The sequence below is a fragment of the Gracilinanus agilis genome, chromosome 2 (genome assembly GCF_016433145.1).
Source record: "Gracilinanus agilis isolate LMUSP501 chromosome 2, AgileGrace, whole genome shotgun sequence".
Lineage (NCBI taxonomy): Eukaryota > Metazoa > Chordata > Mammalia > Didelphimorphia > Didelphidae > Gracilinanus > Gracilinanus agilis.
The window spans coordinates 392042706-392186884 of NC_058131.1; the positions used below are offsets into that span (position 1 = coordinate 392042706).

Sequence of the window (144179 nt, forward strand, 5' to 3'; positions counted from 1 at the left end):
ATGATGAAGAATGACATCAAAGGAGAAGGCATGGATGGTTAGCAAATAGGCATGACAGAAAGGAGCACATACATGAGATGAAGCATTGAAGTTTTAGGTAGTCTCATGGTGGCAAAAAAACTGGAAATTGAGAGAATGCCCACTAATTGGGGAATGGCTAAACAAGTCGTGGCATGTGATTGTGCCAGAATACTACTGTGCTGTAAGAAATGATGAACAGGTTAATTTTGGGAAAACATGGAAAGGCCTACATGAAATTATAAAAATAATAGAACCAAGAGAACATGATATACAGGTTCAGAATTAATATTTGAAGAATAACTTGTGAATGTCCACCTCTAGAGAAAGAATGGAAAAATAGAAAGATGAAAGACATAGTGTGCAAATATATATGCATATTTATATATATATGTATATATATATGTACACATATATATCCACTTTTTTGTTAAATGATGCCTTTTCTAGTATGGGGAGGGGAGGGAAGGAGGGAGTTATCTAGGAATTTTAATGCAACCAACAAGCAATAATTAAAAATGAAACAAGGCCTGTGTGACCCTGGGCAAGTCACTTGACCCCCATTGCCCACCCTTACCACTCTTCCACCTATGAGCCAAACACAGAAGTTAGGGGTTTAAAAAAACATGAAACAAGGCAGGATTGAGAGGCAGACCTAGAGATGGGAGGTCCTTGGTTCGAATCTGGTCTCAGACACTTCCTCTATGGGTGATCCTGGGCAAGTCACTTAACCCCCACTGCCTAGTCCTTTCTACTCTTCTGTCTTGGAACCAATACATAGTATTGATTCTAAGATGGAAGGTAAGGGTTAAAAAATAAATAAATATAATGTGGGACACAGATAGGTCAGAGGATGGAGAGTTCACTGGCCTGAAGGTATCAAGGGGGATTTCCTAGAGGAGAGATTTTTGAGTTGAGCATTGAAGGACAGGTAGGATTTGGGCAGAAGGAGAGAGGAGATAGAAGTGGAGGCAGGAATGAATGTGTATATCGGTAGAGGGAAACCCACACTAGACTCAGGGAGAGCAGAGCGTCTCTCATCCTGCTCCCCCACTTCTCTCCAACCACACACAACCATCATCTAGTTCAATGCCCTGAATTTTAGTATTGGTTCTTTCATCACCTTCATTTTTGGTCCTCAGATCACTTTTCTTTGAGCTTCAGCTTAACAGTGTTTAAAATGAGAAAGAAGGTTGTTCTAGATGTCTGACAATGTCTGGATCTATAATTTTATGTTTTATGTGGGTATCAGGGAAGAGACCAGCCCGGCTAGAAGACACTCTTCATGGGAAATAAGCTTCCATAAGAGCTGGCTTGTGGAAGAAGGGATTTGAATGCTGTGCTAAATTTGGAATCCTCCAGAAGTCTGAGGCCCCTTAGAGAGACTCTTGAGGCTTTTTACTCTTGTCCTCCAACTTGGAGGATCATGTCCAAATTTAACTAACCATTCAAATCCGGCCAAGTTGGGTACAAGTGGACCGAAAGCCTCTAGAATCTAAGTGACTTGGTCTTTGGGGGACAGGACTTTAGCCCTGAGGGGATTCCTCTCTATTTGTGTCTCTAGCCCAGGTGGAAGAGTTCCATCAGGGCCTCCATGGGATTGCCTGGAGCCCATGTTCTTTTCTGCTACTGAGCGGAAAGCTGGCTGAGGTTGGGGGTTGGGGCCAGGAATCACCCTCTGAGTCACTTTAAGTGGAAACAGACCGTTTCCAGATGGGAAGAGAATGAGGGAACTAGGGACAACCAGAAGGGACATGAGGAAAATGAAGAGTGTGTGTCTGCAAAAAGCAGCAGGGAACCCTGGCAGAGGATGTAAGGGGCTGATACTTCCTTGGGTGGGGGTTGATCATCAGAAAAGGAAAAGAAAATTTGATTTGTTTTATTTTAAGGTAGACATCAGCTTTATCTTCCCATTCCCTCGCTTCTCTCCAGCTTTTTCAGGTCGAATAATAATAATGATGTCTCACATTTCTACAGTGCTTTAAAGTTTACAAAGCACTTTTGGGGCAGGTGGGCTCAGTGGATAGAGTGCCAGGCCTGAAGTAGGGAAACCCTGGGTTCAGACACTTCCTGGCTATGTGACCCTGAGCAAGTCATTTAACCCCAATTGCCTAACCCTTACTGTTCTGACTTGGAACCAAAAATTATATTGATTTTCTTAAAAAAATTTTACTATTATGCAAAACACACTTCCATATTGGTCTTTGTAAGAGCACACTCATACAAAACTAAAACCCAAAAATAAAACCAAAAATAAACTGGTGTGAAAGATAGTAACCTTTGATCCCCATTCATTTGACTCTGACAGTTCTTCCTCTGGAGATGTATAGCATTCCCTGCCATAAGTCTTTCAGAATTGTCCCAGATTGCATTGTTGAGAGCAGTCAGAAACTTTTATTGATTTTTTTACTTTTACTGACTTTTTTTACAATAATTATAATTATTGGTTTTTTTACAATACACAATACTGTGTTTTGGTTCCAAGGCAGAAGAGTGGTAAGGGCTAGGCAATGGGGATTAAGTGACTCGCCCAGGGTCACATAGCCAGGAAGTGTCTGAGGCCAGTTTCAAGCCAAGGACCTCCTGTTTCCAAGCCTGGCTCTCAATCCACTGAGCTACCCACCTGCTCCCAACTTTTATTGATTCTAAGACAGAGTATAAGAGTTAAAAAACGTTTATGAAGCACTATATATAGATATTTGTATGTATGTAAAAATCTCATTTTATTTTCTCTACTCTTTCACCCCCAAACATTAAAAATGAGGAAACTGATGGTCAGGAACGGGGAATAGCTTGCCTAGGGTCACAATGAGCACCTCTGAGACAGAACCCGTGTCCCTTTCCACCACTCCGAGAAGTCATCCTTTCTTTACAAAGGAAGAAATTGAGACCTTCCTTTTCTCGATGCCATAGATTTTGAGAACTTCAGAGCTATTACGAACAATTGCGTCCAATCCCTTCATTTTATAGATGGAAAATTAAAGCCCAGAGAGAAGATGTGATATGCCTAAGATCAGAAGAGCACCATGCAGGGGCACAGACAAGGCGAGGAAGCCAGCTTTCCTCACACGATGTCCTTGTTTGATAGCCTGCTTCCTTCTCACACCACACATCAGCAGATGCCATGGAAACCCTTCCTTGCCCATGGGGTGAGGAGAGAGATTAGATTTAAGATTTCATATGTAGAAGGGATTTCTAAGTGAGGAAACCCTCCCTATTAATGCAGGTTGCCATCTTCTCTGCCTCTTGTCCAGGCCATAAGTCAAACCATGTCAGAGGTAGAACTTGACCCAAGTCTTCCTGGCTTGGATGTTCTCTTTCTACGACGCTGTGCTACGGTTCATCATAATAACTCCTATTTATTTGGGTGTAGGACTTTAAACTCCTCTCTCATAAAAATAGCCAGCAGCCATGTACAGTGTTTTCTAGTTTGTCACAAAAGGTCTTTAGCAAACTCACTGCGAGGGGCCAGGCGGAGATGAAGGAGCTGCACTACAGCTGGTTCTTCTCAGGACCAAGGACAGGTGTCTGCGATTTCTTTGGCAAGGCTTAGAGCTCAGCCTCTATGACCAAGTCAGGAGAAAAGGGGGACTGCTTTGTGAACATTAGAGATGCCCTGGGTGCCAGGTGATGAGATCTTTTGTGCCTCCCCTCTTTGTTCAACGAAGTGTCGCAGGAAATTCAATGGACGGAGAGTCAGGAAACCTGAATTCTCTGCCCTTTTCTGGCATGTTATCGTAGGTAAAACACCCAATATCAGTTAATCAACAAGCATTTATTAAGCACCTACTATGTGCTAGATTGGGGCTAGAGCCCTAGGTCTGGAGTCAGGAAGCTGTAAGTTCAAATTCAGCCCCAGATACTTTCTAGTTGTATAATATTGGGCAAGACACTTAGCCCTGTTTGCCTCAGTTTCCTCATCTGTAAAATGAGCTGGAGAAGGAAATGGGGAACCAATACAGTATTTTCTATTAAGATAGATAACATAGATATCTAAAATTTTTTTTGAAAATTTTTATTTAATTAATTATTTTAGAATATTTTCCCATGGCTACATGGTTCATGTTCTTTCCTTCCCCTCTAACCCCTGTCCCACCCCCCACCCCCACCTTGTAGCCAATGTGCAGTTCCACTGGGTTTTACATGTAGCATTGATCAAGACCTATTTCCATATTATTGGCTGTCTAAAAATATTCAATGTATATACTAGATATTTTTGTGGGGGGAGGCATTAGCAGATGGTGGGGCCAGGAAGGAGGTGATATTCATACAGGAATTGGTGCTCAGTTCCCTCTTCTGTGAGAGAAGGAGATTGGATTAGATGATCTCTAAATACCCTTCCAACTCCAACAGTCTAAACACCTATGAATGAGGCTAGATTTCTAGTTAATCAGTGATTAAAGAGAATCTTTGTTATCATTCAGTCATTTTCCCCCCATCCTTCTGGCTCTTCATGATCCTATTTGGGGTTTTCTTGGCAGATACTGGAAGGGTTTGCCATTTCCTTCTCCAATCCATTTTACAGATGAAGAAACTGAGGCCAACAGGATTAAAGGACTTAACCATAGTCACATAGCTAGGAAGTGTCTGAGGCTAGATTTGAATTTGGGAGGATGAATTTTCTTAACTTCAGGCCTGGCATTCCATCCACTGCACCCTTGGGAAGATTTCTCATTGGCTGAGACAGAGACCAGATCTATGGAATGAACCATTGAGTACAGAACAAGAACACCTGATTGGGTGAATCACAGTTCATTTTAGGAATATTTTGACTTGGGAGCAGTTGTAGACCTGAAGAGAACTGATACACTGGCTGCGGACCTATGGAGCCATTGTAGCTCTTTGATTTAGAGTGGGTTTGGGGTGTTAGAAGTAATCTAGCCCAATACCCTCATTTTATAAATGAGAAAACTGAGGACCAGAGAGGTGATATGACTTGCCTATGGTCACACAGGGAGTAGTAGAAGCCTGGGGAGATTTAGCTTAGGCAGATTGGCACCACTCAGTCTGTTCTAAGTCATTTTCTTTAATGATCACTCTACCTGCAATCCTTTTCTTTAGGTAATGTTCATTTCCCCTAGGAAACAAACCTGGAAAAATGCAGTATTGTGCTATAGAGGGAATGTATTTTAGAGGGAGGGTAGATGCTAGAATGATGAACTAAAATATAGTGAATTTGGAAGAGGGAAGGGGAAAAGGTTAGAGGAACAAGCACAATTGTTCTCTGAATGCAGGGAGCCATGTAGGCTGGCTGGCTAAGAAGGTGCTGGGACCTGGTTCTCTAAATTGGGGTCTGAAGATCAGTTACTGTAGACTAAGAAGGATAATCTCTAGGGAAAAATCCCTAGATTCATTCTGGAGAGCTCTGATCTGGGGAAACTGCCCAATCAGTAAAGCCTAAAACCTAGGGCATCATCCCTCCCACCTATTGGGTGTCAGTCTTGGGCCAGGCTCGGTTTTCCTTTTGAGGCAGGAGTTGGGGCCAGGATTAAGGCTCATTCTGGGGTTGAGATTGGGGTCAACCTGGCATCAGGTTTTAGGAATTAGTTTGTGCTCAAAAATTGAGTTTTTCAGGGGCAGCTGGGTGGCTCAGGGGTTTGAGAACAAGGCCCAAAGATGGGGGATCCTAGGTCCAAATCTGGTTTAAGACACTCCCTAGCTGTGTGAGCCTGGGCAAGTCACTTAACCCCCATTGCCTAGTCCTTGCTGGTCTTCTGTCTTAAAACCAATTACACAGTACTGATTCTAAGATGGAAGATAAAGGTTTAAAAAAAGAGAGGGGTGGAGGGGTGGAGAGAGAGAGAGAGAGAGAGAGAGAGAGAGAGAGAGAGAGAGAGAGAGAGAGAGAGATCCTGGGTTCAAATTTGGCCTCTGACACTTCCTACCTAGTCATGTAAACCTAGACTAGTCATTTAATCCCCATTGCCTAGCCCTTACCATTCTTCTGCCTTGGAACCAATACACAGTATTGATTCTAAAACAGAAGGTAAGGGTTAAAAAAAAAAGAATTGAGTTTTTCTCAGTGTGAGGCTAACTGGTAGACATAGAAACAGACTCAGAGACCTTAACCTCCTTAGAGTGGTGTGGCAACATAGACAAGACAGATACTGGGCAGTCCAGGGAATACTAGCTGCCCTCCCTCCAGCTTACTGGAGGTAGTGCTAAGGGGAAATAAATAGACAGCAAGCCTCTGCTTCTTTGTTTCCTCTACCCTATAGAACAGTTGACCATATCACAGATTTAGAATTAGGAAAGATCTCAGAGAGAAATTAGTCCAACTGTTTTGCAGAGAAGGAAACTGAGGCACAGGGAGGGGAAATGAAATTATCCAAGGTCTCAGTGTAGTAGGTGGCAAGGATGAGATTTGAACCCACGTCTTCTGACTCCAGATCCAGAAACCCTTCTACTCTTCCTGGGCTTGTGTCGGGAATGCTGGTGGGAGGAGGTGGGAAAGAAAGGCGGAGGAACTCACACACAAACTCACACACACACACACACACACACACAGCCCTATAGATGCGCAAGAGCATTGCATAAATCCAATAGAGGCTCATGCATCTACATACACCCAGATTAAAACATTTTCTTTTTTCTTCTTTTCTCCCTCAAACACACCCACACACTAAAAAGCACATGCTCTCTTTCGCTCTCGGCCTCGCTGTCTCTGACACATGCTGTTCCCTGGCTTCCTATATAGCTTCATAGATCATTAGAGCTGGGAAGGCGATCATGTCGTCCAGCCCCCTCATGTACAGACATGGGCTTCTAGCTGGCTCTCTCTGAGAATCCTCCTGAAAAGGTGGGTGATATCCTTCGCTTTGCCGAGCATCTAAGCTTGGCTCCGTCTCCCTCGCTTCCTCCCCCTCATCCTCAGCTGTGGTAGCACAATGCCACCTCCCAGGGACAGGACACTCCGATGCTTGACACTCTGCGTCAGTGGAATGCAATGTAGACCCATGAGGTCATTCGGCATTCTGGGGGGTGGGGTTTCCAGGGAGGGGGAAGCTGATATGGACCCACTAGAATCCAAATCCCAGGCTGAGGAGGTTTCGGACCTCTGCAGGCCTCTCGGGGCAGGCTGGTTCCTACTAGGGAACGTTTTTAACTTAAACTCCTTTTCACCTGTCTTTACTATTTCTCTCCCTTGCTCTTTTCGGTCCCCAGACGGTTGAACGGGGGAGACTTTTCCAACCCTGTCTGGGGTTGTAAGGAATTGCCGTTTAGGTCCTGGGGAAAAGGTCATGGAAGAGGAGGCTGAAACCCGTGGGTTCTTGGTGACTTTGGGTCTGATATGAAAAGGAAAACACTAGAGAGAAAACAAGAGGGAAGTAGAGAATATCTAAGGAGGCAGAGAGACCCCCAAAAGCCAGAGAAGCAGAAGCAGAAGGAGAAAGAAAGAATTCGAGAAGCAGAGAATCAGGAGGGAGGGAGTGAGGATCAGAGAGAGGAAGGTACTGAGAACATTCAAACTGTCAGTAGAGAGCCCCCAGAAACCGGGGAGATAGAGCCACGGAAAGGGACATTCCCACAGACTCACGGCAGAGGAGAGAGAGAGAGAGAACAATGAAAGAAAGGGAAAGCAACAACTCTTGGGAGCGGGCGGGGGCGGGCTGGGGGTTGGGGGTGACGGGAGTGGTTTCACACCAAGTGAGAGGAGGAGAGGGAGGTGCAGGCGAGCTACTGAACTTGGCCCTAGTGCATGGAGGGGACTACGCGGCGCTAGGGCCCTGAGGGAGTCGGCGGGGCAGGAGCAGTAACGTGGCTCATTTGGGGCTCACTCGGGGCGCTCTCTCTCTCCTCTCTCCTCTCTCCTCTCTCTTCTCTCCTCTCTCCTCTCTCCTCTCTCCTCTCTCCTCTCTCCTCTCTCCTCTCTCCTCTCTCCTCTCTCCTCTCTCCTCTCTCCTCTCTCCTCTCTCCTCTCTCCTCTCTCCTCTCTCCTCTCTCCTCTCTCCTCTCTCCTCTCTCCTCTCTCCTCTCTCCTCTCTCCTCTCTCCTCTCTCCTCTCTCCTCTCTCCTCTCTCCTCTCTCCTCTCTCCTCTCTCCTCTCTCCTCTCTCCTCTCTCCTCTCTCCTCTCTCCTCTCTCCTCTCTCCTCTCTCCTCTCTCCTCTCTCCTCTCTCCTCTCTCCTCTCTCCTCTCTCCTCTCTCCTCTCTCCTCTCTCCTCTCTCCTCTCTCCTCTCTCCTCTCTCCTCTCTCCTCTCTCCTCTCTCCTCTCTCCTCTCTCCTCTCTCCNTCTCTCTGCTAGCGGGAGTCAGGCGGGCGGAGGCTGCGCTGAGAGGCTCAGCGCAGCGGGGGCTCTGGCTGGGGCGGGGCGGGGCGGGGCGGGACCGAAGGGAGCGCAGCAGCCCTGGGACTCACACAGAACGGGCCAGGTGCGCTGAGGCGGGGCTGGCCTGCTGGCCCTCTGGGACCCGGGACCAGCACCTTCCCACTGCCTGCGAGGTAAGAGGAATCTGGGGGCCTGCCAAATGATCTCCCTTGGGGTTCAGCAGGGGAGGGCAGCTGAAGCCCGGGCAGAACAAGCTCAACTTTCTGGCTGTGGCTCTGCGGGGGTGGCTCAGAGGGGTAGTGGAAAGAGTAGGACATTGAAGACTAGGAACTGAAATCCCTGCGCTGAATCAATTACTAGCTGTGTGACCTTGAGCGAGTCGCTTAACATCCCTGGGCCTGTTTCCTCATCACGGGGTTTGAACTAGACATCCTCTAGGGTCCCGTTGAGTTCTTCATCTCGAGATGTGTTTTCGGATCCTTGTCCTTACCTGTCCCCACGCCTGCTTCCCTAGGGCACTAGGGAAGCGAAATCCGGAAACCTACTTCCCATGGGCTGAGAGCCTGTAGCCAGGGAACTGCCCTGGGAGCATCACTGATTGACTGTGCAGGGAATGAGGGGGGCTCGGCCTTTTGCCTTGGTCCTAGCCCCCAAATCCAGTGAAACTGGGGTAGCAGAAAAATCCTGGGTTGGAAGTCAGGAGACGTGTGTTCTAGTCTTGGTTCTTCCCCTGACTGTGACTGTAGGACTAGGCAAATAGCTCCCCCGCCCTGGACCTCACTTTCTTCTGAGGGAAAGGAGAGCCTAGCTAGCGTCCTTCCTTAGCGGCATACATGGAGGGTTAGCCTGATGTCTCTCTGATCGTATTCTACTCTGCCGCCATCCCTAAGCCCTTGCTCCTCTAGACAAGGAAAAACAACCTGTTGGGCTGCAGCTGAGCTTGCCCAACTTAGATTGCTCATGGAGCCAGGGGAACTCGGTGTTCTCTAGATCCCTAGCAGGCAGGCAGTGCCCGCTGAGGTCATCCCTCAGGCCTGAGAGCCTATCCTTAGTGTGTGGAGTGGCCAGTGTGGAGGGAAGGAGTTTTCCCAACTTCCCCGCGGTGGGTGTTGGGAGCGGGGCAGGGCTCCGTAGAGAGCGACTCTGGCTGTCCCAGAGACCTTCCTCAGACAGTTCATGGGATGCATTAGGACTGGAACCTTGACTTATCTACTGGGAAAGTCCCACTTGTGTGTGTTCCTGGGGAGCTCTAAGTGCCGTGGGAGGTCAGGAGTGAGGTGGAGAATGAACAGCTCCTTGCCAGGATGGGGGGGGGGGGGGGGGGAGGGAACACATGCTCTCTACCGGGGCAGAAACCCTCGGGGCGGCTGAGTTATTTCATTGATAACCGGCTTGGTTCTTGGATCAGGCTTGCTGCTACCTCCTCCTTCTCCCTCCCACTCCCCTAGCTCACAGCACAGATCCACTGGGGTGGGTGGAGGGTCGGTGAGTTAAGCCTCTGGCGGTGGCCTTCCCTCTGGGGAGAGGTTTATTTAGGGGGCGGGGGAAACGCCCACTGGGGACTGAGACAGTTTGCCATGTGAATGCTGCAGTGTGGGGGTGGAGGCTGAGGGCGCCCACACCTTGTCACATGTTTTAGCAAAAGGGTAAGAAGGGGAGCTGAATTAGAGTGAAGTGGCTGATGGGGGTGGGGTGCCGCGGGTGATGGGGATTTTGCCGTGTTTCTTCACTGGGTCGGGGCGAGAGTGTGGACTAAAATTTTTACTCTGACTGTGCCTGCCACCAGCTGGGTGGTCTCACTGCCTGTGGCGGGCAGCTCCGAGGGGGTCGCTCTTGAGTTCCCAAGAACAGTCCCTGGGAGTCTGAGTCATGCTGGCATTCAGAAGGGATGGAGAAAGGCCAAGCATGAAGCCCGGGATCTGGGAGGAGGGGGAAAAGGGAGCGCTGGGTCCCAGACCCAGTGCCATGTTGACAGAGAGTCATGGCCTGGGGTCTGCCCCTCTGATTCCAGCTGTTGCTTCCTTCTGAGGCTCTAGGTGTGGGAGAAATTGGGGCCTTGGCCCCTTCCCCTTCCCCAGGTCGCTGGCCAGTCCTAGGGTCCTTATTCCTCAGGGATGTCTCCCACTGAATTACCCTTCTCTGCCCTCTGGGAGAAGACCCCAATGGATGGAGGAAAGCAGTTCTCAGCAGATTCCTAGCAAAGCCTTGGCCTGGAGCTGGGCTCTGGCTGGGAAGCAGGCTCCTTGGCCCTTGTGGAGGGCCCAGCTCTGCCTAGGTGGGAGGCTGAGTAGCAGGTGGCCTCGAGGACTAGGGATGAGGAAAGGTAGAAGGGAGGAGGTTGGTGCTCCAGGGAAGGACTCCTCCCCCTGAGGAGACAGATGGCTGTTTCAGAAGCCTACAGAGGCGGACATTGCGTTAGGGGAGTGTGTTTGATCCAGCCTTCTGAAAATGTATTTGTGAAGGAGGGAGCAAGAGAGGGGGCTGGGTGGAAGCAGAGGCTTCTTTCTCTCTACTGGGCTGGCTCTTGCCCTCACCACCTGCCAGCTCAGAGGAGCCTAATCATACCCACCTTAGCAGTCCTGTCTCCCTCTTCAGCTAGGAAGCTTTCTCTAGGGCAGCCTTTATAGAAACTCCTGGCTTAACAGGGAAGGAGAGAATTCAGATGATAGCAAGCCTGAGTCAGGATCCGAACTCAGCAGAGTGTACTGACAGCTCTGTACGTTGTTGGAGCTGGCCTCGGGTGAGAATGGGGAAGAAGACTGGCCGATGGAGTGATAGCTTACGTCACATCATCTAGTACCTGGCAAGTGACCAAGCTCCCTCTGACTTCTATAAGACCTATCAAAGATTCCACAGATGAAGAAACTGAGGTATGGAGAGGGAAAGTGATTTGCACCTAGAAAATGCAGAATCAGGACTTGAATTTGGGTCTCCTGACTTCCTCCTTCTCTTTTTTCTTTTTCTAAACACCACACTGGGGAGGATTTGAATGGACAGAGAAGAGGGCATTCCTGAGTGGGGTAGAAGGTAGGAGTGGCAGTGCCTGGCTTCCTTGTGCCATGTGATTCCTCCTCTTTTGAGACCCCAGCTAAGCTCTTACCTGCACAAATGAAGGGTCCCTGACTCCAACAAGGCTGGTTATTCTCTGAGGGCCCCCTCCTCTGTGGCTTGGGATTACTTCTGGCTGGGCACGAGGGACGGGCTGAGGATGGGTGCTAGCCTTGCTCAGAGACATTTGTGTTTCTCCTTCTGACAGTCACAAGGGAGACAGTATCCTGAATGACTGCTGACCCAGCCTTGTGAAGCCCATGGGAGCTTTGCACATGCCACCCAGGGACCGCTGGGGCCTATGGAGGGGAGATTGTGCTGGATCAGCAGGGAGAGGCAGCCAGGCTACTTTGTACATGGTATAATTTCAGGGACCCAACAAGATTCACCTCACTCCAGTCCTGAAAAATAAAATTATCATCTTCTTTCTTCATTGAGGAAGCCCAAAGCTCCACCACTAGAACTTCATCTCTTTAAGTGAAAGCTTTGTTCTATATTTTTTCTTAGCTAAATTGTATTTTTTCAATTAATGAAAGCACAGCATTCTCCCTCCCACCTCCTTCTCCTATTGAAAAAGAAAGAAAAACAAAACCCCTGTAGCCAGTATGCTAGTCAAAGCAAAACACATTCCAGCATTGGCCATATCCAAAATTTTTTCATCTTAATTTGTACCCTGAGTTGATGGCTCCTTTGTCAGAAGGTGTGGGTGGAATGCTTCATCAAGTGTCCTCTGGAACTGTGACTGGTCATTGTATTGGTCAGAGTTCTTTGATCTTTCAAAGTTGTTTGTCTTTACAATAATACTTTTGTATTTGTATCAATTATTCTTCTGGTTTCCTCGCTTCACTCTGAATTAGTTCATACAAATCTTCCCAGGTTTCTCTGAAACCTTTCCCTTCACCATTTCTTATAGCACAATAAATAGTATTCCCTCACATTCATATGCCACAGTTTGTTTTTCCATTTTCCATTTATCCTCATTTTCCAAGTCTTTGTTTGTCTCCCCCACCCAAAAAAAGAGGAGATATAGTTTTTTGTAGGATTTTATTTCTTATAGCACAATAAATAGTAGTCCCTTACATTCATATGCCACAATTTGCTCTTCTATTCCCCATTTATCCTCATTTTCCAATTCTTTGTCTCCCCCCCACCCAAAAAGAGGATTTTATTTCTTATAAGACAATAAATAGTAGTCCCTTACATTCATATGCCACAGTTTGTTCTTCTATTCCCCATTTATCCTCATTTTCCAATTCTTTGTCTCCCCTACCCCAAAATTAAGGAGCTTTAATTTTTTTGTAGGATTTTGTTTTCTGTTGAAAATGCAAATCCGCCCATGAGGGAAAATATTTAAAATTACTCTTAGCCCTAGAGTCCCAGACCACTAAAGCTGAAAAGGGCCTTAGAATAGAGAACAAACTTCGTAGCTGGATGGGACCTGAGAGTTTGAGTCCAACTCATTCATTTGATGGATGAGAAAGTTGAATCCTAGAGAAGAGAATGGCCATGTTCCAAGTCCCAGTTTGAGTCACATAAAACATCAGGATTCAAATTCAGGTCTCCCAACTCCTCCTTCAGTGTCTCCTTTACTCTCATGTATTCCTGATTCTGCCTAGAGAGTGATTTGACGTTGTTAGAAGACTGAAATAGATCAATTGATGAATCATAGAACGTCAGAGCTGGAAGGGAACCCAGAGATCATCTATCTAGGCCAACCCCCTCGTTTTACAGATGGAGACACTGAGGTGAAGAGAAGAGAAGTAACTCTCAGGCCTGTACATTTTCTATTTCTTGAGAGAGGGGTCCCACCACCCAGCCCCTTTCAGGTCCTCGACTCCAAAGGGACCTTCCAAAGTCTTTTTAGTCATTCTCTGCTTCTAGGCAGAATGGCACCTTTTCCTCAACAGATAGATCATGTCTTTTCCTTAAGGGAGATCTTGATTTTGAACCCCTCACCCCCACCCCACCCCACTCCTTGCTTCCCACTGGGACTTTCCCTGTTCATTCCTTCCTGAGCACCTGGCATTCCTCTGGTAGCTGGGAATGGGCCTGCAGAGACAGGAGGGAAGGGCTGCTGAGTGCTTTCCTGAGGCTGCAGACTGAGGAGAGGGAATGGGGCTCCAGGTCTGCCAAATGATGAGTTGGCCCAGGGGGGGCCTGATAGAGCCAAGAGCAACCCTTGGGGTATTCACCAGTCCCCCAGAGGGGACTGCAGGGGAGGCAGCTGACTAGTATGCAGTGTGTGTTTGTCCTGGGGGTGGGGGATGCTTGCTGTGAAAGATGCTTTTTTCACATGATTTTTTAGAAAGGCACCTATTTGTAATGCCAGAAAATCCATGGCCAGGCCCGTAGGGATTTGTTTAGTGATGAGTCAGGCTGCCTGTGCTCTAGTGGAGGCACAGAGCCTGGGGGAGGCAGGTGGGGGTTGGGGGGCAGCTCTCCAGCCTTGTTCAGTCTTTGCACATCCTTGTCCCTCGTACAGGATCCTTATATAGTGCAAACGGGACTAGACAGTGAAGAAAATAATTTTTCTTGGTATTCTTTGGGGGTAATCTGCATACATGCCTAATGTTATAGTAAAAGCTGATACTGAGAGCTCTTGATATCAGTGATCTTGAAGTCTCACAGCTTCCCTGTGATATTCCTGCTTTTCAGGTTATCAACAGTTAACCAAATTTTACAGATGAAGAAACTGAGGATACTAAGATCTAGACCAGTAGTTCCCAAACTTTTTTGGCCTACCCCCTCCTTTCCAGAAAAAATATTACTTAGCCCCCTGGAAATTAATTTTTAAAAATTTTAATAGCAATTAATAGGAAAAATTTTAATAGCAATTAATAGGAAAGATGTGTGACCATCGACGCTTCCCTGGATCGCTGCAGCACCCACCAGGGGGCAGTGGTGCCCACTTTGGGAATCACTGATCTAGACTTTAGAATTAATTTAAAAGTCCAACTCCTTTTTTTGTAAAACCCTTATCTTCTGTTTTAGTAACAATTCCTTTTTTTTTTTTAATTTAAAGCTCTTACCTTTAGTCTTAGTATTAATTCAAAGACAGAAGAACAGCAAGGGCTAAGCATTCAGGGTCAAGTGACTTGCCCAGGGTCACTCAGGAATATCTAAGATCAGATTTTAACCCAGGTCTTCCCAACTCTAGGCCAGTGTTCTATCTACTGTGCTACCTAGCTGCCCTTAACCCCTTCATTTTTTTTTCCAAACCCTTAACTTCTGTGTATTGACTTATAGGTGGAAGAATGGTAAGGGTAGGCAATGGGGGTCAAGTGACTTGCCCAGGGTCACACAGCTGGGAAGTGTCTGAGGCCGGGTTTGAACCTAGGACCTCCTGTCTCTAGGCCTGGCTCTCAATCCACTGAGCTACCCAGCTGCCCCCTAACCCCTTCATTTTTAAAGACAAGCAAACTGGGACTTAAAGAAGTTCAGTGGCTTGCCCAATATGACTTAGAATTAATTGGGTTGAGATTTGAACCCAGGTTTTCCAACTCCAAACCCAAGACCCTTTCTGATGCCTTGTATTGGTACAGCAGTGACCCTTTTGTATCCCCCAGCCTCTTGTAATAAAGACCAATAATTGACTTGGGGACAGGGGGAGGAGGATGTTGAATAAGTGGGTGCCAGTCCTTGGTCTTGGCAATTATCATTTTCCCCAGGAGATGAAGCCTGTGTCAGAATCCACCCTAGGATCAACTCTAGCTTCCTTTAGCATAGGTTCTCCAGGTTTTGGGGGAGGGGGGAAAGGAGAAAGTGGGCTACCTGGGTCGGTAGGGTAGGAGTCATGGAGGGATGCCAGAAGACAAAGTAGGACAATTGCTTAATTCTACGGCAGAGATTTATCTCTGAGAATGACCAAGGGATGGGAGACAACTAAGTGCTTAGGGGAAATCACACGTATGTGCAAATACATGTCCTGCTTTGCTGCTAGGTATATTGGGGAGTCTCTGGTGTGTGTGTGTGTGGGGGGTCTGGGCCTCAGTTTTTCCCTCTGTAAAAATGATATTCTTGGTCTGGGCATTTTTCAAACAACTTTAACATTCTGTAGTCAGTGGCATGTGTGAGGGATCTCTTGGGGCCATGTGGGACTGGGGACAGAGGCTGATGCAAAGAGGGATCAGATCATCGAATGGGAATTTCATTTGGGTCCCCTTGACCTTTAGATGGTTTTCCCTTTAGATGGGGAAGAAGAGCTGGGAAATCCACTGACAGTTGACTTGTGCTGAGAAGATTCCAGGGCCTTATTTTAATCATGAAAGCTCCCACTGTCTGTGTGTATGTGTGTCCACATGACAACAGTTTCTAGCTCCCAGCCCCATCAAGAGGCCTTCAGCCAAGTGTCATAAACAGCTTTCACATTGGAGTAGGGAAGTGAGTGCCCCCCTCTGGACACCAGGAAACCCAGGAGCCAGAACAGTTGATGGTTCCTTCCCTTTCCTATAACGCTAAGGTTGACAAAGCCTTTTCCTTCCAAAACTTTGTGAGGTAAGCAGTAAAAGTATTATTTCATATGCATTTAACAGGTGAGGAAACTTGGGTCTAGAGCAGGTTTTTTTTAACCTTATTTTGTGCCATGGACCTCTGTGGGAGGCCCATTGCCTCTGGAAAAAGTACTTCTTTACAGAATAATATTTTAAATTGTATAAAATATAGAGGATTATAAAGGAAATCAGTTATATTGGAATAATTTTACAAATATCCAGCAATAACAAGTTCATGGTTTCTAGGTTAAGAACAGCTGATCTAGATTGTTAAAATGGATTTGTTCAGAAGGTACATTGCTTAGAAGAATCAGAGCTGGGGTCCTAACTCAGATCTGTTTCCAAACAGGGGGTATTTCTTCCAATATGTTAATGCTTTTCTGCCCTGATGGAAGCAGAGTTCCCAGACAGTCAAAGACCCAGAAATTGTGGTTAGGGGAAGAGAGAGGAACAAGAAGTCCCTAAACAGCAGAACTCTTCACGCTTGCCCTTCTTCTCCTTTCCCTTCCCCTTCTTCCTCTTCGTTTTCCCCTTCCTCCCCTTTTTCCTCCACCACCTCCTCCTCCTCCTCCTTCTCTCTCTCACACACACAAATACACATACCCACAAACACACATATTCTGTGGTATTCCCAAGGTTGTAGTTTTCACCTTTATTTCACTAGGATATATCTCTTAGCTTCTGGCAACTTGACTTGGGGTGCTAAAGGAACTGACTACCTCAGCAGGGACAAGACCCAAAAGGGAGAAAAATGTTTTCTCTTTCGCCAGGATATTTGCATTTTAAAGTATCTCAAATGGGGAGGCAAGGCAAATGGATGAATCTCAGATGGCAATTTTAGGTATCGGTGAAGGATAATATTTTTGGTGGGATGGAATGGGAGCTTCCCTATGCCCTTCCAATAATACATAAGGGCCAGATGGGCTGTGTGTTCTTTGGACAAGACCCTTTCTTAATTTGGACCAGACTTTCTTCCTATGAAAATGATAGTGTCAAAGGTCTCTGTCAACTTTCTGGAAGGTTCTGATTCTGTTGTGCTCGTGTGTGTGTGTGTGTGTGTGTGTGTGTGTGTGTGTGTGTGTGTGTGTGTGTGTTCATCTGGTCCCCTCTCCACTCCCTGCTCCAGAAGCCCTGGACATTTGTGATCACTATAGTGTTATGTTATCTTGTCACTAGGATCTTGCTCATGGTTTTCCAAAGCATTCTTTTAGTGTGTATGATTGCCTGGGGTTGGGGGATATGATGACTCCCTTTATATAGGTGTCTCAAAAGTCTGAGGGTAGTTCAAAGCTTCAGTAGCTCCAAATTGCCCTAAGACTTTTGGGATACCCTGTATGTTAGAGAGGTCATCACGTCGAGAAGGGATGAAGACATTTTGTCTGGGCCCAGGAGGAAAAAACAAAACAAAACTAGGATTTCATGGAAGAGGCATGGAAGCACGTTTTGATTATATAAGGAAAAGTTTTCTAATGAAACTGGACAATAAATAGGATCAGTCACCTTGGTAGGTGGCAAGCTCCCTGTCCCTGGAGGTGAGCAAACAGGCATTCAGTTACCACTTGAGTGTGATTCTAAATAGGAAATTTGCTTCAGCGACCTCTGAAGAGCTCTTCCAACTCAATATTCTGTGATGCGATGGGGCTGAATTCAGAGAGGAATGGGCAGGGCAGAATCCAGCAGAGCTGGCTTCCCCTTGCCCCCCCAACTCCTTAGCCAGTAAACACTAGGAACTGAGGGCTCTGAGAAGTTCCGCAGCTGGGTATTCAGGGAATAGCCAGCTATTAAGGGATAGGGTGGGATTTAAACTGACGGCTGGCCTCCGAGTTGTTCTGGCTGATTTAGGGGTGCTGTCGTCTCCTGGGAAGAATGGCCAGAAACCTCTCCCCATGGATTGGGGCTCTGCCCGTCCTGTGCTCCCACAGCCAAGAATGGGCTCTCCTGTTTACACTGGAGAGGGTCTGTTTAGGTCACATCTAGAACTCATTATCATTCCTCCTACATTTTTTTTCCCCGGCTATTTATTTTTTTGTTAGAAAAGCATGTGGAGAATGTACCGCAGTGCCCTGCCTCAGCTTTCCGTGGCCAGGGTGCTTGGGCAAGAGGGGAAAACCACAAGGATAGGGAAAGGAGACAGCTGGCAATTTACCCGAGGGTCTGGAGATATGAGAGTCAGCAAGACCTTTCCTCACCATTACAGACATCATAGGAAAGGTTATGGTCCTGACAAATATGCCCTGAGGAATGGGCTTCCTGGGTCTTTGAGGATTATGAGCAGCAGACTTCCAATGGAAGCATGCCCAGATGTGTTCACCCAGAATACTCTGGGAGTCTCCTAGTCCATCCCCCTGCCAGACTGCTGTGCAATGGGTACCGATTTCCCAGCCTGATCCAAATGATTCAGGAACAGACTATCTTATACTTTCCTGATGATTATCTTCCTGACTCATGGCATTCCTCCCTTCCTGGAAAGGCCTTTTCTTCATCCCCACCTGTCAAAACAATGAAAACAATAATAATATTTCCAGGATCTTTAATTTTGTTCATGTGGGAGCTTCCTCTAAGAGTGACATTATGGCATAGTGGAAAGGCCATAGGATTTGGAGGAGAGGACCCGGGTTTGAATTCCAACTTTGCCATTTACAACCCATCTGATTTTGGGCTAATCACCTAACTTCAATGGATTTTCATCTGTAACAGCGAGGGGGTTAGATTTGATGAATTCTTAAATCCCAGTTCCATTTCTGTGAGCTTCAAAAGAAGGTTCTGAGTTACTTTGAAAAACATTCACCGGGGCAGTAAGGTGGCTCAGTGGACTGAGAGTGAGTCTTAGAGACAGGAGGTTCTGGGTTCAAATTTGGCTTTAGATATTTCCTAGTTGTGTGACCCTGGGCAAGACACTCAACCCCCATTGCCTAGCCCTTACCGCTCTTCTGCCTTGGAACCAATATGCAGTATTGGTTCTAAGATGGAAGGTAAAGGTTTAAAAAAAAACAAAACTCCAACATCGATCCAAAGAGACCACTCAGCTGAACAAACCTCTCTGAACTTAGCCAGGCTTGTCTTCAGACTACAGTCATATCTCTGGTCACAGAGACTGTCACCAGGCGTGTTCTTTTTAGCCCGACAGACCCTGGGCACTGCTGAGAGAACATTTAAGGACTTGGGGCCTTTTTGCCTCCATGCCCCAAGGAGAGATCAGAGGAAAAGCAGAGTGGAATAAGATGTATATAGTCACCCCCAGAGGGCTGGCCACTAAGGGATGTTTTTTGCTTTTATCTTTTGACCACAATTCATGAAAACCATTTACTTACATGAAGGTATGACAGGGCTATAGGTTGTATCAGTGGAGAGGGGGAAGGTGGGTTGCCCTCAGCAATGAAATCACGGATCCTTGAAGTATTCGTATAGCATTTTATGATTGGAAAGCACTTTCCTGGCCATTATCTCATTTGATTCTGGAGGGGGCCAAGTGTTGAAAGGCAGCTGTGATATAGTGACTAGAGAGGTGACTTTAGAATCAGTGCCATCTTGGATTCATACTGTCTGTGAGACCCTGGGTAAGTCATTTAACTTCTCAGTGCCCCAAGAAATTCTCTGAGGTTTTAACTTATAGGGCAGGTACTGATTTATATTGGTGGGGGAGTTTCCCCATAGATCTGGTCCCAAAAAAGGGGGTGCAACTATTATTCTGCTTTGACAAATGAAACAATGGGAGTAATGTGGCCTTTCTAAGGCTACATAGCTGGTATGTGGTAGAGTTGAAGTGCAAACCTAGGTATTTTGTCTTTGATCCAGTGTTTTTTTTTAGGCTATACTTATAAACACTCTATTTATCCCACCTATCCTTCAATCCTTAAATGTCCCCTTGGACATCCTTATACTTGGAAATCCTTTTATCCCCTCAGATGACCTTTAGCCTTTTATTTTTTGAACTCTTTAACTTTCAACTTAGAATCAATACTGTGTATTGGTTCCAAGGCAGAAAAGCAGTAAGGGTTAGGCATTGGGGATTAAGTTACCTACATAGGGTCACATGGCTAGGAAGTGTCAGATACCATATTTGAACCCAGGACCTCCCATCTCTGTGTCTGATTATCAATCCACTGAACCACCTAGCTGCCCCCATCTATAATAGCCTTTTAAAATGACACTTTGGATTCTGATATTTGTGGATACTGGTTATCTTCCCTACTAGATTGTCCTCTCTAGAGAACTAGGAATTGGACTTCATTTAAGTTTGTCTCTCCTTTAGTGCCTAACATAGGACATAGAGCAGGTGGTCAGTGGTATGCAATTCAATTGAGCAAGTTTTTAAGTGCTTACTACTTTTCACAGGCTAGAGGTACAAAGACAAAACGAAATAGTCTCTGCTCTCAAGAAGCTTATATTCTAGTCTAGAGGGAAGGGGAGAGGAACAACATTATCAACATATGTAAATGCAAAATATATATAAGTAATTACAGGTGGGAGGAGTGCAAGGGGGAAAGATGAGCTGAAATGAGCTTTGGGGCTTATTCATGGTTTTTAATTATCCATGAACTCTTATTGTCATGGAAAATGGAGAGCTGCCAATATTCTTTTATTTATATTTCTTTTTTTATTTAAAGATATTTTATTTTCCCAATTACATGTAATAACAATTTTCAAAAGTTTTCCATAATGATAAGATCCAAATTGTCTTCCTCCCTCCATTTCCTTCCACCACTTGGAGATGATGAGCAATTTGATTTGGGTTATACATATATTTTAATGCAAAACATACTTCCATATTGGTCATTGTTTTAAGAGAATACTCATATAATACCAAAACCCCCAAAATAAACTAAAGTGAAAAATTGAATGCTTCAATCGGCATCTGACTCCAGCAGTTCTTTCTCTAGAGGTGGATAGCATTCTTTGTCATAAATCTTTCAGTGTCCTAGATCATTATAGTGCTGTAGCCAAGTCTTTCACATAAAATATGACTATTTTCTCCTGGTTCTGCTAATTTCCCTTTGTATCAGTTTGTGTAGGTCTTTCTTGCTTTTTTCTGAAATCGTCCTGCTCATCCATCATTTCTTATGAGCTGCCAATATTCTTAAAGCTGCCTGGGAGAAGAGTCTAGGAGTATTGGTACAGGGGTAAGAGCACTGGTTTTGGAGTCAGGATGCCTGTGTTCTAGCTAGTCTAAACTTGAAGACCTATGATTTAAGCTTATGCAATGGATAGTCATTTCTACACACATCTTTCATTGATCTGGCAGCCACTAAAGCAGTTTGGCCTGATGATTGGTGGAGCATAGGTAGAACAGAGGGAAGGCCTGATCCATTGTAGATAAGTGGAGATGGCCGACTAGAGGGATTGAATTGAAATTTCCTCTGAATCCTCAGCTTTCCCTTATTCTCTCCCTCTCTTCCCTATCTCCCTGCCCCATTTGCCAAATACATATATCCCAGGGATCTGCCTCAGCCCATTCCTTTCCATTAGTCTCCTAACTTTAGTGCCCCTTAATGACAACTTGATCTGTTATTATTGTTACCTGGAATATCTCTACTTTCCTTTACTGGGGAATGGGCTCTAAAGGGGAAGAATAACATGGAGAGACCTTGCATGAGAAGGGGGATGGAGGAGATAGAGGAAATGACCTCCCTAGTCTGTCTCACCACCTCTCATTGATGTCATGTTTCTGGTTTGTATTTGTTCTTGGGAAGGGTGGAGTTAGGTAGTCATATCCTTTTCTTCTCAATTCTCTCATGAAACCGGTGAGGGAGAGTTACATCATCACTAGAGTGATTTTAGCTCCTTGGAGGTAAGTGTAATAGGAGAGAACAAGAGGTTAATCATTTCCATTGCAGTTGCCTGCCATTATTAGCTTGTGGTGTGAATGTAGGCAAGTCATTTCCTTTCTCTCAATCTCAATTTCCTCTTCTATAAAACAGAAAATAGACTAGACTATGTTTACGGCACCTTGTGGCACTAGACCAGTGGTTCCCAAGCTTTTTTGGCCTATCGCCCCCTTTCCAGATTTTTAAAAAAAATTTTAATAGCAATTAGTAGGAAAGATAAATGCACCTATGGCCATCACCACTCTCCTGGATCGTTGTAGCACCACCAGGGGGCAGTGGTGCCCACTTTGGGAATCACTGCCCTAGACAAAAGTGAAATGCCTTCAAAGAGCTAACATTTTTTTAGGGGTGACTTTACATACATGTCCATATAGAATAAATGCAAAATAAATATGAGGTTGTTCAGTACAAATTAGGAAAGCAGGTAGGGTGATCAGGAAAGACACCATGTAGAAGGTGGTACTTAAAATGCCTTATGGTAGGAAGTAAGGGATTTGTGATGAGGAGGCATAGAAGAATTCAGTTGTTTTTTTGAATGAAAAATCTGCTTTAATATTTCAAGTCTGATACATATGAGAACTGACAGTTTGGGGTTAATGGAGCTAGTAGAGAAGGGAAGCTCTTGAGGGCCCTCAATTGACTGCAAAGCTGTGGTTCACAATAGGAAACAGCTCAAGAAAGCCCTTAAAGAGTGTGAGGGTCTGCAGCAAGAGGTGCATACCATTTGTAGGTGCATGGCTGCCCAAGTCCATCACCTGCAGCCTCAGACGAGCAGCCAGGATGGGCTCAATGGTTGTCCCACCAGGGGAAATAGGAATAGAGATGGGAGATGGAACCACTGATTGACTGATCCCCCTACGGTCTCACCATGTTACTCCTTGAATGAGAGGCTTCTGGGATTCTCTGTTACAGCCAAGATAAAATACAAATCCTTTGTTTGGCATTTAAAGTCTTTCACAATCTGGCTCCAACCTATCTTTCCAGACTTATTTCATTATAATACTCTCCTTTACATACTTTACATTCTAGCCAACCCAGCCTCTTTTCTGTTCCCTGTACATGATGGATATTCCCACCTCCATGCCTTGCTGTTTCTCATGCTAGGAGCAGCCTCCCTTCTCATATCTATCTCTTGGAATTCCTTACTCCCTTCAAGACTTCACTCAAGTGGCACCTCCTACACGGTGCTTTCCTGTCCTCCCCAGTGTTCAGTGGTCTTCCTCCAAAGGCCCTGACATTGTACATCTTTTGTATTCACAGCCCCAAGTTCAAGCTGTTCCCCTCCCCTCTGCAGAACCACTTGAGGTCAGTTTTGTCTGAGTTTTTCTTTTTCTCACCTAACACTTTGTCTGGCACATAATGAACACTTAAAAATGTTTAGTGAATTGAATTGAATTATTCCTCTCTTCCAAGGGAAGAACCGAGGCTCTGAAAAATGAACTGACTTCCAGGTTCCCACAGGCAGGAAGTTGGGGAGCTGAGAATTGAACTTGTCTTCTCTTTTGTTTTTTTAAACCCTTACCTTCCATCTTAGAATCAATATTATATGTTGGTTCGAAGGCAGAAGAACAGTAAGGGCTAGGCAATGGGTATTAAGTGACTTGCCTAGGGTCACACAGCTAGGAAGTGTCTGAGGTCAGATTTAAACCAGGACCTCCTGGTTCTCTACCTACTGAACCACCCAGCTGCCCCTTGAATTTGTCTCAAATCAAAGAGTGCTCTTTTCACTATAACACAGAGAAATGATGTGTCTCCAGGAGTGGGGAGGGTCTATACTTATACTCTAACCAAGTTCCTTCTGGGCCAATGGCATATATCTGCAAAATTACTGAGGGGTCAGAGGGGTCAGTTTTTGGCCTTGAGATGGGACAAAGGCAACCCCAAGTCAAACCCATGACCTTGGCCTGCAGGAGCTCTTACCCATTGTACTGATGAACTGCAGCCATGTGCACATTTATCTGTAAATAAGCATCTTTTCCTAGATTTGGGCCAATCTCCCTGGCAGCCTCAGGAGGTCCTGAGGCCCAGTGTTCAGGGAGGTCCTGTCGGCCAAGGAGTCTGGAGGGCTGGGCTTCCAGCCCAGGAGTCTTCCCTTTGGGAAAAGGCCTATGTGTCATTTCCTTATTGAGAGTAAATTGGGTGGGGGTGAGAATGCCTGGGCAGGCGGGTGGGTGGGTGAGGTGGCCAGTCTGAATTCAGCATCCTGCCTCTCCCTCCTGCTCTAAGTGGTCAGGGGATAGGGGGAGAAGGTTTGAAGAATAACAAATGAAACTCTCTCTCAGGGTCCCCATGGGAGGTTGCACAGGGGATACTTCCTTCCTAGTCTTGGCAGGTGGTCAGTTTATTCCCTGAAACTCAAGCCTGGGGTCTGTTTACATGTCCTGATGCCATGGTCACCGACTGAACGTTAGTGGGCCTGAATTTCTCCCACCCTCCCTTTGGCCTCTGGTGACCTGGCTCCACCAGCTAATGGCAGGTCTGTGTGAAGAAGTATTTCCTTGAATTCTCCATGGCCTGCCCTTTGGGCTCACCTCCCTGCCTTTCCTCTTTCTAAGAGGCAGGGCCTCCCTGCTTCTGATTCCCAAGGGTCAAGCTCCTTGGCACACTTCCCCAGCCCACAGTGATCTTTCCCTCTTGGGAATATCTTAGCATCCTAGTTGTAGAAAGAGTTGGGGGGAACCTTGGAAACCCCAGATGCCAAGCCTCCGGTTGCAGGGATGGCTAAGTCCAGACAGGGACTTTTTCAGAATCACACAGTGAGACAGTGACAGAGCTGGGACTAGCCAGGTCCTCTGAGCCTCAGGACCTTTGTTAAGCAACGTTCTGGGTCATTTAGAGGCGAGTGCCACGGATGAGGTAGAAAGTCTTGAGCCCCACCTTGGCTCTTCATGAAGCCCCAGAAGAAAGCAGCCTCCGAGGGCAGCCTGCAGAGCGATTCCCTCTTGTTCCTCTGATGCCCTGGGAGCTGGCATAGCATTCCTGGTGATGGCTATTTCTTCCTGTAGAGACAGGACAGGAGCCAATGAGTTGACTTGACCCCCAGAGAAAAGGGGAACTCTGGAATGGTATGTGGTTGATTTCTTTCCTCCTTCAGCGTGTTTGTGCGGGAGGTGGAAATCAAATGAATTGCAACTCAAGTCCTTTCCAAGTCTTTCATTGAATTCCTTTCCTATACAGTCACCCGAGACTGTGTGGGGGGAGAGAGAGCGAGGCACACTCATCAACTGGCCTTGACTCCTTCCGGGTAAAGTAGGGAGCAAGCTGACCTCAGGGATGGACAGGACTTGGAGGCAGAAGGAGGACGTGAAAAACCTCAGCTAGCCACCTCAGTCCCAGGGCTCCCATTTCCCTGATCAGCAACCCTCTAGTCTGTTGCTCTGGACCCCATTACAGGCTCCAGTTTCCCCAGGTGTAAACTAGAGATGGAGACACTTGACTCCTTCCTGGGAGGTGGGGTAGATTAATTGGCACCTTCATTAGTAATTGAGTATGCCTTTTGTGCCTGGGGCCAGAATGCTCTTAATAAAAGACACCTCGGGTCAACTGCTAGCTCTGCCATTAACTTGCCTTTGACTTTGTGCAAAAAAAACCCAAAACTGAGCTCCATTCTGGACCTCAGTTCCCTGTTGTAAAATGAGGAGGTTGGACTTCAAGATGCCACTTATTAACTGTGTTACTGTGGGGAGGTCTCTTAACCTCTCTGAGCCTCAGTTCCTCATGTAGATAGTGAGGGTTTGGACTAGATGGCCTTTGAGGTTCTTCATAGTTCTAAATCTAAAGATACCAGGATTCCTGAGGTTCTTCTGGGCTCTGGCATTTTATTTTTCCTATTATGGTGAGTCATGCCTCTCCACGGGAGAGACTGTGGGGTCTCAAAGACCAAGCCAATGGAGTACAAGCTCAAACAGGTTCTCCTTACCAAGTTGGAAAGACTTTGCAAAGGGGCCCGATGATGGATGAGGTGTTTGACAGCTGAGGGCCAGATTGAGGCTTATCACAAGTAAACTAGCCACAGCAGCTTCTGAAACCGCCTCATAAGGAGTGGAGAGATCATGATCTGTGTCAGTGGAAAAAATAACCACACTGAATTAAAAATGCATCTTCTGAAGTTCCAAAGTACGGAGAGAGGACAGAGAAATTATGGTCCTGTAGTTTGGTATCCTCTTAAAAATTTTTTTAATTAAAAATTTATTTTAATAACAATTTTTAACAAAATTTTCTGAACTTATGATTCATATTGCCTTTCTCCCTCCTTTCCCTCCCTGCTTCTGGAGCAGGTCAGCAATTTGATCTGGGTTATATATATATCTTGCGAAACATATTTCCATATTGGTCATGTTGTAAGAGAATACTCATATAAGTCCAAAACCCCCAAATAAAACTGTAAATAAACTAATGTGGAAGATGGTATGCTTTTAGCATTCTCTGTCATAAGTCCCTCAGAATTGTCCTGGATCATTGTATTGCTGAGAGTAGCAAAGTCTTTCACAGTTGATCATGCCACAATATTGCAGTTACTGTGTACAATGTTCTCCTCATTCTGCTTATTGCACTCTACATCAGTTCACACAGGTCTTTCCAGCTTTTTCTGAAGTTGTCCTGCTTATTATTTATGATAGCATAAGAGTACTCCATCACCATCATATACTACAATTTCTTCAGCCATTCCCAACTGACGGACCTTCCCTCAGTTTCCAATTCTTGGCCATAACAAAAAGAGCAGCTATAAATATTTTTGCACACATAGGTCCTTCCCTCTTTTTTTTTGAACCTCTTTTGGGATACAGAACTAGTAGTGGTATTACCACATCAAAGGGTATGTAATTTGGGCATAGTTCCAAATTGCCCTCCAGAATGATTGGATCATTTCACAGCTCCACCAAAAATGTCTCAATTATCATTTTCCTTTACTGCCATATTGGCTGGTATCTTCTTCAAGGACTTTGAACAAATGAATTTCAAGATTTCCTGGTGCTTAAAAATTGTCTATTGAGTTTTCCAGGGGGCATCTGGGTGGCACAATGTTTTCAGAGCCAGGCCCAGAGATGGGAGGTCCTGGGTTCAAATCTGACCTCAGATATTTCCTAGCTGTGTGACCCTGGGCAAGTCACTTGACCTTCATTGCCTAGCCCTTACCCCTCTTCTGCCTTAGAACCAATACATAGTAGTGATTCTAAGATGGAAGGTAAAGGTTTAAAAAATTGTCTAATACCTTCAATTTCTTTTTCTTCTCTAATTGCTACTGCTAGTGTTTCTAGTACAATGTTAAATAATAGAGGAGATAATGGGCATCCTTGTTTCATGTCTGATCTTATTGGGAAGGCTTCTAATTTGCATATGATGCTTGTTGATGGTTATCTATGGATTAACCATATTTGGGCGAGCTATCCATGCCTAGTTTTGACCCCTAGCCTCCCCTTTTTCTCCCCATCCCCCTGTTTTCCTTCCCCTACCCAGTTTTCACCTAGGCAGCCTTCCCACTGACACTCTGGAAGCACAGGCCCCTTTGACTATTAGCCTGAATATAATATGGTTGGATATCCAAAGTGAATGTCTCTGCTTGGTGGCTTCTTCCCATAGCTCTTGCTCCTGGGAACAGCCTAGGCTGGTGTGGCGTGTACTTGGTTATGACAGTCACCCCTCCTCGTAAGCACAGGCTTTGGCTCTCCAATTCCCAAATGCCCTCAGCAGGAATGGCCTGGCCTCCAAATGACCTCCTCTGCCTCTCCTTCTCAGCCTAGGGTCCTTAGCAGCTCGGAGGCTGCAAAAAGCGGGGCAGGAGAGGGCCCTTCCAACACAGAAGCCTGGAAGGGACCTTAGAGAGCAATGAGTCCAACTCCCTCATTTTAAAGAGGAGGAAACTCAAGTCCAGTGAGATGGTCAGTAGTTGTTTCCGTGGGATATCATGGGGGTTAAGGAAGGAAAAGGCAACGTGAGGATAAAAAAGTAGAAGTGGCGTGTGACTAGGTAGGTGTACTCAGGGTACCTGCCCTAAAGGTAACCACCGAGGGGCCTGGATCTGTCTTTAACATCAACTTGACCTGTTCCCGCCATCGATGGGACACATGCGTGTTTCCTTCGGGGCAGAGGCTGTCTTCTCTTACTTCACTTCCTCCTGCACAGATGTCCGCAGACACAGAAATATGGCCATCCTCATGGTCCTGTGCCTGTCGCAGACAGCGAGGGGGCCTCAGTCACTTTGACTCCCTGATGCATTTTGCTAGTATGTCTTCCACAGCTGCACCCTTGTTTCTACTTCTGTGGCCTCCAGACTAGTTTCAGCCCTTCTCTGTCCTCTGGATTTTTTTGTAGCAGCCTCCTGGTCAGTCTCTACCTCCAGTCTCTCATCCTGCAACCCATCCTATACACAACAATTTATCTTCCTAATTCATTGCTTTGATTGTGGCTTTCACTTGTCCCAAACCTTCAACGGCTGGTTGTTTGTCGTTTACAGAATAGAGGCCCAAAGTCCCAACTTTTCAGCCTAACACTCAGGACCCTCCATAGACTCGGATACTTTTCCTTTCTTACCTCCATCTACTCCCTTTCATGAACTCTACAGTTCCACAGCCCTGGATGAGGACTTAAACTTGGTCTTCCCCAAAGACACCTTATGCTTTCCCAGCTCTGGATCTTTCCTCTATTCTGGCACCCCCTTTTTTCTCCCCAGTTTATCTTTCAAGGCTCAGTTTGAATGCTGCCTCTTCTGTGAAGCCCTCCTCCCTTTAACTCAGAGGGTCCTTTTTACTGGTTTTGTTGCTTGGCATCTCCCAAGACTCAGGGTCATTTTAAACTACTAAAGTTACTTTTGTCTATGTCTTATCTCGCTACTATAATATAAATTCTGGGAGGGCAGGACCAGTGTCTCCTGTGCTAAAATGGGAAGAGCTGGTCCTGGAATTAAAAATTTAGGCTTGAGTTTTAGTTTCCATTTATTTCTAGCAAATATTATCCTGTACCTGCCGCTATGCTTGGTGCTAAGAACATGGAAACAAAACCAGAAACTGCCCAAAGATCTTGTGTTATAGAAAAGGGTTGGACTGATTGGCTTTCCTTCCAGTTCTAAATTGGTGATTTTCCTCTGAGGCTCAGTTTTCTCATCTGTAAAATGGGTAGAATGTTTACAATTACCCTAGGGGTTTGTGAACAAAAATCCTTAGAGCGCTGTAAGAATTAATTCTTTTTCTTCTCCGCCATCTTGTTTTCTCCAGTGTCAAGCATAGCTCTCTATTCTTAGCACATGTTGAGCAAATTATTGTTAACCAACAAGAACACCAACCTTAGACTCTTATTTTTTTTTTCTTCTCCTTGTTAGCGTTGTGTCGGAGTACCAGCTTCACCGAGAAGGACTTGAAAGAGGCCAAAGCTCAAAGCCAGCGGATTGCTGCCCAGCTGACCACTCCTCCCAGCTCCAACTCCCGAGGGGTCCTGCTCTTCCATAGGCGACGGCAGAGAGTAAACGAGTTCACCTTCGAGAGCTTCGGGAAACAGGGACAGAAACCCATCCCTGGGCACAGCCCTCCAGCCCGCCCTGTGGAGACTCCAGACCATGTTCCGGAATTCTGCTTGAATCGTAGCTCCCAAGGCTGTCGTCCGAGCCCCTCTTCATCCCTTGGTCCCCAGGCCCCAGAGGAAGGGAATCCCTGCTGCAGCATGGAGGGCCACGGAGAGAACACGAGCGTCCTGACCCAGAGATCCCTGGAGAAGGCCGCCAGCGAAGAGGAGGAGATACCTTTGGTGGTTTACCTCAAGGAAAATGCAGCCTTGCTCACAGCCAACGGACTCCACCTGTCTCAAAGCAAGGAAGCCCAGCAGGGTCCTTCGTTGGCCGATACCACGAATGCTCTCTCTGTGGATGTTAATCAGAACCCTTCCCTGGCTGAGCCTCCACCTCCCGCGGTCATGAGTGACGTCAACCAGAACCCACCGGCGATGGATGTTGGGCAGACTCCGTCCGTCTCCGGCAGCAGACAGAATGCATCTGAATCCCAGGTACAGCAGGACGTTCCTGCGCTGGACCTTAAACCCAGCGCTCTGCTTGTGGATGAGAAGACCCTCTCGCCGGATCTAGACACGGGTTCTAGCGTACTCATCCCCGAAGGGAAGCCGAGCCCGCCCCCTACCAACGCCAAGACCAGTCCCTGCCGCGGGGAGGCTCCCCCCCGCTCCACCACCAACGCCACGGTCTCTGATGTCAAGTCTAGCATCTTGGTCATCGACGTCAAACCCAGTGCCTCGGCGGCGGGCCTGGAGCTGTCCGGGTCAGCCCTCGGTGCCCCGGCCCCCAAGCAGCACAGTGAGGTCCACCTCACTCTGGCCAGACCTCAGTCGGTGGTGAACAGGACGGCCAGGCCATTTGGAGTCCAGTCCCAAGGGATCAACAGCCAGTTGGAACGGAGTCCGATGATGGAGAGACGCCCCATGGGAGAGAGGAGCCCCAGGGCACAGGCACACACCATCGGGGACAGAAGTCCTCAGGTCCAGAGGCATGTTGTCATGATAAGAAGCCCAATGATAGAGAGGAAGACTTTGAGAGAGAACAGCCCTACCACGGAGAGAGTAGAGAAGCCACTGATGGTGGAGAGGAGTCCTGCTTTGGAGAAACGACCCCTGGGAAATTTCACCCCACCTCCCACCTATGCCGAGACCTTGTCCACAGCCCCTCTGGTCTCTAGGGGCAGGTCTCCCCCTTCGTATTCTGTTCTGTACCCCAACATTGAACACAAACAAGCACACGTCAAAGGCGCTAGCTACGGGGAGGGCAGATCGGCCTCCGCGCCCAAGACTGGCATCTTGGAGGAGTCGATGGCCCGCCGGGGCAATAGGAAGTCCATGTTCACCTTTGTGGAGAAGCCCAAGGTGACCCCTAACCCGGATCTCTTGGACCTGGTACAGACGGCCGATGAGAAACGGAAGCAGAGGGACCAGGGAGAGCTGGGCCCAGAGGAGGAACCGTTTGCGCTCGGGGCCGAAGCATCCAATTTTCAGAATGAGCCAGCTCCTAGGGACTGGTCCAGCCCTACCTCTGAGGATGCCCTCCCGGAATGGTCATCATGCCTGAAGTCGCCCAGCATCCGGGCCAAGCCCAAGCCAAAACCAAACCAAAACCTCACGGAGGCCACCGGCAAGGGCGCCGAGCTGTACGCCCGACGCCAGTCTCGAATGGAGAAATACGTCATCGAGTCACCAGGTCACGCTGAGCTGGCCCGCTGCCCATCTCCCACCATGTCCCTGCCTCCTTCCTGGAAATATTCCAATGCTCCAGGGTTCCAAGGCTTCCGGGTGGCAAGCCGGAGCCCAGCCCGAACACCACCTGCATCTCTGTACCACGGCTACCTGCCAGAGAACAGGACTCCACGCAGGGAGGTGGAGCCCACCAAACAGCAGCCTTACCAACTCCAGTCCTCGCTCTTTGTTCTCGCACCCTCCAAGGAGCCAGCCAAGGCCCCCGGGAGAGCGGCCTCACCCGCCAAGCCAGGGTCGCTGGATCTGGAACCCATGGGGAGGCTGGCACCCTGCCCGCCCGGCTCGGTCCTTCCCCCTTCTCCCGCCCTGCCGCGGCCAGTACGCTCTTCGCCCGGCCTGACCCCCTCCCCGGTGGGCCCGGGGGGGCTCGTGCAAGATGTTACCCAGATGAGTGGCGGCAGCCCCACCTTTGGTGGCGAAGTCTCCCCGGTGTCTCCTTCCCGGGCATGGTCCCCGAGAGCCAAAGGCCAGGCTCCTCGACCTTCGTTCTCCACCCGGAATGCGGGGATCGAGCCCCAGGTGTGGAAGCCTTCCTTTTGTTTCAAGTAATGGGGTTTGCCGTGGGCCCAAGTAGGGATCCCACCACCTGCCAAGACCATCTCTCAAGGGTGCCGGATGAATGAGGGGGAAGAATCATTTTGGAGGCCCGAAAGCCCAGTAGCCAGCCGGGGAAGGCCTCTTCCTGTCCGAGGGAAGCCATAGTGAGCACGCAGGTCTGCGGGGCCCAGTGCCAGCGTCTTGCTGGACAGCACAGCGGAGCAGGAAGCCTGCAGCCAAGTCATAGAAAAGGACTTGTCCAAGCCTAGCACACCAGGCTTAGGGGGGCAGCCAGAGCCCGCTGGGCAGGTCCTCTCAGCCACAGGGAGGGCTGGCAGACCGCTTTGGGGGAGGGGGCGGGGCAGTCCTGCATCGCCCACCAGGGTTCTGAGAAGTCTCTGATAAGGAGCAGAAACTCCTGATGCCTTTCCTGTCTGCTGCTGCTGCTGCTGCTGGGGTCCCTCCTTCCTGGGGCCTGTTTCTGCCTTCTCCACTTCTAGCTTTGTGAAAACTGTTTACATGTCTGCTTCGGAGAACTCCCGCCATCCTCTCGGCCTTTCTCTTTTCTGCCGCCTCTCCTGCGCTGCCGCTGCCGGGGCACCTCCGTGCGTGCGAGGGGGAGGCTGAGCAACTTTGGCTTTTCTCTTCTTAGTGACTTTTCCCCTCCATCCTTCCTCGAATGGAGCCCTGGGACTGTCTCTGAACAATGCCAGAGGGGGAGGGAGGCATATCCGGCTGCATGTTAAAGACTCCACCTGGGATGCTCCCATATGCCCTCCCTTTGAATCTTCCCTGTGTTCTTCATGCCTTTGTCCCCATCCTATAGTTTTGGGAGAAGATATTATTCTTAGCAGAGATTCCCTCCAAGGAAGCCTCAGGGACAAGAATACAGAGGAGGGACCAGAAGTGAAAGAATAGTCAGAGGGAGAGAAGGGATCCTAAGGACCTCCAGGCATTTCCCAGGGGGGCTCTGCTAGCTGCTTTTCCAGCTGCGCGCCCAGCTGGGCCTTCTCTGGGGGTGCCATCGGCTCCCTCTTGGTGGCAGGCTTTAGGCCAGCAGGCCGCAAGAAAGCCAGGTCAATTCAGGCTTGGGATGCCCGGGCAGGGCCAGGAACTTGGGAAGAAAGCGTTGTAAGTCCAAGATGGGCCCCTTGAGGAGAAAGTGAGTTAACAGTGATGTCTCAGGAAGTTAGGGGGTGTTTTCAGCTATCAGAAGATGCTGGAATTGGCTTCCAAAGGTCACACGATCTTGTTCCCGAAGCCTCAGAAGTCCAGGTTTGACGTAGTCTCTGGGAAAGACAGAATGAAGGCCCGCCTCGAGGTGAGGCGCTGGCCTAGGTGGGAATCTGATATTAAGGCCACGAACCCTTTTTCCGTGGGTGGTTGTTAGGGACCAGAGGTGAGGTGGGGCCACTGATGGTGGAAGGAGACAGTAGAAGGCTAAGCAACGGAGATGAGGGAATTGGGGGACAGCAGACACTACCCTGAACCATCTGTGGCCTTATCTGGTTCTCCAGGGGAATGACAGCACCCCAGGCACCTGGAGGCGAGGGAGTTGTAATGGGAGGAAGAGCAAAGGGAGCCCCCGGGGGTCACCTCAGCCTGAACGTGGCTGGGAGCAAACCGCTTCCTCCTCTCGGCCCCAGTTTTCTAACTTACATCTTCTATCTGAGGGAAATAGAGTAGATGATGCTAATTCATTCTATGACTATGAAGCTTTAGGGCACAGAGCCTTGGATGGAAGAGGAGGAGGCATGATTCCTGCCACCAGGGAGACTCTCTCAGGCAATACTCCACGGGGAGGGCTCTGAGCTGGGGGCATCTTTTTTCTCCCCCTCCACCTCCGGGTCGGGCCTCCCAAAGCTTGGAGAGAGCTCACACCAGGCTGAGCTTTCTGAACGGTCTCCATGGGAACCAGGGGCGCTTTCCTCAGGAGCTCATCCCACCGAGGGAGTGGAAAGAGAGAATGGGAGCGTGGTTCAGAGCCTGCCACTAGCCCTACGCGCGCACACACACACACACACACACACACACACACACACACACACACACTCACTCACTCACCCTTCAAGGACAGAGAACACGGGAAGTCTCCCTGCCTGGGCCTCCAGGATGGAGGCGGTCACACAAGGTCCCCCCCTCACCCTCTGCATCCACACACTTGCTTTGTGGTCTATGCTTCTCCCTTTGGCCTCCTCTTCTGGCTCTTAATACATCTCAAACTTGGTTCACGTCTCGCCTCTGCTTTGTTTCCCATGGCCTCTGCGTCCATTTTCTCCTGACTCCTTTCCCACCTCAAGTTCTACTTTTATTGGGCTCAGGATGGGGGGAAAAACCAGTAGCCAGCTCAGTCACTTGGATCAAGTCCCAAGAACTACTGGGTTTTAGGCGTATGAGTGTGTGTGCATGTGTGTGTTGGGGTACAGGCTCCTATAGAAGGATTATTTTCTCATCCCTGGGTTCTAGGAATTGAAGATCTCAAATTGAAGGACTTGATATTGAACCCAAGAGATTCATTCCTTCTCCATACAGCATTGCTGGGCTATACAGCTCTAAGTGACACACTAGAGTGGGGTTCACTTTTTTTTATTTAAAAATTTTATTTAATTAATTTAGAGTATTTTCCCAAGGTCACATGATTCATGTTCTTTCCCTCCCCTCCTCCTACTCCCGTCCCGTAGCTGATGCACAATTCCAGTGGGTTTTACACGTGTCATCGATCAAGACCTATTTCCATATTATTGATATTTGCACTAGGGTGCTCATTTAGAGTCTACATCCCAATCATATCAGTGGGATTCACTTTGAATTGGGGGTAGGGGAAATATCCAAGAGTAGATATCTGAGAGGCTTTGCAAAAGAAATCTAGTTCTATCCATGCCTTCCCTTACCCCCTCCTAGGCCTTGATTCAAGTCTGGGCAGGGCGAAGAGCTTGGGTCCCAGTGGGGCTTCAGGCTATAACTTTATGGACATATCCGTGGACTTCTAGAAATACATCCAGCCCACAGGCAGCCTGTTCTTGCCTGCTGGGCAGAGCCTACTCATATACTGTAGGTGGCCTCCTGCACCCACCTTTCAGCTCCTGGCAGTGCTGTTGTTGGCTGTTCTGGGAAATGAGCCAAGTCAGACCTATGTGCTCCCACTCTCTGTCTGGCATTCAGTCCTCACTACCCCAGCTACCCCAGTGGGAGAGGGATCCGTGGAGCTGGCTCGGGAGGAGCTTGGAGCCCTGAGTTCCTTAAGACAGAGGCGTTCTCTAGTTCTAGACTGATGCCTGGCTGTGAGAACCTAACAATGTCATCTCCTGGCCTCCATGCCCTGCATTATCTATTTTTACCATTACCTCATCAATCCTAATATCTATATGGCTGCCACTGCCCATGGCCAGGGAAGTGTGAGCCACTCCTGACTCTGCTCCCACCCAGAGACAAGGAGCTTCCAGCTACTCTAAGTGGATGTAAATGAATCTTGCTCAGGGCCTTTCTATAGCTGGGAAAGGCATGTGAGTGAGGGAATACCCCTGGTACTGCTCAATGGAGATTTCCAAGCACACTTACAGATTTTGTTTCTGGCCTTAGGGACCTTGTTCATTCAAAGCGGGGCTGCTTTGTTATATTTTCTGCATAGAACTAAATATAGGGACAAATCCCAAATTCAGGTGTGGCCAATCAAGAAGCCTCTCAGTTGCTGGCAAAGTTTTGGGCACCATTCACATTTCTGCTCAATCACTAGAAATTTCTCTATTGAAAGGAAGAAGTCAAATAATCAACAATTATTTATTAAGCTCCTACTGTGTGTGAGGCACTGGAGATACAAAGAAAAAGAAGAGCTGTGCCCATTCAACCAGCAAAAATAGTTCAACCCAGTTCAGTGTCCAGAGTTCAAAAACATACACCTTTCCCCTCACGGCTACGATGCCACTGTATAGGCACCATATTGAAAGTGAGAGGATCTGAGTTATGGCGTCTCTGCTTACTGCCTTGGTGACCTCGGACAAATGACTTACCTCTCAGTTCCTCAGTTTCCACATCTGTAAAATTCAGTTGAACTAAAGGATCTTAAAGGCCCCTTCTGGCTCTATTATGATCCTACTTCAAGCTTCATTTGCTTCCAAAAGAACAGGCCAGCCTAGGGTCTGCCCCTCCATTCTCGTCTTTCCCTGGGGCTCAAGGTGACTGGGTCACTGGGGGAGGGCCAGGCAGGAATTCTGCAGGAAAGGATAAAACTGTTCAAGCAGATGGAAAATGTTCTATCTCCTTCCTCCTCTCTAAATGATGTCAGTGGAAACCGGGGGAGGTTGTGTGTGTGTGTGTGTGTGTGTGTGTGTAGGGAAGAGGCTGTGGGTGGGCAGGGAGGGAGAGTGACTGACTGCTAGGTAGGAAGCTGGAGTCACTGGGCAGTGTCCGAGGCCTTAGGTCACTGCTGTGTCCTCCCTTGACCTCAGAAAACAATTGGTCACCCCTGAATATCCAGTCCTCCTCACTGTTTGCTGAAGCCTAGAGGAGTCTGGAAGGCATAATCTCAGATATGTGCTCTCAGGGATGGCAGCTATGCCTAAACCAACCTTCTCTACTCTCCCTCCTTAAAACACCTGAAAAAAAAAAAAAAAGGGCAGGCCTTGACCTATGGCTAGGGAAGCTTCACGGGCTGTGATAGAAAGGATAATGAGCCAGGCCCTCTATGGTGCCCGATATTTTACCCGGAAGGGTTGCACTGAGTTCAGTGCAGATACCCTGAAAGGAAGGAGCCCAGGGCTATAGAATTTGGAAGGAATCTTAGTGATCATCTGAGAGAGAGAAGAGGACCCCGAGGTTCACAGTGTTGTAGTGACTTGCCCAGGTCACACAGGGTACTAAATAGTCAGAATCTGAACCCATGCTTGACTTCAGAGTCAGTGCTCCTTCTGCTAGCACCTTCGCTACTGGGATGGAGGAGGGATGATGACAGTAGAGAGATGGGGTGTTGGGGATGAATGAGTTTGTAGAAGACATTTGGTTGGAAATAACTGACCTAGGTCTATCACCGATTTGTTTGGTGACCTTGGGCAAATCATCTTTCCTTCTTTAGGCCTCAGTTTAATCATCTTTGAAATGAAGGGGTTGAATTAGGTGATAAGGTTCCTTCCAACCTGAACATTGTATGGTTCTGCAGTTGGGTCATGGGATAAACTCCCAGGGTTGGGGTGGGAGAAGCCCCCCAGAGACAAGAATAGCAAACTTAATAGGCATCGATTTATTCCACTGCTCAGAGCCTGGAGAGGAACAACATTAACACTGGCCTCTGCTCCCTTTGCTTTCTCCCCAGGAAAGACGGGAATGTCGCCCCACCTCCCCTTCTGAGGCCCCCAGCTCACCGAGGCCTGCCAGCAGCCTGGACGGCTGGGTGGGCCGTGGCCCTTCCGAATCCTGCCAGATGGTCACTGCGAGCAGTCCCCCACCACCCCCACCCATGTCCCCCTCCTGGAGTGAGCGCTCCTTGTCCCCAATGCAGGCCGAGCCCAAGGTCAACAGCCGTCAGCTTCAGGCCTTGGTTGCCAGGAACATCATCAATGCTGCCCGCCGCAAGAGCTCTTCTTCCCCGAAGTCTTCAGGGGCAGAGGGGCTGAGACCCTTCTCAGCCACCCAGGCCCTACCTCCTGCCAGCCCCAGAGGGCTGGGCAGCCCATGTCCTCCCCTAAAAAGCCCCCTGGGAGATGGCCATCGCCTTTCCTCCCAGCCTGGTGGCACCTTCTCCCCCATCTTAAAGAGCCCCCTGACTTTGGCCCAAGCGCCCTTTGGGGACAGCCCCCGGCCCTTCCTAGCAGCCAGCGGCTCTTGCTCCAGTCCCAGGAGCCCAGGCAGCACCAGACCCTTAGCCTTCAGGAGCCCCCTGCCCTCACCTAGTCTGCCGGCTCACTCACTGGCCAAGCCCTACACCAGTCGCTCACCCACAGACTCTGATGTGTCGGTCGACTCTGAGGACTCCGGAGTCAAGTCCCCTGGTATCCGCGGCTACAACATCTGCCCCCGAGGATGGAATGGGGGCAGTCTGCGGCTCAAGAGAGGCAGCCTCCCCTCGGAGACCTCCTGTACATCCTAAGATGCACCAGGGCTGGGGGTGGAGAGAGGAACTGCCTGGGGGTGGGGGCTTCAGGCTAGGGGGTAGATGGTGAGATTTCGGCCCACAGGGATAACTGTGCCTCTTGGTCCCTTCCCAGGCGGGGGGCTGAGGATGGCTCTGGCCAGCTGGCATGTGAGCATTCTCTACTTTTCCACTCTCCCCTTTGGAGAGGGGAGTACTGAGCACCCATGACCCAAATGGGGAACCAAACCTTTTCCTGTTTCTTTCCCACCACTCCTGCCACCTAGTGGAACAGTCAGGCCCTGGCTAGTCCCCCCAAACCAGTTCCTGGCTCTCTGGGGCAAGGACTGAAATTCCACACCTCCACCCCATCATCCTGCTAGCTCTCTGGTCTCAGGGACCTGACAGGTGTGAAGAATGGGTGACAACTTAGGAGACGAGAGAGCCACGTCTGAACGGGGCCTGCCCCTCCCTGCCAGGCTAACCTGGCTCCTTGACACTGATTCCAGGCAGCCTGGCTGGTGTCAAGTGTTTTCCATCCCCTCCATGACCCCATCCTCTATTTTTACCATGGTGACCTTTAAAGGCAGCTTAGTCTCTGCTAGTGCTTTAGGTGCCAAACTCTGCCCCACCAGCCCTAGAGTCGGGGCAGACAAGTAAGAGTATACTGGGAGGGAGAACTGAGAAGAAGAAAACTCCCAGATGGAGAGGAATGGTGGTCCTGCTCTGGGCACTGATTGATGGGTTCAGGATACCCTTGCCTGTCTACTCCAGATGCTGTAGGGTCTCCAAAATGAGAGATTCAGCATAAGAAAATCATTTAAAAACTTCCCCTCCCAGCATTGCAATTCATAACAAAAGTAGGGCAGTTGAAGATCATTGGGAAAAAACCAGGGAATGTCCCTAGGGCTTTTCCCCCTGACATTTCCCCTTGCTTGAATACCTCATCCCACTATCCCACCCTGGGAGAAAGAGGAAGGTCTTAACTGGGCAAAGGGTCTCCCCAGTGTTTTGCCAGGATGCTGATCCCCTTGGGCAAAGAGGAGGTAAAGGGGCAGACTAGGGTTTCATAATAGATCAGGGTGTATGGGCAGTCCTATGGGGAGGGACTAGGGATAAGTAGAAGTGTTCTTCCCTTCTACTTTGGGTTGTCTCTCTCCGGGGAGTCATTCTACCTTCTTTAAGCTCCTGTCTCCTGCCCTTTGTGGGAACTCTGCATCCCTGAGGTGGAATCTGCCTCTTTCTGCTCTTTGGGGAGATGCATTTACCTGGGTATTGCCTGTCTGGAGATCTGGCCCCAGTAACTTCAGCCATGTTTCTCTCTCATCCCCACTGGGCCAAATGCCCCTCTATCCAGAGCCCTATGCCAGAGGTATGGCCCTGAGCCCTACTAGCCATTGGTTTGAAAACCCAGGCCCATGGCCCCTCCTGGGGGTATAGTCTGGCTACTGCAGGGTTCTCCTGGTCTGTGGTGGTGGAGTGTATAGTGATGGAGGCTAGGAACACAGGGGCTTGCTCAGGAAGGTCAGGGGTGTTGCTGAAGGCCAGGACTGATGAAGATGTGTGTGGATGCACCAGGAATATCTTGCCTGGAGGCTACGCAGCATGTGGGGAAACTGGTCTCCCAGAAGCCTCCAGAAGAAACAGGAATGAGGAGGCTTTGGAAATCCCCAGGAATGTTAAGTCACTGAAGCCAGGACACCTCAGAAGAGATAGATAACAGGAGGCATGAAGGAATAGAGAGGGTATAGTAGGTTTTCCTAGTCTTTAGGCTGGAGAGTCACATTCTTACCCAGTGGGGTTATCTGGTAGGATGGGATAATTGAGAGACCTCCTTCTACACCAAGATTCTGAAGGAAGATGGACTGTATGGGTCTTTGATTCTAGGCTGAGATCAAGTGCCTCCAAAGAGGTGAAAGACGGTAAAAATAAGGCTTTTTTTTTTGCTGGTTCTCTTCAATCTGCTTCCCCAACAACAGTGATTCTCCTCACCCACCCCAGGCCTCTGACCCCTTGCCCATTGTGAGGCTGCCCATCTCTTGGGCTTGTCACATCTTATCCTCACCCCCTCAATAAATAAAAACTCACATCATGTCAGAAACTTCCTGTGTAATTAACAACTACATTTGGAAAACTCATTTCTCCATCCATGCTTTTTCTTAGCTTTCCATGGTCCAGGAGGGCTAGTGGAAGAACTAAAATTCCTTTAGGCCAGATAGGCCTGTTCTGTGGGATCTGAAGGAGGTATTGATGTAGATTGTCTTATTTGGACACTTTTTGACCATCTCCAATGTGACCAAAGGTATGGACAAAGATGGGCCTCATCCTTACTGGGAGAGCATAAACTTATTGGAACCAGAAGTAGAACCAAGGGTGCCCCTTATCCGACCCTAACATTTCATTTTGGTGAAATGTAAAAAGCCCTCTGTGCAGAATGAAGAGCTATGGGTTCTGGTCTCAGTTCTGCCACTAACCATGGAACCTAGGGGTAAACCCTATGACTTCTCTAGGTCTGTTTCTTCATCTGTAAAATGAGGGATTTCAATTCTTCCATGCCTAAAATGCTATGCGTATGGAGTTCTGGAGGCAAGGAATTGCCACTAGAGGTTATTTTGGCTTGCATTTAGTATCAATAAAAAGGGGGAGATTGGGCCTGGGTGGAGGATTTGGGCATCAATGGTGTCCAAAGCCAATCAGGTAAATCCATTATGGTTCCAGACTCCCTAGTAGAAGATCTAGAGAGTTAGGACTTTCCTAACTCTCTAGGAAAAGTTAGAGTCACTTCCCTGAGTCTAAACTCCTAGGACCAGCTATTTACTGGTAAATCCAGGCTCAGAAGTAGGATGACTTGCTAGGTATCACTGGATATCATGCAGACTCTAGGAATGGTTGGAATGCTGGGATCTGGGGCCTGCTAGATTCTAGGAATTTAGGGAATGCTAGATTGTGGGAATTTAGGTTTCCCTGGGATATTGGTATGGTATCTCACATCAAGGCCCTCCCGAGATTCTCCTATCAAGAGTTATCTTGCCTTTCACCAATCTGACAAGAAGAAAGGAAAGGAGACAGAAGCTTTTGTAACTTCCTGGCCTTGGTTTCATGCATCCCCTTCCCTGGTCCAGATTCTTAGGAGTTGAGGTGCCAACCAGGATGGCCTCTGTCTTGGCTTCAGTGAGGAGGTTTTCTAAGGTCTAAAGAGGTCAGTTTCTTTTGGGACCACAGGAGAACCATATGTCCCGATCTGGAGGACTCTTGAGCTGAAGGGGGTCAATAGTCAAAATGGGACTCTGGAACTAGAGCTGAATAGCTTAATAAGTATAAGAATAGCTTAATAAGTTTAAGGGCAACCCAGTCTAGGACTAGGTAGTTTTCTTTCATATGTCTCTTATTTTCATGTTATTTTTAAGTGTGTATATTCTTTCCCCTTGTAAATAAACACTGGAAAACCCACTCTTATGGTCTGCAAGTATGTGGAGATGGAAAAAAAAGTCAGAGGAGAAAGAGGAAGCTTATGCAAGAGGGCAGTATTCAATCATTGTGACCATGGAATGGGCAAGGTAGTTAAGAACCAAGTGTGGCAAATTTATGAACCCAGGAAACCAACTAAGTTCAGGAACCAGGAAGATTAACAAGCTTGGTGATTTGAGTTAGGAATTCAGTGATTGGGGAAGGTTTAGAAAGTAGTAAAAGGTCATGAAAAAAGTCTCCAATAAAAGGTGATACACATTACAAAGTAATTATTATTAAGGCTATCTGGTATGAGGAAAAATAAGAAAAAAAGATCAGAGAAACAGAATAGATACATCAGACATCCAACTGAATGCATACAAAAGATTATTGTTTGAGAAATCTATTGAAAATAAAAACCAGATAAAAGATTCATTATTTAACAAATGTAGTTGGGAAAACTGGTGGAAATTTGGATGGAAATGTACTTAATCCCACATCTTATAAACATATATATTTTAGTAAATTCTGGCTGGATTTACACATTAAAAAAAATTTAAGAAGGGAGAAAACAGAATAATGTATTTACCTTAAATGTGATGATTAGAAGACTTTTTTTCTATTTATAAAATGGAAGGAATATTGCAAACTAGATGTATTTGATGACATTAAATAAAATTTTTTTATAATAACACTTTAAAATAAAATGATTCAGGAAAAATTTATGTAACATATGACAGATAAAAATTTGATATCCAAAAATATATATTTTTAAAAATTCACAAAGGTAACTTCCAGCCCACAATGGAAAATAGTTAAAGAATATGGTCAAAATATTTTCAAAAGAGGAAGACAACTGTAAATAACCATATGATGCTCATTCGCACTAGTAGTGAGATGTCAATTAAACCACCTTTGAAGTACTATTTCACAAACATCAAATTGGCAAAAATAATTAAATGAAACAGTACTGGAGGGGTGGTGAAGAAATAGTACACTCATTCATTGCTGGTAGATTTGTAAAATTGTAGGATGTTATTGGAGGGCAATCTGGCAGTATACTGTAAAAGTTAAAAAAATAATCACAAGTTCTTTTTGGAAGTGTTATCAAAAACAATGACAAAAAGAGGCTTTCTATTAAATTATTTTCATAGTAGCATTATGTGTTATGAAAAAATGGAAACAATGAAAAAATCTATAACAGGAACATGGTTAAATAAATAGTGATACATTTGTGTAATGGAATCCTATAATATAATTAAGGTAAACAAATATGAAGACTATAAAAAATAGGAAAATACTTTTATGAAATGATAAACATTGAAAAAAGAACCCAAAAAACAGTACACACCAAATAGGGCCATTTAGGAGAAAAATGAATAAAAAGAAATGGACAAAGAATCCAGATGGATATTCAGAATGACTGAGAAGTTATATTTTTTACATTGAAGTTAATTTAAACATAAGACTAGGTGTATTATGTTCAATATTAAATTTATGGCAAATTATTTAATTAAAAATGAAAATGGTGATGTTTAACCTCCAGAAGAGACAGAACATGATATCTAGCTTCAAGCATTATAAAAGTTTAAAGGTAGAATGACAGGACTTGGCAACAGATTGGATGAGGGGGAATGCGAGATTGAGAAGTACAGGATAACACCTATATTGTGAGCCTGAGTAACTGGGAGGATGATGGTGCCCTTGACAGTAATAGGCAAGTTGGGGATGGGGTGGAGTGGGGGAAAAGAAGGTGGGGGTAGGGAAAGATAATTGAGTTCAGTTTTAAACATAGCGAGTTTGAGATATCTGTGAGACCTTAGGTTTGAGATGTCCAATAGGAAGTTGGAGATTCAAAGTTAGAGATCAGGTGAGAGATTAGAGTTGGATAATCAGACCTGAGAATCATCTCCAGAGAGAGAACTGAATCTATGGGAGCTGATCAGCTCATCAAATGAAATAGTATAGGGGCAGAAGGCAGGAGGTCCCAGGGCCATGCCTTGGGGAACACCCCTGGTTATTGTGTGGGACTTGTTGAAAATGCAGCAACAAACTGAAGAGTAGTAGAGAACCAGCAGAGGTGAGAAAACCTAGAGAGCAGAGAGCATCAAGAAGAGGGTGATTGATGGCATCAAAGGTTTCAGACAGATCAAGGATTTGGACTGAGAAAAGTCCATCATATTTGGCCATTAAATCATTGGCAACTTTGGAGAGAGCAACTTCAGCTGAATAAGGCCAAAAGTCAGACCACAGAGTTAAGAGAGTAAGAAGAAAGGAAATGGAGTTATTTTTTGGAGGCAGCCTTTTCAAGTTTAGCCATGAAAGTGAGTAGAGATATTAGGATGATAGCTAGCAGGGATGGACAGATCGAGTGAGGGGACATGGGATGGAATGGAATCACTTGTGCATATCTAGAGGTTTGCCTTGTCAAAAAGGGCCACCTCTTCATGTGAGATGAGGATGAAGAAGATACTGGGGAATGGCAGATGAGTAACATGAGATGAAAAGGGGAGAAGAGGGAGCTCTCAGCACGCTCCTGAAGGGGATGAGATCAAGGGCATAAATGTGTGTTTGGGGTTAGTCTTAGCAAGAAGGGTCACTTTATTTTGAGAGGGGAGAAAAGTAGGAGGGTGTGGGTAAAGGCAAAGTGAGGTTTTGAGAAATGGAGGAGGAAAGACCATGCCAGATGTCTCATCATGTCATCTGTAGAGAAAGTGAGTTATAGTGAGGTTGAGGAACTGAGGGAAGAAGAGATTTGGAACAGCCCCTAAGGTAGAGTGGTATCAGTCAATCACAGATGAATAAAAAGATCAACATGCACTGGAAAGATTAGATAGCATGAGTTTGTAATCCACTCAGCTGTGTAATTTAATGACTTCTTCAGTAGCTTTGGAGTATGTATATGGTGGTGACCCAGAATTAACAATAAGGATGGCATGAAAGCTAATGGCTAAAGGATTCAAAGGGGAGGTTGGTACCTTAGACTGTGAAAGGTGTCAAATAAGGACAGAACAAGAGTGATGGATTGGGAGGAGGAATTGAGAAACATAAAATTATGGAGAGACAGAAGGACAGGAAATTGTGTGTGAGTATGAAACAGAATTTCAGTATTTAAGAACCATGGGGTGGTACAGTTTTCGGGGATGTTGAGGTCTAAAGGGAATAACCATTTAAGTGACCATGGTAGACACAGAGGTTATGGGAAGTCCAGACCTAATCATGTCATTCCTCTACTCACAAATTTTCAATGGCTCCTTATTTCTGCAATAATAAAATTCTTAGCCTGGCATTTAAAGCCCTTGACAGTCTGATTCCCACACCTCGTATTATTTCATATTACTTCTCTTCTTGAGCTCAAACTAGCATGCTAGCTGTTGTCTCCCCAATATAGGCCATCTCTCCAACTCAAAGCTTTGTTCACATGGACCCTTATGTTTGGAAGAATGAACTTTGTCATTTCTACCTTGTAAATCTAGGGATTTAAAGCATGGCACAGGTGCCATATCCTACATAAGAACTCTCCTAATTGCTCAGTTATTAATGTTTGTCTTGAAATTGCTTTTATTTTTCCCCCAATTACATGCAATAACAAATTTCTACACATGTTTTCTGAAATTATATGATCCATATTGTCTCCCTCCCTCCGTTACTTCCCCTCTCTCAGAGATGGTAAGTAATTTGATCTGGATTATACATGAATTATTGTGCAAAACATACTTCCAATTGGTCATTGTTGTAAGAGAATATCCATATAAAACCACCCCCCCTCCAAATAAAACCATAAATAAACTAATGTGAAAGATGGTATGCTTTGATCTACAACTGACTCCAACAGTTCTTCTCTGGAGGTGAATAGCATTTCCCAGCCTAAGCCCTTCAGAATTGTCCCAGATCATTGCATTGCTGAGGGTAGCCAGGTTGTCAGTTGATCATTGTACAGTACTGTATACAATGTCTCCCGGTTCTGCTTATTTCTTTTTGCATCAGGTCATGCAGATCTTTCCAGCTTTGAAATTATTTTTATATATGCTTTATATTTACTTGTTTGTATATTATAGGCTACCAGTGGAATGGAATGTAAGCTTCTTGAGAGCTGAGACTTTTATTTTTGTTTTAAATCCAGCCTTTACCCACTAAGTTCACTTAATAAATGTTTTTTTTTTTTTTAACCCTTACCTTCTTGGAGTCAATACTGTGTATTGGCTCCAAGGCAGGAGTGGTAAGGGCTAGGCAATGGGGGTTAAGTGACTCGCCCAGGGTCACATAGCTGGGAAGTGTCTGAGGCCAGATTTGAATCTAGCACCTCTCATCTCTAGGCCTGGCTCTCAATCCACTGAGCTACCCAGCTGCCCCCTTAATAAATGTTTGCTGGACTGAACTGAGGAGATTGATGAACTGGAAGGCCAAGCCCTGTGAATACTGAAGTTGTCAGGGATGAAAAAAGGGGCTGAAATTAAAAGCCCTGACAGAATGCTAGACAGGGTCTGAAGTCATTGAGGAAGGGGAGAGAACTTGGAGGTTAATAGGTGACAGCAATAAGGATCTGGGCAGAGAAAAATTTCAATGGTATTAACTTGGAAGAGAGGTTTGTTGGGTGATGGTGACAGAAAGAGTCTGGAAGTGGCAGTGAGAAGTGAGAAGGACTCTCTTTTTGGCCTTGTTTGTGCGGGGACATGAGAAATAGCTAATTTTGGAAGGAGAAATTGGTGCCTTAGGATTCAGACCCAGACCCACAAGGCCTAAGGCTCAGGTACAGATCTTTTATGCCAGATCTCCTGTTACCCAGGATAGGGTTTGATCACATGAACCAACCTACCTGACTGGGGCAGCAGCATATACATCTGCATGCAAAGACCATGCTTGGTGATACAGGGTGATGGAAGCCATGGATAATCTTCAAACAGCAGATAATCAAAACCATTTTTCACTGTTTTTGAAGTACACTCAGTGACCATACTGAGGTAATCTTACCACATAGCCTTACACTCTCACCTTACATTAGGCTTTCTCCTTCTATTGGGGTCATGTAGTAAATGGCCATAAAAGATAGGCCACTCCCAGATGTTTGTTGATATCTATATATCATCTGAAGTGTGTGCATATATGGTTAAGGCAGTGGTGGGCCAGAGAAGAGCCCTGGGCTGGCTCAGACTAGCCTTCACTCATAGGGGTGCTTGCATGCTGTGTGGGGTCATTAAAGGTCCAGAGTCTGGATATCAGCTCTATTGTTTAAAGAATTAAATTTTCTTAAGTTTCCCCAGGGGTGATAAGGCATCTAGAAAAGTTTGTTGGTTACTCAAATGATCAACTATTAAGACAAGATAGAAGTAACCACGAATCTGTTTGTAACACAGGATGATTATTTTGTTGATTGGCATTGGTCAAGCGATGATGAATCTGAATGAAATGGAATGAAGTGAATATATTTGATCACGGAGGCTGGAAGGGGACTTAAAATTATTAAGAAACTGAGGCCTGATATATTAAATAATTTGTCTAAGGTGACCCAGTGGGAGCCCAAGCCTTGATTTGAACTTGGGTCCTTCGAATCCAAATATGGAGGGGGGTGAGTGTCCTTTTCACTAAGGACTCTTAATTACTTTTCCAGTTATCATTCTCTACCCTAAGGCAAACATAGTAAGTACTACCTGTGGATTTGTCAGCTTTGCTCACACACACACGAAAAAAAGCTGTTCCCTTGATATGATTGTGTCACTGGTCACAAGGGGGAAAAATCACGTTGGCAGGTCCTTCTTCTCTCTGGCCCTATTTCCTTACCCGTAAAACTAAAATGATTGGACAAGATGATCTCTAAGGCCCTTTTCAGCTCTCAGGATCCAGGCCTCTGACAACTTCATTTATGCTTAGATAATGCATAAAAGCATTAAGACACACATACTTTCTCTCTCTAGACAGTGGCAAGGACTCCCAGACACATTCTCAACCTACAACTCACCTTTTTCAATATTTCTTGTCTGGCACCAAAAGTCTACCTAGGGAGTGTCTTTATCCTTGCTCTGCAAAAAACATATGCTTCCTTGTATGTGGCTCTGATCATCCTGAGAGCCTGTAGAACTGTGATGTGACCACGTTCCTGACAGCTCTCAGGGGCCCGCCTGTACAGATGGGCCACCTGTCTCCCTCAACGCCTTCCTAATGCTTTTAGCATCTGGCTCCTGCTCATGTCGCAGCCCGAAATAAGACTGTGACATATGCAAACATAACTGCTCAGTGTCAGCTGAACCCCTGAGCCGGCAGAGGAGCATACCAAGTCAAGGACTACCGCCTAGGACCTGGTTATCCTTTTGCGCCCAAATTGGGGATCCATCATTGTTCCTTCTAGCTCCTGAGGACTCTCACCAGACGTGGATCTACACAATCAGGTACCAGAGACTTCAGGGCTGAGATTGGGAGAGATAGTTCTATATTTAAAACCTTTACTCTTACTTTAAAGCCGAGTAAAATATGATAGCCCTAGAGAGGACATGATGAATGTGGACTTTGCCCCTGGCTTAGATGATAGAAAGAGCTACAAACTGAATTACTGGCTTAAGTGAGACTTAGACTCCCTGAAAATAGAAAGAACAATTGTGAGATGTGGTAGATAATGAGGTTGATTGGGGTGTATGTCTTGGGAAATAGAACATAGGGCTGAGACTGAGAGATGGGGAAAAATGAGGGCCAGAGCAGGGAAGGAGCCTGGTCTAGGTGGGGCACCTGGGAGAAAGTGGTGGATCCTCTCCCAGAAAGATAGTGGTTTGGTTTCTTGGGCCTCAGTTTTCTCCTTCAGTGGGATGGGAAACATCACCAACCACCATCAGCTTTTATCAAGCAGCCAAGCTGTATGAAGCAACTGGAAGGTTCTTTGATACTAGAACAGTTAAAGGAGGCAGGAGAAGAGAAGAGCAAGATGAAGAGGAAGAGACTAGGATGGAGACAGGGATGACAAACTATTAGAATGAGGGATATTAAATTTACTTTTAACAATCTAGAACTCTGCTTCCTTTGGTCCCAGAAAACTTGGAGATGGGGAAGGTTTTGGGTCTCACCACCACTGGTCTAGTGTCTCTAGGCACAAGCTGGACAGTTTATGTATCCTGAGTTCCCAAATCAGAACCTGGGCTAGTTCTGACATCTCTGCAAGGGGTTGGCAGGTGAGAGATCCCTCTGGCTCACTTCTTCCCTCTTCACTGCCCAGGCCTTGGATGTCTCTCTGCCTCCATCCCAGAAGGCTCAGGTCACGGGACCAATGACTGACAGCTCAGATTTTGTTGTTTTCACTAGCTAGGCAAAGGCCTTTGGGGCACATGAGGGATTATTCTATGTTGCTGATATTCTGAAGATCTGTATCCTCTTGGAAATGACCCAGAGATTCCCTTTTTTATTCCCTATTCTAAACCTCACTAACCTTTAACTTCTGGTTCAAGAAAACGAGCCTCTGAATCTCCTGGTCTGTTAGACTACTTGGCTCCCTGAGTCCAGGGACCTTCCAAATTCATCTCTAATTATTCATTCTTTTGCTTCTACTACCCATCCCTGGCCAGGGTTTACAAGTCCTTGCCTGTCCTCTCTGTTTGCTATACCTCAACACATCCCATACCAAAATGTGCATTTTATAGGGTTTATTCTCAAGGGAGAAGAGTAGGAATGAAAAAAAGTCAAGACTAGAGTTACAAGTAATTGAGTTTATATGAAAATAGATTCCAAATTGGGTGCAAATTCCTATGTAGTTTAAGACCCCTAGCTTGAGTTGCTGGTCATGATTTCCTAGATCCCAGAATGTCCTCAGTGATCATTATGGATGGAACTCATTCCTTCACCTTACAGGGGCTAGCACACTTTCATTCGGTCAGGCAAGTCTCCTAGGAGTGAAGGGTTTGAGCATCTAGTCCTAGTAATCAATAGCTAAACAGTTAGGTGTAGTGAACGGGAAGATAGGGGTTCAAATGGTACCTCTTTTATTCACTAATTCAGAACTAGAGCTCAGAGGCAAGTCTTTCTGACCCTAAGTTTTTTTTTCTTTAAAAGTATGTGAAGGGTGATGCACATTTTAAAGTGTTAGATAAAAGTCAGTTACTATTATTGCCATTCTTTTCCTCCCCTCAGAGGAATGAGATAGTACTAATCTTATTCCCATTTCAAAGATGAAGAAATTGAAGCTCAGTAATGAAGTGATTTGGCCATTACCACAGAGGTAGAAGTGGCCAAAACTCGAAGCCAAGACTTGACTCTAAGTCCAGTGTTCTTTCCATTAGAACATAATAAGAATAATAATAGCTTTCCGCTACATGTTGAAAAAGAATAACTGACCTAGATACTCATTTCATCCTCCAAACCCATCACTTTCTTCACTGGGTGGCATCCCAGCAGGTACTCTCTCTTATCTCTAACCTAGGATAAAGTGCTCTCTTCCCAGTGGAAAGACATATTAGGAACATCATTGATGAAGATCCAGGCAAGGCCTGAGTCTAAGCAAGAATTTTAGTGCTGGAAAATAGTTCAGCCTCAGCCACTAGGGCTAGGAACTCTGGAAAATTCACTAGTTTTTAGACATAAGTTTCATTTGATTAATTCCACAAATATTTATTAAATGTCTATTATGTGTAAAGTACACCTTGATATATTCTGTCCTGGGGAAGTTCATTGAGAACAGGATTGGGGCTTAGTCTGGGAAATTCTTAAGGAGATCAAAGCCAGAAGAGGGTGCAATGTAAGTGGTGGAGGCAAGCAGGGCCAATAAAGGCTGAGCTATTTTCTCTAAATTCTTGACCCTTGCCCATTGGATTCTTTCTTCAGAAGCCTTCAAGGAGCAGAAGGTGCTAATGATGGCCACAGTGCAGGATTTCATGGGAGCAGGTAAGGCAAGGAAGGCAAGACCATCCCAGAATTTCCCCAAGACCCTTATGTTCTAGAACTAAATCGTGGAACTACTTAGCTGACCAATTTTATCCTGTCTTGTCCTCCAGGTTGGTTGCTACATCATAGTAAACCCTTAGACCTGAATTTGACTTCTCTTTAAAATGGGGCTGAAGTCACCAGATTTTTTATAGACATCTCTTTCCATTCTAGGAACTACCTTGAGTATCTCCATAACATGGTCCCTGTCACTAGAAATCTTCTATTTCCAAGCCAAGGAACAAATCCCCCTTTTTTAGAGGACCTGAGTCAGCCCTCTGGTACAGGCTTCCTAGGGGTAAAGAGTTTCCTTCCTCATATTCTGGTATCAAATGAAAGGCTACAGGTTTCATCTCTTTTGGGGGAGCACCTTTGATGTATAGAATATAATTCTAAGGAAATAGCTCTGAACTCAAGACTCACAGTGAGTCCTAACCCTGGCCATAGATAGAACTACTCTCAGCCTGAGCACTGCCTCTTGCCTAATTTTTCTCAGATTAATGAACTTGGCCACAAGCAGTACCAGGTGACAAAGTATAGCTGGCACATCCATACTGTTGGAGATAATGACAGTAGGTCAGTTTCACTATGGTCAACAAAAGATAGCAGTTTGTGGCCTTCTTCTAACAGCCCCTTCTCTGGACTTGGGCAAGAAGGTGAGCATTCCTCAGGACCTCATGGTGGAGGAGTTGTCCCTACGTTCTAACAGGGGCTCTCTCCTGTTCCAAAAGAGGCAGAAGAGAGTGCAGAGGTTCACCTTTGAATATGCAGCCAAGCAGACACAGGTGAGTATGATTCCACTAGCCTCTCTTCTGTTTGTACCCTTTATGCCAGGAGTTTCCTAGACCCTAGCCTGGAGAGGACATTGAGTCCAGACTTTCATTACAGTGGAAAGAGCCTGGATTTAGAGCCAGGAGACTAGTTTAAAATTCTGGCTCTGTCACTTATTAGTTGGGTAGCCTTGGGTAGTTTACTGGGGTCTTTCAACATCTGTAGAATGGAAAGAATAGTCTTTGCGATCATCTACCCTTCACAGTGCCATTATGAGTAAAGTCCTTTGTAAAATTTAAATGGCTACCAAGTTTTATTTTTTTTTAAATCCTTACCTTTTACCTTAGAATCAATACTGTGTATTGGTTTCAAGGCAGAAGGGTGGTAAGGACTAGGCAGTGGGGGTTAAGTGACTTTCCTGGGGTCCTGAAGCCAGAAGTGTCTGAGGTCAGATTCTGTTTCCAATTCACTAAGCCACTTATCTGCCCTAGTAGATGGTCTTCTAATCATCTTGTGACCAACCCTCTGGGAATCAGCCTCTTTGCATCTAGTTGGGTTGGTCTGCAGATGAGACACATTAGTGGTTGCTGGGTCTACACTCAAGGTCTTTCCAGCTTTATAGGATTTATTAGAGTTTGGATGCCCTTGGTATAATCTCTTACAACTTTGGTCAACACCACCATTCTTAGAAGAGGGGGAGACAGAGGAAGCAGTGTGGAAGAGTGGGAAGAATACTTGATTTGGAGTCAGAACACCTGAGGTCAAATCATGATCTAGTTATTTATTACCTGTATGATCTTGAATAAAATGCTTCCCCTCTTGACTCAGTTTCCTCCTTTATAAAATGAAGGGGTTGGATTAGTTGACATCTTCCAGCTAAAAATCTATGACCCTATAATTGGCAAAGGACAAGTGCACTTGTATAAGTTCTACATTGGTGAGCTACATTCAGAAAAGAAAAGGCAAGTAGACAGGCTAGAGCAGTGATGGGCAAACTTTTTAAAGAGGAGGCCAAAGGAAAGGAAACGCTCATCTGTCAGTCTGTTTCTAAGGCAACTCTTTAGAAGTTTCATTGTATTATATCCTACTCATTGTACTCGTCAGATTAGGACATTTCAAGGGGCTGCACCTGGCCCACCAGCTGTAGTTTGCCCATCACTGGGCTAGAGGGTTCCCAAAATGACAACCCAATGACCCCCCCACATAGGGATAGTCACTGTGTGGGGCAGAAGGGAAGCAAAGAAAGAAGGCAGGAAAAAACTTGGATCTAATGCCTTTTCTTTGGGAGCCTGAGCTAGGAGAGAAGACAGGATGCTGCAAAAAAGGTCAAGAGCTCCTTCCCCAATCACACTATCTCTTTTCTGCCACAGAGTTCAGGCTCAGAGTATAGAGGGTGTGATTTGGGAACCACGTCATCATCAGGACTACCAGAAGGGCAGGCTGTGAGTAGAGCTTGTCGTTGGGGTTAAAGCACTTCAAGCTCTGGGAAACCAGGTTATCCTCTGGGAGTGGGAGTGGGAGTGGGAGTGGGAGGAGAGGGATCCTGACCAGCTCCCTCAGGGGTCCTGTCCTGTGCCCAGACTGACAGTGACACAAATGGGAAGAACTACAGGACCGAGATCCAAATCTTTCCTACCCCATCTCTTGGGCCTGAGATCAGCAATCAGGAACTACCCCAAGGAAGGGCCCCCAGCCCCAGTGCCCTGGCCTCAGGTGAGTTAGCAACTTCTCTGGGAGGTTGGAGGGAGTGTGACAATTGGGGAATTATGAAGGGAGGGTGCTTGAAACTGTCAGAGAATCTTTACTCTGGAGCTGAGGGGTAAACTTGATTAAAAATAAAATCTTTTTTTGGTGGGGGCAGGTAGTTATAGGGGAGAAGGTATTCTGTTCAGTAGAAGTAAGGCAGCAGGCTTTCTTTGCAGGCTATATATATATATATGCATGTATGTATACACACACACACACACACACACATATATATATGCATAGGCGCACACACACACACCCTCCCTCTGCCTACCAATACTGCTTTCACAATGGGGAGGGCTTGGGCTATCTCTCTCAGATGGGGGAGAGGGGGGTAGATTGGGGAAGTCAGAGGAAATGCAGAAAGGGTCACCTCATAAACATCCTCTCCTTGGATGTGTTTAAGCAAAGGTTAGACATGGATGTTGAAGAGAATTCCTGAAAGGGGCAGGGGGCTGAGCTACAATTCCAGTTTCCTTTTAACTGTGTAATTAATTCTGCTTCTGGAACTTCCCCTGGGCTGGGATTTAGCCTTTCTACCTTTTCTCTTAGGCCTGGGATCTTCCCATTATGTGACTCACTGTTCCTCTGGCCCCTGGCATCGGGCCTCTGAGACAGGCTGTGGGCTCAAATCCTGCCACTTCCCTGATGAGAGGCCTCGGGCTAATCACTTGTTCTGTCTGGGCTTCACTTCCTCTCTGTAAAATGAGAACAAAACTAAGTGGAACTACTGGAGGGAGGGATTTAGCAATCTCCACTAGATTATTCTAAGAACTCTAATGAGGCATTAGGCAGACATGGGTACATTTGCATAGAACATCAATCTCTGGCATTTATACAGAGCTATATCAAAGCTGTCCAGTGCTTCACTGTCTTGTGGAGAGGACCCAAGTCTTTCAAAGGCTGTGCTAGCAGAGCCCAAGCTCTGGCAAGTCCTAACAAGGTAGGTACACCAAGGCTCATTACCAGAGATGAATGATTTTTTTTTGGCCACAGTTAATCTACTAACATGGAGTTTGTGATTTGTCAGTGGAGGGGAGTACATGTGAATAAATCATAAACCCTCTTGTGTTAGAGGTTCTTATACAGAACTCTTCATATGTCACAGTAATTATCTCCCCCCTGGGACATTTGAATCATCAGACAAGGAAGCCAATTCTGGAACAATTTATCTCCATTTGAAAGATGAAGAAACTGAGGGCCGGGGAAGGAAAGCAACTTGCCAGAGAACATAGAGTTAATTGGTGACAGAGCATCTCCTGGGGTAGGGGGAGGAAGGAGATAAAAGAGGGGCCTTTCCTTCCTACCTCTCTTCCTTATCTTCAAGCTAACTTCTCACAGTTGTCTGCCATTGCCCCTGACAGGCTATTCCAAGCCCCTGACAGGCATCCCACCAGAGAAGTTCAACCACACAGCGATTCCCAAAGGCTACCGGTCCCCATGGCAAGAGTTCATTGGCTATAAGAATGGATACAAGGACTATCACAGGGACCACCTAAACCTCACACCCAGGCCCTCAGACTACAGGAGCTTCAACAAGTAAGATCACTGAGGGGATGTAACCAAATAGTTTGGAGGAAGTCGGGATGCATACCTAATGAGAGCAGGATCAAATGACCCTATACCTTGAGATTATTTCATTTGCTATCTCCAGCCAGAGCCCAGAATAGAGCCACAGAATAATTCCCTAAACTGGTCACAGATTGACTCAGCCATAGCCTCAGCTTAGATCTCAACTGCAGCCCCTATCATCATGGTTCTTTATCCTATACATTAGTCAAACTTAAAAAACATACTTTGTTGCTGTCCCCTACAAAATGGGGACTTTTACATCTGCCTTATGACTGAAACCTTCCATGGATGTTGTCTTCCTGCCTGTTTCCTTAAAATGTCAGCATCTTGAGAACAAATCCTGGCTTAGTTTTCTATTTCTATCCCCGGTACTTAGCACAGCTCTTTGCATATAGGAATTGCTTAATACATGCTTCATTCATTCACTAGAATTCTTCTCGTCCAGAGCTTTCTTGCCTTTGCTCACAGTTCCCTTCACTTGGAGCACCCTTGTTCCACTCTCCTTCAGAACTATGCTTATTGAAATTCTCCCATCTTTCAAGGCACTCTCCTCTGTGAAATGTAAAATAAGGGTGATGGTCTAAAGAGCTTCTAAGGATACTTCCAATTCTAAAACCTATGACCCAATAAGATCCCCAAATTCCCCAAAGACTGAGGTGTTCCCTTTTTTGGCACTGCTCTTAAGACTCTTATCCCATACCTGTCCTGATTTGTGCTTGTCTTATCTCTGCTAATAATCAGGGCCCCATATCTTATTCATCAATCACTTCCAAAGCACTAAGAACAAAGCTTATACATAAAGGAGAGCAATATTCTGTTTTTTTAAACCCTTACCTACTATTCTCAGAATCAATACTATGTATTAGTTCTAAGGTAGAAAAGTGGTAAGGGCTAGGCAATGAGGGTCAAGTGACTTGCCCACACAGCTAAGTGTCTGAGGCTAGATTTGAACCCAGGATCTCCTGACTAGGCCTGATGCTCTATCCACTGAGCCACCACTAGCTGTCCTGAGATCAATGTGTTATTGTTTAAACCATAGATCTTGAAGAATGCATTGGGTAGGTCATCTGTGGGATGGTGTACATACCAAGTATTTTGCTTCCTGAACACGAGCTGTCCCAGAAGGATAAACCAGTTTGAAGAAAAAGGGGCCAGAAATATAACACTGGGTTTTAATTCAATTCCCTTTTAAGCAGGAACATGAAGTACAAGGAGTGCTTTAACTCTTCTCTTTCCTCCTTCATTTCCCTAGCTAGGAGAATGTTATGCTATGACCAAGCCCAAAATGACAAAATGGTGTGGTGTTTGTTCACCAGTGCAACTTTGAGGGATGGAAGATGGGAGAGATGGCTTCTCTAACACTAACAAGATGTCACCCTCTCACCTCCACAAATGTTAAAACACCTATTCTGCCAAGTGCTGCCCTTCACTGTTCTGTCTCACTCTTCTATTTAAAACTCTAAACAGATATTCAATACTCAGACATAACTCCCAGTGCTTATGATGGTAGTCCTTAAGCTTACTGCTGAGGAATGACAAACACAGCAATAGGTTAGCTATTCTATTGGTGTGTTTAAAATAAAAGCATAGACCAGGGTGTATTCTCCTTTTCTAAGTTAGGATTTCTTTTCAGCACATTTGTTTCTAGCTCTCAATCCCAGGTGAGAATTTCTCTTCAAGCAGTAACATGGGCCAAACCTAGCTTTTTGTAGGCTCGCCAAAGTCAAATTTTTTTGTTTTTGTTTCTAATTAGGACATTTTCCTACCTGCACAAAAAACAGCAGGAGAAGATTGCATGAGCAGTACAATTTCTCTTCTCTAGGCTTTCTGTTTATTTTTGTCCAAGAGGAAGCAATGTGAAGCAGGAAAGGCTTCTTTTCCAGCCCTCCTAAGTTCATTCCAGAAACACCAACGCTTCATCTGCCAGTTATTTTAACCACCAGTTAAGAGAGCACTATGATAATCTGGATAGAGAGCGTTGCACATCATAAAACTCTGGAGTCAAAAAATGTCATATATGGAAGGGACCTTTGTATACAGGATAAGGAATTTTAGAGCTGGAAAGCACACTGAAGATGAAAGGCCTTCAAAGACCATGGAAGTCGAATTCCTTCATTTTGTAGATGGGGCTATCCAATCTTAGAGAAGGAAAGCCATTTGTCTAAAGTCACATGAGTCAGAGGCAGAGCTAGGATTAGAATTCTAACTGGTGTTCTGTGTGACAGACACAGACTTCACATGTCTTGGTAAAATCCATCTCCACTACCAGAAAAAAAACTTCTCCTTCCCCTCCATAAACCCTTTCAATGATGGATAAATTACAAGAGTTGGACCATGTTGTTCTGTTTTCCTAGGACACCAGTGCCATTTGGAGGACCCCTCATCTCTGAGACATTCCCCAAAATGGATATACCCTTCATTCCAAAAGAACCCATAAGTGGCCTGGAACTCCTCAGCTACAGACCCAATTTCAACCGTGTAGCCCAAGGCTGGGTACGGTCCCTTCTGGAGTCTGAGGAACTGTAACTTGATCTTAATTACTATATTTCTACTGCTTTGCTTCATTAGTTTGCTAGGCAGATACTGCACTAACACTGGTTACACATGTCAATAGTTCTGCCACTGGTCACATTCTGAATTCTGAATAAGTGAAATCCTAATCTAACTCTGATGTGAGAAGGATAGGTATACTCTGGGTCCCACCCTATTCTCAAACTGAAGTTCTTATGGGCCTTGGCTAACTAGGAAAATGAAAAAAGTCAAAATAAAAAGAGGGCTATTCAATTACAGCCCACTCTCTGACCTTGTAATACCTAAGCCTTGACTCACTGTTGTTTTTAAAAAACAATAGCACACTGATAAAAAAAAAAGATGCTATTCTTATGGCAAAGTAGCTTTCAAAAATTCCTCTATATGTTGTGAGATCACTGTGGGTGACTGATATGACACAAGCCCAAGGGACAAAGGAAATCTCTCACTGATGTATCAACTTCTTTAATGGGTCATATCTGTCAGATGAACTTCACCTCCTTCTCCCCCTAGCAAGAAGCACTAGTTGTAGTTAAATGGGAGAGTGGTTCCTAGAGTCTTTTTGCAAAGAGAAAACATGAAGGGAGGGGGCAGCTGGGTAGCTCAGTGGATTGAGAACCAGGCCTAGAGACAGGAGGTCCTAGGTTCAAATCCAGCCTCAGACACTTCCCAGCTGTGTGACCCTGGGCAAGTCACTTGACCCCCATTGCCTACCCTTACCACTCTTCCACCTATAAGTCAATACACAGAAGTTAAGGGTTTAAAATAAAAAAAAATTAAAAAAAAATTAAAAAAAAAAAAAAAAAAACATGAAGGGAGTTCATTCCTGTGGGTGCTTCTGTACCTCTGTTGTATTTTGCTGCAAAGGATCAGGAAACTTTTTGCTTAGCTCTGCATTTAAAAAGACAAAGGTTTTACCACGAGTAGAGACCAACTATTATAACACATGTGAAGTGCTGGGGGAAAAAAGAGAGAATGGCTCATGTGTAACTTTTGCTGATACTGAGCTATCTTAGTAGAAGTGACAGAACATAAAAAGTTCATCCATGGCGAAACTGAGACACCAAGTACCTAGAACTTGGTTCTTAAGCCTGACTGGAATGTTATAGCTAGAAAAAGGGCATGAAACACCAATTTGCTTTTGTGCAAGTGTGTGCTGCTGCCTTTTGGTTGGGGCAGTTCACAATTTAACGGGAGTGGACAAGTCCTATTGACTCTCTCTGACCTAAGAAGCCTCTAACTTTCAAAGAGAAGAACCTAAATTGAGCTTTCTGAGTTTCTTCTCTTCCTTCAGGATACCAAAAACAAGTCTCATCAGAAAAAAATCCAATATACTATCTAAGATAAACTAAAATCTATGGTCACTTTAAAGAAATAATACTTGAGAAATTTTAGTCCTACTAATTACTTAAGAATATATACTTTTGTCAGATACTGATACTCAGTACACATCCAGTAACAATTAGGTGTTAAGTTCAGCACAGATGCAAACCTCAATTAATGAAACAAAACCACCCATGCAATACACCTGAAACTCAACAGATTTTAACCAAAGGCTCTGGAGAGAAAAAGTCCATGGTGCTTTCCTTTAAACAACCCAATTTTAAACTCGCCTATAAGCTCTGTTCAGACTAAGATGAAGCCAATATTAGCAAGTAGGCTTTATAAACTGTCACATTTTGGGATATCCTAAGTTAAAAATGGGGAAAAGAATCCCTTCCTTACCTTCCTTATAGTGGTGTTTCATGAGGATAAAATCCGAGCAGAGTTGAAGGTGCCTTGAAAAGTAAGAAAGTGCTATATAAATGCAAAAGGTTATACTATTTCATGTCAGAGATAGGTAATTTTGGGGTCACTTCCATTAATCCAAAGACACCAGCCACCAGAGGTGGAAGAAAATGCTACGGAAAGCTAGAAGTATGCTCATGACAACGTTTGGAAAAATTGGCCCACTTTAATTGCTTTTTAAAAAAAATTCTAAAATTTAGAACAGGTCTCATTTCCTTTACCTCTTTCACTTGTCTACATTCAGTTTATATCCAAGCAACATTTCTATAAAGAGCAAAGTAATAAACAGCCTTCTATGCAGCAGCAGAAAATTAGATAGAAACACAAGAAGGTGCAAGTTAAACAAAGATCCTTCCATAAGTCACAGCTCACCCTTACAAACAAAATAAAAAGTTTGTCCATTTCACAGTTAGAAAGGTTATTAACATCTCCCTCATGAGAGGAGGCATGAGTTTGCAATGCAGGCCCCACAGTTTTGTGAAGAGATCGGTCACTCTGGAGGGTAGGGTGCTTTCTTAAGATGTAGGAGCTTTCTTAAGACTGAATAGAAGTTTGTGTTGTTTTGTTGGCAGAGGTTCTTTTAGCAAGAGGAGGATAAGAGAGGAAAGAAAGTATTTAGGGGTGTTTGCTTTTCAAAGTTTGACCTTGGGTAATAGGGAAATCATACTTAATGACTCCCCCTAATGACCAGAACTAGCAAAAGAATTATTTAAAAACATTGTCAAATGTTTACTTTCAACCCAGGTCAAAGTCTGTCAAACCCAAAACACACAAAGAAATATATACAATTAGAATTATGACTCTCCTAAAGGTTCCCAGAAGCTCCAAACTCACCCTGACCCTATTTTCCTGTATGGTTAAGAACAGAAAGACATGGTTACACTAGTGACCAGACTGGTTAATATCAGTTTAACAGGGCTCCTCCACTTGCCCTGTACTCAGGAACGTGGCTCCGGTTCTCTTTTTTGCCCATATTTTAGCATGTTAAATGCTACCATGGAAACTTACAAAGGAAAAAAAAAAATTTACTTCAAGATTTATTTATTACATTTCTAAAGCGCCTTTCCGATTCAGAGCCCAACCACTGTGCAGGATGTTAGGGACTGCTGTGTTTTCCTGCATGAGCCCCCATCCTCTGGGGATCCTGGGAAGGATAGTGGATGGGGCCTGGAGCTCGCATGAAGGGAGGAGGTGGTCCCATTGGGTGGAACATGTGTGGTCCAAAACCTACAGATGGGAAGGAAGAGATGTGTCAGATTTTTCAGTTCTCGTGACAACCTTTCATAATTTCCACTTCTTCCTCAGTCTAAATTAGCAACATGTAAACCAAACTAAACCTAAAAACTCTGACTTCAAAAAGTTTCCAGAATTAAAGATGACTATCCAATTACTTTTTCTCCCTCAGCCTTTCTCCTTCTAAGATTTCTTCAGGGACAGTCATCCTGTGGGTGATAGGAGTTCAAGGCTTCTTGAGCAGGAGATGACAGTCACCTGGAACAGTTTGCCAGGCAAAGTTTGACTAGAATTCGGGGCTGGCATATTAGAAATTGACACAAGTCTCTTTCACTAGTTGGAGTATTGAATGGTAGATTGCAATAAGATCATATATGTATAAGAAGTGGAGCCACTGAGGAGAAACACAGAAGAAAAACAACTGCTTGAACACATAGGCTGATGGGAATATTATTGGGGATGTAGACACTAAATGATAACTCTAGTCCAACTATCAATAATATGGAATTAGGTCATGATCAATGATACATGTAAAACTCAGTGGAATTGTGCATTGGCTAAGTAAGGGGGATTAGGGGGGTTTGGGGGAGAGAAAGACAATGAAACATGTAACTGAGAAAATATTCAAAATAAAAAATTTTTAAAATAAAAAATAAATTAAAAAAAAAAAAGTGGAGCCACTGCCAAGGGGAGATCCTCCTAAGGTCTGAGTAAATTAGCACACACATTATGGCAAAATGATTTGCTGAATTGGTGATATGAGAGAAAAGCTGAAGGCACAGAAATTAAATAATACCAGCAGGGCAAGATTAACTTTGCAGAGTTCTATAAAATAAACCCAAAGGATGTGATACACTAATGGGGATGTGTGGATATTGGGGAAGTAGGGAAACAAAAGGACTAGAAGGTACCCAATAATATTCTGTCATGAGAAATTTCCGTATTCTTTCTTAAGATGCCAATCACATCTATCACAATGAAGAAGCAATCTCTTTCTTCATCCCTCTCTTCAAGCACTTGCATATTCTACTCTCTGGTATTTTTCAGTATTTCAGTCCTATCTCACCCACTAAGCTGCAAACACGATGGCATCCCCAAAGCACCAGGTTCTGTGCCCTACATATAAACAGATATTTTGTAAGAGAAGAGAGAAGGAAATTTAGTTTTAGGAGAGGGCTAGTCTTCTGGATGGAGTATTGTAGCTTATGATTTATAAAACAAATAGAGATTAATTAATTGATGAGATTCTTTCTGTGTCATGTTGTGTTTGAAACAAAACTAGTAATAAATATCTAGATTGACAATCAGAAGATTGGGGTCCTAGTGATCAATTAACAAGCGCCAACTCTGTGTGAAGTGGGATACAAAAGCAAAATGAAAGAGTTTTTGCCTTCAAGGAACTTCCTGTCTACTGGGGAAAGAAAATATGTATCTATGTAGATATAAATAAATAAAAGGTCATTTTGGGGAGATGAGCAGGAGAAAAGCAAAAGCCCTAGAAGCTAGAAGCAAGAATCAGGAAAAGCTTCAGACAGGAAATGGCACTGGAGGAGAGGGCAATTGTCAGTGAAAAGGGACAGAGGTAGGTGATAGGCATAATATCTACTGCAGTGTGGGAAAGGTAGGATAGAGCCTAGTTGGGAAAGGCTTTAAAGTCCAAAGAGAGGAGTTTATGTTTGATCATAGAGGGAATAGCCATTAAAGAATTCTAAAATCCTATAATGTTAGAACTGAAAAGAGCTTAGAGTGCAATTAGTCCAATTATCTTATAGAGAAAGAAACTGAGGAAAGTCTCGGGCAGATCATTAGGGGCATACCAGGGCTACAAGAAATCCCTTGGGGGGGGGGGGGGGGCAGCTGGGTGGCTCAGTGGATTGAGAGCCAGGCCTAGATAGGAGGTCCTAGGTTCAAATCTGGCCTCAGGCATTTCCTAGCTGTGTGATCTTGGGCAAGTCACTTACATGGCTTAGTTCTTACAGCTCTTCTGTCTTGGAACCAATACACAATATTGATTCTAAGACAGAAGGTAAGGGTTATTAGGGAAAAAAAAAGAAAAAAAAAAAGTCCCTTGTCTTTTAAGAGGCTGATAGAAGGTCTTACCTGGTGGGGGTGGAGGTGCAATTCCAGGAGGCGGGGGCAGGGCAATATTAACCACTGCTGGAGGACCACTGGGAGGGAGATTAAAATAATTGGCAGAAGCTTCTTCTTCAGCTGCTGGAGGAGGAGGAAGAGCTACAGAAGAGAATAATATAAATTAGGTACAATGAAAGTATGTAACTACTGTTTCCTCTCATTATACCTATTTTTTGCTAATAGGAACTCTAGGAGTTGCTACCTGTCATAGGGGAAATTCATTTTATTTACTATTCAGAATAACAAGTTGGTTGTTATTAATGTTCAAGCAAGCAACTGCACGGAAACATTATTCTTACCTCCAGGAAGTCCTGGAACAGGCTCCAGCTTAATTCCAGAGTCTGTGGTTCCTTCTTTTTCCTTTTCTTTTCCTCTGGCTGCCTGTGATCTAAAACACACAACAAAATCAAAATCATCATAACACCAAGCAAGATGACCTAAAGACCACACCTACTACTACTCTCCAGGACCATGGTGGTGAACCTATGGCACATGAGCCGGGGGGGGGGGGGGGCACTTAGAGCCCTCTCTGTGGGCATGTGCGCCACTGACTCAGCACAGAGTTCATTACTAGAAAGTCAGAGGGATGGGGGACTGGGCTGCTCCTTTTCCCCCTTTCACATCACCTACCCCTCTAAAAGTTTCGTCATCACTGCTCTAGGATATCCTCAAATCCACTAATATTCAAAAAAGTTTAATGACATTCTAGGCTTGTGTATATAACTCCCCATACCACAGTGCCTCAAAAAACCTGTTAAAAGACAAGCATAAACACAAATCTCACCTTCCCCATTTCACATTAAGCCTTCGCCCATTTACGATCAATTTGTTAAAGGACTTCTCAGCAGCCATCTCTGCAGCTTGTCTTGTGGCAAACTGGATGAAAGCACATTGCTGTCTCTGTACAACTGTTATTGTTCGAATCTCACCAAACTGGTAAAAATGATTTCTATATGGAAAGAATAATGGAAAAATCTGAGTGTACCTCAACTTAAACATGTAGCAGTAACACAAACTATGTATATCTCCAAAAGATCAAAAACAGACGAACTCTTTCACTGCCATAGAAAGGCTAACTAACTGATGACCACTGAGGAAATTTCTCTCGCGTACCTTTTTCTTTATCCTGGCTAAGATAATGAGCAAAGTAGGAGTGCCAGTTGAGTGTGAGTGAGAACAAAATATCCTGAATGGAATATTTGAACATGTGAGATCCTGGTTTGCTTATATCCATTATTACCACCACAGGCACCAGATATCAACCTAATTCCTTCTACCAGTTTAAGATCTACCATCTTAGAACCTGACTAGGGAAGAAAAATATTTGCTATCCTTCTTTACTTAAGGATGGAGGAAAGCTCTACATGCAGTTTTCTGTCTACTGTTGTTTTCTATGGAGACCTTTTACTTCTGTGACCTCCTGTCCTTTTATATCATCCTTGATGCTTTTCCAAAATACTTTTAGTAGATGGGGGCAGGAGTGTATAAGGGTGATAAATGGAAGATATTGAATATAGCCAGGCATGTGATCAGTTACATGTTTTTTCACCTCTTTAAGGATAGATTCAGAAATACTGTTCCTACATCCTTGAGATTAAAATGCCAATTCCTTTCACTATTCCTTACTTAACTAGGCCCAACTCTGGTTAGAAGAACCTCACAAGGAAAAACACAGAAGAAAAACAACTGCTTGAACACATGGGCTGTTGGGGATATTATTGGGGAGGTAGACACTAAACAGTAATTAGGTCTTGATCAATGATACATGTAAAACCCAGTGGAATTGTGCTTCAACTAAGGGGGGATAGGGGGTTTGGGGGAGAGGGAAAGAACACGAAATAGTAACTAGGAGAAAATATTCAAAATTAAAAAAAAAAAAAAAAAAGGAAGAACCTCACAAAACTTTTATCATTAATACTCATTTCTTTAAAGTATCTCCACAAGTATTACAAGGTGAAATGCATCAGTTTATTACTTCCAAACTGCTCATTTTTCCTATGCCCAGACATATCATAGAAGTTTGCTAGATATAATATAAACAAAACAAAGAATTCATTTCCCAATCTGCTGCCTTACGTCAATTTCCATTATTACTGTTCTTGCACAGGTACTACACCTTTTCAGAGGCTGGAGGGCATCCATACCAATTACAATATACCCACATACCTGAGATCTGTCTCACTGATTGTATCTCCAAGGCCTCCAACATATAGTGTGGTGATGGTCTTATCATCTGGGGGGTCCAGACGTGGCATTGTTGAAGCCCTTTTCAGAAGCTTGTCTGCCACAGGGTCATTAATGCCATAATATCGATCTTTGATATTCTGATCAGCAAGAGGATCATCAGGATCTGTAGGCTTCTCATGTCTATGGATTAAGATGAAAATGAACAATGTCCACTTTGAAGCCAAAGCAAGGCAAAATTCCATTAGGTTATTATATTAGAATATGTTTACTTCAAAAGAAGTCACAGAATAAATGCTCTTCAAAATAGGAAAATAAATCATATTAGTACATTTGACTAACCTTCTCTTTCCTTTCTTAGAACCAATACTATGTATTTGTCCCACTGCAGAAGAGCAGACAGACTAGGCAATAGGAGTTAAGTGACTTGCCTGGGGGCACCCAGCTTAGGAAGTGCTTGAGGACAGATTTGAATCCAGGTCTTCCAATCTGGCTCTTTATCCACTGAGCCAACAGTCAGCAACCTTTTTGGCTGTGAGAGCCATAAACGCCTGTGGAAGGAGGAGGATGGAGGCGGAAGGCACTGGAACATGGGGCAGGGGCTGAAGGGCCCCCCTGGGGCACATCCTGGGGCTCTGCCCAGACTGGACTGGGTGGTTGGGAGGTGGAGCCAGATATGGCTTGAGTGCCATATAGTGCCGACCCCTGTACTGAGCCATCTAGGTGTTCCCTTTCTCCTTTCGTATACCCACAGTTCCCTTCCTTGTTAGTATTGTCTTCTAGCTCACAGGTATGAGATGGACTGGCCGGCTGTTTTCTCATCTTCAGCTTTCCTGTTAATTGTGATTCTCAAATTCATTTTTTTTTTTGCACCCTGAACTCAATTCATAACTTCCAACTTCACTCTAAAATACCATATAATCACATCCTAGATCTCACTAGAAACTAGAAATTTTGCATCTCTTAAGATTATGGATTTTCCCTGCCCAACCTTTCCTACTTCGTTCCTATTCTCTGTAACTATGACTTTCAGTCCCTCAGTTTTTCACTATTCTTCCAGTCCATCAGTCACTTCAATAATATTCTCTTCTACTTTTCCTCTATTGACCTTTCATTATTTCTACCCTGCTAACTGTCAGCCCTGGGTAGTTTCCACCATTTGTCTCCTCTTGTGACTACTCTTGAGTTGCTAAAATGCAGCTGCAGAAAAATCATAAAACTGCTGACTAGGTCCACTGTAAATAGATGCTAATTTTAAGTGGGCTCTCAATACTGCAGGACAATCCTTTTATTAATTTCAATTCTTTATTACATTTCCTAAATACCTATTCAAAAGGTCTTTTGTTATAATGAATCCAAATATGAATGTAGAATATGGTACTTGGTGAAATAAACAGTGTCTCGAGAAGAAGAAAAAATGAGTACAGTTGATTGATACACTGAAAAAATCTGAAAATGTGTAATGTAGAACACTTGATGGCTTCCCACCTCCACAAAGGGAAAACCGGGGGCATCTTCTCATATCCCTTCTCAAGTTCTCCTTAATCTTTATAATTTTGTGATTATCCTATTAATTTTATCTCTTCTCCCTACAACCTGTCCTCCCTAATTTCTTTATTCATATCACGGGTACCACCATAACATCCATTTAACCAGTTTTAAAGTGTCAAAATTATCCTATATTTTTGTGACTATTGTTATGATTAAAATGGATATAGATGGATATTAAAAGAAGTATTAATATTTTAATCAAGGCCATGTTGGTAAAATATAAGATGACCGCGCGCCTGCTAAGATCTAATTCAAATCCCACACCATACCTTTTGCCAACCTGGCTCCCTCATACCTAAAAAAGAGAGCCTGCCTCCAATCACCTTAGGAGTCTTATCTTTCTTTTACGTAATCATACTTCCTATCTACCTGCATTACAAGAGGAATCATGGGAAATGTAGTTTCCAAGTCCCCTAAATGTCCACAGGAAGTCTGTCATATATCTAAATATTTAAAACTCAAATGAACCCAATAACCTTCAAAGGAACCCCCAAAATTCCAAATAACACACTATCCTATTAATTTTACCTCAACACTCTCACTTACCTGTATCCTTTTAATTGCCAAAGTAATCACTCTAACTTGGATCCTCATATCTTTTTTATTTTTGAATTATGTTAATGTCCTAACCATTCTATTTGCCTATATTCTATTTCCTCTCCAAACTAGTCTTCACACATTGTTGCCCATTTAGTTTTCCTAATGGGTTCCTTTGATCATATTGCTTCTCTATTCCAAAACCTTTAGTGGCTCACTAATTTCTACTGAATAAAAATGGAAACAATTCACCCTGGCATTCAAAGTGCCTTATAATCTGGCCCTAACTTCTCATTTTAACTCCATTTCACAGGATTCCCCTTCATGTACTATATATGCCAGTGGAACCATATCATATTGTTTCTTATTCTTATCTTGCCCTCTCTCATCTCCATGCTTTAGCTCCAACACCATCACAACATGCCTATAATATGAACTTCCTTCTACCTCTGTTGAAGTTTCTCTACTCTTTATGGCTTGATTCAGGTGTCATCTGGTTTCATGAAGTCCTCTCACATACTACTATGCCTGAATCATTTCTCTGCACTTGCCGCACTTCTCTCTTGTATTAGTTATTTGTGCCCAACTTTTAATCACTGAGTAAACTTTGGGCCTTCCATTATACGCCTTCCACACTTAATAAAAATTTGTTGAACTGAATTTCTATTCCTCACTTGAGGTAACTTTGCTACCTTCATCACTTAAATGACCTCATGAAGAAACAATATATGGCCAATGCTATCCTTGGTGATGGTCCCATCTGTCTTTGGTACAAGTCAAAAATAGATCCCCCCCCCCCCCCCGCCTTTAGGAGCAGGACAGTCTTCTTGAATTAAACATATTTATAAGGTCACTTTATAAAGACTAAACTATTTGACTTACTATTTTAAAATACCAAGTTCTAAACCCATGATTCTAAAACATGTGGGAGAACACAAAGATTATGTTAATACGCACAGATCTATGTGTATCATACAGTACAACTAGTCCCTACTGCTTGTTGTTTTTTTTTTTAAAACATGCAATTCAGTTATAGATTAAAAAATTTTAATAGTACATTTGGTGACTAGTTTTAGGAAAACTAATTTAGGGAAATGGGATACATGATGCCATATCTTCACAAGCCTTCAAACTATAGAGATACAGCATGGTGTCTTGCATATTTCTTTGGACCTGACCTATTATTTCACTGGCATATGGCAGCTAGGTGGTATAGTGAATATATATATTATATATATAATATATATATATATTTTAAACCCTTAACTTCTGTGTATTGGCTCCTAGGTGGAAGAGTGGTAAGGGTTGCCCAGGGTCACACAGCTGGGAAGTGTCTGAGGCAGGATTTGAACCTAGGACCTCCCGTCTCTAGGCCTGGCTCTCAATCCACTGAGCTACCCAGCTGCCCCTATAGTGAATATATTGCTGGACTTTGGAGTGGGGAAAACTCAAGTTCAAAACCTGCTTCAGCCACTTAGTAGCTGTGTGACCCTGGGCAGGTCACACCCCTCTGAAACTCAAATTTCTTCAGCTATAAAATAAATTTAATAATTGCCCCTATTCTCAGTGTTGTAAGGAATGAGATAACAAGGATAAAGCACTTAGCAAATGTTAAGGCTAGCTATTATCATAAGGAAATTCTAGTGAGGAAACTCCTCTACAAATAGTAGGTCTACAACTGTATAACAACTTAGTCTTACACTTACACAGGACACTGAGAGGTTAATTAACTTGCCCTGAGTCATATAGCTCTTTCCTGATTCTAGGCCAATGCTCTATCTATTATGCCTAACTGCTTCTAATAAATGCCTAACATGTAACAGATGTTTATTAAATAGTTTATTAGATTGACATAGGTTACTGCCTCTCACTTGAAGAGACCTCTGCTCCCAACCTTCTTCCTCCCCCTAGGCAATTATTAAGTGCAGCTCCTCTCCTACCTATAGGGACACTCCTCTCCTCTTTTACATTCTCCTTTCACCCAGAAGGAACAAATGTGAGGACGATTCCGTTTGTAGTAAGGGGTGGTCCGAGCCAATTTGAGCAGCATGTCACTGGTAGCTGTAGCCTTCCCAAGAACACCAACTGGCCGGGTTCCATCAGAGTTAGAAATCTATAAGAGGATGCCAAAGGCAAGAGGAATCATATCAACAACAGTGATACTTGGGAGAGAATTCCCAAATCTTATTTCACATCACTTTCATTCAGAAAGTCACAGCATTTCCATACCTCTCGCTCAACATTCTGCGTATAGTATTCTTTGTTCACATCAGACTTAGGCATGTCATCTTTAAAGGATAGTCCTGCATCACGGACCTGAATAGGTAAGCCTGAAATCAAAGGAGGGGGTTGAGAGAGAAATTCAGCAAGAACAAAAAGTGTAAATAACAAGTTGTATCTCTTGAATATGCACTAAGACCTATAACAGTCACTATTAACTCTCTTAAATATTTATGGTATGGTAAATGATTATCCAAATTCCTGTTAAAAGAAATAATTTCAGTGGCCAAGGCTTGGAAATCTTTTAGTTAAAAAGAATTTTTATTATAAGGTTATATAAGATTATATTATGTTAGGTTTTGACCTAGATTCAAATAATAAGTACTATTTTTTATAGGATTATAGAATCTTAGGACTGGGAAGGAGTAGAAAATACCTAGTCCATCTTACACCTGAAGCATGACGCCTTCCACAATATTCCTGATAAGTGGTCACTTTGTTTAAACACCTCCAATTGTAGTGTTCTCATAATGTTCCCCATTTGATTTTTGGATAGAGCAAACTGTTGGAACTGAAAAGTACTTCCTCATAATTTCCACTTACTAGTTGTGACCGCTGGGATCAAGAAAAATAAATCTAATTATTTTTTCACATGACAATACTTTAATCCAGCGATGGGCAAACTATTCCCTGAAGGCCAGATCCAGGCCGTAGTTTGCCCACCACTGCTAAGCAATTCCCTAATCACTAAGCCCCCACATTAGGGAATTGCTTAGCAGTGGTGGGCAAACTAGGGCCTGGATCTAGCCCTCAGGGATAGCTTGCCCATCAATGCTAATCACTTTACTCCAAAAACCAAACCAAACCAAAGTAAGCTTAGGATTACTTTCAACACAAAGCATATGTCTCTAAATGTAGTATTTGTATCATACAGGAGAGAGGTAGGTGTATTTGCACCAATAATTTGCTTATAGGCTCCAAATTTAAAACTATAATGCTAACTTTAGCTTCAGTTTCAAACAATTAATGAATGTAACTGGCCAACTTTAATTTGTAGTTTTTGGTCCAAAGATTAAAATATTTGCAAACAAATTCAAAGGTAAACTTCCTTCATCTAGACTAAGATCTATAGATGTCCATGCACTTTATTATGTGACACAGAAACCACTTTGGTTCCTACTCTCAACAACATTAAAGTACTGTCTTTGCTATGTTTGTTCAAATGAGGATCAGGGATGATTCTAAGTATCATTTGGACACAGGCAATTCATATACATATAATTCTTCAGAATTAAAAAAAAACACTGCTGAACTTAAAACAAAAATGAATATTTTCAAATATAAAGTAGATCAGAAAAAGATTCCATGTGAAATTACATACTTATGTACAGTTCAAATAAGCATATAACAACTCCAACATCTGTACTTTTAAAACTGTCCTGTTTACTGATACATACAGATAATTTTTTGTTGTTGAAGACTTGGTCTCTATTTCATCCAGGCTAGAAGTGCAGAGCCCACTCATGGGCTTGACCCCACTACTGATTGACAAAGGGAGTTTTGACCTTTGTTTCAGGCCTGGGTCAGGTGATCTCTCCTGAGGCAGCCCTCTGCCCCAATTCTATCTCCACTCCTGGGGAATTTACTATATTGGTGCCAAACTTACTGTGGTCACCTGATGTGCTTTGGAACTATTGTAGCTCAGAACTCTTGAGTTTAAGCAATCCACCAGCCTCAGCCTCCCTGAGAGCAAGGATTATAGACAGGCATGTGTCACTAATATAGATAATTTTTAAAAACTCCTATCTTCTTCTAAGTATCAGTTCTAGGGCAGAAGGGCAGTAAAGGGTAGGGAATTGGGGATAAGTGAAATTGTCCAGGATAACATAGCTAGGAAGTGTCTGAGACCAGATTTGAAACCAGGACCTCTTATACCTAGGCCTGGCACTCTATCTGCATTGCTATCCAGCTGCTCCAATGCAGATGATTCTTAACGCTAAAGGAATCACAAGGGCACGAACCCTTTTCCCAACTGGATATGTTTCACTGTCTTCCCTAAACACTATAGTTACAAATTTGACGCAAAATGGAGACTCTGATTTCTTCTCTCACCATTCAGCATAAAATTATCAGTGTGGTAATTTTTCATTAGCAACCACAATCCTGACTAGAGTCCCATACTAACTGTTTTTAGTTGTCTCATTTCAAATAAATTACCTATGTATCTCCAGTCTTTCCACAAAGACAATAATGAAAGTTCCTGCTTTAAGAAACTTACATTCTAGTTGAAGGATATGAGATGTACATACATGAGTAAATACAAGGTAATATGATTAGGGAGAGTGCGCTAATTATTAGGAGGAAACAAAGAAAACTCTATAGAGGAAAGTTGTACCTGAGTTGAACTGCTGAATTATGAAGGAATTTGAAGGATTGCATTCCTGACATGACAGATGGCTTATATGAATGAAGAGAGGTGGTATACGGAATGTTAAGTTCAAAATTAAACCAACAGTCTAGTTTGGTTGGAATAAAGTATGTGAAGAGGAATAAAAAAGCTGGAAAGGTAGGTTGTTGGCTAATTGAGAGTGGACCATAACAGTGTAAAGTATTGGATTTCCCCAGAAACAGAGCTCTCAGAAGTTGTTGGCCTAAGGCAGGGACAAGGGGATTCATTCATATTAGCTTTGAGTGTTATGATTCTCTTTTTTACTCCCTAAAAAGCCAACACTCAAACTGCACCCAAAACTCTTATTTCTATTATCAAAAGCATTGCCTCTTCTTAGCATCTCTAGATCTTCTCAGTCCTCTGACAAGTTATTTTTTTTTAATTACTCATTCTACAAATATTTATTTGAATTCCTTTTATGGATAAAGCACTATGGGGAAACAAAAGTTCCTACCCAGTCAAGGAGGAGAGATAAGACATGTACATAAATAATAAAAAAGGTGTAACAAGAGAGGTATGAGAATTCAGGGGTGGGAGAGAGAACTAGCCAAGAGGGAGATCAGGAAAGGCTCAACTAAAACCAGAAGAACACTCTAAGTGGCTGTTTTTTAAATTCTTGCAATTTCAGTGGGAATACTGACAACAAGTTTGATTTATGGAAATTTTAACAAATAACATTAAGAATTTGGTTGAAATAAGGCAAATTAAAAAAAAAAAAGACTATAGCTTTGTGATCTGGGTTGTGGTTCTATGTGAAAAATCTCATAGTATCTTCTATGAGAACAATTCTTAGACTTCATCTGCCACTCCATCTGGTGGAAATTCATCTACAGGGGAACACATAAGAGAGGTTTGGACTAGGAATAGCCTTGAATCATGACTACTCCCCGGGCTCCCACTAAGGGCCAGGTAAGATCTAGAGTGGGTCCAAAATGTCCTTGAAGAAATTGTACTTTCAGGAATCAATTAGATGAAACCAGACTCTTCAAAACTGAACTGAACCCCAAGGTTAGAGTAAAACCAGAGTTGGGGTCAGAATTGAAGGATAAGGAGGACCATTTTCTAGGGCACTCGCTGGTTCATCTCACAACACAAACTCACCATATTCTAGGTCCAAAAGGCAGGTCTGACACACATTTTTTAGCTTGCTGCAGGTTTGGCACACTTCAGTCTTCTTAAAACGCATGCGAACACCGGGGCACCAGCGGAACACTGTGAACGGCCTGGCACAAATCTAGAGCACAAAGCCAGAGACCTTTACTGGCCTAGTCCCAGGCCTACTAGTACAACTACCTAATCACAGGCAAGGCCTTCTCCTTTGGAACAGTTTCTGAACCAAGAGGGTTGGGCTGGTGTTTAATGTTTTAAATATTTTACATAATCTTGCTTATGATGCTTGAAAACTTAAGGAAACTATCCACTGTTTTAAAATGACTTTTAGCTATAAGGAAAAACATTATAAATTCCAATTTAACTATCCCAACAAGTATGATTAATTCTGAAAGGCATATCTAAGAAGAAACACGTCAAAATTCTAGTTGCCTTTTTGTGCAGCAGATGAATCAATTTTTGCCCTTAGATAGTTTAGGCTTCCCTTGGTTTTACTCAATATCATTAGAACATTATCTATAGAAAAAGGGTATGCAAATGGCATTGGAAAGCTTTGCAGAAATAATTTCTAATTTTTCTAAGTCTATTATCTTTAAAGACAACTTTATTGGAAAATAGGAAAGAGCTCTCTAATGTAGATAAACTTACTTTGCATTCTTTTCCATACTTTTCTTTGGTCTGAAATAAAAGAAAACTGTAGTTATTAAGAAGAACACAGAGCAAATGTGTCTAGGACCCCTGACTCTCTGAAGACAAAAAGAAGATTAAAAAAGATGGCTAATTTATCCTTGTTTGAATTATTCAGGAATTCTACAGAAACCTTAAATCCTGAATCAAGCCATGGTAGTTAAGGATCTAACTTCAAGAAAGGGAGGGTTACTTATTGCTACCATCATATCACAACTTCATTTTTAGATCTCAATTTTGTCCAGGTGCATCACTATTTAGTCCCTTGTAAATGGGCTTCTGTCTCTAATATATAGAAACAGCTTTCTCAAACGTCAACCATGATCTCTTTGCTACCAATTCACAATATTTTTTTTTTCATTCCTTACATTACATACAATTTATCCTTTACAATGATTGGTCTCTTCCCTTAGCTTCTCAGGCATTTCTATCCTTTCTATCTATATTTCTATCTATTCTTTCTCTCCTTAGACAGCTCTTCTTCCTCTTTCTATATACCCTTAATAAAAGTGTTTCCCTTCACTCCACCTCCTTTGCTTTGAATCTTTTTCTTTCTTCTCTCTCCAAGCTACACTCTGTTTTAAGGCACTCTACTGGTTTCACCTGGCACCTCTGTGTGGATGGCCAAGGAACAAGACAATCTCTTTGTCTTTGCCATCTCTTTCCATATTATATATTTAATTGCCTACTGGACCATTGCAATTTGATGGCCTTTCCCTTGGCACCTTAAACTCAGTATTATATAAAGCAGAACTCAATCTGTTTTCTAAAAACTGCTCCTTCAGATATCCCTATTTCTGTCAATGGCAACACTATTCTTCTACTTGTCTGAGCTCCTAAATTTTGCTGTTATATCTTCCTTCTCCCTTCCCCTCATCCCACACAACCAATTAGCTGTCAAGTCCTGTCAAATACATTTTTCCACTACCTCTCACACTGTCATCCACCCCCTTGTATTCCCACTGCTACCACCCAACTGAAGTCCCCTATTACTTTTTTAGCCCCACCAAAAGGAGGAGGAGGGAAAGGAAGGTTCTAGATTCTGATCCTATATAATATAATTAGCACCTTCCTGTTCCTGGTCAACTGATCAAGGATCTAACAAACATTTACTAAGTTATGTGGTAAGCACTTTACAATGACTATGTTAATGACTATGCCAGCCATTCTCTGTATAAAAATAACAGTAAAAAACATTGGTGATAACTCATATTGCATAGTACATTAATACTTGAAGAGCACTTTCCTCACAACAACCCTGTGAGGTGAGTAATGCATGTCTCTGTGCAGGGTCATAAGGAGACTATGAATCTATGGATAGTTCAAAGTAAATCAATAAAAACCAAAGGAAAACCAACTAAAAGTATTTGTCCTATATTACTGATCAGTTAGCAGAATAAAAGCAGCTTACATATTTATATGCAGATCTGTGCATTTAAAATTACTTATGTATTAAATCACTACATAGACAGATGACAAGACAGAGACATACAATATTTAGAAGCATCCTGGTATATTAAAAACAGTATCATACTCCATTGTATTGATTCTAGACTCAGCTTTATCACTTACTAACAATAGCAATTACTACTCACATATATATAGCACTTTAAGGTTTACAGAATGCTTTACTCATAACCCTATGAGGCAGGCAATATAGGTATCATTGTACCCATTTTACAGATAAGGAAACTAAAACTCAGAAAGGCTACGGGATTCAGTCCATGACTACATAGCTATTAAGTGAACAGAGCAAGATTTGAGCCCAAGACTTAAACTCAAGCTGAATGCTTTACTGCACCAGGTTGCTTCTACTGGCTAAGCTATATGATCTAAGGCAAAAAAAGGCAAACCTTTTAGAGACTGCATGCCCTGCTGTGCCTTGCCTTGCCATGCCCTGCCCCAGCCCACCCCAGCCAAAGGAGGGAGTGGTCTGGGCGCTCTGCTTAGGAGAGGGAGTAAGCACTTCGATTGGGCTGTTGGGCAGAAGGGCTGGGAGGTGCAGTGGAGAGGAGGAATGGGAGAAGCTTTGCAGAGTCCCTCTGCCTTTCTAGTAACCACTGGTGGGTGGTGCATGCTCACATATAATGATTTCTGCTTGCCATCTTTGGCAAGTGTGCCATAGGTTTGCCATCACAGATCTAAGGTAAGTTGCTCTATGACTCTCAGTTTCTTGATATCTGCTCAGCCCATCTCATAGGGTTCTTGCCATGATTAAGTGCAGCAATTCCACTTAATACTTATTACACACCTCCTAAATAGAAGGCATTGTCCTAGGCTCTGGAGGATCAGAAATTAAACATTAGACCCTGCCCTTAAGATGCTTACAAGAGACAGCTAGGTAGCACAGTGGATAAAGCAACGGGCCTGGAGTCAGAAGACTGTATTCAAATCTGTCCTCAAATATTTATCACCTGGGAAACCTAGCAAGTTACTTAACCTCTCTCTGTCTCAGTTTCCCCATCTGTAAAATGGGAGATAATAATAGCACCTACCTCCTAGGTGGTTGGGAAGATCAAATGAAATAATAATTTAGCTATTATTATCATAATCTAATGAGAGAGAATAAGACATGTATAAAGACTAACATAAATTTAAAAATATATAAATATACAAGGTCCAAAAATATGTTATGAGAGATTCAGGAAGGGAGAGAACATTTAACTGAGACAAAAAAGAAGTGATAAAATAAGCTGGACTTTGAAAGAAGGGAAGAGTTTCAAGAGGTGGAGATGGGAAGAAGGGTCTACTATGGGTATAAAGAACAGTGACAACAAAGTAGAACAGTAAAAAAGCAAATATAGATGGAGAATAGAGTAGATTACTAGGATTAAATGTGAAATGAGACTTAGAAGGCAAGCTAAAGTTTGTATGTGGAGGACTTGAATATTAGGCTAAGGAAGGGGCAGCTAGGTGGCACAGCAGATAGAGTCAGGCCTAGAGATGGGAGGACACGGGTTCAAATCTACCCTCAGACATTTGCTAGTTGTGAGGCCCCGCAAGTCACTTAACCCCAATTGCCTAGCCCTTACCACTCTTCTGCATTGGAATCAGACTGAAGATAAGGGTTTAGAAAAAAATATTAGGGTAAGGAGTGGGCCTTTCTAGATCCTTAGCTTATGAAAACTGGAAAGAATCTTTAAAGCTCTTATATAACCCATTTCTTTAAATATAGATGAAGAATCTGAGTCTGCAAAGTTACTTGCTTAAGGTAACCAAATTTGTGATTTAAATCTAGATCTGACTATGAGTTCAATTCCTTTCCACTGTACCATGTAATGAGTATAGTCACTGAAGCTGTTTGGACAGGGGACTGAGGTGATTACACATGTGCATTAGGAGAATGGTTTAGAGAAAGTAAAGATAAGAGGGCAGGAGACCAGTTAAAAGGTTATTTCGATAGCCCAGGTGACAAGGGCATAAACTAATGTGATAGTAATTACCATGGCATGGAGGAGAGGAATGCAAGAGATTATGGAGGTAACTGACTGGGGGAAATGGTGGGGGTGAGGAAGGAGTTTTTTAAAAAAAGGACTGCAAAGTTACAAGTCTGAATGATTAGAAGGATAATGCCCCAATAACAGGAATGGAGAGGTAAAGAAGGTGCTCAGAAGAGTGGGCAAGACAGACAATGGACTCAGTTATGGATATACTGAATTAATGATATCAGCAGTATCTAGGTGGCAACATTCAACAAGCTCCTAGAAAAGTTGAACTAAAGAACAGATGTCAAGGCCAGAGATTTAGAATCATGGAAACTCACTACTGGAAGAGACCTTAGAGGATTTCCCTCTATAACAACTCTGACAACTCAACTAGACTCAGCATAACATTCAGTTATAGTAAACACATTATCTTCTGAGGCAGTCCCTTTAATTTTTGCACGCTGTTAAAACTGAAAACTGCCATATACTAGTTGTAGTTTTTTCCTCTGAGGTTAGGGAGAACAAATGTTCTCAACCATTCAGTTCCCCTGTGTAAACACTAATTCCACTATTCGTCAGGTGTGACCTAGACAAGTCATTGCACTTCTGTGGCTGTAAAACAGGGAGAGCACTGTTTTTCCATCTGCCTTCAGACATCAGAACTGGATGTCCAACAGACATTCCAAACTCAACATGTTCAAAATGGAAGTAAATACATTATCTTTCCCCTAAAACCTCCCCTCCTACTTTCCCTAGGTCTGTCAAGGGTATCACCATTCTTCTAAGCTCCAAGTCTTAAAACCCAGTCACCTCTGATTCCTCATTCTCATTCCCCATATCCAAGCTGTTATCAAGGCCTGTCTAGTCTGCCTTTGCCACATCTCTCTAATGCTTCCCCTTTTCTCCTGGGTACAATTTCTCATTACTCCATGCTTGGACTATTGTAATAGCTGATAGTGGGTCTGCTTACTTCCATTCTCTCCTTACTCCAGTCCATCCTCCATTTGGCTGCCAGTGATTTCTCTAAAGTGTAGGTCATACCATGCCATACGTCCCTCACCCTCTGATTCAATAAATTCCAATGGCTCCCTATTACCTCCAAAATGAAATATAAAATCCTCTGACATTCAAAGTCCTTCCTAACCTAGACTCTACTCTCCCCCAATCTTTTTAATCTCACACCTTACATCCCTCCCCTCCCAGCCTAATACTTTTTGATTCAGGGATACTAGCTTTCTGGATCTTCCCTTAACAAGACAGTCCATCTCCTAACTGGGCATTTGTACTGGTTGTTCCCTCTATCTGGTATGCTCTCTTTTCCTCCTTCTGCCTCTGGCCTTTTCTGGCTTCCTTAACCACAGTTAAATCCTACCTCCAACAAGAGGCCTTTCCTAATCCCTCTTAATTCTATTGTCTTCTTTCTATTGATTAATTTCCTATTTATCCTAAGCATAGCTTGTTTGTACATAGTTTGCATGTTGTCTCCCCCATTAGCTTACTAGCTTCTTGAAGGTAGCAACTTTTTTTTTACCTTTCTTGGTATTCCTAATGCTTAGCACATTACAGGGCACACAGTATAATAAATGTTTAATGACATGTTGGGGGGTGCAGATAGAGTTGGGTTCTAAGTAAATCAGATCTGGGTTCAAATTTAGCCTCTGACAAACATTGGCTATTCTACCCTGGGTAACTCCTTTAACTTCTTAATACCTTGGAGAGAGGAGTCAAAACTCAAAATAGAATCCCATCCCTGCCTGGCCTCATATTCTTTTAGAAAACCACAAGTTAACATTATCTATATTGCATTAAGAATATTTGCTAAACATTTCTCAATACAATCTAGTGAAGCAGTACTGTGGGAAGGCCTTGAGTTTGACACCTCTGCCTTAGAAAACTAAGAACTGCATTGGTAGAGGGTCTTTTCTATTATCAACGAAAGCACCCATCTGTTTTAATAAAAATGGGGTTGTTACTCACTCTACTTACTTACCTGAAAGGCCGATTGAGAGAACAGTGTTTTAATTTATAAACTTTAAAAGGTTATGCAAATATCAAATATTATATATTGTCTCAAGTCCACTTTAATAAGACACCAAAAGTTTCCTACCCCACCAAGAATGTCCCCCTCCTCACCATCAATTCAAACCCTACTGATCAAGTGATCACCTCCTTCAAGAAACAATCCCCAACTATTAAGAGCATTATGGCCATATCTAGTTCCATTTAAGTGTCATCGCCTGAGAGGTGATTCCTGAGGCAGAATGCTGAGAATGCCAAGGATGAGTGCAAGACAACATGCACAAAATAACTTGAAAATTATATGATCATAACCCCTTTCCGACAAGAGCTTAATAAACGGAATCGAGTTGACAGACACTCGGAAGTCAGGTAGCACACATTGGGAAGTTCGGACCTCGCGGTCACTTCTCACTTACCATCCGAATGTAGGGATTTTCTCCAAGGCACGTCTGACACAGAATAGGGAAGTCCTGGGCAAAGGCAAAACACAGAAAGCGGAATCAGGTCGGACCCTTCCTTCCTCTCTCTTACTCCGTCGCAGCGTCCCCATTCATTCTTAGGTGAGCGCGAGCGGAGAGTCTAGCCCCGTGCACATGCCCGAGTAGGGGCTCTGGCCTCAGTTTTCCCGTGCACAGCGCGGGCTCCCCTGACGCGGGTCGGCGCCCCTTGGCCGGGAGAAAGTGAGCCTCTAGAGCGGAGGGAGAAGCGCACGGAGAGTTTGGCCATCCCTCCCTCGCTGCTGGGGCTCTCGAGGCCGCGGCCCCGGCTCCGCCAGTCCCGCCGGCGAGGACCGCGAGCTCCTCAGTTCGGGGCCTTCTTCTTCTTCTTCTTCTCCTCCTCCTCCTCCTCTTTCCCTCCCTTCTTCCCTGGGCCAGCGACGCCTTGGCCTCGCTCCTACCCAACCCCTGCCACCAGCCCCGGCGGGCGGACTGCTGGCGTCTCGCTCCCCTCGGCGTCCCGAGAGTCTCGGGGCCCTGATCCCGAGGCGGACCACTTACCGCGTCCTCCCAGTTCTGCCTGTTGTAGGTGTTGGAGCCCAGAGACGTCGCCATCTTGGAAGTGGCGGCGGCCACGGCGCTGCCGGCGGAAGTTAGAGCCGCGGCACCAGCCCCCGGGGCGGGGCCGCTGCGATCCCAGCACCCATTGCGGGGAGCAGCGGCGCTCTGGTTTCCTTCCGGCCATAGAGACACCTTTTTTCACACCCACTTTTTCCTACTGGCAACCTGGAGTGTTGCTCCGGCAACGTGTTTCCTCGGATACGGGGCTCAGGGTGGTGGGAGAGCCTCTTTTGCATCCTCCTAAGTCTTAGAAAATGGAACGGGGCGGAGAGACTGTACGGCGATGCAGATTTGGATAAACTAAACTGCAAGGAAGGACCGTCGGCAGTTGAATGATTTGCCCAGGGTCACACAGCTAGGAAGTGTCTGAAATAACATTTGAACACAAGTCCTCCCAACTGTAGGCCTGACTTCCTATCCTCTGAGCCACCTATCTGCCCCATTTCCGACTGTTTGTGATCACATTTTGGGGTTTTCTTGGCATAGAATCTATATATATATATATGCCATAGATACTGGAGTGGTTTGCCATTTCCTTCACCAGCTCATTTTAGGTAAGAAAACTGAAGCAAACAGGGTTAAGCGACTTGCCATGGGGCACACAGCTAGTGTCCGAGGCCAGATTTGAACTCAGGAAGACGAGTCTTTCTGACTCCAGACCAGGCACTCTGTCCATTGCGCACCTGGCTGTAAGTACGAAGGTATTCAATTCAAGATAACACACAAAATAAAAAGTTCCTAGACTTTCTTTTGTCAGCTGCTTTTCTGGAGTTCCAAACTGGCAACCTGCTAGGAAGCTTCAGTGTCTTCTGGAGAATACTAAAATTGGGGGAAAGGAGCATTACTTTTGTGGGTCTGATAACAAAAGATGCCTTTTTTGTCCTAGAACTTTTGATTCAAAGATCTAATAAGTAGCTTAACTGAGCTTTGGGAAGTCTCCACTGGCATAAGAAATCAAACCGCATAGCCCTAAGCAGCATTAAATCCTACCAGGGAAGGATTCTGATTCAGAGGAACTATAACTTGTTTCATTCCTCCCATCTTGTGAATGGAAAGTGAACCAGGACTTTCAACATCTACTAGACTGTAACTTCTGTAAGAGCATGAATTGTGATATTCTTTTTTTTAATACTGCGTCATAGAAAGGCAGCATGGTATAGTGACTAGAGAGCCACAAAGAACTGAGTTTAAGTCTCACCTTTGATATATTGGTTTTATGAGCCTGGGCAAGTTACTTAAACTCACAGGGCAACTCTGAAAAACTAGGCAGAGAAGGTGCTGCCTTGCATTGGTAATTTCTCACTAGGGAGTTCCCATACTAATAAAATCACAGGTTCAGTTTCTATCCTTAATATCTTACACAGACATAAAAATCTATTTCAATACTAAGAGAACCAGAGGAAGGTCTATCCTTTACGAAGGACTCATGGAAAGATTTGGTCAGATATCACAGAGAACATATGGTTTGCAGTCTGCACCAGGAAAGGGAGTGCCCACACTGATGAAATCACAGTTCCACTGAAGTCTATGAACACATTGTTTGACAAGAGCTTTAAGAGTTTCCTCTTGTTCTCCAAGTTAAATGGTGTGAAAAAAAAATCAATATCTTAGTTGTGATTGTTCTAATGTAGAAAAAGCTCATTTGCCTAGTTCATTTGTGTGCCTAGTCCTTATTTTTTCATCAAGGATAACTATCACCTGGACAGATCAGTCTCATTGAGATGAGAAATGGTGCTTTACAGGAGTAGTTTTGTTCTGGGTATTAACATCAAATGAAGCATGATAGGAAGATGCAGGTTCATTTACGGTATTCTTCACAAATTATGTCTAGCTCAGTCCAGATAAGTTTCCTAATCATTCAAATACTTCTCTTGGTAGGTGACAAATTAATTATATTAGTCCCTAAAGATCACCAAAGAAAAATTTCAACAAACAATTATTTAAAAGATGTTTAACCCAATGGTGCATATCCATCAGGAAACCAAAGTGCCTTAATTGAATGAAACAAGATGAATTGGAAAAGACCTCAGATCTAGTTCAACCTCTATTGGAAGCAGGAATATCTTTTTCAACAACCCTTACAAGTGACCATCCTGCCTCTATTTTGAACATTCCCAGTTATATGGAACTCAAAATCTGGAGGTAGCTCTTTTCATTTTTGTAGTTTTAATGATGACAGTAAATCTAATATCTCTTCCATGTGACAACACTGATATTGTTATTCCTCAAACCAAAGGAAACATATGTTTGTAGTATAGCATATGTTCTTTTAAAAGCCTTACCTTCTGTTTTAGTAACAACTTGTAAAAAAAGGGGTCAAGGGCTAGGCAAATGGGATTAAGTGATTTGCTCAGTCACACAGCTAGAAAGTATCGGAGGTTATATTTGAACCCAGGTCCTTCTGACTCCAAGACAGGCATCCTAACCACTGTGCTACCTCGCTGACTCTAAAGCGAATGTGTTTAAAAACATAATCCCCAAATAGCATTTACATCAAAGAGGAGAGCTTTTACGAGGGGCGTTTTTTTTTTTTTTTGCCCACATAAATAAATGTAAATAAATATGAGGGCCCAAATTTATTTACAATGCTGGGTTTCAAACATAATTAAGGAACTTTAAATTGTGGAGCTTTTAGTGTAAAGTTTTTTATAACAAAGACAGAATAAATTCAGGTGAGTGCCAGTAGACATGTATCTTGTTCTGTGATATGAATCCTTTGAATCCCACTAGAACAGGGGTCGGCAATGTATGGCTCTTTCTGCAGAAGCCATAAAGTCAATTTTTTTTCATGCGCTATTACAGGAGCGCCCACTGTGAACACTGTATGGCTCTCCCGAAATTACATTTTAAAAAATGTGGTGTTTATGGCTTTCACAGCCAAAAAGGTTGCCGACCCCTGCACTAGAACTAGAACACTTTTTTTCTATAGTCAATCAAATAAGGACTAGGATCAGGGGTAATCCTATCTCTTAATATAGTTGATAAATATTTAGGCAATTCCTAGTAGCCAAGTGGCCAAAACAGACTTGAGCCATATATACTCATTATCTTGCTTTGAAAAATACCACAATAAAATACCTACATGTTGGGATATAAGCTATAAAAATCACCTAGCATTTATTTAGAGGCTACTATGTAACTGTGCTAAGTGTAGGGGATACAAAAACAGGCAAAAGATGGTTCTTGCTCTCATGGAGCTAACAATCTAAAGAGGGAGACACCATATAAACAACTATGGACAAAGAAGATATATAAAGGATAAACTGGAAATGATCAACAGAGGGAAGGTATGAGCATCAAGAATAGGGAAGGGCATCCTGTGAAAGGTGGGATGTCATTTAAGACTTGAAGGAAGCCAGAGATTCTGAGGAGAGTGAGAGGAGGGAGAGCGTGTCAGGAATGAGCAACAGTGAAAATGCCCCCAATAGGGAAATGGAGTGTCTTTTATGAGGAACAGCAAGGAGGCCATTGTATAGAGTAAATGGTGAGTGCTGCATTATAGAGGGACTAAAAATCAGAAGCTTTGACATTAGATCCTGGAGGCAAAAGCTGACGAAACTGATTGAATGGGGGAAGAGAGGTAGAGGAGAGTCTAATTTTGTACCTTCAGCCCAGGGGAGTATATATAAGGTGGAAAATCTAAAATATTGCCTCATGTAAAACTTGTGGTTCAGTCATTTCAGTCATGTCTGACTTACAGGCCTCATTTGGTGTTGGAGTGTTTGTCATTTTCTTCTCCAGATGAGGAAACTGGGGGCAAACAGGGTTAAGTGACTTGCCCAGGGTCACATTGCTAGTAAGTAGCAATGAGGTCAGATTTTTAACTCGGAGAAGAGTCCATTGCCCAGTATTCTTATCCTCTGTACCCCCTAGCTGCTCCATGTAAAACTAGTAATGGGAATTAAATGTTTGGATAGATACCTAAGTATGCTAAACATCAAACATCGGAAGGTATTGTGGACTAGACATACTACTTCTTTATTGGTTCCTAATGTCATCAAGACTTGTGCTTCCAAACTTTCTTTCCTACTATACTATAACGAGGAAAACTACACCAGGGAATCTGACTTAAGATTTAAAGGCTAGTCTACAATTGTAAGTAAATACTAATCTCTACATAATTTCTACAATTATAAGCATCAAACATTTATTAAATGCTTACTATCTGCAAGGAACTCTGGCAGCCACTGGGGATACAAAGAAAAATGAAAAACAGTCCTTGCCCTTAAGGGGCTTACATTCTCTGGAGAAACAATGTGTACATAAAATAAGTAAAAAAAAGATAACATGAGGAGGGCAGAGGAATATTTTGAATAGTAGGTGGTTCGTGAGTAGAGTCTTAAAGCTAAAGATTCTAAGAGGGGAAGGTGAGCAGAGAGTGCATTCTAGACTTGGGAAATAATCACTTGTGTAATGATACACAGATAGAGTTAAGAGTTCGAGGAAGAGCAAGCTGGTCAATTTGGTAAGAACATACTTTGTGAAAGGTAGTAGTGTGAAGTAAGGCTGGAAAGGCAGGTTGAAGCTTGAAGTACATCAAATGTTAAGATATGTAGTTTGTATTTGATCCTAGGGACAGTAGACAGCCATTAGATTCTGGAGCTGGAGAGTGACATGGTCAAACCTGTACTTTAGAAAGATTTTGGTAGCTCTGTGGAAGATGAATTAGAGAGGGAAGAGTATGGAAATAGGGAAACCAATTAGGTAGCTATGGCAGCAGTCCAGGAAAGATGTGGTAAGGTCTTGAACAAAGGTCTAGTTATGTGAATTGAGAGAAAATAGATGCAGTATAGGGAGAATTGACAAGGCTGGGCAGCTGACTGGATATGAAAGGTGCAGGAGAAAGAAAAGTTGAGGAAAAGAAGAGACGTTAAAAGCTTTTCTGTCAACTTTATTTCTTTTACTACATTAAGTTAAACAATAAGGCAACACAGTAATCTGTCATTAACAAAGATCAAGACAGAATGCCTCTTATTGCCCTACAGGGAATAAATGAGATGCTTCTGCAAAAATATGCACAGGATTTTGCTGGAGTCACCTAAAAGCATTTAAGGAGAAATAAAACTTTGGTGGGCTAAATAATCCACCATTCTTAGTTAACAGCTTTTGGTTTCCAAAATAATAGTTAATAATAGTCCCAGTAATATTCAATTCTCCTGTAGTGATAGACAGTGAATAAGTAAGCACTAAAGAATCTTTCCTGTAATCTAGGATAGAACCCCAACTTCACTAGGTATAGTAAGTGTTGAACCACTTCCACATACACACTTGTACCAGTCTGCACTAAAAACTATTTCAAGGAAACATTATACCAGTTTGCATTGTTATTTGCAAGTTAATCTGGATTCTGAAGAAAATCTTTTATGACCAAAGCATCTGTAGTGTTCTGTTATATATAGGGGATGATCATAGCAGTTGCCATTATCTCAACATAACATTTAAGAATAAATACCAGCTATACTTTATAAACTCATGCTTGTACAATGGTGTGTAATTTATGCAAATTTACAAACACATTAAGGTATTCTTTTTCTTGATACCCATCTCCTTCACCAGCAAATAGGGTGAAATACCCTCATGACAGTCTTTCTGACAATAGAATGAAAATCAGGTAATTCTTAAGACATAAAAACACAACCCTTCCTGTTGCCTATCAAGTAGTTACTCACACCTTCTTTTCTCAAGTTGCTAAACTGTGTATATTGTCAGTATTTAGTAATATATAGGTAAGAACATTTTCTTCTCTACTGTGGTATATTTGTTGCTCTGTAGGAAAAATAGTCAAACATATCCGGTATGCTTTAGATAGTGCAACTTAAAACATTTTTTCGAATGCTAAGTTTTTATTAATTTTGTGGGGTAACAGGCAAGTGCCTATTTGCATTCAATTATCAAATTAGGAAGGAGGTGGTTTCAAAACTGACCGTTAAAGGTACATCCTGAAATAGACACTGTTCTTTCTGAGAAAAACACGTCTTATCAGAATTTAGTAGAGGGGGTGGGCGGGCTTAGTGGCATGTTTTACTAAAGGTTTCATTTTCATCTACAGCAACCCAACATGGCTCTTTAGCTCTTAAAATGGAAATTTAGCTTGCTGGAAACAAACTGATGACATGAACTTGCTAGAGTTCCTGTGAGACCTTTTAAGCCACTTTACTGCCAAAATCAAAATAACTATATGACAAATTCTAGGTGTAGCTAAATGCCAAGAACCCAGGAAGGGGATGGTAGGCAATCTTTTTTTCTTTAGGTTCATTTTTGGATCCAAGAGAATATAGTTACTACTTGTTTCCCATAAATTGCTAGAAAGAACATAAATTTAGGACATGCCTAATAATTTAACCTCTAAAGTTTGAAGCTTACTGATCTTATCTACTTAAAACTTCCTCTGGGCTCTGGGAAGTTTCCAAATACTGAAAGTATTTGAAGATCCCAAATACTGAATTAAAGAGACAGGGACTGAGGAGGAAAGGGGAAAAAACCACTTCCCTTAGCAAAAGTTTTTATAACACTTAATGAAATTTACCACTCTTGGACTTGTAATTACCTGCTTTTAAAATATTTAACAACAAAAAAACCAAACCCTTCTCTTCTGTCTTAATATCAATTCTAGGACAGGCCAGGGCCAGGCAACTAGGGTTAAGTGACTTGCTCAGAGTCACACAGCTAGGAAGTGCCTGAGGCCAAAATACTTCATAAAAAGAACATTTAATATCAAGATACTTTAGCAGCAATCTCGTAAATGTCAGATGTTTCACTTTACACTGTGAACAGCAGAACATGTTCCTAAGCAAAAAAAAAAAAAAAAAAAAAAAAAGGCAAGCCACAGCTGCTTAAGAATCAGAAACTCTTCAATCACTGAGCAAGCTACAATAGACAAGTCAGTTCTGAAGAATGTGATGGGAGATGCTAAGGAAAATGGAGGAATCTATTTAGACTGCTGAAAAAATTTCCGGTGGAATGCATAGAACAGCTGCTACATTAACAGTGTTCTATTTCTAAATATTTGCCAAATAACAGCAGGCCCCTTTCTGAGTACTGCTTAAAGCTTCCTCTGTAAGATTCTGAATTGTATCCATCAGACTGGATTGGAGATAGAACAAGCAGCATTTTGGGAGCTGTGAAGCTGATGCCACTTCAGCAAGATGCAGTAATGGGCTTAGACTGGCTACCTTTCTCTGTGCTCAAATAGAGCTGGAGTTCAAAGTGTACAAGGGTTGTGAAGCAGTCAAAGATTTACATAGCGAATATTTAAGCAATGGGAGAAAGAACAGCAGTTATTCAGCATTTCTTGTTCCTTGTCCATGTTAACCACTCCCCTGACAGAAATCGGTAAATGTATGTGTATAGCATAAATGAGGTCTAATGAAGTTGTGGCTTCAGTGATTTCAGCATTTCCAGATGGTCCATTGTGGTGCAAGAATTTCCATGCTGTCTTTTGAGGTTTGCTCATCATTAGGATCCATCATGGGAGAAGTGGGCCAAGACTGAGCTCCACATGCTGGGTGAGCCAGATGACTTCAGAGCCCTGATCACCTTCCTCAATAGGGCGAATTGGTGCTGCTAGGTTTTTAAATTCATGCTTCATTTTAAAACATACGGTCACTTCACCTTCTTCACGTTGTGGGGTGACTTTGATGAAAATGCCCACTTTGTTGGCTTTTCTGAAGGCTATGATGCTATTAGAGAAAGCAAGAAAAGTATTAAATTGCAGGTCCCTCAAATTCCAGAATCATGTTCATTTGGATGGCACCTAAATTATAGAAAGAAAAATTGCTCCCCATTTATTATCCCAGGAAGCTATTCAGTTTTAAAAGACAACAATGAAAAGTATTTAGAATGAAAAGTACAAGAGCTGCTATAGTAAAATGCCTTTTAGCAATTTTGTTTAACAGTTCTAAGCTTTTAATTTAATTTCTGGAGATGGGGTCTTCAGACTACTACCAAGGGGCCATAGCCTGTTTTTGTATGGTTTGTGACCTAAGAATTGTTTTTATATATTTTTAATTAATTTGCTGTTCTCTGTTCTAGATCATATATATATCTCAACATGGCTTGTTGATATAACAAATTTGCTTTGCATTTAGTTGCCAGCTTATAATTTTATGAAAAAAAAATAAAATTTTCACCTTTAAAGGAAAGAAAAATCTGTAACATAAAATATCTTTTCAAGGCAACAATTACTAGTCATATAATGGCATAGTAAAATAGGAAAAATGTAAATTTCCACATCCGCTTTCCCACAAGTACATGTGGAATTTTTATTTTTAAAACTCTTACTTTCAAAAGAAAAAGGACATTAAGGTAAACATTGTTCAACCTATCATCAATATTATGCTTAAAGAATTCAGGTATTCTAACCTAAGCCTATCAGAAATGCATTATCAAATATTTTTATACATTTATAATAATAATATCTGCATCTTACAAAAAAAAAAGCAAATTCTATCTCTAACTCAGATTCAATTTCTTTTTAAACTTATGGCAATTTAGAAAGGGGTATTACTGAAGCACACTACTTTAAAAATCCTAAATAAATGTAGTTGAGGATTATACCCTATTAAAAAGAATATTTTAAAAATTACATGTGAGCAAAAATTTTCTAGTAATTAGTTGCAAAAGTGTTTCATACCCAATGTGCTGCTTTGGGAAACAGCAACTTCCTTTAGAGGTCTTTGTTAAAAACAAAAAGCTGAGGACAGCTAAATGGTTCAGTTAATTGAGAGCCAGACCTGGAGACAGGAGGTCTTGAGTTCAAATCTAACTGTAGACACTTCCTAGCTGTGTGACACTGTGTGTCACTGGGCAAGTCACTTAACCCCCATTGCTTAGCTCATACCTCCCTTCTACCTTAGAACCAATACAATTGATTTGAGGATGGAAGATAAGGTTTTAAAGAAAACTCAAACTTACTGATGTGAAACTTATTTTTTCACAGTGCAAATTAATAGGGTTAATAATTTGGGAAATATTTAAATGGAGCATTAGCCAATGGTTTTCAAATACTTTTCAAAAACCCATTTCCATGCGACTAATGTATTAATAACAACTTCTGTTCATCCATTACATCAAGCAAGTCCACTAAGGGCCTTTTACTATTTAATATTATTAGTCTAGTTAGTTTGAATGTACTTAAAAAGAATAAAACTGAGTTTATTCTTCTGTAATTTAGACCATATGTTCTGCCCCTACCTGTTAGTCGAACATAAGGAGATATAAATTAATAAGTATAGTTTATCGCTTACATATGGATATTTAGGGATATTTTGGGGTGGGTGGATAGGGTGAAACATGGCTTGTTGATATAACAAATTTGTTTTGCATTTAGTAGCCAGCTCATAACTTTAGGAACAAAATAAAATTTTCACCTTTAAAGGAAAGAAAAACCAATGATGAGAAGACATCACAACCATATTGCTATAAGAAACCATGTTGCTATAGGAAAATGGCTTCTAACGTCAGGCTGAAGGTCTAAGAAGATCATTGGAATGAAGAACAATATGGAAACATGTTTTGCATGATAATACATGTTTAACCCAGGTCAAATCACCTGCCAGCACTGAGAAGAGGAAGGGAGGAAGATAAATTCGGTCACATAACTTGTGTGGAAATTTGTTATTACATGTAATTGGTAAATATATAATGAATTTGCCCTGGGGAGGAAGTCTTGCCTGAGCTCGTCTATCTTTCTTTTCTCCCTTACTCTTTTCTTTTACTCTGGCAGAGAGAGCAAAAACCAAGCCTCAGCTGGGGTGGAGGGGTGAGGATGTCCCTCCTATTTCCTACATTAAGTACACTATCCAAATACTATCAAACCTCTCTCTTCTCAGTAAGAGTAGAATATGAAGCATGCACATGGAGAAAGTACATTGTTAGTATTACTCTAGAGCAAGACTGTACCAAAGATGCTAAGTATCTCAGCCACCTGCTGTCTCAGATTTGTTAAGCCTGGGATAGAGAGCCACCTTCTGGATCTGTTCTCTAAATAGGAGAAAATTCTGTGGACATACTGTACAGAGGGACTAAAATCATAATATGCCCATACAAAGACTAGTATTTGGTAGCTCTGGCTTAAGTAGTATCTTTTCATAAAGAATTTTGGGGCAGCTATGTGGATAGAGTGCCAGGCCTGGAGACCAGAGGACCAGGGTTCAATCTGGCCTCAGACCTAGCTGGGTGACCCCAGGCAAAATGCCAATTGCCTAGCCCTTACTACTCAAATTGATTCTAAGACAGAAGGTGAAGGCTAAAAAAAAAAAAAACTAAAATAAAATAAATTATGTGCATATGTATATGCGTGTATATATAAAAATAGATGTATATGTGTGTGTATGTACACATCCATACACAGAACTTTTGCTGGTTAGGCACAAGATTTCAGAGATTCTAATCTACTGAATATGCCAAGGGCAGGAAAACCCAGAGACTCTAACTGGGGATTCCGAGAGGCAGTCATGTGCTAGTCATGCTACTGGGAAGAGAGAAGAAAAACTCACTCAGGGTCATCCTGAAAATCCTGAGGCTCTGCCAATTCATCATATTCTGCTGCTGCATCCTTGCCAGCTAGAACGAGCTCCTTGGGAGGTACAACCACCTAAAATGTAACATGAGGAAGATGACTCTCTTTAAAACATCACTTTTCAGATTGTGTTGTCCTAAGTATGTAAAACTTGGAAAAAGCCATAATTCCCCCAAATATACTTTAAACATTTAAACGATTAGATGCTTTATGTGATTTTAAACCAAACCAAATCAAACGTATTTGCCTAAACCCAGATTTAAGTCTATCATAGAAGAGGTAAAGAGGCAGAATCAGAACTAATTTTCAATCTTCGAATAGACATCTAGAGTGACTGAAATCCCCAAATTACACAGAAACCATAGGCATTTTTTTTATGTTTCCTCCCTTACCAAATCTGTTACCAAAACTATTAATAAGAGTGAAGAAATGAGTCTTGACTATCATTTTCTCCATTTGGTAGAAGAACCAAGAAGTAATGCCAAAAATCAAACAGCAAAAGGAAAATATAGAAAAAAATAACTATAAAGAATTGAAAATTACATGAAGGTGGAAGCCTTCCCCTTTTCAGCTGCGTAATATTCAAAATGTCAGATTATTGGCCAGTAGCAGCTTATACCTGGTGAGAAGCTTTTGGTTTAAAATGTTAAGTGCTAGGTATATTGCATCATATGGAAGTGTAAAGAGAAGGAGCAGTTAGATGGTTCAGTGGCTTGAAAGCCAGGTCTACAGATAGGAGGTCCTGGGTTCAAATGTGGTCCTAGATACTTCCTAGCTATGTGACCCTGGGAAAGTCATAACACCCCCAACCCCCCAATATTGAGTACTGATTCTAAGAAGGAAGGTAAGAGTTTAAAGAAAGCAAGAAAATGTAAAGAGAACAAATTACTACATGAATGACACTCAGATCAAAATGGGTCTTTCTAATAAGCAAAATCAGATTATGCCAGTGATGGGCAAACCACAGCCTGCAGGCCAGATGCAGCCCCCTGAAATGTTTTATCCGGCCACATGACATTATTCCTAATCTGACGAATACAACAAGTAGGATACAATACAATGAAACTTCGAAAGAGCTGCCTTAGAAACAGACTGACAGATGAGCATTTCCTTTCCTTTGGTCCCCTCTTTAAAAGGTTTGCGGGGGCAGCTGGGTAGCTCAGTAGATTGAGAGTCAGGCCTAGAGATGGGAGGTCCTAGGTTCAAATCTGGCCTCAGACACTTCCCAGCTGTGTGACCCTAGGCAAGTCACTTGACCCCCATTGCCCACCCTTACCACTCTTCCGCCTTGGAGCCAATACACAGAAGTTAAGGATTTAAAAAAAAAAAAAAAGTTTGCCCATCACTGGATTATGCTGAAGTCAGAATTAGTCAAAGCTGGTTCTACCTTTGCAGTACTATTGATGTTATCAGGGTCTCCCTCTTCACATTCCAGTAGTGTCACATGGGTAAGGTTCTCCACTGGGTTTGTAAGAGTCAGCAGGACCTGGCTCTCCTTGAGAACAAGAAAACATATATATGATAAGACAATTCAGGTAAACACTGTGTAGATTGCTAATATTGCTACTTTAGGAAACTGGTCTCAAGTTCCAGACAACTCTAACTATGTCATCAAATTCTTTTTGGGTAAATCTATCAGATGCTCCAACAAATCATCCTTTTGTTTGTCCTAACTTATAATTTGCTAAGCCTCTTGAGTGCCAGTCTACATCATCATGGCTCCTTTGCCACACATAATTGTAACTCTTTTTACCTTCTTAGCTGTTGCTGTCAAAAAACATGGAAAAGATATGTATCACAGCTGATCTCACTCCCTTTTTTGTTGCACCAATCTTCCTGCTCTTCTTCATCAGTTCTCTCCTTACTGCACTTTCTCCCTCCATTAATCCTGGAACAGTCAATGGCTTTCACTTTAAACGGGCCAAGGCGCTCATTAAAGGCTGAACTCACCTTCATGTAGCGTAGGTTGGGGATTGACATGATTCTGACTTCTGGGATATAATTGCTACAATAAAATAAGAAAATAATTATTAGTTTATCTAAACTCAATACAATCTGATTCTAATGAAAATCTGAAGTGAACTCAATGATCTATTAACTTAAAGAAGAGGTCTTAACCTAGAGTCAATGAATTTTAAAAAAATATCTTATAGGAGTGATTTTCTTTGTAATCCTATGTATTTTTTTAAAGCATTTAGAAACATCCTGAGAAAGGGTGCATAGACTTTGAAAGAGGTCTATGACAGCAAAAAGGTGAGGAAACTAAGCCTTAAGAGATCTCATGAGGTTTCTGGTTAACAGCTGGGGTCAATTTTTTTCTAACTAGAGCAGATAAATTAAGAACATTCAAGTTAAGTCATGGAAAAACAAAGGGAATTTTAATGAATTCAAGTATGACTGTTTTAGAGAATACTGAGAAGACTTTAAAGATAAAAGGAGAAAATATATTCAAGGGCAAATCCCAGTCTCCTCTGGAGAAAGTTAAAGAAAATGGACAGTTTATAAGAGAGGATATATAGAGTAATAATAGTAACTACGATTTGCATTTATATAGTGCATTAAAGTTTGCAAAAGGCTTTACATACATCATTTCATTTGATCTTCTGTGAAATAGTATAAGCAAGATGATCACCATTCAACAGAGGAGAAAGAAACAAGCTTAGAGGTTAAAGGACTTGTACAAGGTGATACAGGCTAGTGTCAGAGCTAGGATTAAGCTCAAGTCTCTACTACTTCCAAATTCAGCCATCTTCCCATTACACAACACAAAGTTGTCATCTTCAATAATAATTAGAGAAACACAGAAAAAAATAACTCAGACACTATAGAAATAGTGTCAGAAATAGATGTACCTATATATTGTTGATAGAATTGCAAATTGGTAGAATCTTTTATGGAAGGCAATCTTGAGGTACACAACAAAATTCACAAAAATAATCATAGCCTCTGACCCAACAATCCTATTATTTGGAATTCATCCTAAGACTGTTATCAGGAAAAAAGAGGCATACTTAAAAATTTAAAAAAAGAAAGGAAAGAAAAAAATGTGTATATTTATGTACACATGTATGAACATATGCATGCATGTATATAAATATATGTATAGCATAGGATTTGTAATTTCAAAGAATTTGAAAAACATCTAATGTACCAGTTAGTGAATGCTATAAAAATCATGTAATGAAACACTATAATGATATTAAATTATAAATAAAGATTATAAAGAAATTGGAAAGACATTTATGAAGCAAATGAAGCAGAGAAAATAATTTTAAAAATAGTATAGACACTATTTAAAAATAAAAATGTATAAACAAATACAAAAATGAATGGAAAGGGATAGAGAGGAAGAAACTAATGAGCTATTATGGATATAATATTCAAAGAAATTAATTTTAAAGAGCAAACATGAATTTTTATTTAAAGTTTATAATTTTTAAAAATGTAAGTAGTATGAGAAGCTGTTGTTGAAACCCTATAAAGAATTCTATTGGAGTTAATAATCTGATCACACAAAGAATACCCTGTGGGGCAGGATCTTTCATTTACTAACTATATTATTTGAACTGCTGTGTGGATCTCTAGTCTGCCAAACCCCATCAAACATTTGTATTTGTATTTGTACCTAATGATCAGACCAAAGGCAAGACTCAGTGCTAAATAGAAGGCTGCCATTCACATAGTTGCAGGTTAAAATTGGAAAAAGGCTCTTCCTCGATTTCATTTTATCCAGCACTTTCACAATTCTAACACTTCCTACCAAAGATCCAGAATTAAATAATTATAATTTTTGGGTGTGTCCTGTGAGTTCATGGGTGTAGGAAACTAAGGGAAAGGAAATGCTCTTCAACACTGCTCAGCAACTGTTCATTTCAAAGAGTTATTTGGGACACACTGAGGAGTAAAGGCAGTTCCTCAGTGTCACAAAACCAGTAGATGTCAAAGGCAGGACTTGAACTCAATATTTAAACTGGCTCTCTATTCACCACATCATGTAATATAATATTCTGTATTTCTGAAAGTATTTTTGTATTCATGATCTTGTTTTAGCCTCATCATCTTTATTTTATAGATAAGGACATTGAGGTCCAGATATGTTAAACGTTTTATCTAAAGACAAAGAATATTAGCGCTAGATATAAAATCTAGTTCTTTCTGTCTGGTAGTTTAGTATATTTTCTTTTTTTTTTTTAAACTCTTACCTTTCATCTTAGAATCAAAACTGTGGTTCCAAGGCAGAAGAACAGTAAGGGCTAGACAATGGGGATTAAGTGATTGGTTCACAGCTAGGAAGTATCTAAGGCCAGATTTGAAACCCAGGGTCTCCCATCTTTAGGCCTGCTTTTCAATCCACTGAACCATTTAGCTGCCTCCTGTACTATACTTTCCATTATGCTGTGCTGAATTCTTTTAAAAAATCATGACATTATCTTATTTTTGCAGCTAGCTTTTATACTAGCTAGTTAACCTAGAAATCCAGGGAGACTAAAAGTAGGAAGATCATTAAAAAAAACAAACAACAAACCCTCAAAAAAATGGAACTTCTAACCATAAAGACCATTTTATACAAAAAATAACACATTGCCAAAATACTCACACAGCAACAAGTTGAATTTTAAATTTGATAGATGTTGGATTGAACTCTGGTTTACTCAAATTATGCTCACATTTCTAAAAAAGAAAAAAAAAAGCCAAATATGTAATGTATATCCCAGAAAAATGAGTGCTTCTTCCTGACCAATAGACTGTTTTCACTGATAGAAGAGAATTTACTAGTTCTCAGTAAGGCAAAAAATACAATAAAGGTGATACATTTGAGATAAGGGTATACATTGATTTATCTGAGTGTCATATATTAAAAACAAGCCATTACCATGGTTTTTTTTTTTTTTTTTTTTTTTGCTTTTCTTTGTATTTGTAGTTCTTAGCATGGTGGCTTTTGACTTAACTTGACATTAGGCAGCACAGATCTAGTATAAGAATTGCAACATTAAATTTTAAGAGTTTTTCAATGGGGGGCAGCTGGGTAGCTCAGTGGATTGAGAGCCAGGCCTAGAGACAGGAGGTCCTAGGTTCAAATCTGGCCTCAGACACTTCCCAGCTGTGTGACCCTGCGCAAGTCACTTGACCCCCCATTGCCTAGCCCTTACCACTCTTCTGCCTTGGAGCCAATATACAGTATTGATTCCAAAGCAGAAGGTAAGGGTTTAAAAAAAAAAGGAAAAAAAAAGGAGTTTTTCAATGGGAGAAAACCCAATTATCCAACTAAAATTAAATACAAAAGATTTCAAAGTAGAGCATTATGCTTTTATCTAATACCTCTCAAGGTAGACCAGTATCTGTTTTCTAAGAATAAACATTCTAAAATGGGTAACACTGACAAGCAAATAGTATTTAAGATATGCTGAAAGACAAAAGTGATAAAAACTAATAAGGAAGGAACTCAGTGATCACATAAAGTGATGAGGAAATGGAGGCTCAGAGAATTAAAATTATTTGGCCCTTCATGCACTGAGCTGGCAGAGAAAGGATTAGAACCCAGGTCTCTTGAATTCTTGTTCTTACTCTAAAATAATAAAAGGCTTTAATCTCCTCATATTCAATTCAACAAACATTTATTAACATTCAGGTATAGAAGATATCAGGGATACAAAGAAAGCTATCACAAAGATAAACTGCTTTCAAGCAGTTTACAATCCAAAGGACAGGGGCAGTAGAGTTGACACAAGGAAGACTGTGCTAAGCACAAAAGAAATTTGTATGTATATATAAACATATATATAAAATGAGAAAGACTATTTTTAATTGGAGAGCAGATGGAGGGAGGGCAAGATATTAGAGAAGATTTCATGGAAGAGGTGGCACTTGGGGTGGGCCTTGAAGAAAGAGACTTCAATGGAGACATGAAGGACAGGGAATCCATTCTAGGGATGTAGGATGACATGAGTAAAAGCAGAGATGGGAAAGGCAGGACAAGAATGGAGGATGATGAGAAGTCCAAGTTGGCTAGAATATGAATCCAGCATATTAATGGAAATAATAGGAGTCAATGATAGAAAGAGCTGAAGCCAGGATGTGGAGGATCTTGAAGGGGAAAATCAGAAATTTTCATTTTATTCCATAGACAATGGGGAACTCCTGAAGGTTTCTGGATAGAAAAGTAATATTATCAGAGTACTGAATTAGGAAGATTTTGGGAGGGGCAGTAAGTCTGAAAGCTAAATGAGATAAGGGATAGTCTGGAGGTAGGGAGCCAAATCAGGACACTACTATGATAATCTAAGCAAGAAGAGATAAGATACTAAATTAAGGTATAGGAATGGGAAGGAGAGAATTGTTAAAAAAAATAAGTTTGTGGTGAAAGTAAAATGGAGAGAAACTGACAACTGACTAGATGGACTTGGAAGGAAAGAAGACTAGAAAGAGAAAAAAAAATCAATGATGATGCCCAAGTTTTGAGTTTCAGTGAGAAGATAAAGGCATTATCATAAGAAATAAAAAATTCAGAAGGTAGAGTAGTTTGGAAGTTTGGAGAGAAAGTAAAGAATTAAGGTTGAGGCTCAGTGATAGAGCACCAGGCCAAGAATCAGGAGGATCTGGGTTCAAATTTGACTTCGGACACCTGCTAGTTTTTACTACAACTGTCTAGTCCTTACCCTTTATCTTAAGATTAGTTACTAAGACAGAAAGTAAAGGTTTAAAAAAAATAGAATTTTGAGGTAACAGTGGGATACTGTGTTGAGATAGCTAGCAGAAAGCTGGAAATTCACATTTGAATGAGTCTTCCAAAGTTAAAGATGGAGCTAAAAATGTGGAAGTCACCTGCAAAGGATGATAAGTGAAGTCACAGAACTGAAAGAAAATGATTAAGAGAATGTACACAGTTAAGACAAGAAAACAACTTTAAGAAAATACCTACTTTTTAAGGGCAGAAGGAAGGTCTGCCTCAAACAAAAGTGACATTAAGAATGATCAGAGCGGGGCAGCTGGGTAGCTCAGTGGATTGAGAGCCAGGCCTAGAGACGGGAGGTCCTAGGTTCAGATCCAGCCTCAGACACTTCCCAGCTGTGTGACCCTGGGCAAGTCACTTGACCCCCATTGCCTACCCTTACCAATCTTCCGCCTATAAGTCAATACACAGAAGTCAAGGGTTTAAAATTTAAAAAAAAAAAAAAAAAAAAAAAAAAAAAAAAAAAAAAAAAAAAGAATGATCAGAGGGGGCAGTTGGGTGGCTCAGTGGAATGAGAGCCAGGCCCAGAGATGGGAGATCCTGGGTTCAAATCTGACCTCAGACACTTCCCAGCTGTGTCACCCTGGACAAGTTACTTAACTCCCATTGCCTACCCTTACCACTCTTCTGCTTTAGAACCAATACATGGTATTGATTCTAAGATGGAAGGTAAGGGTTTAAAAAAAAATTTTTTTTTAAAAATGGTCAGAAACATGAGAGGAAAAGGGAGAAGAAAACATCAATGTTGGTCAAAGTGCTAACAGTCAGAGAACAGCAGGGATGGAAAAGAGATCACTAAACTTGGCAATAAAATCACTGGTGTCCTGGAAGAGGTGTTTCAGTTAAATAATGGGGTTAAAAGGTAGGTTTCCAGGGGCTGAATAATGAGCGGTTGATGAAGCAACAGAATTTGTCTTGAAGTTTTGCAGTGAATGAGAATGAGATGAGGTTATGATTTGAGGCAGGTAGGAAAGTGAAAGAAAGTTATTTTAGGACAGAGGAGACCTGAACTTGTTTTTAGAATAAAAAGGTTTATCGGAAGAGAAGATTAGCCCAGACAAGGACTAGGAGGAAGGCTACCCCTTCTCATGTACATGGGAAAAAGAAAGAAGACAGGTGAAGATGATGAGAGGTTCAAAGGAGCAGAGCTGAAGGAACTGCTTGAGGATGGCCTCAGCATTTAGATAAAATAAAACAAGAGGTCATCCATTGAGAATGGTGGAGAATATAATTGAGTGGAGGGGAATATGGAAAGACAAAATTCTGTTGTCACTTTTTTTAATCCTACCTTCTGTCTTAGAATCAATACTGTGTGTCTGAGGCCAGATTTGAACCTAGGACCTCCCATCTCTGGGCCTGGCTCTCAATCCACTGAGCTACCTAGCTGCACCCCCTTGTTTTTAAAACTTCTCTAATTCATACTTCATAGTACTGTCAAGGAAATCTCAATGTACATGTATGACCAAACCTCTCCCCAGCTAAAAAACTTTCAGTGTGTTCATGTTGCTTCTCAGCATGACATTCAAGTCACATCCCTTTTTCATTTCACTACTTACAAACTACCTTTTAAACACTGTTCATTCTAAAGAAAATGTACTATTTTTGTAGCTTCCCATTTCCTTTCTTCAGGCCTCAGCACACACTCTCTCTATGCACAGAATGGTCTTTCCTCACAGCTCTGCCTTGTGATATTTCCTTCAAAGTCCACCTCAACTGCTATTTCCTTTAAAGAGAACAGGGCAACACGGAAAAGATGCCTAGTAAATATTTGTGGAATTGATATCCTGTATCTGGGACATAATATGTATGCTGCCTATGTATATATTTCAGAATTATTCGAATACTGGTCAGTCTTGGTTTGTTCTAGTTACTCTGCTGAAAAGATGGCAATTCTCCATAATGGCAGACTTACTCGACAGCGCAGGGATCGTTTGATCAGCAGATGCTTATGTCGAGGATAGAGCTGTGAAGCACAGATTGGCTGGAAGTCAGGCTGCAAGAGGCGCTGATGCACGGTAGTCACTGGATATTCCAAAGGGAAATTTAAATTTATTTTAAGCTGCTTAAATTAAAGACATTTAATCAGTAGTTATAAAGCAATCATCACTAAAATAAAAGGGGTATCAATGCTTTTGTGAATTGTCTTTTTTAAAACTACTGCTTGAGTAAAGATCTGATTCAAAATAAAGGTTTTTTTTTTAAGGTTACGTTGGTTTAACATGTTTTATGACCATCTTATTATTGACAACCATACCAATAATGCCATGTAGTGTACACAGAACATGACTAATAAAATCATGACTAAAATCAAAATAATTTGGAAACAAAAAGGAAAATCCAGTACCCTCTGTGAGATTTACTGGTCTTGTATAGTAGTCCTCAGGAAGAGGTTCCACTTCTTCCACAGCTTGTGCTGGCTCAATCTTGATCTCTTTTTGGTCTTCTCCTTCCTTAAGGCTAAATGGTAAAAAATGGCTATTTACCGAGTTACCTAAAAACATGGAATTAAAGCACCAAACCTTCCTCTTGATGACTGTCTCATTCAGTTCACTTCCTATGGTCAATAAGTTAACTGTTATTTTATGTTATGTTATGTTACGTTATGTTATATTTCTTTCTTTTTTTTTTAATGCCAACTTCTTTTGGAATTTTTTCCCATTCCCAAAAGCCTTTTAAACAATATCTGCTTTCCTCATCAAAGGCATTTTAATGTTCACACTTACGAAAGTCCTGCCAGAGTACTGATGGGAGCTCCAGCTCGTGGTCTCTGAAGTCTGGTTCCAAGACCATATTTGTCCTAGATGAGAAAAACTTTCATCAAGATGTTTGTATTAGTCTAGCCTATTTATCAAAAGAAAGAATTAAGCTTGAGACAGTGTGAGAAGCGCAGGGAACTAAGCAAAGGAAAGCAAACTTAAAAAGCTCACTTTAATGAAACAAAATGTAGCCTTTCCCCATAATGCTATTAAAAAAAAATTTAAAAAGCACCCCCTAGAGGTACTAAAGCTATTCTAGCATTGTAAAAGTGAACTTAGTTTTAGCTATTCTATCAGACTAGGTACTTGTAAGAAATTAAAGGTGGTAAGATTTTGAGGCGCATGAACCAATGGTCAACTGGAACCCAAGTGAGGTAGGGTCTTTTTTTTGAGAGCTCTTTTTCAAGAGCTTTTAGTACCAGCAAAGAACCATGAAAGAACACTTACCACTACATGAATAGTGTGTTGCTGTGGAGAGCCCCCAAATAGCAGTAGGTCGCAACAGAGACAAAAAAATGCAGCAATAAGACAAGAGCAAACTCATATAGTAGGCAGATTATATAGCAAATTTGGAAAAACAGCAAGTGTATTAAATAATTCTGTTTAAGTACATGCTTAGTTTCATTTATCACTTATTCATTCATCCATTCATCTTCATTCATCCATTAAGACTATTTATTTAAGACTCTGTCAACGAATCTAGAACTGTGGATCCTTAGCAAATTTTAATAGCTAATTAATGCTAGGGAAAAACGGACAAGAATGCTAGTCATCATTTCAATCAAGATATATTTAATTGACTTATCCCTAAATTTTCAGTGGGATGACCTACTTTCTAATTTTCATGTGAATCCTAATGTGAATTCCCATACATACCTTTTTTAGGATGGTGATATACTACATTCCTAGTGTTATGTGCCCCCTGATGGAATACTTAACTTGCATCACTGCAATGATAGCACCAGATCTGAATTATCTGAACTCAACTGCCTGCTCAGGTGACAACTTCTCTCACCAAAGAAGTTAACTAAGAAAACTTAATGGAATTCACAATTCTTGAAACTCTACCCTTATAAGATTACCATCTTCCAACCCAGGCTCCCCATGGTGGTGCTGTTTGGACACTGTTCCTCAAACTGAAAGAAGATGGGAAGTTCCAAAGAGGTTTTTAGATACTAAAGCTGAGAAGCTACAGGTATCTGAGTGATAAGTGTGAACTAAAGAGTTCATTTTAAAGAACTAAAAAGTAGGAATGAATTTATCCACTTATGCTTGAGAAGGGAATAATGAATGGGGGAGAATCATAAGACTCCCTCAGAAACTAAGTTAGTAAAAAGTTGTAACCTAGGGAGATAGAAAAAGGAGTAAGCTAAAATTACTGGCTTTAAAAATGAAAACATGATTTTAAAAACAAAGAAAATATTTAAAAATATGAAAATCCTTCACTTGAAGCCTCACAGTATCTTTGGATACCACTCCTCTTTAGAAAAATCTCTTCCTAGGCACCATAGTTCCTAAATCACAAAGTCTTCTTGGTACCAAAAGCTCACCGAAAATGCCAGAGGCATGTAGTTTCGACGCCGGGCCAGCTTTTTACGATCTCGTTCCACTTTCTCCTTCTGGGCCAGTTGCTGATAATACTCAACCAGTTTGTTCATCTGTAGGAAAACAAGAATCAGACACTCAAGCCTTGCTAAATAGAACAGGTGTGGTTGGTTGCCTTAAATTCCAACAGCTAATAGTGTGCTATGTACAATCACACATTGGCAAACTTGCATAAGCGGTAGTGGACTACTGCATTTCCATTGTGAACAGTACAGTATTCATCTGAAAACTCTCATGACATAGCAAAAACTCCATGATACAGAATTAGCTATTTAAAAAAAAACCCTGCGATAAGTGAACTGCAATATAGCGAGGGACAACTGTATTTGCTATCACTTCTCATACTTTTCTCTTGGTTCCGCTCACTTCATTTTGCATCAGTTTATATAGGTCTTCCCAGGTTTTTCTGAAACTATCTATCCCTTTCAATATTTCTTAAAGCTCAATAGTGTTTGATCAAAACCATATACCATAACTTGCTTAGCCCCCCAAATGATGGGCATTCCGCTAATTTACAATTCTTTGCCACCACAAAAAGCTGTTATAAATACTTTTGTATATATGGGCCCCTTCCTCTTCCTTTTTTTTTTTTAATTGTTTTTTCTTAAACCCTTAACTTCTGTGTATTGTCTCATAGGTGGAAGAGTGGTAAGGGTAGGCAATGGGGGTCAAGTGACTTGCCCAGGGTCACACAGCTGGGAAGTGGCTGAGGCTGGGTTTGAACCTAGGACCTCCTGTCTCTAGGCCTGACTCTCAATCCACTGAGCTACCCAGCTGCCCCCCTTTTCCTCTTCCTTTGATCTCTTTGATACACAGATCTAGAAGCAGGATTGCTGAGTCAAAGATTATATATAGTTTTATACTTTTTGGGGGGCAGTTCCAAGTTGTTTTCCAGAATGATTGGAATAGTTCATTGCTTCATCAGTACACGAGTGTACTTATTTTTCTACACCCTCTCCAGCATTTATTTTCCTTTTCTGTTATTTTGAGTCAATTAGATGGTACCTCTAAGTTGTTTTAATGTTTATTTCTCTAATTACTAGTGATTTAGAACATCTTTTCATATGACTATTGAAAACTTTGATTTCTTCTTTTGAATACTGCCTGTTCATATCCTTTGACCCATTTATCAACTAGCAATTGATGAGATTTTTATAAATCCTTACCTTCTGTCTTAGAATCAATAGTATGAATTGGTTCTAAGGCAGAAAATTAATAAGGGCTAGGCAATGGGGGTTAAGTGACTTGCCCAGTGTCACCCAACTAGGAAATGCCTGAGGCTAGATTTGAACCTGAGACTTCCTGTCTCCAGGCTTGACTCTCTACTGAGCCACCTCACTGAACTGAGATATTGATCTGATAAAACTTGCTGCAAAGATTTTGTTGGCTGTTTACTGTTTTTCTTTTCTATCTGCACTGGTTTTATTTATGCAAAAACTTTAATGTTATGCAATCAAAATTACCCTTTTTTTCCCCCCACAGGAACCTCTCTATCTTTTGTTTGGTCATGAATTCTTCCTCTGAAGCAATTATTTCTAATGGTAGGCAATAAGATATTAAGTCAAAAATCTACAGTCAATCATTGCTAAGCCAAAAAATACCAAACGAGCAAACACAACTCATGAATTGATGAAAATTATTTTTTTGGTAAAATACATCTGGAAGCTTAAAGTACTTTGAAAAAGACATTCATAATGTTAGGAAAATTAATTCCAGACTCACAGATCTAGAGCTCAATCAGCACTCAAAAATCATCTAAACTAACCCTTTCATTTTATAGATGAGATTTTTCTAAGACCACAAAGGTAGCAAGTAGCAGTAAAGATTTGAACATAGGTTCTCTAATACACCCAAAGGTTTCCAATACAGCATATTAAGCAATCCTGAACATTTTATAGCCCTCTTAACACAGGTGAGATAGTTTAAAATATATATGGCATTACTATAAGATGCTAAAAAATATAAAATTTCCTGTTTACAACTTTTATATTTGAAGGGCTATGTTCATAAGCAAGTAATGCTATAAAACTGCACAGAGCCATAGAATCCCAAAGTGAAGATAAGATGTTAGAAGGCCTTCAGTACAACTTGTTCCTTGAGACAAATTCCTTTTTTTAACACCCTTGACAAGAGACCTTCAATCTCTATTTAGAAACCCCAGATGAGGGGAAACCTACTACCTCCTAAGGCAACCCATTCCATTTTTTTGACAGCTTTTGTTGTTAGGAAACTTCCCCTTATATTGAATAAAAATTTGCCTCTTAACTGATACTTGTTGCTTTAAGTTCTGCCCTTTGGGGTTAATGAAATCAAATAAATAAATTCCTTTCTCACATGATAGCCCTTGCAAAAATTGAATACAGTTATCATGTTTTAAGTTTTCTTCAAAAGACTTTGAAATAGTATGGTAAATAGAAAGAATGCTGGATTTGGAATCATAAAACATTGGTTCAAATCCTGGCTTTGCCACTACTTAGACCTGGAACAAATCAAGTTAATCCCATATGGTTTGACTACTTGTAGGAGAAATAAAAATTCCAGTATTAAATAATACTTGTTATTACATAATTCACAAAACCTTATAGAATATAGATTTGAAAGTTCAACTAGACCAATTTTTCTGAATTCAGTCAGGAAAAACCCAGAGAAGCTGAATTTTTAGTTTGAGGAAAAACAAACAAACAAATGCAATTGCACATAGGAAGTTCTTACTAATAAAAGGCATCTTGATTGATTGATTACACTTATAAGTATATAAAGCAAAAGTGAATTTTAATCAGTTCTCCCAGAAACATTTCCATTTTTTTATCTTTTACTTTCTTCTACTTCTTTACTTACCCTTTGTGTATGAGGATTTTCAGGTTCTTGCCACCCACCACTGGCTGCAAAACAAAATGAGGTCGCATATGAGATCTTAAGAAGTATTAGAATCACAATTCCTGTACAACAGGATCAAAATCATTCTAAAAACAGGATGAAAGTTTTTCCATGACAAGCTTGAGCAAAATGTGTCTCTAACTACCACTTTGAGTTTTCTAAAACTAATAATATATCTTACTTTAAAATACTAGAGTTATAACACTTTCCCATGATTTTTGGAGGCTGATTTCTCTAAGAGGTTCAGGTCTCCTGAAGTTTATTTCTCTCTGAGAGAAGAGGAAGTAATATATGACCAAAGAGAAATGAGTCAGTCAAAATAAATATTTTTAAAATTCAAGTATTTTACCTAATTTTTGATCCTGGCTTCTGCTTTTAAATATACTTTATTTTGGGGACAGCTGGGTAGCTCAGTGGATTGAGAGCCAGGACTAAAGACGGGAGGTCCTAGGTTCAAATCTGGCCTCAGGCACTTCCCAGCTGTGTGACCCTGGGCAAGTCACTTGGTCCCCATTGCCTACCCTTACCACTCTTCTGCCTTGGAGCCAATACACAGTATTATTGACTCCAAGATGGAAGGTAAGGGTTTAAAAAAGGACAAACAAAAAACTTTATTTTTAATTGTAAACTTTAATTATCTCAATACTAGTAATCAAATAAAATAATGACAAAAAATTCAAAACTATATTTTGATAAGCATATTATATGTACATGTATACATATGTCTAGTTTGACATTTGCTTTATGCATTATTCTGATATTCTTCAACTGTGTGTTAAAGCTTTGTTTCCTTTAAATATATTTATATATGCATATAAACACACATATTCATGTTCAGATTATGTTATTATAAATTGTTTGCTTTGTTCTATAGCCCTTTTTAAAAACCCAAATCAAACACTGTTTGAAAGGTATCAGTTTTCTAATTTGAAGTTTTTTCCCTTCTCCTGTTTCACATTACAAACTCAATGAATCTGTTTCTCGACGAGCAGATTGTTCTAAATGAAGTACAGTTATTTCAGAGCTTTTCAGATACTAGAACTATCAAGTAAAAAAAAAAAAAAACAAGTAGAGAAGAAAAATAATATTTGTTGAAAATTGGCTCTTTTGGGGATTATGCTGTTTCACTAACCTAGCACTATAGTAGATCTGTGATCTCCATTTGGGCAGGAATCTAAAAATGCTGGCCACCATCCACCCATGCCTGCTTATTCTTTGTAACTCTTGTCCACATCTTTGCATGAGTTCGCTCCACATGTTCTACATTCATGATTTCTTGACATAATAATAATGATGATGATGATAGCTAAGATTCACATGTCATTTACTATGTGTCAAGCATTGTGCTAATATATCTCATCTGATCTCACAACAACCCTGGGAGGTGGGTGCTATTATTATCTCCATTTTAAAGGAAAGTAAGGTAGGAAGAGGTTAAGTGACTTATCCAGTACACTTACAATTCACAAGGCTATATATATTTGAGCTCAAGTCTTCCTATTCACTAAGCTACTACCTAGCTACCCAATGTGATCCTATGTGATCAGCCCATCTTTTTCCTATAGTTGTATATTTTTCTTTTTTCTTTTTTTTTTAAACCTCCCCTACTCCCTCCTCAGCTCCAATCTTTATTGACCTTTCTTTGGTGACTTCTGGGTAAAGAAAGAGACATAGAAACATTTTGCCAGTGAAGCAAGTCTAGAACTGGGCTTGGGTTCAGTCACTCAAATTTTAGGCCACAGAGGTACCAGACAATCAGCCATGCCAACAGCAATGCCCTCAATCTCATGATCTTGGATCATCAGATATCAGATGAGGAGTCATTAAATAGGTAGTTCCAGTTCCTCATGTTCTTTGAATTCCAATTGGATTGGTTGGTTAGTTTTGGGCTTCAAGTTCTCTCAGATGGATTTCCAATATAATACTGGATCTCCAGTTGAAGTAAGGCTCTTTTAGCTGCCACTGCCAAGAGAAGAGGCACCAGAAGCAGGGAAGGAGGCATTGTTTTTGGAGTTTACATTAGGGGAATCTGCAGGCTCCAACACTTTTAATATTCAGGGTAAGATCAAATGTATTTTACCTTAAGAAGATAAGCCCATATTTCTACCACTACAAACAATTTAATTCTTAATAAACCTTCCCTCTCTAAATTATACTAATTGGTCATTAACATTTGAGTATTATTACCTTTATTCTTGTACTGGCCCTAAATGGCCCCTTCTTGTCTAATATCAGTTACAGTAATTTGATGACAACCTTTATACTTTATTTAGTTCCTTGTTTGTAATCTGCTTATATCTGGGACATAATTAAATACTTCAGTTTTCTGAAGACTGAAAAGCTGTGCCTTTCTTTCAGGAGGAAAAAGCTTGAAAGGAGGATGGGAGAAGAGAAGTCATGAAAAACTTTTTCAGGTTTCCAGACATGTCAGCCAGTTCTTATTTAATCTGGGCCAATCTCATTCATCCATTTGTGATGTCTATGCAAAATCATTTTTTTTAATTAGATTTGTGATTTCACTGGTATAGGGAACATCTTTTTCCAAAGCAAATATAGTCTTGGAGAGGTGTCTAGAATACCAGGAGATCAAGAGACTTGCTCTCAAGCAGCATGTGCCAAAGACAGGACTAGGTTCTGTTTCATCACTTAATAAATTTTGGTAAAAATCCTTTAAAATGTCATATGGTGACATTAATACTTCAATGATCTTTTACTTCTTTGATTTGAAAGTTTGAGGGAACTGCTAAAGTAAAAAAAAAAATTAATCTTTCTGAAAATAATCTGAAAAAAAAAAATAGACAAGATTGGTCCTGAGATGACAAAGGTCAACATCAGGCCTGTATTGGAAGCCTTTCCAGCTTGGCAGGATCTCTAAGAGCTTATGCTTTCAAGAACCAAGGATCAACAGTTGATCATCATACGGAGCATTAGAAAACTCAAACCCACAAATACTCTGTTTTTTGAAACAAACAGAATATACATGTTGTGCCAAGTTTGAAACAAACTCACTACCTGTGAAAAAAGAGCATCAAAAGGACACCTAGAAAAACATTTTATTAGAATTTCTAGCTCATTTTAATAGTCTAATTTATTATTGTCTTATTGCATAGTATCAGAAATTATGAAGAGATATAATCAGCAGAGATAACAAAATGTGCTAACAATACTGAACATTTAATAAAGATATGAAATAAATATTTATCCTGAAATTAAAATGTTTATAAACACAATGAAGTAAATCAGTGGTTTCTAATCTTTGAATATGAAGATCTTTTCTTAATGCAAAAAATTTTGAGGACTCTGGGACTGGTACTCTATTTACTGTACCTCCTAGCTGCCTCAAAAAATAGTAATACCCATATGTAAAACAAAAGCTATATTTGTTTATTATACTGATTCATGCTGTTTATTTTGTTAAAGCTAAGATAAAATGCCAATGCTTGGAAATATGCTGATTGTAATAATGCTATTGGCTCTCTCTTTTTAAAAAAGTAATTAATTTATTTTTAAATATTTTTCCGTGGTTATATGATTTATATTCTCTCCTTTCCCTCTTTCCTCCTCACTCCTGGAGCTGACAAGCAATTCCACTGAGTTATACATGTATTATCACTTGATATTTATTTCCATATTATTCATTTTTGTAATAATCTTTTAAAACCAAAACCTAAATCATGTTTTTCTTCTGCGTTTCTACTCCCACAGTTCTTTCTCTTGATGTGGATAGCATTCTTTCTCATAAGTCCTTTGGGATTACCCTGGATAATGCTATGGCTCTTCAAAGGCACATGGATCTCAATTGGGAACTACCAATCTAAACAATCCTACTAGATAAATCCTACTACTTGCTGTGTAGGGGAGTCCAAGATATTGTAGGATGCCAGTCCAACAAGCATATCTTATTAAGTGTCTACTATATGCAGAACATTGTTTGAGATATGTGATATGAAAATACCAGGTTTCGATGTGTCTTTGCTCTTGAGATAATTACAGTGTAGGAGGGTTATAATATAACACAGGTAATTATAATACATCATCTTATATGGTAAATGTATCAGAAAGTTATGGAACAGGACCATATAAGATCTGAAGGGGAAGGTATGGGGGAGAAATCAAGGAAACTTCTTGGAGGATATGGTATTTTAGCTGTTTTCTTTTTTTAAAAATCCTTACCTTCTGCCTGCCATTACCAATTCTAAGAAAGAAAAATGGTAAAGGATAGATAATTGGGGTTAAGTGACTTCCTCAGGTCACACATCAGGTAGAGGCCAAATTTGAACTCCTCAGCAGGGTTTTGAAGGACGGGTATTCAACAGGGGAAGATGGGGATGGAGGACACTTTAGGTTGTAGGAAATTTACCTGAGCAAAAGTATCAAGACATTATAATATAGAGCATTATAATGCAATTTTAAGAGGGAAGGGAGCTGCCCTGTTTGTTTGGAGCATGATGTGTACGCAAAGGCGTAATGTGCGAAGGCTGGACGGCCAGGGTACGTTAGACTGTGAAGTTCTTTGAATGCCAGGTAAGACACTGTACTGTATTGGGGAAGCAATATGAAACCAATGAAGATTTTTGAGCAAAGCAATGACAGAATAAAATCTATGGGTAAGAAGTACTATGGTAGTGATATGAAAGATATATTGAAAGGGAAAGAGAAGAGAGATGAGAGATGAGAAGACCTAGAAAGAATGCATTGCAAAAGTGTAAGCCATAGCAATGAAGTCTTGATATAAAATGGTGGCATAAAGGATAAAATAGCTACAAGAGATAATTGTGGAGATGGAAATGATAGGACATATGTGGGCAGTTAAACAACTGGATATAAGACATGAGAAAGAGACTTCAATGTTACAAACATGGTAGATGGTGAATGAAAGTTCTATAGATAGGAATAATAATGTTGGACATGCTGAGTTTGAAGAGTCACTAGGACATCCAGTCCTTTGAAGCAGGTGGGGATTGTAGAACTAGAGTTTTAGAGAAGTCAAGACTAAAAATAATGATTTGCAAGTTAGCAGTATATTGGTGGTAGTTGAAACTATAGGAGTGAATAAGACTGCTAAATGAGATAGACGAGAAGAGGATCAAAGACAGAGCCTTGGGGAACATCTAGACTAAGGGGCCAGGAAGAAGATAAAAAAACAGTGAAAAAGTCAGATGAGGAATAAATAATTAGGTAGGAAGAAAACCAGGAGATTATAATGTCCCTGAAATTGTGGGAATAGCAAGTAAAATGGGGTAGTCAAAGGTGTCAAAAGGTACAGATCCTACGCAAAATAAACTATTTCCAAAAACTGAGAAAAACAGCAGTCTACCCAATTCCTTTTTTGAGGCATTCAAACTCCCAACTGATACAAGAAATGCAAATCAAGGTAAATATAAGATGCCATCTTCCATCCATTAGAATAGCAAAAAACAAATAATAATTATATATAATAATAATAAATATATATAAATAAAAATACTTCAGTGTTGGTGTGGCTGGGGAAACATTCATTCTAATTCACTGATGGTAGGGATGCGGATTGATACAAAGATTTTAAAGAGCAATGTGTAAATATGTAATGAGTCACAAAACTGATTATATCTTAAGAATCTTAGATTTCATTGCTAGATTTCTACTTCAAAAACACTATAAAAAGGAATTAAAGTAGTATAAGTTTTCTATATGCCATCATTAAAAATCAAAAGAAATAGGAAGAGAAATACCCTTATAGAAAACTCTATTTATGGTGGCAAAAAAACAAAACAAAACAAGAAACAGTTTGTATGCCTAACAAATCGAGAATTTCCAAGTAAATCAGTAAATGTTAATGTAATGAAATATACAGCCTTATAAACAAGAAAAATATGAAATCTATAAGACAATATGGCAATATCTATACAAAGAGATTCTAAATAAAATCAACAGAACCAGCATTGTATACATGTTTACAATTAAAACGGAAGAAGAAAAGGAAGGGATGGAACAAAAGAGAACAAAAAAGAAGGGAGGAGGAAAAGGAAGAAGAAAATGTAAAAGGAGGGGAGGGAGGAGAAAGCAGAAGAAATGGAAGAGAGAGGAACAAAAGAAGGAAAGGGAGGGAAGGAAGAGAAGAGAGAAGGAATGAGGGAAGGAAGGGAGGGAGAAAACCAAGTCCAAAGTAGCACATAGATCTTGGAAGAATTAAACCAAAGTATTATCTTTGCTTATTAATCAATTGGTGGCTATGCCTTTTTTTTTTTTTTAAACCCATAACTTCTGTGTATTGGCTTATAGGTGGAAGAGTGGTAAGGGTGGACAATGGGGGTCAAATGACTTGCCCAGAATCACACAGCTGGGAAGTACCTGAGGCCAGATTTGAACCAAGGACCTCCTGTCTCTAGGCCTGACTCTCAATCCACTGAGCTACCCAGCTGTCCCGGTGGCTATGCCTTCTTAAAGATGAAAAGTTTATATAACCTAGTTTTGAATTTTTGTTTCTCTTAATATTTAAATTAGTAATACCTCTAAAAAATATTTCAATGGTCTGGGATCTTATTGATATAAGAATTCCCTATAATGGTACAAATCACAACTTGTCCACACATCTTATCTTGGATGACTCCTGACCAGGTTTTTCCACAATCTTCCATGGTGGGATTCATTTGACATCCTGAGGGTCTTCCTCTAGATCTTATTTTGTAAGAATAGCAATCAAAACATAGGCTATCAGTTACATATTAATGTTGCTATGTAATTGAACTGCCTCCTTTTCTACTCACATATCTCTTGGATCACAGAAGTATATTTCAAACTGGATGAGATCTCAGGCTATTCCTCAGAAAATGTTTATATGGTTTGTGGATAAGTTGTGCCTTGCCCTGTCTAGCCTGTGCTACTATGGTGCCTTTGGTTGCCTGTACCTTTAACTGTTTAAGAGACTATGGCATCACTGATTTCTTTTCCCAATTTTTCCTCTACCACTTTTATCTCTTTCTTTAATTCTTCCAAGAATTCTTGTTAGGTTTGTGTCTAATTTGTACTTTTTTTTTCCCTTTGAGGTTTTGCTTATTATCTGAATTTGTCTTGGTCCTCCTTGCCACTGTAGATTTTTATGGTCAAGTTCTTTTTTTGTTTTGCTTTGTTATTTACTCATTATTCCAGTCTACTTCTTGACTTTAAATTTTATGTTAAAGTTAAGCTCTGCTAACCTAGGAGTGAGGAGGTACTATCTTAAGCTTTAGGCTTTTCTTTTTTTTTTTTAAACACATAACTTCTGTATATTGGCTCATAGGTGGAAGAGTAGTAAGGGTGGGCAATGGGGGTCAAGTGACTTGCCCAGGGTCACACAGCTGGGAAGTGTCTGAGGCCGGATTTGAACCTAGGACCTCCCGTCTCTAAGCCTGACTCTCAATCCACTGAGCTACCCAGCTGCCCCCTAGCTTTAGGTTTTTCTAAGCTACTATTTTTAGAGCTAGTTCTGAGGGGTCTGCAAATTTTGGTACCTGCAAAGTAGTGTGACACTGGCAGAGGAGAGATCACTGCTCTCCTAATCTTAATCTGCTCTCTGGTCTTTATATATCAGTGTGTGTGTGTGTGTGTGTGTGTGTGTGTGTGTGTGTGTGTGTGTGTATTACCCTANGTGTGTGTGTGTGTGTGTGTGTGTGTGTGTGTGTGTGTGTGTGTGTGTGTGTATTACCCTAATCTTACACACACACACACACACACACACACACACAGTTAACCTAGAGACACATGAGTACCATAAATCCAGAGATCACTGTAATATGGAGGCAGGAAAAAGCTATTATATACATACATACATACATACATGAGATAGATATAGATATGGGAATAAGTCCATAATATTTCAGAAAATGAACTACTTGTTAGTAACTACTTGGCTGCAGGATGTACATTTGTGGCTCTAAACTTTTAGCTTGAATATATTTTTAAGACAATGAAAATGACAAAATTCACTGTGCCACATTCAGAAAGCTATTTCCAACAAGGGCATCGTTCTCTGGATAAATAAAGCTTTATAATGTTTCTTGACTTTTCATATTAAACTCAGCCTCACTCACCAACAGACTTATCTGCCATTCCCACATCTCTAGATGTCCAACGACAAAACCCACAGGCCAGGTAATAGGCTTTCTTCATGGTGGTCTTGGCTGGATCATCAGGAAGCTGTGTGGGAATGCTTGTAGCCCGAGTAGAAAGGGTGTGCATGCAGCCAGGACAGTCAAAACAGTTAGCACACCTGTAACAGAGAAAATGCAAAAATGTGACTGGAGTTTTTCTGTACAAAAATATTTTTCCTATTGCCACCTTGCCCTTTTCAACAACACCAAACCAAGCAGATTTAGGAGACCTACAGATTTAAAGACTGCCCTACATTTTCATAAATATTAAAAGGAATTTGCATTGGAAGAACAAGATAGGAGATGATAAAATAACTTGAGAACCCTGAGAAATTTTGTTAGGAAAAGAACTGTATGTTTACTGTACCAAAGAACAAATAAGATATCATAAAATGATACTGTGGAAAAAGTAGTAAACCAAAAATGTATTATGTACCATCTCTGTCTCATGTATTATGCTGGGCCCTAGGGATATAAATACAAAAAAATGAAACAATTCTTACTCTCAAAGAACTCCACTCTAATGGAGGAAAATAATATGTATGTATAAAATAAACATAAAATAAACAAAAGGTAGTTAGGAATTGGGAACATCAATGGCTGGGAGGAAGGGGAAAGACATGCTGTCAAATGCTTAAGTAATGCTTAAGCTGAATTCTGGAGGAAATGAGAGATTCTATAAAGTGGATGACAGGAGTAAGTACATTCCAGGCATGGGGAGAGTCTATGTAGTGTCATTTGTGAAGAACTGAGAAAAGGCCAGTGTGATAGTTTGGAAAGATAGTTTGGAATGAGACTATGCAGGGCTTTGAAAGCTAAACAGAGGAGTTTATATTTTATCCAAGAAGCAAAGAGGAGCCACTGGAGATAAATGAGTAGGGCAGTAATAAGGTTAAATGTGCAATTAAGGAAAATCATTTTGCCAGCTTTGTTTAAGATCAATTAAAGAAGGGAGAAACTTAAGGCAGGGAGGGGGGTCCAATTAGGAAGTCATGTCACAAGGTGAGGTGAGGAGGGCCCTAGTTAAGAGGGTGGAAATGAGTAGAGAGAGGGTATCATATGTGAGAGATGTTATGGAGACAAAAATGGCAAGATTGACAATGATTTAGATATATAGAATAAGGAACTGAGGATATATTAAGGCTACAGATCTTAATGATGAAAGAATGGTGGTGCCTTTGACAAAAAGAGTAAAGTGTGTTGGGTTTGCAGTGAAAAATAATGGGTTGTTTTGGCCATGTCTCTGGGATATCTAGTTTGCAAAGTCTAATGGAAGGCAGGTGATTTAGGACTAAAGCTCTACAGAGGAAATGGGGCCGGATACATAGCTTTGTTGTGTTATTTGAATAGAGATGATAATTAAACCTGTGTGAGCGGAGAGTGTTATCAGCATAACTGACTATATCACTAACAACAGAAAGACTATGATTACATCAATAGATGCAGAAAAAGCACTTGACAAAAGACAATAACCATTCCTATTAAAAACATTAGAAAGCACGGAAATCAATGGAGCTTTTCTTAAAATGATAAACAGTACTTAAAAACCAAGATCAAGTATTATCTATAATGGAGATACACTTGAAGCTTTCCCAGTAAGAACAGGAATGAAGCAAGGATGCCCATTATCACCACTACTATTCAATATTGTACTAAACTGCTACCTAGAGCAATAAGACAAAAAAAGAAATTGAAGGAATCTAAATAAGCAATGAGAAAAAAAACTATCAATCTTTGCAGATGATATGATGGTATAGTTAGAAAATCCTAGAGAATTAACTAAATACTAGTTGAAATAATTAACAACTTCAGTAGAGTTATAGATATACAATAAACTGACATAAATCATCAACATTTCTATACATTACCAACAAAATCCAGCAGGAAGAGATAGAAAGAAAAATACCATTTAAAATAACTGTAGACAATATAAAATGTTTGGGGAGCTTACCTGTCAATAGAAATTGAGGGATTATATAAACAAGCTTACAAAATACTTTTCACAAATAAAGGCAGATCTAAACAACTAGAGAAGCATTAATTGCTTGTGAGTAGGCCAGGCCAATATAACAAATATGACAATTTTACCCAAGCTTATTTACTTATTCAGTGCCACACCAATCAAATTACCAAGGAATTTTTTTATAGAGCTAGAAAAAAATAGTAACAAAATTCATCTGGAAGCACAAAAAACCAAGAATATTGAGGAAATTAATTTAAAAAAATTAAAGAAGGCAACTTAGCTACTCCAAATTTCAAACTATCTTACAAAGCAGTAATCATTCAAAAATTTAGAACTGTTGATGAAATAGAAATGGTGGATCAATGGAATAGATTAGGCATATAATAGATGATAGTAAATGACCATATTAATCTAGTATTTGATAATCCCAAAGATCTACACTCTGAAGGGTAAAAATTCATCATCTGACAAAAATTTCTGGGAAAACTGGAAAATAGTTTGGCAGAAATTAGGCATAGACCAACATTCATACCACATATCAAGATATGGTCAAAATGGTTAGATGATTCAGATGCACTATCATAAGTAAATTAGGGGAGCATATAAACAGGTATTTGTCAGATTTTTTGGATAAGAATTTATGACTAAACAAGAGATGGAGGAGATTTATAGGAAGAAAAATGGATACTTTTAATTTCATGAAATTAAAAAGCTTTTGAACAAACAAAACCAATATAGCCAAAATTGGAAGAAAAGCAGTAAATTGGGAAGCAATTTCACAGCCAGATTCCTCTGATAAAAGTCTCATTTCTCAAATACATAGGGAACTGAACTTAACTTATAAAAATAAGAGCCTTTCCCCAGTTGATAAATAGACAAAGGATATGAACTGCCAGTATTCAGAAGAAGAAATCAAAGTTATCAATAGTCACATAAAAAACTCTACAACATCTTAGTGAAATGCAAAACAACTCTTAGGTACTATCTCATAACTATCAGATTGGGTATCATGACAGAAAAGGAAAATGACAAATGCCAGAGGCCATGTGGAAAAATTGGAACACTAATGCACTGTTGGTGGCATTGTGAACTAGTCTAATTGTTCTGGAGAACAATTTGGAACTATGCCCAATGGACTTTAAGACTGTGCATACCCTTTGACCCAGCAGCAATAATACTAGATCTGTAACCCAAAGAAAGCAAAGAAAAGAGAAAGTGACCTATTTGTATTCTTAGAACGTCCTCTCATGAAAATATTTAGGCTGATACCTACTTCACACTGATTTCAGAAAATGAAGCAAGAACCCCAAAAGATTTCTGATTCTACTGGAGTCTACATATAAGTTCTATTCCCTTTCTTATGTTATATTCAAGGTGGAGGTACTAAACAAGAGACTGCATGAAAGAACCAGCATATTGCCAAAGGACAATGGTTTCTAACAGGTTGATACTAACTCATAAGACCAGCATCACATAAATGGGATAGAGAGATGTTTCAAAAGACTAAAAATGCTCAAAGAAGAAGCCGAGTCCACCTGACCAGAGCACTTCCTGGTCCAACTTTGGGACAAAGAGAAGCCCTGGAGATAATCTATCCCAAGCTTTGTTCTTCCCGTTCTGGAGTAGAGTTCGAGTCAGAGCTGGACTAAAGGTAGATGCTGCTTGAAGTGAATAGCTTTTTCTGGTATCATGAACTTTTCTTTTCAAGTTATCTTAAGAGCAAAAAATGAATTTGAATGAATAAGAACAAATTATGTTTCTGATAGTTTCTGGCAAGCTTTATCCAAAAGTACCAGGAGCTAGAATAACTCAGTACCTAAGGAAGTCCAGTCATGGGCTGCTAGTGGTAGATGACAAAGAGGGTGGACAGATGAGTACAGAAGAGGCAAAAGCATAATTAAGCTGTGTTTCTTTACCATCAACGAAAATGACTGAATAAAATAAAAAGCCTTAACTTTTACCTGTTTTTTTTAAGTTTGGCTTCAGCTGATGGCATATTCTCCAAGCAACTGGGACAATAATGGGAGTCCACCTAAAGCAAACCAGCAAAATTTAATATTAACAGAGGCAGAGAAATACATTTTATAGTCATTTATCTATGCCAAAAATAATTACTATATTCTTCTTCAACAAGATATTATGGGTGTGGTAGAATAGAAAGTGAGGTTACCAGTTTGGAGACTGAAATACTTCATGTCTAAGGTTTGATTTTCATCAAATGGTATTCAATAAATATTTACTGAATACTTACCATATAAAATGCATTGTGCTAGGTGCTGGGAAAAGACACAGTACAAGATAAATAAGAGGCCCTGCCCTTAAGGATCTCATACAATCTAATGTAGTGGGGGAAAATACATACACGAAATCTTACAATCCACTCCATTTTCTCCATTCACATGGTCATCATCCTAGTTTCCTCCACTTCTCTCACCTGGACTACTGTTGTTATTAAAAATGAGGAAGGCAGATATTAAAAGGGAGAATAGTATTTTAATAAAAGCCATGCTGATAGAGATAAAATCATTAGACCACGTGCCTGTAAGTATTCAAACTGCTGCCTCAGCCATTTTACCTTTTGTACCTTCGCTCTCAGGTAACTAAAAGAGAAAGTTCAAAGTCACTTCCCCCCTATTTAAAGCTGTCCCTCACCTTGAATATGTAATCCAAAACAGGAAACCCATTGGGGATCACGGGAAATGTAGTTCCAAGTATCCCAAGTGATTTTAAATAACACACTACTGTGATAGCATCCTAAAACAGATCTCTCTGTCCTCCAATTTATCTTCCACATAGTTGCCAAAAGAATATTGCTAAAGCACAGATTTGACTGTGTTACTTCCCTGCTCAGCAAACTCCAGTGGCTCTCTATCACCTCTAAGATAAAATACAAACCCCTATTTTTGGCCCTTAAGATCCTTCACAGTATGGTTCCAACCTATCTTTCCCTTGTTATATATTATCTCCTTTCATGTATGTATAGTCCAGCCAAACTGAACTTTCTATTCCTCACACACACCATTTCCTCCTCCAATCTCTGCTTTTTTTTCAGATTGTTCCCATGTCTATAATGTACTTCCTCCTCTTCTCTGCCTTAGAATCTCTGGCTTCCTTCAATGCTCTGCTTAAAAGCTACTTCCTCCACAAGACCTTTCCTGACCCCCTATCCCCACCCCAAGTAATCCTCCCCCAACCTCCTTGTACTTACTTTGCATATATTTTGTATATACCTGCATACCTACAAGATGCCTTTCCCAACCTCTTATAATTCTATAGTGCCTTCTCTCTATAAATTATTTCCAATTTATTCTGTATACAACTTGTTTGTACATGTTTGTACAATAGTAGGTCCTTAATAAATGCTTACTGATGGAGTGACCTTTCCTCTTGTGAATTTCTACTGTACTTGCAGTCAGTATGACAATTTAGCATACATTTGTCCTATAATTATTTCACAAAGATTATTTTTTTGAGAAATGAGGTCTTTATTGAATAAACTCACTATAAAATATTTGCTTTTATTTCATTGTCTGCGGTACCATTTAACAACATGTAGTTACTCTGATTTTCTCTCTTATTTTTAATTTTTATTTTGAATATTTTCCCCTAGTTACATGTTTCATGTTCTTTCCCTCTCCCCCAACCCCCCCTAACCTCCTTTAGCTGACACACAATTCCACTGGGTTTTACATGTATCATTGATCAAGACTTAATTCCATATTATTGATAGTTGGACTAGAGTTATCATTTAGAGTCTACATCCCCAATAATATCCCCATCAGCCCATGTGTTAAAGCAGTTATTTTTCTTCTCCTCCCTCAGTTCTTCCTCTGAATGTGGCTAGTCTTCTTTCTCATAAGTCCCTCAGCCTTGCTCTGGATCCTTGCATTGCTGCTAGTAGAGAAGTCCATTATGTTCGATTGTACTACAGTGTATCAGTCCCTGTGTACAATGTTCTCCTGGATCTGCTCCTTTCACTCAGCATCAATTCCTGGAGGTCATTCCAGTTCACACGGAATTCCTCCAGTTCTTTATCCTTTGAGCACAACAGTATTCCATCACCAACAGATACCATAATTTGTTCAGCCATTCCCCAATCGAAGGACATTCTCTCATTTTCCAATTTTTGTACAAGTCTATTTCCTTATTATCTCACAAAGATGAATTTTGAGTGCTGAAATATATAGGCAAATAACAAGATCACACAATTTCAGAGTTGGAAGAGACCCTATCATATATCTAATCTAACCCACATCTGGGAAAAAAAAAAAATAAAGCACGCCTGACAACAGTCACTTAACTGCTCTCCCCATCAGTTTCCTCATCTACAAAATGAGGAATAACAGCAGCACTTATCTCATAGAATTGTATGAGGATCAAATGAGATAATATAGAGAATGGTTTAGAATGATAATGGCAAACCTATGACATGCATGTCAGTGCTGACATGTAGCCATTTATGTTGACATGCGACCACATACAGAGAAGTATGGGACCGCATGCTGAATGAGGATGAAACATTTGCTGTAGCATAGTGTAGACACTCTGTGCACTATAGATGACAATTCTACCTATATTAATTTACCTATTTTGGTTTATTAAATACAGTTATAAATTACAATTATACATTTTTGTTATTTAAACTATAAATATTGCAAAATTATGTTTTTTTTCTCAAACTGACACAGCACTTGAGTTATGCTTGGTTTTTTGGCGAATTTTGACACACCAAGCTCAAAAGGTTGCCCATCACTGGTTTAGAAAATGGAAAAGCACTATAAGATGTAAGGTGTTATTATGAATTCTTGGCTTTGGAAGGGAATTCAGACACTACCAAATCCATCCTGAATAAAAATCCTCTCAAGGTAAATGACAAGTAGTTAAGTCATACAGCCTTTGCATCAAGAGCTCCAATGAGGGGAAATGTCTCCCCAAGGCAGCTCATTCAATTTAAAGCTAGTTCTTCCAATACTATACAAACTATTTGACATAATTAACAAAGAAAGAGTTCTACCAAACTCCTTTTATGATACAAATATGGTACTGATCCCAAATTTGGGTAGATCAAAAACAAAGAAAACTACAGACCAATCTCCTTAATGAACATAGATGCAAAAATCTTAAACAGAATACTAGCAAAAAGACTCCAGCAAGTGATCACCAGGGTTATTCATTATAATCAGGTGAGATTTATACCAGGAATGCAAGGATGGTTCAACATCAGGAAAACCATTCACATAATTGACTATATCAACAAGCAAACCAACAAAAACCACATGACTATCTCAATAGATGCTGAAAAACTCTTTTGACAAAATACAACATCCATTCCTATTGAAAACACTAGAAAGTATAGGAATACAAGGGCCTTTCCTAAAAATAATAAACAGTATATATCTAAAACCATCAACAAGCACCATATGCAATGGGGATAAATTAGAAGCCTTCCCAATAAGATCAGGCATGAAACAAGGATGCCCATTATCATCTCTATTATTTAACATTGTACTAGAAACACTAGCAGTAGCAATTAGAGAAGAAAAAGAAATTGAAGGTATTAAAATAGGCAATGAGGAGTCTAAGCTATCACTCTTTGCTGATGATATGATGGGTTTACCTAAAAAATCCTAGAGAATCAACTAAAAAGCTAGTAGAAATAATCAATAACTTTAGCAAAGTTGCAGGATACAAAATAAACCCACATTAATCATCAGCATTTCTACTTATTTCCGACACATCACAGTAGCACGAGATAGAAAGAAACACCATTTAAAATCACCCTTGACAATATAAAATACTTAGGGATCTATCTATCAAACACACACAGGAATTATACGAACACAATTACAAAACACTTTCCACACAATTAAAACTAGAGCTAAACGATTGGAAAAATATTGATTGCTCATGGGTAGGACGAGCTAACATAATAAAAATGACCATTCTACCCAAATTAATTTACCTATTTAGAGCTATACCTATCAAACTACCAAAAAATTTTTTTACTGAATTAGAAAAAACTATAAAAAAGTTCACTTAGAAGAACAAAAGATCAAAAATATCAAGGGAAATAATGAAAAAAACCATGAAGGAAGGTGACCTAGCAGTACCAGATATTACACTATACTATAAAGCAATATGGTACTGGCTAAAAGACAGAAGGGAGGATCAGTGGAATACACTTGGGGTAAGTGACCTCAGCAAGACAGTCTATGATAAAACCAAAGAGCCCAACTTTTGGGACAAAAATCCACTATTTGACAAAAACTGTTGGGAAAATTGGAAAACAATATGGGAGAGATTAGGTTTAGATCAACATCTCACACCCTACACCAAAATAAATTCAGAATGAGTGAATGACTTGAATATAAAAAAGGAAACTATAAGAAAATTAGGTGAACACAGAATAATATACTTGTCAGATCTATGGGAAAGGGAAAATTTTAAAACCAAGCAAGAGTTAGAAAAAATTACAAAATGTAGAGAATAAATAATTTTGATTATATTAAAAAGTTTTTGTACAAACAAAAACAATGCAACCAAAATCAGATGGGAAACAACAAACTGGGAAAAAATCTTTATAACAAAAAACTCTGACAAAGGTCTAATTATAATTACTCAAATATACAAGGAGCTAAATCAACTGTATAAAAAATCAAGCCATTCCCCAATTGATAAATGGGCAAGGGACATGAATAGGCAATTTTCAGATAAATCAAAACTATCAATAAGCACATGAGAAAGTGTTCTAAATCTCTAATAATTAGAGAAATGCAAATCAAAACAACACTGAGGTACCACCTCACACCTACCAGATTGGCTAAAATGATAGCAGGTAAGAGTAATAAATGTTGGAGGGGATGTGGCAAAATTGGGACATTGCTGGTGGAGTTGTGAACTGATCCAACCATTCTGGATGGCAATTTGGAACTATGCCCAAAGAGCTCTAAAAGACTGCCTGCCCTGCGATCCAGCCATAGCATTGCTGGGTTTGTACCCCAAAGAGATCATAGATAAAAAGACTTGTACAAAAATATAGCCTCGCTCTTTGTGGTGGCAAAAAACTGGAAAACGATGGTATGCCCTCCAATTGGGGAATGGCTGAATAAATTGTGGTATATGCTGGTGATGGAATACTATTGTGCTCAAAGGAATGATAAACTGGAGGAATTCCATGTGAACTGGAAAGCCCTCCAGGAAATGATGCAGAGTGAAAGGAGTAGAGCCAGAAGAACATTGTACACAGAGACCAATACACTGTGGTAAAATCAAAGGTAATGGACTTCTGTACTAGCAGCAACACAGTGACCCAGAACAATTCTGAGGGATTTATGGGAAAGAACACTACCCACATTCAGAGGAAGAAGTACAGGAGTGGAAACACAGAAGAAAAACAACTGCTTGAACACATGGGTTGATTCAGACATGATTGGGGATGTAAACTTGAAACGACCACACCAAAGCAATTATCAATAATATGTAAATAAATCTTGATTGATGACACATGTTAAAACCAGTGGAAATACTCATTGGCTATGGGAGGTGGGTGAAGGGGAAAGTAAAAACACGAATCATGTAAAATAAATTAATTAATTTAAAAAAAAAGCTAGTTCTAATTGTTAACAAGGTTTTCCTGACAAGTACAAATGTGCCTCCAAAAATTTAGTGACTTTTTAAAGATCCTCAAGAGCTATTAGGTCCAGTCAGAGAGAAGTCCTCTGATAGAACCAGTCAGGTAAATCTAACTAACACAGGGTGGTCTTATCTAAAAGATAATGCTGTTCCCTTTCCACCTTGATTAATACAAATATTACCATGATGCAGCATAAACTAAAATGACCAGGCAAGTCACTTTACATGTCTCAAGCAACTACAATTACCTAGAACTTGGAAAGTATGAAGTGGCAGGGAAGATTGGCACTTCTGGCGTGAGCTTGCTGAGCCCCTTTTCAGGGATGTTTATATGCCTTTGATGTCCACCTGTCACTCAACTCTTACCTGTGGCTTTAAGAAGCTGTAGCATGCACAGCAGCCACATTTAGCAAGGGGCCTAAACCAGTATGAGAGTAATTGACAGGCCTCAAACCCACTTATGACTTAGGGGGATATCTATACCAAGTATGTGAAGACATCCCCTGGTAGAATGGGTGGATGAGTACAATATGTTCCAAAGGCTGAAGCAGATACTGTGGAATGCCTAGAGATTGATCAGTCTTCAAATATGTGAAGATCGGGAATGGCATCTGAAAACTGAAGAATGTCAGGGAAGTTAAGGGGCAAAGATGATGAGGGAGAAAGTTCAAGACATGAAGGGCAGCTAATGAAATAAAATACTTCAGAGTTGCTTAGAGTTGGGAGTGTTGTGTGAAAGGAATAGCAAGGCCAGTGTCACTGGATTGTAGAATAAAGGCAGGGTGGTCGAGGAGGAGGTAGGTAGGTTAAGAAGAAAACTGGAATGGTGAGAAGTGGCCAAGTTATAGAATATTTTATAAGCCAAACAGAGAAGTAAGGTACTAGGAGTAAGTAAGGTATATATAACAGACAGTAAACCTGGGGTTAAGGAGGGAGTAAGGAAGAAGAGACTAAAGAGTCATTTGTACAGGGGCAAAACTTGAATGATGGGAGGCAACAGTAAAAACATATGGTGAAAAAGGAGCTCAGGGAATAGGTCTTTAGAGGGTCCCAGTTAAGAAGTAGTACATAGATGTTGATTTAGATAAGAAAGCTAAGAAGAAACATTCAAATAAGTAGAGAACAGGTCAGGACTATATCTAGAAGACAAGGGAAGAGAAAGGATCAAGGGGAAGGTGGTCACAACATCAAAAACTTAAAGGGAGGGTCCATAATCACTGGCAACTCACGTTCTTAGTGGTGGCAAAAAATTGCAAAATGAGGGGATGCCCTTCAATTGGGGAATGGCTAAACAAATTGTGGTATCTGTTGATGATGGAATACTACTGTTCTAAAAGGAATAATGAACTGGAGGAATTCCATGTGAACTGGAACAACTTCCAGGAATTGATGCAGAGTGAAAGGGAGAACCTTATTCACAGAGATGCATATACTGTGGCACAGTTGAATGTAATGGACTTCTCTACTAGCAGCAATGCAATGATCCAAGACATTTCTGAGGGACTTATGAGAAAGAACACTATCCACATCCAGAGAAAGAACTGTGGGAGCAGAAACACAGAAGAAAAACAACTGCTTAATCACATGAGTTGATGGGGATATGATCAGGGATGTAGACTCTAAAAGATCACCCTAGTGCAAATATCAATAATATGGAAATAGGTCTTGATCAATGATACATGTAAAACTCAGTGGAACTGCGCATTGGTTGGGGAGGGGAAGAATATGAATTATGTAACCATGGAAAAATGTTCTTAATTAATCAATTAAAAAAAAGAAAATATCATAACCACTGGCAACTTTAGAGGAAGGAAAATTCATAATCCTCCAAATGCAGCCTCGCTCAATTTGGATTTAGTAAATCCATGCTGATTCCTAGAGAATATTGGTTCACTTCCTAGGTACTTGCAAATGGCCCATTTGAAAATACCCTCTAGGCTAAGGAGGTTTGGGGGGAGGGAAAGAACATGAAACATGTAACTATGGGAAAATATTCAAAATAAAAAAATGTCAAGCTCATTAAATGAATGAATGAAATAATGAAAGCATTCATCAAGCACTGTGCTTTGCAAAAGCCACCTTCTTCCCATTTTTTAAATTTTGGAAATGAGGGCATAAATTTAGTGCTAGGTTTCCATCCTAGGTACTGTTATTTGGATATGTCTTGTCACTTGCTCTTAAATGGCAAATAGCCCTGTTCACTTCATTCTTTAAAATCCTGCTCATCCTCAACACTATTCGGGTCCTCATCTCTATGAACTACTGCAATAACCTCCTAATTGATGTCTCTTTCCCAATCTCTCCCTTTTTTAACCTCCAAATGCTGACAAAATGATATTCATAAACAAGGATGCTATTCTCTGTTCAAAAATCTTCAACGGCTCCTATTGCTTCTTTGAAAAACAAAATCCTCAGCCTGAAATGTAAAGCTCCTCATAGCCTGACTACTGCCTGCCTTCTTGAAATTTCCCTTCCAGTTAAAATGATGCATGTACATAAAATTCCATCTCTTGCTTCTGTCTTTACACCTGTGGTTCCTTAAATGTGGAATATACTCCTGAATAACCTCGCCTTGAGAAATCACCTGGATGTAGGGAATGTGTGTGTATGTGTTGTCTCCCGTATTTAGCAGTGACCTGCATATCTTAGCTATTTAATAACTCTTTTGTCGAATGGAAATCTCACCTCCTTCCAAAATACTGTTTAAGGACAGGGCTGATTTAAAATTTTGTTTTTGTACCCTAGCATAGTGACTTAGATCAAGAGAGAAATTAATCAATGATTGTTGGATTAGAGTGAATTGTAACTCATCTTTTGAATCCTCCATCGCAGAAACTCACTCCAATCCTGAGTGCTTAGGAATATAGCTAAAAATAAAAAATGCCTTTCAAATTAAATCGAATGTGGTAATGTTGTATTCTTATTGCCTCTCCCCATTCTGAAAACTGCCCTACCTAGTATTGTACTCTGAATACGTCAGTCTCAGAATAAAGAAGGCTGACACACACACCCCATTCCGTCTCTGTGCCCTGCAGTCTTGGATTAAAGCCAGGGATGAGGAGCAGAGCGTATTTATACAGTAAGAGTATGGGCAAAGAAAAGTGAGCCTAGGGACTTCTCAGAGGAAAACAGGAGAGGGAAGGGAAATGCAAGAATACCAGGAGTTACAAACCCCTAGCAGCGAACACGGGCAAAACGAAAACCCAAAGCTCTACATCATAGGACCACGCCTCTCCACAAAACCGGAACCTAGCCCTGTATTCAACTGACAGTCACTCCACCCAATCACAAGCTGCGCTAGGAAATGCGTAGCTCCCACTACCAATGATGGCCTTGCTCGACAAGGACTTCAGCCAATCAGTGTGCGCTGAATATTCAGCACGATCAGCCGGCCCCACCCAAGCCTTACCATACAGAGTGACAAGATTATTGGCCAATAAAAAAACGAAGACAAATGATCGTTCCCGCCTCTAACTGTCAGGGTTCCCTTGTCCCATTATAGGAAACAGAGATTAACCCCAGAAATGGCGCTTGGTTACCTCGTGTGAGACGCATTCCAGCGATCTCAACTCGCTGCAGTAGCGGCAGAAGTACAGTTGCGAGAGCGGAGCCCGAACCTTTTTCTCTCCTTGGACCAGGTACAGAACTCGCTCCGATTGCAGCAGCGACGCCATCTTGGAATGGGAGGTGGTAAAGAGGCTCACCCCTGTCACGTGAACAGAGGGACAACGGTTTCCTGTTGCACAGCCTACTCCCTCCCTTTGTGGCGACGTCACTTAATACTGTCAGATTCTCTTTCTCAGTCGCCACGGAGTCATGGGAACCCCTGCCGCCCTTAGGCGAGTGTTTTGACGCATGGACTTTGCAAAACGCGCATGTGCAGTAGGAGAAGTAGATTAAGGAGGGCAAATAGGGTTGTCTGGGTTCTGGGGTATTTTGGGTAGCAATGGAAGTTTTGCACTTGTTACGGGTTATATGATTACATGTATCCTTCCCTCCAGTAGCATTCTCTGGCTAACCCATTAGAACACCACTCTTCAAAAGGTTTTTGTAAGGTCTCTGAGCTGCCCCTCCCTTCTTGTTTGTATAGACTTCTCCTAGTGCACCTTGATTATGAGATAATTTAACCTTACCTTTCTTTGTTGAAGGGAGGTAATTCGATGGTCAATCAACAAGCACTTGTTAAAGGATCTATGTGCCAGGCACATAGGCTAAGCGCTGGGGATAAAAAAAAAAAAAAGCAGATGATACCCCTGCTATCAAGGAGCTCACAGTCTAATGAGAGTGGCAATATGCAAGCAACTTCACAAGCCAAGAAATATACAGGATCAAATTGGAGATAATCTCCAAGCGAAGGTACTAGTATTAAGGGAGAATAAGGAAAGACACCCTAGAAGCAGGGATTGCAGCTGAAATTTGAAAGAAATCAGAGAAGCCAGAAGAGGAGAAATGAGGGAGAGCATACTAGTGAAAATGCTTCCAGTGGGAAAAACCTGATGGAGGCCAGTGTCATTGGATCTCAGAGGAGGTGGGGAGGATGCAAGGTATAAAAAGATTATGGAAAAGTAGGAACCAGATTATGAAAGACTTTGAATATATAAAAAAAAATTGGAGGCAATAGGCAGCTACTGGAGTTTATTGACTGGGATTGGAGGGATTAGAGGGGACATGGTCAGTTCTTTGCTTTGGGAAGATCACTGGCATCTGAGTGAAGAAAGAATCAGAATGGGGAGAGACCTGATCAGAGAGATCACTGGTACATGAATCAGAACAACTTGGATTCTAGTTGTGGCTCTGCCACTGATGCTGATTCTAGTCCCAAATCAATCATTAATTTTTTTGTGTCAAGTCATTTCCTCTTTCTGGGCCTTGGTTTCTTCCTCTGTAAAAGTATAGGTTGACCATAAAAGCCAAGAAATCCTGGGGCTGAGGCAGTCTGTTAAAGTTGAGTCTAGTGGAGAATGTCTCTGGGAGATAGTCTTTGAGGGAACTTCACTCGAGACTTGCGGCTTGGATCATGGCTTCAACTTAGATTCTGACTCCTTGACTACTTCGTTGAGTGAGTGAGAAGAGCTGACTACTTTCCCAGTTTCCTGAGAGACTAGCTTACATCTTGGAGGAGACCTCGTAGTTACTCACTACCAGCCCATCTGGCTGAGGACTAGTATAGGTATTTTCTCTAACCTCTCTCACATTTCTCTACTTTATTGCTTCCCCTCTATTTTGTAAATAAACTTCTGACTTGAGATATAATAAAAAATAAAATTATAGGTTGGACAGACACTTACTATAAGCTGTGGCACCCTGTCAGTTTCCTTATCTGTAAAATGAAGAGGTTAGACTGATCTCTAAGGTCTTTCTGTAATCCTATGACTGGACCACTTCTGAAATCCCTTTGAGCTCTGACATTGTAACAGGCTATCTAGCTCTCACATTTTGGGTTGTGAGGTCTCTGTACAGCTCTGATTTTCTATGATTCTAATTGGTAGAATTTCTGGCAGTACAACAAATGAAATGATCAATTGCAAGCAGTATTAGAGGGATAATATGTAGCAGAAGAACTTTCTTAGCACCTCTTGAGTCAGCATACAGGATATGGGCAAGGCTGAGCTTGCCTTTAGGAATTCTTTGAGGAGAAAGACATTACTTATAGAAGGGCAGGCCCTGGTTTTATCAGCTTTACTTTTCATTTGGCATAGTATCTGAACTTGTTTCCCTTTGTTATTTTTAGGCAATAGTAAACAATTAAGATTGCCCCTTTTTTGCCTCCTGCTTCAGCTGTGGATTCACCAAGGAAATGGAAGTCACTTTCAGAGAATGATTCAGTAATGACTGGGAGCAGAGCATTCATCCTGGACCTTGAGATAGCTAGTGGATAGTGTTCACTGGGCCTAGAAACAGACGAGAGCTCAAATCTGGCCTCAGTTAGTCCTTGTTGTGTGACCCTGGGCAAGCCACTTAGCTTGCTCTGTGCCTTGGTTTCCTCAGTTGTAAAATGGGGATAATAATACTATCAAACACCCAGGGCTGTGGTGAGAATCAAATGAGATAAGATTTGTAAAGCACTTCCCACAGTGCCTGGCACATAAAAGGCAATATATAAATAATTGCTTCTTTCTTCTTTTGGACCCAGAACTGGCCTGAAATGATGACAGAGAGTCACTAAAGAAGATCAAGGCTGTCAAACCAATGACCAGGCTGACATGTAGTACTCTTGGAATAATGAATGAATGAATGAAGGTTTTAGACTTAATGGGAAAATATATATATATATATATATATATATATATGTATATATATATGTGTGTGTGTGTGTGTATGTGTGTGTGTGTATTTTTCTGTATGAAATTCCAATCTGTGATACATACAATGTCTACATGTAATCTATATGGTTTGCTGTATATTTATAGTGGCACAATACCCCTAAGTTATGGATTTAACATGGACTGAGCTTGGGGGCAGTTCAGTGGACTGAGAGTTAGACCTAGAGCTGGGAGGTCCTGGTCAAATCTGGCTTCAGACACTTCCTAGCTGTGTGACCATGGACAAGTCACTTGTCTCCCATTGTTTACAAGTCACTTGTCTCCCATTGTTTAGCCCTTATTGCTCTTCTACCTTGAAAATGTAGGAATTAAAAATTAATGGTTTGACTAAAATATATGAAAGGTATAAATAATAATGGTAGTTGACTATTCAAAGTATTATTGCCCAAAGTTGAAATGACCTTTAATAGATTTTATTTACAAAAGAGTTGGAAAGAGTGAAAGTAGAGAAATATGAAAGGGTAAAGAAGACATTAGCCTATCTAATGAAATATTGCTCCAGTGCTTGACTCAGCCAGGACTTGTTGACCTTCAGCCAGAATTAAACTCTCTCCAGAAGATGGGAAAGGAAAGCCAGCTATTCACTCACCCAAGTTTCCTCCAAGATAATGACTCAAACTGAAGATGATTCCTGAGGCCAAATTTCTTCTTGAAGCCTACTTGTTTCTTGAAGCTGACTTCTCTTGAAGCTGACCTCCTCAGCCCCATAAATTCAGGGCCTTTAATAGTGGCTTCATGTCCCTTCCCCTCTTCACAAGGGCCAATCACAGATTCTAAATTGCCCAGCACTGCCGGGGGAAGGGGGGGTGGGGGGTGGGTGGGCAGTGTCTGTGGGATCTACTTCTTACTTTCTGGAGGTGTGAATTCTCATCAAAAGGATTCACAGTTTCCTGACTGGATTGAGTTTCTGAGGGTGTGAATTCTCTAAGTGGCTTGCAACGCCTTCACCTAGATTCATTAAAAAGGTATACAAAGGAGAGTTAATCCTGTCTTCACAATCTAGTGAGGTACTAAGTAGGGATACTTAAGTTATTGTTAACCAAAGTGTTCCAACTAAGCAAAGAGAATAAAGGATTCCCTTTTTACAAGTGTAAACTCAGAATAGACAAAGAGAACCAAGAATTTCCTTTCACAGAACCAATACACAGTATTGATTCTAAGACAAAATTTAAGGATTTAAAAACAAAAACAAAAACATGGACTGAGCTTGATCTTGGGAGCTACCCTGAAAAGTTACTCTTTAACTTATGATGACCCTCCCCAGGGTTTGCTTTGGGAAATCTCAAGATGTAATCATATCTAGGTTTTTACAAATGTAGGTAAAAGGGTTCCTTAGATCCCATGTAGACACCAGAGATTTTGGAACACTTTCATTTCACTTTGACACATGCTGGACTATTGTTTCATCCTTTAACAATAGTCCTAGGACAGGGGCAAGCTAGATTTAAAGATAGCATCTTAGTCCTGGGTTCAAATTTGACCACAGATACTTCCTAGTTGTATGACTTTGGGCAAGTCACTTAACTCTCATTGCTTAGCCCTTACTGCTCTTCTGCCTTGGAGCCAATATACAATATTTATTCTAAGATGGAAGGTAAAGGTTAAAAAATAAATAGACCTAAGAGGGTTGACTCAGAGCATTCCACCTGCTTAAGCCACTTGGAGTTAGAGGTCTAAGGAGTCCCCTAAGCTCAAGAGCTTCTAGTTCTCTCACTGGTTCAAATGAAGAAGTTGTCTCTTGTCATAGCCAATCAAGCTTCCAGATGTTGCTCATAGCTTGAGTTATTATCACCTCATTTTGTGCACAAGTGAAAAATCAATTTTTTGCAATCCTTAATTTTCCCCAGTGCTTTTCCTGACTTTCTGTCTAGGAAGTGAATAATTCAAATGATAGCATCATAAATATCTTATAATTTAGTCCCCATCCCATTGAGATTCTAGTCTCATTTTTTGAACTTTGCATGACCCTTAAGAGATTACTCATTTGTAAAGAGCTCACAATACATTTATAAAATCAGAACTAAAATGAACAAAGCGCAGTGGTAGCGTTTGGGAGCAGAGGAGCTATTGCTAGGCAGAACCTGAAATTTTTATTCCCTCCACCCAGTCTTATATCCCTGGCATACCCAAAGGTCATATAGGTAGAGGATCACACTGCCCTAAGCATGTTGGTCTCAAAAGTCAACCAGCCAGCAAGCATTTATTAAGCAACTATTGTGTGCTGGGATCAGCCAAGTGGTGCCATGGAGTGCAGGGCCTGGAATCAGGAAGACTCATCTTCCTGAATATAGATCTGGCCTCAGACACTAACCAACTGTGTGACCCTTGTCAAGTCACTTAACCCTGGTGGCTTCAGTTTCCTCATCTGTAAAATGAGCTGGAGAATGAAATGGTGAACCACTCCAGTATCTCTGCCAAGGAATTTCCATGTACTGGCTTAGAGATAGAAAGGTGAATCAATGGGATAACTTTGGGTAAATGACAGTAGCAAGATAGTGTTCAATAAACCCAAAGATCCCAGATTTTGGGACAAGAACCCACTATTTGACAAAAACTGCTGGGAGAATTGGAAAACAGTATGTGAGAAATTAGGTTTAGATCAACATCTCACACCCTATACCAAGATTAACTCAGAGTGAGTAAATGACTTAAATATAAAGAGGGAAATCATAAACAAATTGGTGAACGTAGAATAGTATATCTGTCAAAACTATGGGAAAGGAAGGAATTTAAGACCAAGCAGGAGATAGAGAATACTACAAAATATAAAATGAATAATTTTATTTGATAATTTAAGAAAATAAATTTGATTATATTAAATTAAAAAGCTTCTGTATAGGGGGCAGCTGGGTAGCTCAGTGGATTGGGAGCCAAGCCTAGAGACGGGAGGTCCTAGGTTCAAATCTGGCCCCAGACACTTCCCAGCTGTGTGACCCTGGGCAAGTCACTTAATCCCCATTGCCTACCCTTACCACTCTTCTGCCTTGGAGCTAATACACAGTATTGACTCCAAGCCGGAAGGTAAGGGTTTAAAAAAAAAAAAGCTTCTGTACAAACAAAACCAATGCAACCAAAATAGCAACAAATTGGGAAAAATTTTTATAACAAAAACCTCTGACAAAGGTCTCATTTCTCAAATTTATAAGGAGCTAAGTTAATTGTACAAAAAATCAAGCCATTTCCCCAATTGACAAATGGTCAAGGGACATATAAATAGGCAGTTTTCAGATAAAGAAATCAAAACTATCAATAATCATATGAAAAAGTGTTCTAAATCCTTTCTGATTAGAGAATGCAAATCAAAACAATGCTGAGGTATCACCTCACACCTAACAGAGTGGCCAATATGACAGAAAAAAGAAAATAATAAATGTTGGAGTGGTCATGGCAAAACCTGGACACTAACTCATTGCTGATGGAGTTAAAATTAATCCAGCCATTCTGGAAGGAAATTTGGAATTATGTGCAAAGGACCTTTGATCCAGCAATACCTCTGCTGGGTTTGTGCCCCAAAGAGAAAATAGGGAAAAATACTTTTACAAAATTCATATTCATAGCCACCCTCTTTGTGGTGGAAAAAAATTGGAAAATGAGGAGGTGTCCCTCGATTGGGGAATGGCTGAACAAATTGTAGTATATGATGGTGATAGAATACTGTTGTACTGAAAGGAATGATGGACTGGAGGAATTCTATATGAACTGGGAGAACCTCAATGAATTGGTGCAGAGTGAAGTGAGCAGAATCAGGAGAACATTGTACACAGAAAGTAAAACATTGTGGAAAAATCCAATGTAATGGACCTTGCTACTAGTAGCAATGCAAAAAGCCAGGAGGACACTCCTGAATGACTTATGTAAAAGAATGCTATCCACATTAAGAGAAAGAACTATGGGAGTAAAAGTGCAAAAGCAAAACATATGACATCACTTATCACATGTATATATGGGTATGTGATTTGGGGTTTAGGCTTAAAAAAATCACTCTATAGCAAAAATGAATAATATGGAAATAGGCATCAAGTGATAACATTTGTACAACCCAGTGGAATTGTTTGCTGGCTCTGGGAGTTGCGGGGAAGAGGGGAGGGAAAGAAAATGAATCATGTAAACATGGAAAAATATTTTTAAAAAATAATAAATTTTAAAAAAAGAAAACTTCAAATGGGGTCACAAAGAGTTGTATATGACTGAAAAATGACAGAACAACAACAAATGATCTAAATATTGTGCTAAGCCCTGGGGATGCAAAGACAAAAGTGAAACAAAGGTAAAATCTGCAGGACATTTTCTATCATAGCAAATCACATTCTTCTCCTAACATCCAATTTCTCCTGTAATGACTACCTCATCTCTTCAGTATCCTCACAACTAGGTGAAGCTTTCGATGATACCTCATTTGCTATCCTGGGAGGAGATGGTTGGATTTTATTGGTCATCTTCTGTTCTCTATAATGTCTCTCTACTAGGGCATGCCAGTGAAACTGATGTCTGCAGGAAGTCTCGGTTGGGTACACCTGTTTCACTGGCAGGGAGGAGCCTTTGACTCCTACCTCAGAGGGATCTTAAGAAATTAACAAGGGAAAACCCTCCAGCCAGATCTATACATTTCTGACTGGTCCAATTCCTCTTGTATCATAGAGATACTTTCCCTGCCTGAAGATCTAGCTTATATCCTCCCAATACCCTCTGTCTCAACCTCTGTGATTAGCCTCTTTGAGAAGCCCCTCCTATACCCCTATTCATTCCCTTGCCTTCCTGTATACATCCCTTCATTACTCACCTAACCCCTTTACTCCTCCCTATACCAAGATTGCCTATTCATTCCTTTAACTTAGCCATCACCCTTTATCACCTTTATTCCCCCTTATTATAAACATTTTGCCTTTACTTCTTTATAACAATACATATTTATGTGCACATACACACATACAAACACACATATATGTCTCATTCTGTACTCTGAATCTTTCGCCTCTTTATCAGGAGTTGGGTAATGTGTTTCTTCATTAGTTTTTTGAAATCATTGTTGGTTTTTTCTTTTAAGTTTTTAATTTTTTTTCCAGATTATATGTTGGTACAATTTTTAATAATTGCTTTCTGACATTTTGTGACTCATACACTTTCCTTCCCTCCCACTCTTCTCGCTTTCCCAAGATGGCAGGTAATATGATATAGGTTATCCATGTGTTGTTAGACAATACATATTTCCATGTTCAAAATGTTGGATAGTTTAATTGGCATGACACTGAATAGGTAAATTAATTTAGGTAGAGTCATTAAGTCATTATTTTTGTTATATTCTTGGTAAACCAATCCATGAGCAATTAGTGTTTTTTCCAGTTGTTTAGATCTGACTTTATTTGTGTGAAAAGTGTTTCGTAGTGAATCATTGTTGATTTTTACATCAGAGTTCCTAAGGCTTTCATAGTTGTTTGTCTTTACAATATTTTGTCATTGTAGAAGTTATTTTCCTGGTTCTCTTCACTTAACTCTCCATCAGTTTACATCAGTCTTCTCATGTTTCTCTGAAACGATCTATCCCTTTTATCATTTCTTACAGATTAATAGTATTACATCATATTAACATACTGTAAATTGTTCAGTCCTCCCTCACATTCCCATTCTTTGCTACCTCAAAAAGAACTATAAGTATTTTTTACATCCCTAGAGTTTATTTGCTTAAGACTAAATCATTCCCTTAATCTAAATTCCTTCCAATTTCCCTTCTTCCTTCTCCCTTTTTTGTGCTATTTCCCTCTTGAATAATAATAGCTAACATTTATATAACACTTACTATGTTCTAGGCACTGTACCAAATGCTTCACAATTATTATCTCATTTGGTTGTTGAGGAAAATGTGCTTCTGTCCCCAATTTTGTATATGAACACTCTTTTCTCTTTTGACCAATTTAGATGAGAGTGAGGTTTAAGTGTCAGCTCCTCCCCTACTTCCTGTTTGTATAGACTTCTACTTGTGTACCCTGATTATGTGAGATTATTTTTCCTTACCTTCCCTCCTCCATCCCCACCCAGAATATTCTTCTTCCCTTTCCTTTCCATTCTTCTTTTAAGATCATCAAGACATAATAGAACTACTCCCAGGCTGTCTATGTAATTAGATTCTCTGTGTAACTCCTGGCAATAATAGGATTCATGGGGGACACATGTAGCATCTCAAATCTGAATGTAAGTGGTTTATCCTTGATCCCTTATGATTGCTTATTCATACTTACCTTTTTTATGTTTCTCTTCACTCCTGTGTTTGAACTTCAAAAACTCTATTCAGCTAAGTCCTTTTTTTCCTCCTGTTGGTTCATACTCAGTTTTTCTGGGTAGTTATTTTTGGTTGCAAGTCTAAATCCTTCACCTTCAGGAATATTGTATTCTATCTCTTGGTTCTTTTAGAATTTTAGTTGCTAAATCATGTATGATTCTGAACTGTGGCTCTTTAGTAGTTCTTTCCTTTTGTCTACTTGTATTTTTCTTTGACCTGAAATCTCTGGATTTTGGCTATGATGTTCCTGGGAATTTCTATTTGAGGATTTATTTTAGGAAGTGACCAGTGGATTCTTTCTATCTTTACCCTCTGGTTCTAAGAAATCTGGGCAGTTAAAAAAAAAGATTTCTTGAAATCTGATATGTAGGGTTTTGTTTTTTTTTTGTTACGACTTTTAGGGAGTCCAGTGATTTTTAATCCCTACCCCCCAACCCCATTTACTTTCCTGATCAGTTGTTTTTGCTTTTAGACATCTTTAATTTTTTTTAACCTTTTGACTTTGTTTTAATATTTCTTTTTGTCTCATGGATTCATTGGTTTCTATTTGGTTCGTTGTAAGTTTTAGGACATTTGTTTCTTAGGTAACGTTTTGTGCTTCTTGTGTCAAGCTGTTAATTCCCTTTCTTTTTTGTTCGTTTGCTCATTCTTCTAGCCAGTTTCCTGATTTCAAACTTAATATTAGGGGTCAGGTTCCAGAAGCTTCCAGAGGGAAGGTCTGGTCTGATCCTATTGTTTCTTCCTTGAAACATTGAATGTTATATTATTCTGTGTTCTCAAAAACAGCTCTGGCTGGGGACCTGCAAGGTATCAGTGATGCCAAAGTGGTCCAATGCAGGGTAAAGTCTGATCGCTGACCCCCTGGTCTGAGCTCTGCAAGTTCCCAACCTGGTTTTGGATCTGAGCAACAGGAGACTACAGTTGGACTCAGCCCTATCAACCAGTTAGGAAGTTCTGTTGGTTCAAAGTGACAGAACTGCAGGTTTTTCTTTGGCCTGAATTCCTGCCCCAGTTTGTCTGGAGTTTGGGCTAGAAGCTGGGACTGATGCCCTTTTCTGCTCCTGGGGTCTGAGACACACGTCCTACTCATGTCTGATCTTGTTCTTCTCATTAATAATGCTTGGGACTGTTCATTGCCCAGATACATCCCTCCTGTCCATAGGTTCCCTCCTCAGTTCACCCTAGATTTTTTTTTTTAATTTTAAACCCTTAACTTCTGTGTATTGACTTATAGGTGGAAGAGTGGTAAGGGTAGGCAATGGGGGTCAAGTGACTTGCCCAGGGTCACACAGCTGGGAAGTATCTGAGGTCAGATTTGAACCTAGGACCTCCTGTCTCTAGGCCTGGCTCTCAATCCACTGAGCTACCCAGCTGCCCCCTCACCCTAGATTTTTGATCCAGAAGTAGGTAGTAGGCAGCAGAGCTGAGGGTTGGTACTTAGTCCCTATAGAAGGTTATGGTATCCTACAATGGTATATGCTTCTTGGGACTTCCTCTTGCCCGGTACACAGCCTCTCCTCAATCTCTCATTTCCACTTGCCTTTCAGACATCTCAAAATGGATGCCCAATAGACATCTTAAACTCAACAAGTCCAAAATTGAATGCATTATCTTTCCTCCTAAACCTTCTCCCCTACAAATTTCCCTATACTGTATAGTCCCTTAGGCTTGAAACATAGCTGTCCTCGCTATCTCTCATTCCTCATGTCTAAAATGTGCCAAGGCCTGTCCATTTCACTTTTGTGATATCTCTTTGAATATGCCTCCACTTCTCTCCTCTGGCATTGCTACCACCCTGGTGCAATTCCTTAACACCTCATGTTTAGACTATTATAGTAAGCCTCCATCAAGCCCTACTGTACTCCAATCCATCCTCTATTAGCTGGCTAGACCATTCTATGCTGACCTTCTAGATGACATGATGGCTCCTCCCAAAAGAATCTATCCTCCAATGAGTTTGAATCACCCATCATGGTAGCTCTCATCAGCGAAATCCATCCTTTAGGAGATACCAAGGGCATGACCATCCTTAGGAAGATACAGAGTACTATTCAAAGGTTTACCATCCCCTTAAGCTCCTTAAATTTACTCCCTCGAACAACCTTTTATCCATACAACTCTGCTATGTGCTATATATTTGCATATTACCTCTGTGTTTGGTCTATTGAATATCATTCTGCTATATGATGTCAGGAGTTCTTAACCTGTGGTCTATGAACTTATTTTTATAAAACATTTTGTTAATTATATTTCAACATAATGTGTTTCTTTTGTAATCTTGTATATTTTATTTTAGGCAGTTAAAAACATTCTGAGAAGGGATTCATAGATCTTCACCAAATCACCAAAGGACCCATGACCCAAAAAGTTTAAGAATCCTTGCTATCTGCCAAATTTCTACATATGATCTATTTTTCTGAGCTGTGCTTCTGTTAATTTGGGTGGCCTTTTTATTTGGAATAATTAGCTTTGTTCTGTTTGCAAACAAATGAATGTTTTATGACTTTCATGCATCCTGTGCATCTTGGATAATAACCTATAAATATAATACATGTAAGTTTCACACACACACAAACATATACATATATATATATATATATAACTGATGTGATTTTTAGGGACTATAATTTTTTTAAACTGTGGTTAGGATTTAAGAGGCATGATTGACTTAAGAAACAAATTATTTCCCTTGATGCCTTGGCCTGAAGAGCAGTTTCTTATTGGGAACGAATTCCCAGGACTTCAGTTTCTATGGGTACTGTGTGTCTGTGGTACAGAATCATTGGGTTGGGAGGCATACATTGATTGGAGAAGACTTCTAAGCCAGAGAAGGAAATAAAAGCATAATTAACTGGGGAAGATGGCAAGTGGCCATGGAACCAAATGGGAATGGAATTATTGATTGACTAGGCAAGCAGTCTATTGGCTGAGTTAGAAGGAGGTGAACCTGTATTGCTGCAGAAATTCCTAGGTTCTTCCAGGGATGTGTAATAGAGGTAGAGAACTCCAGAACATGAGCTTTGAACAGCCAGTGTTTAAGGCTGCCAATAGGTTGTGCTGTTTCCCCCAGTTTGTAGATAGGCATCTTGTTAGGGGAGTAAACTTGTTCTCTGAATTATGTTTGTAAAAAAGAGAGTGGAGATGTACAGAGTTAGGGGAATGGGTGCTGAGAGTATTTCTAATGTTTTAGATTTCCTTTTACATTCCAATTAAATATTAATGATTCTATGATCCTATTTTCCTGGTTTTTTTCCTCATTAGCATTGCAATAATTGACTAGCTACTCCTGAGATGACTTTGTAGGATTCCCATCTCATGGGGATATGGGTTCAAAGTAAATGAGGCACACTTATTAGAAGATTCCCTTCATAAATGCAAACCCATGTCTGTGAGGGTTTTAGAATTGACAAGCACTTTGAAGATACACGGTTCTATGGAAAACACGTTAGGGAAAGAATCCTTATCAGGGACAACTTCAATCAGAATTGGGGAAGTTTATTTTTGGTGGCCCCCCATACTAATTTTTTAACAAAAATTCCTTTTTTTATTCTAAATTTAAAAACACCAAAAAGTAGTGAGCATTTCTATACAGCAAAAACAAAAAAAAGAGGATTTATATTTCATTCACCTTCCTCCCTCCCTCCCTTCCTTCCTTCCCTTCTTTCAATTTTTCTTTCTTTACCCTTTCTTTGAAGCCTTTCTTTCTTTTTAAGCCCTTACCTTCTGACTTAGAATCAATACTAAATATTGGTTTCAACGCAGAAGATCATTAGTAAGGGATGGCAAGTGGGATTAAGTGACTTACTCAGGTTCACAGAGTTAGGAAGTATGAGTTTAGATTTGCTTTCTAAACACACACACACACACACACACACACACACACACATGCTAAACATACATTATTTCCAAAACTGTCCTTTTTGTCAAAAGTTTCCTTCTGAACTTGTTTTTTTCTGTGCATTTAAAAAAAAGTTTCAATTTACATGTTTTTCTTGCATCACTATTACTAATCTTTCTTCTCCCCACATTCTACCTCCAATTAGATATCAAAAAAAAAAAGAAAAATTCTTATAAGAAATAAGCTTATTTAAGAGAAACAAATCCACAGAGTGGACATGTATAAAAATATGTGTCTCTTTCTGCACTTTGAATATATCCCTTCTCTCTCAGGAGACAGGGTAACATTATTCACCATAGGTCTTCTAGAGACATGATTGGTAAATTGAATTGATCAGATTTCCCAAGGCTTTCAGAGTTGTTTTTCTTTACAACACTGTCCTTGCACAAATTATTCCTGTGGTTCTATTCATTTCACTTTGTTCATATGATCTAGGATTATTTGAAACTATCTCTTTTCTCATTTCTTATAGCAAAATAACATTCTATTATTATATTTATAAATTGCAATTTTTCAGCCACTCTTCAGTTGATGAGTACCACCCCTCTTAGATTTTAATTCTCTGCCTTTTCCCCCCTTTTAATCTCCCAGCAGTTTTAGGAAATCTGTTTTGCTCATCAGTATTCTCTCCATCTTATCTACCCCTCTCTTTTCTTGCTTGTTTCTTTTTGGGTGTTTCTACATTAGATATGTTTCTACATTAGACTGTGTCTAACCTTTCTTTGTTTGAGAAGAATGAGGCTCATCCTATGCCTTCTCCTTCCACCTTTTCCTTCATATCTGTGGTCTCGTTCATGACCATCAGCTAACTTGGCTGATGCATCTTCTTTAAGTGAAACTTCCTTAATGATGTGTATGTGTTTGCTGCTTGCTTTCATGGAGAGATTGGAGCACGATTACACATTCCCTAATTGTATTCATGTGACTAACAGTACGGTAAAGGGGAAGCTCTTTGGTTGGACTTAGAAGCATTCAAAAAAGACATGTCAGGATCAACCATTGTCTCTTTTGCCTCATTTGTTAATTACAGGTCTTGGTGACTCTCACTCATGGAGTCTGGTTGTAAGGGGAAAAGACTTTGGGTTTTCTCTGCTCCGAGGCCATATGATAAAGGAACAGGCCTTGGATCTACACCTTTTCATTTGTTCTTTTTGATTCTGGGTGAAAGGAGTGGAATCTCCAGTCTTGGGAATTTCAAAAAGATTGAGAGAACAAACCATAAGATTTGGGGATTGGAGTCTAGATTAGAATTTGCAGAAAGTATAGCACTGCTGTCCCAAGGAGCAAGGAGTGATTTTTGAAAATGACCTTTGGGATCCTGCCTCATGAGGGACTGAGATGAATATTCATTGGGTAGTGATAGTCTTTTTTTTCCACATTATTTTGTTTATTTATTTTAGAATATTTTTCCATGGTTCTATGATTCATATTCTCTCTCTCTCCTTTTCCCTCCCCCCTCCCAGAACTGATAAGCAATTCCACTGGTTTATACATGTCTTATTACTCAAAACCTACTTCCATATTATTCATTTTTGTAATAGAGTAATCTTTTAATTATGTATACTCATATAACCAAGTGATAAATCATATATTTTTCTTCTGCATTTCTACTTCCATAGTTCTTTCTCTATATGTAGATAGCATTCTTTTTCATAAGTTCCACAGGATTGTTCTTGATCATTGCATTGCTATTAGTAGCAGAGTCTATTACATTTGATCATCTCACAATGCTTCAGTTATTGTGTACAATGTTCTTCTGGTTCTGCTCATTTCACCCTGCATTAGTTCATTGAGGTCTTTCCAGTTCATATAGAAATATTCCAGTTCATCATCCCTTATAGCACAATAGTATTCCATTACCATCATATACCACAATTTGTTCAGCCATTTCCCAATTGAGGGATGCCACCACGAAGAACACAGCTATGAATATTTTTGTACAAACATTTTTTAAATCTCTTTGGGTTACAAACCCAGTAGTGGTATACCTGGGTCAAAGGGCATGCAATCTTTTAAAGCCCTTTGGGCATAATTCCAAATTGCCTTCCAGAAAGGTTGGATCAATTCACAACTCCACCAGGAATGTATTAGGGTCCCAAATTTTGCCACATACCCTCCAACATTTATTATTTTCCATTACTGTCATATTGGCCAATCTGCTAGGTATGAGATGGTACCTCAGAGTTGTTTTGATTTATATTTCTCTGATCAGGAGGGATTTAGCACACTTTTTCATATGATTATTGATAATTTTGATTTCTTCATCTGAAAACTGCCTATTTCATATCCCTTGACCATTTGTTAATTGGGGAATGACTTTTTTCTTTTTTTTTTCTTTTCTTTATTTCTTCCTTTATTATTTTTTAGAAAAATTTTTCATGGTTACATGATTCATGTTTTTACTTTCCCCTTCACCCCCCTTTCAGCCCCCCCCATAGCCAATGAGTATTTCCACTGGTTTTAACATGTCATCAATCAAGACTTATTTACATATTATTGATAGTTGCATTGGTGTGGTCATTTCCAGTCTACATCCTCAATCATGTCCGCATCAACCCATGTGTTCAAGCAGTTGTTTTTCTTCTATGTTTCTTGCAGTTCTTCCTCTGAATGTGGGTAGTGTTCTTTTCCATAAATCCCTCAGAATTGTCCCGGATCATTGCATTGCTGCTAGTACAGAAGTCCATTACATTCGATTTTACCACAGTGTATCAGTCTCTGTGTACAATGTTCTTCTGGCTCTGCTCCTTTCACTCTGCATCAATTCCTGGTGGTCTTTCCAGTTCACATGGAATTTGGGCTTTTTTTTTCTTGTAAGTGATATAGTTTTCAAACATGAACTTGGTGGGACCAATCGTTTATAGAAACTGAGCCAAGTTTTCAACCTGCCATTCTTTCTCCCTTCTTCCTCTAATCCCCAGATCAAGGTGGTGTAGGGGAAAATATGTCCTTGAGGAACAGAAGAAGGGGAATATTTTTACATTTGTTCATATACATATATATATATATATATGTATTAAACCTTTACCTTCTGACTTAGAACTGATACTAAGTATTGTTTCCAAGGCAGAAGAATGGTAAGGGCTAGGTAATGGGAGTTAAGTGATTTGCCCAGGACCATATAACTATTCAATGAGCCACCCAGCTGCCCTTTCTTGCTGTATGTTTGCAACATCCCTCTGTAAAAGCTAATTGATGCTAGGTAATTGAATAGATATGAGGCACTAGCCATAGGACCTGAACAATGGAGAATACAGCCAATGAGGATATGAGCTGCTCTTAGTAAAGAAAAATGCTATCCTAACCTCCACAAATATCCTGGATTCCTGAGGGTCGAAAGTAGATGGCCTTGCTCTGGGAGATGGAGCCAGAGCAGTTATTCTACTTTGTATACTCTTCTCATTAAGTCAGATTGTGAGAAAGAGCAAGGTCTACTTCCTTTTCCTTTCTTTCTGTATGTGTATTCCTTTTACCTTCCTTTCCCTTTTCTCTTTCAAAATGCTCAGAACCAATTTTCTATTTTGCTTTTTTTTTTTTTTTTTTTAACCTAACTCTCCCAATATCCTTTCAAGGCATTAAAGTTCTGAAGGGACATTTGTTTCTTCTCCCTATATTAGAATGTTAGCACTTTCATCATGTAACTCCTTCCAATTGTTTAATTAAATTTATTTTTTGAGGTTTCTCTTGACTTGTATTTGTATTTCAAAACTCCTACTCATTTCTATTGTTTTTATTAAAAATGTTTGAAAGTCCTCTGTTACATTAAAAGCTCATTTTTAAAATACTCATTTACAGGGCAAGTTGTTCTTAGTTGAAAGCCTCTATCTTTTTTTTTTTTTTTTTTTTTAATAATACTGTCAAGATCAATCACTTATAGTATAAGCTTCCAGGTCTTATGTGATCCTGACTGATTTCTTGGCACTCAAATTCCTCCTTCTTGGATGTTAGTAGTATTTTTTTTTCTTTGATGTGGAAGCCATGGATTTTGGCTGTAATATTCTTGGGACTTTTACATTTATGGTTTTTAGGAGATGATCAATAGATTCTTTCTGTCTTTATCCTTTAGTTCTAATAGATCTAAGTAGTTCTCATTTGTGATTTCTTGAAATAGAATGTCTAGGCTTTAAAAAAATTATGGTTTTTAGGGAGTCTAGTAATTTATTCTAAAATAACCTCTTCTTGACCTCTTTTCAAAGACAGTTTTATTTTATTTTTTCTTTTTAAAGATATAAATATTTTACCAATTATACAACAATACCAATATATATATTTTACCATACATATTATATATATTTTTTACCAAAATACATATACCAATATGTAATAATAATTTTCCTCATAAGTTTTCTGAAGTTGTATGATCCAAATGTCTGTCTCCCTCCCATCCTTCCCCCTTCCTGAAGCTGGCAAGGAATTTGATCTGGGTTATACAATGCGTTATCATGCAAAACATATTTCCATATTGTTCATTTTTGTAAGAGAATAATCATATAAAACCGAAATCTAAATAAACTAAAGTGAAAAATAGTATGTTTTGATCTGCATTCCAACTCCAACAGTTCTTTCTCTGGAGGCAGATAACATTCTTTGTCATAAGCCCCTCATAATTGTCCTGGATCACTGTATTGCTGAGAGTAGTTAGGTCTTTCATAGTTGATCATTCCAAAATATTGCTGTTACTGTGTATAATGTTCTCCTGGTTTGGCTTATTTTATTCTGCATCAGTTCATGTAGGTCTTTCCAGCTTTTTCTGAAATCATTCTGTTCACCATTTCTTACAACATAATAGTATTCCATCTTCAACATATACCATAATTTTTCTGTCATTCCCAAATTGATGGACATCCCTTCAATTTCCAATTCTTTGCCACCACAAAAAGAGCTGTGATAAATATTCTTGTACAGGTACATCCAGAACAGTTTTAAAAATATTAATTATCTTATTAATCTTTGATTTTTTTCCTAGCTTTTGATTTTGATTTTGTTCCTTAAGAGCCTTTTCTTTCCTTAAGAGCCTTCATTTTATTTTTTATTTCTTGCTTCAATTTTTTCTAGATATCCGTGCACTCTTTGAAAAAAATCTATGTATTTTTTTTCCTCTTAGACTTTGCTTATTGTTGTTGTATTTGCTTTACACTTTTAGACTGTGTTTTTTGGCATCTCTAGATCAACAATGATTTTTATAGTAATTGGTGGCTTCTTTGACTTACTCATTTTATTAGCTTTAATTTCTGATAATGCTTTTGGGTAGTGTGATTAGCTCTGCTTGGATTCCCCTAAGTTCCTGCTCTGATCGACACCTTCTAAGATTAGATCCACTGGATCATCAGGTCCCTTTCTGGCATGTCAGGACAAAGTTCTTGGGGTCTTGGAGCTCTTTTGCTCTGGTCACTGTCGTTCCTGGGGTTCTGCTGAGGTATCCTGTAGCTTCTTGACCACCTGTGACTTTTTCAGGGGAGCCCTCTACTTTTTTTTTTTTTTAGTTTTTTTATTTTAAACCCTTAACTTCTGTGTATTGACTTATAGGTGGAAGAGTGGTAAGGGTGGGCAATGGGGGTCAAGTGACTTGCCCAGGGTCACACAGCTGGGAAGTGTCTGAGGCCAGATTTGAACCTAGGACCTCCTGTCTCTAGGCCTGGCTCTCAATCCACTGAGCTACCCAGCTGCCCCAGAGCCCTCTACTTTTACTGCTTTTGGATATAAGGTCTTTTAGGCTACCCACTTCTGTTCCATCTCTGATCACACTAGAAGACTTATTTATTATTGGACTTTGCTGAGAGACTATCTCCTTTTCCCTTATAGATGGGCTTCTGGCTGCCTCCTCCCCCCAGCCAAGTTCTAGGGTAAAAGAAGTCATTTACTATAGTTTTTTAAATTGCATTTCTTTCTTTTCTTTTTAAAAAAAATCCTTACCTTCTGTTTTAATTAATGTGGAATGATGGCTGTAATGTTAGATCATTTTATTGGTTAGATTCTGCTTAAATTGCTCTTTATTCCAAGAGGATTCAATGTGTATGTGCTCATGTATGCATGCACGCGTGTATGGGGAGTGGGGAGAAAAGGAAAGGGTGAGATATTGGGAAAGAATTCTGCTATGGAAAAAGGCATAGTACAAATTATTAATGAAAATATTCAATTATAGTTTTAAAAAAGAGTAGAAGACCAAGGGGATACTCATCCAGAGCCTGACTGTACTTTGCTTTCAAGCCATCTGGGAGCTAACCCTAACCCTTACTTGGTCTTCTCACTAAAACTAAAGTTAGCAGAAGGTCCTAAACTCTTTTACCCTTCCATTTTCTAGCCAATATTTAAATTAGACTTGATGTCTAATTGTTAAAATTGTATCTTGTTCTGGTCTCCCTGACCATCCCCTTCCCTTCTAGTCAATATGATAAGTAAATGTGTAAGTAACTAGTAAAGTATCCAAGAGGAACCTAGAACACACATGCAAACCATCTCAAAGATCAAAGGAACTATACTTTGAAAACTGTATCATTTATTAACTAAAAATCACCTACTGGTAATGTGTGCTAAATCAGAGAAAGCCATTCAGACTTTGCTGTTAGAACCTTTTGATCTTATGATGCATAAATCTCAGATAAGTTCCAGACATACAAAATAAGACTAATAGAACACCAGATGTTAC

General features: G+C 41.0%; 4 protein-coding genes across 6 annotated transcripts; 2 read left to right on the top strand and 2 right to left on the bottom strand.

The window, feature by feature from the left end:
* The first annotated feature begins 8416 nt into the window (after positions 1-8416).
* Positions 8417-37512, top strand: SYNPO (synaptopodin). Its single transcript, XM_044664499.1, has 3 exons — positions 8417-8460; positions 28966-31415; positions 36739-37512. Exons 2-3 carry the CDS (start codon positions 29304-29306, stop codon positions 37510-37512), a joined length of 2886 nt encoding a protein of 961 aa, XP_044520434.1. The 5' UTR covers positions 8417-8460; positions 28966-29303.
* Positions 37513-47185: 9673 nt separating this feature from the next.
* Positions 47186-56742, top strand: MYOZ3 (myozenin 3). 2 transcript variants are annotated; one of them, XM_044661790.1, is made up of 7 exons: positions 47186-47324; positions 49738-49797; positions 50467-50621; positions 51978-52049; positions 52188-52320; positions 53718-53892; positions 56280-56742. In XM_044661790.1, exons 2-7 carry the CDS (start codon positions 49764-49766, stop codon positions 56449-56451), a joined length of 741 nt encoding a protein of 246 aa, XP_044517725.1. In that variant the 5' UTR covers positions 47186-47324; positions 49738-49763; the 3' UTR covers positions 56452-56742. The 2 variants fall into 2 exon arrangements, with proteins under 2 accessions (XP_044517725.1, XP_044517726.1); XM_044661791.1 differs by lacking the exon at positions 51978-52049.
* A 1640-nt stretch (positions 56743-58382) lies between these two features.
* Positions 58383-78850, bottom strand: RBM22 (RNA binding motif protein 22). Its single transcript, XM_044664500.1, has 11 exons — positions 78789-78850; positions 78207-78260; positions 72308-72337; positions 71651-71783; positions 68110-68210; positions 67821-67993; positions 63775-63975; positions 62393-62557; positions 61908-61996; positions 61576-61707; positions 58383-59469 (listed from the first exon to the last, which is right to left on the bottom strand). The coding sequence occupies exons 1-11, from the start codon at positions 78840-78842 to the stop codon at positions 59339-59341; spliced, it is 1263 nt and encodes a 420-aa protein (XP_044520435.1). The 5' UTR covers positions 78843-78850; the 3' UTR covers positions 58383-59338.
* Positions 78851-85754: 6904 nt separating this feature from the next.
* DCTN4 (dynactin subunit 4) lies at positions 85755-124712 on the bottom strand. Of its 2 annotated transcripts, XM_044664502.1 has the most exons (14): positions 124578-124712; positions 115368-115438; positions 111384-111562; positions 103297-103340; positions 100404-100511; positions 99301-99321; positions 98821-98894; positions 98442-98554; positions 98010-98119; positions 93965-94038; positions 91318-91372; positions 90755-90862; positions 89345-89442; positions 85755-86527 (listed from the first exon to the last, which is right to left on the bottom strand). In XM_044664502.1, the coding sequence occupies exons 1-14, from the start codon at positions 124710-124712 to the stop codon at positions 86314-86316; spliced, it is 1404 nt and encodes a 467-aa protein (XP_044520437.1). In that variant the 3' UTR covers positions 85755-86313. The 2 variants fall into 2 exon arrangements, with proteins under 2 accessions (XP_044520437.1, XP_044520436.1); XM_044664501.1 differs by lacking the exon at positions 99301-99321.
* Between the last annotated feature and the right edge of the window lie 19467 nt (positions 124713-144179).

Bases quoted from the DNA above. Each gene is read 5' to 3' on its own strand.
- SYNPO (XM_044664499.1), top strand. From the start codon at position 29,304: ATGGAGGGCCACGGAGAGAACACGAGCGTCCTGACCCAGAGATCCCTG. The intron at 31,416-36,738 runs GTGTGGAAGCCT...CTTTCTCCCCAG, and splicing joins ATGCGGGGATCGAGCCCCAG to GAAAGACGGGAATGTCGCCC.
- MYOZ3 (XM_044661790.1), top strand. From the start codon at position 49,764: ATGATGGCCACAGTGCAGGATTTCATGGGAGCAG. The intron at 49,798-50,466 runs GTAAGGCAAGGA...TTCTTCTAACAG, and splicing joins GCAGGATTTCATGGGAGCAG to CCCCTTCTCTGGACTTGGGC. The intron at 53,893-56,279 runs GTAAGATCACTG...CTGTTTTCCTAG, and splicing joins GACTACAGGAGCTTCAACAA to GACACCAGTGCCATTTGGAG.
- RBM22 (XM_044664500.1), bottom strand. From the start codon at position 78,842: ATGGCGACGTCTCTGGGCTCCAACACCTACAACAGGCAGAACTGGGAG. The intron at 68,211-71,650 runs GTGAGTTTGTGT...CTTTGATTTCAG, and splicing joins CCTTTTGGACCTAGAATATG to GCTTACCTATTCAGGTCCGT. The intron at 67,994-68,109 runs GTATGGAAATGC...ATCCTCTTATAG, and splicing joins CGCAGAATGTTGAGCGAGAG to ATTTCTAACTCTGATGGAAC.
- DCTN4 (XM_044664502.1), bottom strand. From the start codon at position 124,712: ATGGCGTCGCTGCTGCAATCGGAGCGAGTTCTGTACCTGGTCCAAGGA. The intron at 94,039-98,009 runs GTAAGTCTGCCA...TTTCTTTTTTAG, and splicing joins AACGATCCCTGCGCTGTCGA to AAATGTGAGCATAATTTGAG. The intron at 91,373-93,964 runs GTGAGTATTTTG...ATTTTATTGTAG, and splicing joins AAAATTCAACTTGTTGCTGT to CAATTATATCCCAGAAGTCA.